Source organism: Rhinolophus ferrumequinum, chromosome 2 (genome assembly GCF_004115265.2).
Source record: "Rhinolophus ferrumequinum isolate MPI-CBG mRhiFer1 chromosome 2, mRhiFer1_v1.p, whole genome shotgun sequence".
NCBI lineage: Eukaryota > Metazoa > Chordata > Mammalia > Chiroptera > Rhinolophidae > Rhinolophus > Rhinolophus ferrumequinum.
The window spans coordinates 64,355,207-64,480,026 of NC_046285.1; the positions used below are offsets into that span (position 1 = coordinate 64,355,207).

The 124,820-nt window shown below is 41.9% G+C and overlaps 1 protein-coding gene and 1 non-coding gene across 2 annotated transcripts; one reads left to right on the forward strand and one right to left on the reverse strand.

Moving 5' to 3' along the window:
- Positions 1-4,553: 4,553 nt before the first annotated feature.
- On the reverse strand, positions 4,554-109,025 carry USP13 (ubiquitin specific peptidase 13). The gene is made up of 21 exons (XM_033135075.1): positions 108,792-109,025; positions 86,611-86,736; positions 80,012-80,072; positions 72,045-72,166; positions 67,025-67,167; positions 65,547-65,731; positions 56,511-56,605; positions 55,205-55,392; positions 47,730-47,801; positions 47,268-47,361; positions 39,097-39,222; positions 37,847-38,000; positions 35,687-35,861; positions 32,415-32,503; positions 29,972-30,094; positions 28,574-28,600; positions 25,421-25,564; positions 23,484-23,650; positions 21,793-21,943; positions 6,582-6,666; positions 4,554-4,709 (listed from the first exon to the last, which is right to left on the reverse strand). The coding sequence occupies exons 1-21, from the start codon at positions 108,957-108,959 to the stop codon at positions 4,616-4,618; spliced, it is 2,589 nt and encodes an 862-aa protein (XP_032990966.1). The 5' UTR covers positions 108,960-109,025; the 3' UTR covers positions 4,554-4,615.
- Positions 89,782-89,967, forward strand: LOC117014719 (small nucleolar RNA SNORA81). The gene has a single exon (XR_004421593.1). It is a non-coding gene; the product is annotated as a small nucleolar RNA SNORA81 (small nucleolar RNA).
- Positions 109,026-124,820: the final 15,795 nt, after the last annotated feature.

The following is a 124,820-nucleotide window of genomic DNA, read 5'->3' on the forward strand; positions in this document are numbered from 1 at the left end:
TTGCCTAAAGTGAAACAAATATGCCCACACCTTCCCGTGGCTACCATCCTTGGCACCTGGAAGTCACTTGAAAAATAAGTGCAAAGTTACCAGACTCTAGGAAAAGCTGAAGTGACAGGGTTTGGGGCTTACTTACTTTTATCTTTTAACTTAGGTCTCATACCTACTGGTTTTCTACATAGGAAAACCTTCTGCTTTCTCGAAGGCATTCTGCGCCTCACAGTGCTGCCGATTCCAGCAAAAATATCTGTGTTGCTTCTACCCGGATGCTTCAGACAATTACCTTCCATACCCAAGGCATTTTGCTGCCAACCACAGCATCTAAGGCTATAGACGCTCTGCCCAATAGAAGTACAATGAGAGCCACATGTCTAATTTTAAATCTTTTGGTAGGCACATTAAAAAAAGATAAAAAGGAATAAGTGAAGTTTTTGTAATATCTCATTTACTGTATCTAAAATAGTGTCATTTCCACAATGGGATTTATAGATGATGTAATGCAGAATTGTACACCTGAAATCTATGTAATTTTACTAACAATTGTCACCCCGGTAAGTTAAAAAAAAAGTGTAATTTCAACATGAATTCGATATAATCAATATTGATGAAATATTTTACACTTTTTTTTTGGTATCAGGGCTTCAAAATCTGTTTTGTATTTTATGTGCACGGCACAATCTCCATTTGGACAAGCTAAATTTCAAAAGGTCCCTAGTCCCATGTGGCTACTTAGACTACTGCATTGAATAGCGCAGGTCTAGAGAATCTTAATACACACTCAGGATGATTCACTGAGTAGGGAATCTCGTGGCACAAAGTAGGTGATTGTACACACCGACTTAAGAGTACAGAACCTTGTTCTGTAACCAAGGATTTCAGACCTAAGGTAAAGGATAGAATCACATTTTATCTAATCCTGTCCCCTTTCTGTCCGTCGTCACCTGCCATCTATCTCCCCACAGATTATGTGATTTAGTAACCATGATGCCTACAAGATGAAAAGACATCTTTCTGTGATAGACAACTTTCTCAGCACTTATTTGGGGATCATAGCTAGAACTGACTTTGAATAAGAAAAAGTTCTATAAAAGTTCTATAAAGTTCTATAAATGACAGACTTAGCTGAAGGTAGGTCAGAGGTTTGTCAGCGCAGGGGTGCGTTTTAAATAGATTTTTTTTGTTTGTTTTTGAGGGGGATGGATTGGGAAGTGGAGAGCTTCAAGAGAGGGGCAAATGTAGTCATTACCAAAGAAGGTAATTTTCCCAAGAAAGTCTGAACAGAATTCAGAGTGGGGACACTAAAAATGAGGCAGGTTCTAAACTGGGGTATATGAGCTGTAACAAATCAAAACCGTAACATCTAACCTCTGTGTGATCCCTCACCTCTCACATGTCTGACCCCAGTAGTAACCATAGGAAAATAAAAATAGAATAGACTGTTAGGGCAGCAAGGGACTTCTGAGCTTATCTGGTCTAACCCACTCATTGTAAAGAAAAAGGCGCACAGAGGTAAAATGACTGGGCCCCATGGCACTCAGAGCTGGAGTCAGGCTGCAAACCCAGAGGCTCTCGCACTATGAACTGCAAATGAGCAGTTCAGATCAAGGGACTAACGGATGCTGGGAGCGAGCGGCTCGCGCCGGATGTCCTGCAGCCCAACGTGAGCACAGGGCAGGGCAGGCACATTCTCTTGTAGGTGGGAGAAAACAGCCAAGGCAACTCAAAATACTGAAGCAACAGTGATGTAAAATGGCATGAAAACGTGATTCTCCCAATAGTCCTTTCTGCATACTTATTTCCCCTTTAAAAAAAAAACACAAAAAAACCAATTTGAACCAAACTGGATTTCTGATTAGTTATATGGGCATTTAGATCAACTGACAAAATAAAAACTTTGATACATTGTATTTTCCAAAGACACATTCATTGGGATTTTACACAAATGGGTATCAAAAGATATTTACAGGAAAAAGTGCTCTCTTTTACAATACACCCACACCAGTAAGAATTTCACAATTATACCACCACACTTCACACGGGACTCCTAACAGGCTGATAATCAGCTGACAAAAATCCACACATTGTTCTAGTATTCTCAGTCGCAAATAATCTCATCCACATACACGTGTAAAATTAAGCAGTATGTTCCAGACTTTTATTCCAGGGAAACCTACTTTGTATATATTAAGGAAAACATATAAATACATTTTTAGGCAAGAAAGAAACTCATTATTTGATCCAGTTTTCCCCCAATTCTCCATCTGAAATAAAGAATAGCACATATACAAAACTTTGCATTATAGAAATAGCCCTTTGTTTTGTGAGGCAGAAAAAGAAAGGTGGCCATATTATACATTTTACAATATGTTGAGGCATCAAAAGGGCTAAATTTATTTTTCTACTTAATTAAATATTGTATAGCCTATAATTATATTGATTTTACACCATTCATTTTGTAAAGTTTTATTATAAAATTTTTATTTTGCTCAAAATACACATGCTATCTTTTTGCACATTTCAATCCAAATCCCCAATCACCCCCTAACCCTCCCAGCCCCCCAAAAAAGGCCTTCACTTTGTAGTAGCATTGAAAACCAGTCATTTTTGATTTGGAGTCATTATTCTGTGATACTCAGCCCTAATGAGACTAGATTTTGTAAGGCTGCTCAGCGTGGGGATTTCTACAGGAGTCAGGGACTCGTGTGACAGAGTGGGGCTGCTTTAGGATGTCCGAGTCAGCATTAAAAGGTGACACCAGTGGGCCGAGTTTAGTAGAGAATTACTGCACCATGAGCTCCCTCCTTATGCCCATCTCATTTGTCCCCAAACTGAAAACATCAGATGAGAGAGGGAGGGAGCGCTCTACTAGTCCCCGCCATGGCACACCGCCTGCTACTCTGGAAAGGTTCATCACATCAAATCTCACCATAGCCTCCAAGCACAGTGGGAAAGAGAGCAGGTGTGGTCACACCATTGTGCAGACAAGGAAAGTGGGGCACAGGGAGGATGAGGGACTTGCCCAGCGAGGAGACGCACCCAGGTGTCTGGGCTGCATCCTGGGCTCCGACAGCCTCGCTCACACTGTCACTGATCTGGGAGACAGGCTCCACCATAACCAAATCCTGGTGGTTCACAACTCGCTGTGCATAATCCGTCATCTGTGCTGTATTTCACCCAACTGGTTCTACATTATTTTCCTACAGTTTCTAGAAAGATCCCTCATACCAATCAAATGCATGGTAAGCAGACAGCAGCAAAGCCTTTTTCATTTGACTGAATCATCTGAAATAGAAACTCCAGAATTGGTACAGAGCAATAGGAAAAGTCTAGAGCACTAACATTCCAGTTTTTCATCACATTTGAAATTTTGATCTAATTTCAGGTTGCCACTAAAATACTGAAATACCAAATGGAAATGATGGTCTTTCATAATGTCATATAAAGTTTCTTTGCATCTGAAATCCTTCAAGCGCCTAAGATCACACATTGTTGGTCACAGTAGCAGAAAGGCAGTGAAGAAGGCAAGTCAGAAGGTCATTAGCAAAGAAAGGGCAGAGATGAGACTCTGGCCCCAGAAACGTAGAAATGGAGATAGGCAAAGATGAGAAAATTACAGACAAATTTGGGGCACTTAATATGATTCCAAGGAGTTTTCATGTGTTATGTTAAGAAGCTATCAGCTATTTTAACTGAAAACATACACTATACCTTAGGGGGAAGGATTGCTGAGAAAGAAAATTCATCTGCCTTTGGCAAAGAATAATACTGTGTCGCTGTGGGCATCTGGCATTACACCACCAATGTCACAAGCCCAAGTGAATTCTTGACAGCACTTAAAGGGATGACTCAGCCCTTTTTACGCCTGAAAATCTAAGTCGGGAACTAATTTCTTAAACTGTTCCTGAGTTATAGTTTCTTTAAAATATTTACTTACTTTTGCCAGCTATGCTGAATGCCAACTATCTTAACCTTTAAAAACCAACCCGTCACAGATTTCCTCATTAACTTATAAAGGTCTCAACACTCTCGGTCTCATTCTCACACACATTCGCACAATCGCATTCTGAATTTTGATATGATTAAATTAAAAATATCTTCCATTGCAAATGCTCTAATCTATTATACATGGATGGGTCAGAAATTATCATGTGTAATGAAAAACTTATGTCACAAATAAAGCCCAACCCAGTTACTGATTTTCGATATGAAACAAAAGTGGGCTTTTCATTTATTGTGGGTGAGGCCATACCACTGGCCCCAATACTTGGTTTCTCTGGAGGCAAAATAGAGGGCTGGTGGCACATTCATGTTTTTGATGTGTCAGTGCAGATCCCCCACCAGTGACAGGAATACATTTTTTTTTAATCATCCTCTCCTTGAACATTTATAAAAAGAAAAACTATCTACAGTAGTGTATCTTCACTAATAGAAATTTCTTCCCAGATCTATTTCAGAAGGCGTCAAATGATGTTCTTTAAATAAACTATAAATACCCCATGTATTCCTTCATGTTGGGCTGTCCCAACTTCTTACTTTTTCCTTTTTTTGTGTTGTTTTTTTTTTTTTTGGCAAATTAAAAAGGCGTATGGCTTCTCGCCATTTGTCTGTCTGAGGTTTAGCTTGGTATCCTGCGGTAAAAGTACATGTAGCCCAGGTCTTTGGGGGGCCTTTCTGAGGCACAGACTTTGTGGTCATTGTAGATCACCCATCTGAAAACAAAAACAGAAACATTTGATGGATTTAAGTCAGTTCCAGGAAACTTTACAGAAAAAATTACTGCACCATACTTCAAAGAATCAAGATGTTTTAAGATAACCAAACTCAAGTTTGTCGTATAAAAAGGAACAGAAAGGTGGTGGGAAATTATAATTGTTTTTTTGTTTTGCTTTTATTCTCAAGCTCAATCAAAAAGCAGCTACTAAAAGAACCTCCAAACATTTTTAAACCCTTCGACCTCATAAATCTGTTTGCAGAAATCTCTAGTCTCAAAAATTGAATCAAAGGATTATGTACAATGGTGTTCATTTCAGCCTTAGGTATAAAACTAACTCAACGGTGATGGAAGGGGAGCTGACTCTGGGTGGTGAACACACAGTGTGATTTATGGATGATGTGATTCAGAATTGCACAACTGAAATCTATGTAATTCTACTAACAATTGTCACCCCAATAAATAAAAAAGAATTAAAAAAAAAAAAAAAAAAAAAAAAAAAAAAAAAAACTAACTCAAAATCAGAAGTAAATAGCCGTGCAGTGAACTATTCTGCAACTACTGAAATGTCTTCAAAGAATATTTGGTAAAGTGAGAAAATAATCACAATATAATACGTAATGAAAAAAGCAGTTTACAAAATTCTATGTACTGTGTACATAATTTAAGCTTTTAGAAAAGTTACAAATACATCTGTATATTTATACATAATATGTGTATACAGACATACACACCCTCTCCCAATGAAAATAATAAAACAAAGAGAAATATATCAAAATATAGACCATGGTTATCTCTAGGCTTCCAGATGATACATTTTTGTATGTTTTTATACTTTACCAATTCCGTGTAATGACTTTTATTGTTTTCTAAATTATAAACTATTTCTCTAAGTATTTTTAAAGGAACTATCATGCTTGGTAATAAAAAGAATTCACTATAAATCAAGTCCTTGTGCTACTTATTTTATTAATCACATGAAGACAATACTAAAAGATACATCAGAAAGGAACACAGTTGAGTGCTGGGTGAGAATTAATCACGCCTGCAGCACGAGGCCAAGGGTGAGAGGTCAACATCCTACAGGAGAGGCCACAGTTACATGTTTCTTCAGTGTCCACGTGGCCTGAACACGGCCTCGAGCAGGAGTGTCAACCCATTGGCAGCTCAGTGGGGAGGTGAAGGAAGAGAAACCAGTGGGCCCTGTGGGGATTCGGGCCAGGGAGAAGGTTCTGAAGAGAACAGCAGCCTTACATCTCCTGTCTCCTCTCTCTCATTCACAATTCACCACACACCTAACAATTCTACTTAAGAAACCAAGAAACCTACTGCAAGTGCAGTAATGCAAAACACTGGATGTTTGGGGTTGCCAGATAAAACACAGGATACCCAGTCAAATTTGAATATCAGGTAAGCAATAAGTAATTCTTAGTATAAGTATGTATGTCCTGTGCAATATTTGAGACACAATCATACTAAAAAAGTTATTCATTGTTTATCTGTAATTCAAATGTAATAGAGCATCCAGGTTTTCTTGTTTTGTTGGCTACATCTGGCAAGCCTATGGAAGTCCCAAATAGCACATATATTCTGCTGCAGGATGCATCTTTATTTGGGGAAGTCAACTTGGTTTGATGGTTGAGAGTGGCTTTGAATACCAGCTCTGACACAGCTACTTACTAGCTAAGGTCAAGATGTTCAGCCCCCATAAGCTTTAGTGTTTGATGTGTAAAATAGCTTTAAGAATATATCCTACAAGACCAGTGTGAGAACCAAAGGAGATAATATACGAAGCACCTAGCAGAGTGCCTGGCACACAGTAGGCATTCAATAAAACACAGAAATCACTTACTGTCTAAAGAAGACTCACCTTCCTTCCTTTTTGATGTGGCAAACATAATGGCCACTCATTGTAGATGTTCCCATGTGACTGATGAATGCAAATAATTCGTACACTATGAAAGATAAAACAGTCAGTTACAAGGCAGCATTTCTAGAAATCAACAGCACTTCTGATCAAAACTGAAAGCCCACAATTGTGTAAATCCAGCGACTGTTTAGATTGGAAGACAAAATCTATTTACCTTGCTATGCCGAAAGTGACACCAAATTCAACCTATGAATTCACAACAAGGCAGGACATAAACAATCAAAGTACAGTGGACATTAAATTCATATTTGGAAGGGTCTAATAATCGCATGACCTTGTCTGGCGGCCCAGTGCGCGGGTCTTGGCTCTATCCCTTGCATGGGGTCAGAGAAGGTGTTACATTTCTCTGAGGCCATTTTTTCAGAGATGAAAAATCCACCCACTTCACAAGGTTGTATGAGGCTTAAATGAGCAATTCGGATGAAAATACCATACAAATGTCAGGATTCTGAGGAAGATAGCAGATGGCTGTTACCATTCATAGAAAGGGATAATGCTTCATAATATGCTTCTTGTGATTTCTAACTTGCTCATGATTATAAACTATATGGGACTAGAAGTCAGGCTTCAAGGAGATATACAGCCTCTTAGAAAGTGAGACTGATGTGTATCCTCTAACAAGTACCTCTTGCCATATAGCACAGTATTCTGTACCAAATTCATGTTGAATGAATTTCAGCTCACGTTCGCCTGGTCAAACCTAGACGTACACAACACAAAGTGGGTTCCATGGACTAGTACCAGTCCACTCTGCAAACTGGTACAGATTACGACAAGATAGGTTCAGGAATTGAGTTAAGTGTTTATAAACTTTGATAATAATAGACATGTCTGTTGAATCTAGTAAGTAAAAAAAAGGGGCTTGCATATTCATTTTTCTAATACTCAATCTTCATCTCATTTTCCAAAGCATTGGCCTAGACAGACCCTTTCCGCTTCCCCCTACCTCTCCCATTCATTCTCTCTCGTGCTGTTCACCTATGCTCTCCCACCTACTCGGCTGTGAATCTGCAGTCCTCATCTTACTCGCCCGTCAGCACATCACACAGTGCTGATCACCTCTTCCTTCCTCAAATATCTGCCCCCCAGGACGCGACTCTCTAAGAGGTCCAGCTGCCTTATTGGCTTCTCCTCATCTCCACGACCTTTGAACTTTGGTGTCCTGGGGCTTCGACCTCAGACCTTTATTTTCTCTTTCCTGACTCTCTCTCTCTCTCTCTCTGGGTGATCTCATCCAGTCTGATGGCATTAAATGGAATTATTTTCTTAATTTCCAGAATGTTCATTGCTAATATATGGAAATACAAATGCATTTTGTGTATTGATCTTGTTTCCCATGACCTTGCTGAACCCATTTATTAGTTCTAACAGTTTTTAGTGGATTCCGTATGATTTTCTACATACAAAATCATGTCATCTGCAAATAGAGACAGTTTTACTTTTTCCTTGCTAATGTGCGTGCCTTTTCTTTCTTTTTGTTCCCTGACTGCCTTGGCTAGAACTGTAACCTCCTGGTACGATTCTAAGCATGAACATCCTAACCTTGTTCCTGATCTTAGGGGCTCATGTTAGCTGGAGGGTTTTTTGCAGATGCCCTTTACGAGGCTGAGGAAGTTCCCTTTCATTCCTAGTCTGTTGAGCATTCTCCCCTCAGCCCAGATACATCACAGTCAACGGCAGTTCCATTCTTCCAATAACTCAGGACAAAAGCTTGACCTCCCTTTCACACACCCGATTCATCAGCAAATCCTGTCAGCATTTCCTTCAGAATATATCCAGAATTCAACCACATCTCACCACATCCATTAGTGACCCCTCATCCAAGTCACCGGCATCTCTTGTCTGAATTTTTAAAATAGCTTCCTGACTGGGCTCCCTGCTTCCTCCCTTGCCCCCTACCGACTATTCTCAGTATGGCTGTCAGAGTGGCTTTTAAATGGAAGTCAAATTGTGGTTCTTACTGGCAAAAACCCTCCAGTGGTGCCCTTTATCTCCGAGTAGTCTTTCTCCTCCAGTGGCCATGAGGTCCCCCACCTCCTCCCACGCACCCCCTCATTTGACTCCAGCTTCTCGGGCCTTCTGGCTACTCCTCCAACAACCCAGCATGCTCTGGCCTTCAAACCTTTATATTTATTGTTCCCTCTATCTGAAACTCTTTTTTCAGCTGTCATATGACTCATCCCTCACTTCGCCCAGGTCTGATATCAAATGTCATGTCAGAGGCCCTCCTTCCTGAACCACATTATAAAAGAGCAACTCTCCCTTGTACTCCCACCCCCACCCCCGAGGGCGCTTTGCTGTCGTTCATACAGCGTGGAGTCACACCTACCATGTCACATACTTACATGTGCATGTATTTATTGTCTGTCTCCTTTTATTCCAGGCTAAAATACAGAGCCATAATAACAAGAAGGTTTCTGTTTGTTTACGCAAATATTCCAGGCACAGAGAACAGAGTTTAGCATGCAGAAGACACTAAGTATTTATTGAATGTATAAATAAATGAATGAATGAAGGAATGACAACCTTCACTCCATTTCCTTACTTGTTCTTATATCATCTTATATTGTATTTGTTTTTATAAACCACCCACCAAAGCATAAATTGGAGTACAAATTAGTGAAATAATTATTTAAAAGAGAAATGAATCAGAGGAGATTGCCTTTCCTACCATTAACTAGCTACCACAACTGACAACCAAAAAAATCCCAGGTTTGAAACCAGAAACCAGGCAAAACCAATTGTGAATTGCAATCACTTTGGCACTTATTTTATGAAATGGTGATTGAGGGACCCGACCCTACTCTGCCCTCCCTTTTGCCTACTTACACAAATAACTCACCCCTAACCCAGTAAGCAAGAGAGGGTGTGGGCTGTTTCTTGACTCTGGTTGGTTTTTAAAGCTCTTTTGGAATAATAATTCTTCATCAAATTACAAATCTTTAGTTAGAGAGATTCTGGTCTCCCAAAATGCAGCTGTTGTCTTTGAATTTTCACGAAATAAAGAGAAGTCAAGTTACCCCAATCAAGCCCCCCCCCAAGGAACTGTCTTCCAAAACAGTGACTTAAATAGTTGATCAGAGTATTTAAATGGACACTTCCCACCATAAACCAGGGTCACATCAGTGAATCATTGCTCAGACACTAAAACAAATAGAGAAAAGGATAAATCCACACACCCAATATACCCAAACATGGCATTAAGCCCCCAAAGCATTTTTCCCCTTTGGTTAAAAGCAATTCAGAATCATAAAATGTATATTCAGAATGTATATTCAGAATCATAAAAAATAAATTAAAGAAAAAAGATTAGCATACATCTTAGTTCTACAATTAAAATTAACCATGTTTATCAAAATAAGCATCTACCCTTTGCATTATTCAAGACTTCCTGCTAGGAACGAAGAGCGAAAGAAAGACTCTCTCTCAACACATTTGCAAACACTCATCAGGTAAGAAATCTCAATTAAGATTGGTTTCCAGAGAAAAAGTCAAGGTGAATAAACCCGAGAGGGAAGCTGGTGCTGATTCTTCTCCAAGTTCCCAGAGGTCCCCTTCTCAAAAAACATCATCATTGCACATACTCCCCCAAAATGTACACACCCCTTTTTATGTAGAAAAGATAGAAGATAGATACCCCTTTTTAGATAGAAAAGGTAGTATGAGGCAAGTTAAACCATTTTTAAAATATTGACTTTCAACAGAGAAACTTCCAGAATATACTGGACAAAACTGCCTCAGCCACTATGTCCACCATCTGGTGACCAGTATCCCTCTAGCTAGAATTAAACAGTGTCTGAAACTAGCATCCTTCCTCCCTACTTACCTCCCCCCAAAAAAACTTGTCCTTTTTGAACTTAGGAAAATGTTTCCAACCTTAGTAATATGAAGAATTTTTTAATATCAAAATTTTACCACCAACATCCCCACCCAACATTACAGCGATTGTACTGATTTTATTCTTTGAGAAAGTACTGTCAGAAAAGGTATATGAAATGTGGAAAGGAGAACAAGTGGGCAGCATGCCCGCTTATGTCATATCGAGGAATGGCCACCCAAGGATTAGCTAGGGTAGGGACCAGCATACTACAATGACCCATAGGCCAAATCCAGCCCACAGCCAAGGAGGAAGGGAGGGAGGAGGGAAACTAAAATACGGATGACACGTGTATGACCCACAAATCCTAAAACATTTACTATCTGGTAAAAGAAAAGAGGTTTGCTGGCCCCGAACTAGTGGAATGAACTCAGTTCATCTCACTGCTTATTACCAATTAAAGGTCCCAGCCTTAGTGAAGTTACATGTTAACTTGTAGATTTTTGTCTGGTAAAGATAAAAAAAAAATTCTGTCCAGTGGAACATACAACCTCAAGGATTTATGGTCCTGACAGACACCAATTTTATATCTAACTCAGCAATCAAACTATCTTTAAATATCCTAGCTTCTCAGATGCTTTTGAATCAGTAATAACCACTAACGGCTTCCCTCATTAGTGAATCAAGGACCATCTAGTATGTGTTCAGCTTACATGTACCTGAAAGTGATGATTTCACCTTTTTGAAAATCATAGTTCCAGCCTCTTCAAAAAATGGTACTGGGAGAATTGGAAAGCCACGTGCAAAAGAATGAAACTGGACTGCTGTCTGTCACCATGTACCAAAATTAATTCAAAATGGATCAAAGACTTAAGCATAAGACCTCAAACAATAAACTGCGTAAGAAAACTTATGGACCTTGGGTTCAAAGAGCGTTTTATGAATTTGACTCCAAAGGCAAGGGAAGTAAAAGCTAAAATAAATGAATGGGGCTATATCAAACTTAAAAGCTTCTGCACAGCAAAAGAAACCATCGACAAAATAAAGAAGCAACCAACTGAATGGGAGAAGATTTTGGCAATCAGTGCCTCCGATAAGGGGCTAATATCCAAAATATACGAGGAACTCATGCAACTCAACAACAAAAAAACAAACAACCCAACTGAAAAATGGGCAGAGGACCTGAAGAGACATTTCTCCAAAGAGGACATACAAATGGCAAATAGACATATGAAAAAATGCTCAACATCACTAATCATCAGAGAAATGCAAATAAAAACCACGAGATATCACCTCACCCCAGTTAGAATGGCTATCATCAACAAGACAAATAGTAACAAGTGTTGGAGAGGCTGTGGAGAAAAAGGAACCCTCATACACTGTTGGTGGGAATGCAGACTGGTGTAGCCACTATGGAAGGCAGTGTGGAGGTTCCTCAAAAAATTACGAATAGAATTACCGTATGACCCAGCAATCCCTCTCCTGGATATCTACCCAAAAAATCTGAAAACATTTATACATAAAGACACGTGTGTTCCAATGTTCATTGCAGCTTTGTTAATGGTGGCCAAGACATGGAAACAACCAAAATGTCTTTCGATAGATGAATGGATAAAGAAGTTGTGGTATATATACTCAATGGAATACTGTTCGGTGGTAAGAAAAGATGAAATAGGACCATTTGTGACAACATGGATGGATCTTGAGATTATAATGCTAAGCGAAATAAGTCAGACAGAAAAAGTAGAGTACCATATGATTTCACTGATATGTGGTATAGAAACCAAAAACAACAAAAGAACAAGACAAACAAATGAGAAACAAAAACTCATAGACACAGACAATAGTTTAGTGGTTACCAGAGGGTAAGGCGGGTGGGGAGTGGGAGATGAGGGTAAGGGGGATCAAATATATAGTGATGGAAGGAGAACTGACTCTGGGTGGTGAACACACAATGGGGTTTATAGATGATGTAATACAGAATTGTACACCTGAAATCTATGTAACTTTACTAACAATTGTCACCCCAATAAACTTTAATTAAAACAAAAAGGAAAAAAAAAGAAAAAGAAAATCATAGTTCAACAATACATAGTGACCAAAAGCAACTCTACACTCAGGAGTGCAGTTAAATTTATATTTTAGAAACCACTGCAGCCACTACACATATTTGAAAACCAGCAGTATTTCACAAGGGTTAGACACCTTAATCAGTCTATAAGAGAGTGCTCAAAATACAGAAACACCAAAAAGACTCCTCGAAATAACCACTAAGACCCCAGCAGCTCCGCAGCCCTCTGGTGAGAAACCCAAACTGAGTTTTCCAACTGAATCTTCCTAACTTGAATAATTTGTTTCCTTACCCATCCCTAACTCCTTCTGTACAACAAACGGTAAAATATCATCCCCAGTTCACTAAAATTTGACTCACAAACACCCTACATCTACAAGTAATTTCTACCCCCAACAGTTTAATTTAGAAAACTTCTCAGTTCCCAAAATGAAAGAGAATTTGGGGAAATCAGTGACAGCTTAAGGCAGCTGACAACATGGACAGACTCTTAAAGGATCTATAAATTGCCTTCCCAGCCCGGCTCAAAATTACCAATCCCTCTTGACTTCTCTTCTTTATACTGCCTAAGACTCCAACTAGCAAATAATTCCCTCTGAACTTAACAGTTCTCAGTCATTCATATTTTAGTATAAATTAGTTTATTCCACGGAGTAGTTTTTTCTTAACTTCCAATAGCACCACTGGGGGTCGGGGGCTCAGACGCATTAAGTAAGTGTGTGTGGCTGTCAAGTGGACCCCTGGTGCTTAGCTCCCCTGTGTGGCTGCGCCTCCTGCTGTCCAGATCCTTTTCGGCTGCCCAGCACGTTGGGAGCCCCACCATTATGTAAACGAAATGTCTCTCTGCACCCCTTGCTGGAAAATCTCAGCTGCAGCAGAAGATGTCTGAACCATTCTGGCGATGAGGCTGAAGGGCCCAGGCAGGCTTTGAGTAATCACAGCCTAATCACATTGTAATTACATTGGCAATCAGTGAGTTCTTTTTAAAAAAAAAAAAATTAAACTGTCATTAAATGCAACACAGAAACAGAAATGGTTTTGCAAACGGCAGAAGCCCAGATAGGTCAGACTGAAGGCCTGATTTCCCACTGTTTTGAAATTTTTAAAAATGCAATGGAGAGGTAGGCGCTAGCCCTAAAATGCTGATAAATAGTGCCTTCTGAAAAATAGACTCCTGCCTCCATTCCAATATAGAAAATCTGAAGTAAGATGACTCAACAGGGGGTAAAGGAGGAAGTGCACAGGCTTCAAATTCCAAGCTGGTTCTACCACCAGAAGCCACTTACCTTGTGGGAGCCACCATCTCCTCATCAGAACACCCTGCTATAAGGAGTAGAGGATGCGGTTGATAAAGACCAGCTACTATTTCACCAAGTGTTAGTAGCACTAACCTTTGTAAGCAAATGAGATAACATTTAAATAAGAGTTTCATGCAATGACATTACTTCGTCATACAAAAAGATGGTAATTGTGATTTTTAATTAACATAGTCCCTAAAGAAAGAATTTGATACAAGTGCTTCTTTAATCCCTGTCCTTGTAATAATCGGTTTTCCAATTGTGGGGACAGAGCCAGGAGTGCAGTTTCCAGCCTCTCGGCCTCACATAGAAAGGTGCTGGCTCAGGTAGTAAATGGCCATCAACTGTGATTGGGTGGCCATCAGCTGTGGCTAGTTGGCCGTCAGCTGTAACCAGTGAGCCACTGGCCACTAATATAACTGCCGTGGCTACGCTAGCAGAAAATGGGGGCTAGCAAGAAGATGGTGGCTGAGTTAGCAAGCACGGATTGCAGTTAGCATGGCCTTTTGAAGCAAGGCCTCCGGGTGTCAAAACACCCTCCCACGATGCGCCACTGGGCCTCGCATCTATGGGACCTCCTGAGAATCCTGAATGAGAGACCACGGAAGGGAAGGCTGGCACCAGTAGAAGCTCTGCTATATCGGAAGGCCGCTCCCATTTAGTTACAAGTTAACAAGTGAGACTGTTAAAGCCAGGCTACCGCAGAAATGGAAACATTTTGCTGCTAGCACCCACATGCTTGAAATCAGGGGAACGGCAGAAATGGATCCAAAAGCCGCCACTGTCGATGGGTGGGCCTGATAGCCCCATGGGGGACTGGTTTGACTCATGATTTGCAAGTGACGCCAGGGGTCGTGGCCGAGTGGCCACCACAAGTGACTGTAGTATACGGAGGTCCCGATACCGGGATGATTTTGCGGGGAAACTTTGTGCTCTCACTATGGCCTATTATGGGGTCCCCTGTTCTGTTACATGTTGAAACTACACAAGGGACCCCAAGCACTGCCATAAAGGTCTGGTACCACAAACCGAGAAAGGTGCCAGTGGCAGTGACCCTCCTTTCCCAGGACAAAAAGCTAGCATGTATCTTCCCAGATGGAAGGGATTTGCCATTGTTGGTTCCTAAGACTATTTCTTTCCATCTGTAGGTGCCTGTAGGCTAATATGGCACAGGGACCCTCGCAGAAGATGCTTGTCATGTAGATTGTGAGGCGAGACCCTGTAGGGGTGGAGTGTGGGAACAGAGCCAGGAGTGCAGTTTCCAAGCTCTCACCCTCACGTGGAAAGGTGCTGGCTTAGGCAGTAAACGGCCATCAACTGTGATTGGATGGCCATCAGCTGTGGCTAGTTGGCCGTCAGCTGTAACCAGTGAGCCACTGGCCACTAATATAACTGCTGTGTCTACACTAGCAGCAAATGGGGGCTAGCAAGAAGATGGTGGCTGAGCTAGCAAGAGCGGATTACAGCTAGCAAGTGAGGTGGGTTGGTTTTTCAGAGAAGCGGAAGGCAGGTTGCAGATCATGTGGCTTCTGCTTCCTGTGTCTCCAACTCAGCCGCCAGTTAGAATATAGTGGTATGAACCCCCTATCTATGGCTCCATGGGTGTTCCTTTTTGGCCACACCACATCCTGCGTTCTTATGTGGGGAGTGGGAGCTGAGACCCCGCATGACACCCTGCATGACACCAATTCAAACACCAAATCTGTCATTATTTTTAGTGTGAAACTGGTTTAGTCATGTCCTAGTAGCCACTGTCTTCCTTCTTAAGACAACAGTAACCTAATCTTGCTTTTAAGGTGTGGTCCTCAAATTTAAACTGAATTAGAAGCACTTGGAGGGCCTGCTAAAACACAGATGGCTATGCCCGCTCCCAGAGGTCCTAATTCAGTAGGTCTGGGTGGGGTTCCAGAATTCACATTTCTAACAAATTCATTAAGTGATGCTGATTCAGCTGGTCCAGGACGACACCTGAACCTGAGTGCCTGAGCGAGGGAGGAAGATGTCTCCACCCTCAGGCTCCATGCTTGGGGTCCATAACCAGCGGAGGGGAGGGCACACGCCTGAGTCTCAGATTCTCAGGAGCTTTGCTGAGAACTCTGGGACGAGACTTCCTGCTGGACTTTAACCTGGAAAGATACAGCTGTAGGAGGCACTGACGGCCTTCTTGTGGCCATCAGAGAAAGCCTGTCTGAGACTGGAACCAATCCAAAGGAAGCAGAGGGCTGCATCCAGGTCAAACGGTTTGAGTCCAGCAGTCAAGGACATGCCTGGAGTCGAATCTCCCTCGGTCTTTTCAGTTTTTATGACACTATACTTCCTTTATTGCTTAGACAAGTTTGGCTCAGCTCTCCTGCCACTTACAACAAAACCCTGCAAATTGAGGTTGTTGGTTTTATTTGGTTGGTTTGTCTGTCTGTCTGTCTGTTTTGGCTCTCCATTGTGTTCCTAAATAGCAATTACCTTTACCTAAAAAAAAAAAAAAAAAAGAAAGAAACAAAGGTAAAAAGCAATGACCTATAGAGAATACACATCTCCCCCAGTTAACCTACCAATTTAATGTAACTCTAATCAAATCCCTGCAGAATGGCCAATTACAAGAGCAGGAACTTTCTAAAATTCAGTAGTAATAATTTAGAAAATAAAATGGGGAAAAATGTATTCATAAGTAACTATTCGTCAGAAAATATATTCATCAGAAAATATACTTTATTCATCAGAAAATATACTTCTGGAAAGTGACTAAACTAGAAATGCACAGAATGTTTATAAAGAAAACCATACAGCTTTGCAGGGGGTGGGAGAAGGGGAAAAACATGAATCAAAGGAAAATGATAACATGTTTCTGGTCAGAAAAACTCAATATTATAACGCTGCCAGGTATTCCCAAACTAACAGATAATTCATGAAACTCATACACATCAACACAAAAAATAAAAATAAAAAGCTGAAAACCTCAATAAAAATGGGAAAATGGGCCAAAGAAATGAAGAAGCAATTAACACAAGAAGAAAAACAACTAAGGAATAAAGACATGAAAAAATATGAAGCATGCTTAGCCAGACAGCATTGCTGGGAGGGACGGGCAATAGCAGAGACACCACTGCTGCATTGCTGGGGGTACGGTAATAATCTGTGTCAAAACCTCAAAAATACGCAGTTTTAACTCAAGAACTTCACTTCTAGAAACTTACCCTAAAAAAATAATCAAATGAAGGCCCAAGAATTTTTATTACAGCATTATTTTTAATAGAGAAGTAAGAAAGGGGAAAAAACTAAAATGTGAACAAATGTTTATTACCTGGATAGGGATTAAAAGAGGAATTTGTTGAACTTCTGTGAACAGAATTTATCCTTTAAGAATTTTTAAATTGCTGTCATCTTCTGAATGTGCAAATAGCCCCATGATTTGAAACTCTTTCTATAATCATTTTTTTAATTTAAATAATAACTATACCTAAATAAAATTAGGTATATAAATTATGGTATACTTATACAATGGACTATTAATATATGTTCAATGATCTAGACTTACATATATGTATACCCACAGTTATGGGGAAAGCAGGTTATAAAATAACATGTATAGAATAGAATGTTATATATTTTATAAATATATACTTATATTAATTTTTATATAGTTGCATAGAAAGGTCTAAAGAATACACACAAAACATTAACAGTGGTTATGATTGGGTAATAGGATTGTTGAGCCTTTATTTTCCTCTACATTTGTAGAGGAAATGTGTATGTACATTTTCTCAAGTTGCTAAAATTATTATATATCCTTTTAATTAGAAGAAAAAATAATATAAATGTTAATTGTTTTAGAAGAAGAGAGAAGAGACTGACGTGTGTTCAGGTGCTGTCGTGCGGGGGATCCTGCCGACTTCGCCATGTGTCATGCAGGGCGGCAGGCGGGGTCTCTGGTCCCGCTCCCCACACAAGAACGCAGGATATGGCTAGGCCAAAAAGGAACACCCACGGAGCCATAGGTAGGGGAGTCACACCACTATACTCTCACTGGCGGCTGGGTTGGAGACACAGGAACCAGGAGCAACACAATTCGCAACCCTCACTGTGCCGCTTGCAGACTCAGCCACCATCTTCTTGCTAGCTCCCCCTTTTTCTGCTAGCCTAGCCACAGCAGTTATATTCATGGCCAATGGCTCACTGGTTACAGCTGACGACCAACTAGCCACAGCTGCTGGCCATTTGATCGCAGTCGATGGCCATTTACTACCTGAGCCAACACCTTTCTATGTGAGGCCGAGAGCCTGGAAACTGCTTTTTGGGGCTCTGTCCCCACAGGTGCTAATGCAATAAAGTACAAGAAATCCTATTTTTTCTTTCCTGCCATATATGCAATGTAACACAAAACAGTACAATGCCAATTCTTCCGTATGACACTTAGTGGAGGCAGCAAAAAAATACTGTTCCTATGACCCCTGGCATTCATCTAATTCTTCATTCAATCACCCATTTGCTGATCACCTCCCATGGGCCACGCACAGTGCTGGAAAGATTACTTTAAAAATATCTGTTCTCAGTGTGGAGGTTCCTCAAAAAATTATGAATAGGGGCTGGCCCGGTGGCTCAGGCAGTTAGAGCTCCATGCTCCTAACACCGAAGGCTGCCGGTTCGATTCCCTCATGGGCCGGTAGGCTCTCAACCACAAGGTTGCCGGACGCCCCCTGCAACTAAGATTGAACACGGCACCTTGAGCTGAGCTGCCTCCCGGATGGCTCAGTCGGTTGGAGTGGGGGCTCTCAACCACAAAGTTGCCAGTTCAATTCCTCGAGTCCCACAAGGGATGGTGGGCAGCGCCCCCTGCAACTAAGATTGAATACGGCACCTTGAGCTGAGCTGCTGCTGAGCTCCCGGATGGCTCAGTTGGTTGAATGCGTCCTCTCAACCACAAGGTTGCTGGTTCGACTCCCGCAAGGGATGGTGGGCTGCGCCCCCTGCAACTAGCAACGGCGACTGGACCTGGAGCTGAGTTGCGCCCTCCACAACTAAGACTGAAAGGACAACAACTTGAAGCTGAACGGCACCCTCCACAACTAAGATTGAAAGGACAACAAGTTGACTTGGAAAAAAGGCCTGGAAGTACACACTGTTCCCCAATAAAGTCCTGTTCCCCTTCCCCAATAAAATCTTTAAAAAAAAAAAAAAAAAGTCCATTTAAAAAAAAAAAAAATTACAAATAGAATTACCACATGACCCAGCAATCCCTCTCCTGGGTATCTACCCAAAAAATCTGAAAACATTTATCCATAAACACACGTGTGCTCCAATGTTCATTGCAGCTTTGTTTATGGTGGCCAAGACATGGAAACAACCAAAATGTCCTTTGATAGATGAATGGATAAAGAAGTTGTGGTATATATATACAATGGAATACTATTCGGTGGTAAGAAAAGATAATATAGGAACATTTGTGACAACATGGATAGATCTTGAAAGTATAATGCTAAGCGAAATAAGTCAGACAGTAAAAGCAGAGAACCGTATGATTTCACTGATATGTGGTATATAAACCAAAAACAACAAAAGAACATGACAAACAAATGAGAAACAAAAACTCATAGACACAGACAATAGTTTAGTGGTTACCAGAGGGTAAGGGGTGTGGGGGGTGGGAGATGAGGGTAAAGGGGATCAAATATATGGTGATGGAAGGAGAACTGACTCTGGGTAGTGAACACACAATGGGATTTATAGATGATGTAATACAGAATTGTACACCTGAAATCTATGTAATTTTACTAACAATTGTCACCCCGATAAATTTTAAAAAAAAAGTCTGTTGTATAAAATCAGATACAAAATGTATTTGTTGAATTAGGGAGGTTTATGTTTTTTAGTTTTTCATAATTAAAATGTTCACTGCCCTTAGATTCTGAACATCCTGTATGATTTCTCATAGTGCATCACTGTCTCTTTCCCCACCCTCACCAGGTACCCTAACTTTGGGGACAATGAGGAGTAAGGCCACAGAGTTTGGCCCACAGTGCCTTAAATTAAAGGGTGTTTGAAAGCATTATCATGATATGCTATTCAAGGACGCAACTCAAAAACCAGTAGTGCCAGGAATATCTGCAGATCACTCTGGGTTCGGTAAGCCCAAAAAGATGATGTGGCTGTTCCATATCATTAATGACCATCTTTCAAAAGTAGTCAATCCCTCCAAGCTCCATCAGAAGATGGAAAACCCTAATAATCAGACTCTCCCTCCCTCTGCAGCCAAGTATCTTGGCAGCTTTACAATGGCCCCATCTTGTGGATTATTCGTTCTGCGAGAAGAACTCACCATCCCCAAAGAAAAGTGCATTACAGAGAGTCAAAGAAGCATTGTACTGGTGCCCATGTAATACATAACAAATCCTGCTCATGAATTATTGAGTAATTTGTCCCTTACAGCTTTTAATATTTTAGGCAAGCCATTGATTTGTGAAAAGTAATACAAGACCCTTTAGATGAGTATGGAGGTTGGGATAACTATACCTCATCCTTTTCTTACCTAGATTGAATAAAAACAGTTTTAGTGAAGAAATTCCTATTTTATATAAAAGAAGAAGAAAGTTTCCCTCCCATCTTCTCTCTCTAGAGCTAGGTCAATATACACATATTAGGTCTGACCATCAACGAGTAGAGCTACAGCCGGATGAATATAGGAACAAATGCTGCTAATGTAAATTGAAATAAATCCAATTTTTTTTTACTTGGTACTTTCTATGTGCTGGACACTATGCCATTTATAAAAGTAAAATGGCCTCTGTCCTCCACAGGCTTCCAGTCAAATTAGAGACACAGATATTTACATAAACGATTTTAGCAGAAGATGAAGTCGATACCTCTAATAACAGAAACAGAAACACTGTGTTACAGTGGCCCCCAGGACAGACTCTGGGGCAGACTGCCTGGCTTGGAATTCTGGTTCTACCCATCACTAGTTATGTGACCTTGGCAATTAACCTTCTTTACCTCAGTTTCTTCATCTGTAAATTCTACCTCTCGGGTTACTGTGAGGATTAAGATGGCACAAATGGAAGTACTGTTAATGTCAATCTAATCATTACTAGCACATGACATAAGGATGGACTGAGTATGGCAAGGACCTGGCAGAGCTGTCCAGAGAAATGGCATCTGTGGCCAAGCTCTGAATCGTGGTAAGGATTTCACAAGTCAGGACGGAAGGGCATTTCACAGGTAAGGATTAACCTGAGCAAACACCTGGAAGTAGCAAGAAGAAGGTCAGTAACAGCTGAGTGGGCTGATGCTATGGCGGGGTGGGGCGGGGGGTGCAGAAGAAATGCCACTGAGATAAGGCAGGCTGGCATGTGACTGAGGAGGTGATGAATGCCGGGCTAAAGAGCCTGAACATTATTCTGTAGGCAATGACAATCCAAGAAACAGGGTATCACCATGATGAAGACCATGGATTCTGGGTTTGAAGCTCAGCTCCTTCAGAGCTATGTGACCTCAGTCAGGCAAGGTACCTAATCTTTCCGTGCCTGTTTTCTCACTTGTAAAATGGGTGCACTGAGAATTAAATGACTTTATATGCAAAGTGCTTAGAACAGTGCCTGGCGTGTAGTGACATGGATAAATGTTGGCTTAGAGAAAAGGCAGAACACTGGCCTATGGCGCCTCTTCCTGCCATCCTGACAGCCCTTCCGAAAATGATCAGCCGTTGGTATGGGCAACGACAGGGTCAAGGCTAGCACACTGCTTTTCAGCTGCTCAAAAAACACCACCGTGAAATCAAATGTTCTCTTTTGGACAAAAACTTCCATGGACCATGAAAAAATGTTATCTCACAGGACAAAGTCAAAGCTGGAGCTAAATGAGCACACACACTACCAGGTGACGATGGCCAACGCTGTGCTATGAGTGGTGGGAGGAAGGGCATGAGCCCAGCGTCCAGTCACAATGTCTCCGGCAACCCCTCAGGCAAGAACTTACTTCCAGATCCGTCCTTGACGCGAGGCCCTTCAGGCTTAGCCTCCGAAATAATGTTGGCATTGGCATTATTCTCCATCGTGACCACGAAGTCACTGTCCTCACACTCAGGGTGGCTGAAGATCCAATCCAGGGCTCTTTCCAGGTTACTGTCCTAATAAAACAAAACGTTTTTACAATGTATGCAGTCCCAGGCCTCATTATATCCTGACCGTTTGAACCAGGATGTCAAGTAGCGAGGGCAGGAGGCCTGGATTCATTAGTCCTAACTGCCTGAGAAAGAAGCTCTGACTCTGCATATGAGACGCACTTGGCATTCTGCTAGTCTCCCCATCGAGATCTGTAACAAGATTCACTGGAAAACAGTTCTGAGCAGATCAGCATTCCAAAGCCCGTATCAGCGTTAGCTCAGCATTTCTGTAGGCTGATAATGATAATGACAGGATACAGAATGCCAAAGAATATGACATGTGTTGGAGTGCAGCCCTTTTTTAAGGCCACAGTAATTGCACACACTACATTCTCTGCCAACTTTATTTTCTGCAGATAACCATGCAAGGTGGAGGGGTACCAACGTTCGTGCTGTATTAGTGCCTCTTCTCCCCAAATGTTGGCAGAATGGTTTAACTGCAGTAGAGACAAGATTAATGCCTTGATTAATGATGACAACATTGGGTAGTTAAATTATTTTAGGCTGAACTCTGTGCAGTTCATACCAATGGACCATAATACATTTCCATCTCCCCCTGTTTGTGAGATCATTGGTGGGGTAAAGAATTTGTTCAGACATAGAATCTCCAATGAAATAGCCAGGGAAGTACACTAAGTGGGGCATAAGCAAGTATCCTGAGTAAAACAAACACTGTGTGAGATATTTCAAGCATTTTAACAGGAAACAGATTGTTCCAGCCACATTCCCATGAGCCAGTCGAGAGCTCCCATGACCTCAGCAATGCAACCCAGCAGGCAACCAGTCAGGACAGGCAAGAAGGAATTGGTAGCAGACAACCACTCAAAGGAAGGATGGCTTAAAAAAAAAAAAAAAAAAAAAAAGGCACTTTCCCTCACTATTAAACAGATATCTGCATGGCAAAAGGAAGACTTCTAACTCTGACTCTGCTCTAGTTTCATGGTCCCTCATCTCCCGACAATATCTGAAAGTTCATGAATACTGGAAGAACTTTCTCTCTCTGCAGAGAGAAACAGAAGCAGAAAATTCCAAGGAGCTATTCAGTCTTCTCTATGGACTTTTGAGGGACATTTCTACAAGATCTTGGCATCAGAAAAGCATAATTTCTCCTAAAGAACTGGCTTATCGAGCACAGAATGTCACCCATCCCTCTCTGCTGTGTAGCCACAAGCAAGCTCCAAGTCCAATCTCTGACCCTCTGCCAATAAACATTAAAATGATACGGAGTTTCTTTCAGTTTGGTCTTCTCGCCCCAGCTGTAATATCTCCCTATTTTTTTCTTATCTCTCTATTCTTAAGCTCTCTGTATAATTCCCTCAATCATTGATTTGAGCTTTACATATACTCTATGCAAATAAATCTCTGTGGGCCATGGTGGGGTATAGAGTGAGGCAAACATGATCCAAAATGACCAATGGCCATTGGAAAGTCTCAGTTGCTTCTGGCAGAAATACAAACCACTCCCCTAAGAGGAGGGTATCCACACACAGTCTCTCATGCTTACCGTGGCTCGTAGCGCCTGAACAGCCTGAGTTCGATGGAATCCCATGGAGGTAATGATAGCTACAATCTCCTCGGGAGGCTGGTTATCCAACCCAGTAGCACCAAAAAGAGAGGCTCCAGCAGAAGCTGCTCCTCCATAACCGGGTATGGTCAATGGTTCAGCAAAATCTGGGGAAAGTAATCACACTCAGGCTTTTTTCTTTTTTTGGTCTTGAAATAAACACTTCTGAGTTAAGAAGTATAAGTACCAACAAAGTTACAATAATCAAGACAGTCAGTACTGGCATAAACATACAGATAAACATACAGATCAATCAAACAGAATTGAGAGAAATAAACCCATATTGATTTTCAACAAGGGTACCAAGACCATTCAATGGGTAGAGAACAGTCTTCTCAGCAAATGGTGCTCAATTACATATTCACATGCAAAAGAATGAAGGTAGACCCCTACCTCACACCATATACAAAAATTAACTCAAAATGGATCTCTGACCTAAACGTAAGAGCTAAAACTACAAAATTCTAAGAGGAAAATACATGAGTAAGTAAATCTTTGTGACCTTGGGTTAGGTAATGGTTTCTTCGATATGACACCAAAAGCATAAATGACAAAAGAAAAAAAAACAGATAAACTTGATCAAAATTAAAAACTTTTGTGCTTCCAAAAACACCACCAAGAGAGTGAAGACAGCCCACAGAATGGGAGAAAATATTTCCAAATCATATATCTAAGATATTTGTATTCAGCTCTCAGAACTCAACAATAAAAAGACAAATAACCTCATTAAAAATAGGCAAAGTATTTGAATCAATATTTCTCCAAAGATATATAAGTGACCTATAATATGAAAGGATGCTCTATATCACTCACCATTAGGATAATGCAAATCAAAACTACAATGAGATACCACTTCACATCTACTGAAGTGGCTGTAATAAAAACAATAATAATAAGCATTGGTGAAGATATGGAGAACCCTCATACATTGCCGGTGGAATGTAAAATGGTGCAGACACTGTTGAAAACAATTTGGCAGTTCCTCAAAAAGTTAAACATAGAGTTACCATATGACAAAGCAACTCCACTCAAGGGAAATGAAAACATATCCACACAAAAATTTGTACATTTATAGCCACATTATTCATAATAGCCAAAAAGTGGCAACAACCCAAATGTCCATCAATTGATAAAAGGATAAATAAAATGTAGTGTGTCCATATAGTAAAATATTATTCAGCCACAAGAAGTACTGATATATACTACAACATAGGTGAACCTTGAAAGCATTATGCTAAATGATAGAAACCAGACACAAAAGATCTCATATTGTATGATTCCATTCATATGAAATGCCCAAAATAGGCAAATCCATAGAGCCAGAAAGTAGATTAGTGGTTGTCAGAGTCTAGAGAGAGCAGGCGGATGGAAAGTGACTGCTAATGTGTACAGGATTTTTTTGGGAGAAGACAAAACTGTTCTAAAATTAGATAGTGGTAAAAGTTGTACAACTCTGTAAATTTACTAAAAACCATTGAAACGTACACTTTAAATGGACCAATTGTCTTAATAAAGTAGATCAAAGTAAAAGCTAACTAACACATTTTTCATGCACATTTTTCTACATCAAGTCCTCATCATCTCCTAGCTACAAGTATATCCCACATCTTTCCAGTGGTCTTTCTGCCACTGATTTATATACATGTTAAAGGGTGAATTATGTCTCAATAAAGCTATTATTAAAAAGAGAGAGAGAGAAAAGAGAAACACTGTGACTTTGCTATATAGGCAACGGTAGCCCCTGGGCCCCCATCACCACGGCAGATTATGAGCTAAAAAGTCATTTTCTGGAACATTCAGAGGACATAGAAGTGTCAAGGCGTAGTATCACTGAGGACTGCATCAGACTCCAACCACCCCACTTTCCCACCGCTTACCTGGCTCTTCCATGTGAACGATGATCCAGTTAAAGGCCACCTCGGCTCCCATATTTCCAGTAAAGTACACGGCCTTCCGACACGCTTCTAGAGGGAAACCCATCTCGGCCAACTGCATCACTGACGACTCATCGATGTCTGATGCTACACAGCACAACAGAATATTCTGCTGTAAAAAAGTAAACTCTCTTTCTTCTTGTTTTAGCTTCTCTTTACCCATTTATCCACAAGCTAGCCAAAGAAAGTGCTATGTTGTTTGGTGTGCAAATGGTAGTTTAACTTTGTTTTGTTTTATGCCATCCAAATATTAAGCTGTTTGAGTTGACCTAAATCTTGACCTCAGTAGAAACCATAATAATTACCTAGACAACCCAAGCCCTGAAAAACAACTGTTTAATTTCATACGGGAGATTTAGTGTATTTCCAGAACCATTTCAGCCTCTGAGATCGTACTTAAGACCTTTACAGATACCTCTGCTATGACTGAAATTTGAAAAAAAGAGCATTAGCTACAGGCCAAAAAGCCAGTTCCTTAAAGCTCACAGGAAGTGACAGCCGGCTTTTAGGGCTATCAGCAATCAAAAGAAGTAATCAACCCTGGGAAATGGAGAGCCCAAATGTTAAGTACAGAAGAAAAACAATGTTTTTTAATTGTGTATGTTTAAAATATTAAAAAGGATAGCTTTACAAACCTAACTTGGGCTTGGACACTAAGGGTTTGTTTTCTTTTATTTTCATAATAATATATAGGTATTGGTAGAGATGTGTGTATATGTGTGCATAAATATATATGTATATGTACGAGTATATGTGTATACATGTAAGCACATATGTATATGTATATACATGTACATTATATGTGCATACAAATTTATAATTATGTATACATATACATATGTATACATACGTGTGTATATGTGTGTATGTATACAGACCTATAGGCTTGTATATATATATTTGTACATGTGTGTACATGTATGTGCTTATATGTATACACATACACTCCTACACAGTGCTCTCAAATTATACCAAAGGGGTAAAACAGGAGCACAAAATATATCCTTTATGTTTTCCATGTCCTAAGGTCTCTAATCTATTGAAAATTCTGTCAAAGATGGCAATGAATAAAAGGATTAAGAAACAAAGATATTTGTTCTACAAAAATTATATTGAAAATAATGTTTATCAAAGTTCTCTCTTACAAAGATAACAGAACATCGTATTAAGGCCAAATTGTAAAAAAGCAATGATGTAGGACAGCAGTGATTCCCAAATTGCCCTACAGTATTCTAGCGTAAGAAAGATGTGTGTTATTGAACCACAAAGCAAGAGGTTTCCATGGTCAAATAAATTTTTAAAACCTATCCTCTATATTCTTCCCTTAGCAATTCACAATGTGCATTAACATAGTGAAGACTCAAAAAATCCTGTAATAAAGACTCTTACAGTAAAGACACTACGAAAGTCTTTCTACAGAACCCCTTTCAGCATAGATTCTAACGTTCCTTGGAATGCAGTCTAAGAAGTGCCGCTCAATAAGAAGTGTATGTATGTATGTAACAGCATACATAACAGCATGTTAGATTGAAAATATATAATTCCATTTTTGTGAAAAATAAAGTGAGCCAGGCATCAGTAAAGAATAACAGAAGGAAATATGCCAAATATTAAGAGTGATTACAGATGGGTGATGAAACCATAGATGACTCTTACTGCTAATCCACAGTTTCTAAATATTTCTTTACTTTTACAAGAAGAAAATAATCAAAGTTATTCGTTTTAAAAATCTGAGAAAGGTAAATTAACCCCAGATAATTCTATTTTCTCCTGTTGAGTGCAGCTAATTGCTGATAAGACAGCAAGCTTAGATCTAAGAAGAAATCAATGCCCAAACCGCTAACACTGGGAAATGGCTGAGTGCTACGGTCAGAGACAAACTCCTCTGGCATGGTCAGTTCCAACCACCCATCACCTCCCCTGGGGTAGGAGCCTGCGGCCAGCTCTCTGCAGGATCAGGAGCAGCCAGCAAACCTCTCAGATTCCAGGAAAGGTCAAGTGGCATGAAAAGCACACTTGTCCTAGATCTGGTTCTGGTCCCAGCTCTTGGGTCTCTGAACGTTCCTGGGTCTCAGTTTTATCCTCTGTAAAAGGTCACCTGTCCTGCCCTTCTTTCTACAATAAGGAAATGAGAATCTGGACTTGGTAATGCTAACATTACATACAACTGAAAGAATTCATGGAATAATGAAAGCAATGTGACTCGTGGTAAACATTTGAAAGTATTAACAGCCACTGTTATTATTACAATGAGATTATTCACAGAGGCAACGGTTTTCCCAAGATGCTCACTGACCCTAACAGCTTCTTCTAGCAATCAACAAATCAGAATTGATCCAAGAAAGGAAATGTGGAGGTCTAAGCCACGTGATCAATCATTTGCAGTGTAAATTCCTTGAACTTCTGAATTAACAAATAGTTCATCTCCACAAAGGTTACGTAGAGAAAAATATTCAGAGTATTTAGTATTAAACACTCCCTCTTCCTCCTAGTAATGTCTGAATATTCTCTATAAATAGTTTCTTTTTTAATGTTCTTTTTAGAAAACCAAAGTACATCAACTCCCACAGGATTAAGGAACTAAAAGCCTACAAAATTAACACAAAACGCAATGACACTAATAACCTTGAGAGTATTAATCAAGACTACCACCTCCTGTCAGTTGTGTGTCTTTATTATGTGCCCAGGGTCAAGAGTATAAAAAATAACTGGCCACTGAGCCATCACTACTGAAAGAGGCCTGCTCACGTGGCCAGAGGGAAGAAATGGCATTGTTAGCCCCATTCAATCAGGAGGAAACTCAAGCTCAGAGAAGTTAAGTAAATTATTCTAGGTTGTACAGTCATAAATGGCAGAGCCAAACTTCCAACCCATGGCCGGTTGGCTCTCATGCTTACGGTCCTTCTCCTGAGCTACAGGGCCACTTCATCACTATGCCACTGGTTTACATGTGCTGCTAACTCAACTTGCAGACAAAGAATCATTTCCACTGTGGCAAAGCTGGATATGCACATGTACAGAAAGAACCCCCATAGGTAAATGTGTTAGACCAAAAACAATTGTAGGACACTGGGGAAATTTTCAAAAGATACATACGGTCTATCAGCTGGTTCATCAGGCGATCTGGAAAATCAAGGGAAAGGGCAGAAAACGAGATCAAACCATGGCAAAGCGTTGTAGAGGAAGAAAAAGAATCAATGCAGGGCATGCCCTCACTCTGTAAGCCCTGGGGACCCCACAATGTTGTCAACCTCTCAATCTCCCCCGCACAGACCACCCCAGCCTGCACAACACAGTCATTACAGTAAGGAGGGAAGATACCAGGGTTCAGGCATTTAGAGCAGATAAACCGTAATGCTCTGACTATCATCGCAATAAACTAAATCATTTTTCTCCCTGTATTTCTAAGAACTCTGTACAGTAACAAACCAATGATTCTATTCTCAGAGAAAGCAGGAGCAGAGCTAATAAACCATCCTGGATTTCCCTGATGCTCATACTGATCTCTTTTTCCTCAAACCACCTGTACTACATAACCCAGAATGCCCCACATACAGGTCTCTTCTCTACTCTCCATACTGTGTGCTTTTACATCTGACTTAGCATTAGAGAATCAGGTAACAAAGATACCTCTCTTGAATCCTATCTTGCTCCTCCTGGATTCACCTTACCCTTCTGTGCACTCAAACTGAGTCACCAATAATATTCACCGCTCAGCTCATGGCATACCTGTGGTAGAGGTGCCCAGAGTGCTCCATCACTGTTAGTTATTTCACCTAATTAACTCTTTAGGAAGGTGAACAGCAAGCAGGTACGCAAGCAAAGTCAGAATGAAACTGATGTCACCAGAATAATTGAGCTAATAATGAAACCAAGATTTTTCGACACTGTCCTTAGAAACACAAATGTGAGGCAACTATTTTATGTTTATGTCCTTTTCCCTTAAAAATTTAAGTATTCTAAACAATGACCAATTTAGCATTCACAGAGTGAAAGAAAAACAAACCGCTCCCTTGCTAAGGAGCAGCGATGAAGTTGAGGAGGTGAGATGTGGGCAAGATTTTTAAAACCAATATTCTCTGTTGAATTGCTACTTTTGGTTGTCTAAAGGTGCTCCTGAGAATGACACAGCTCCCCTGGACTAAGAGCCTACTGAAAATGCACTCCTTCTCCTCCCTCCAGGCCCATTTGGGAGAAGTAGAGAGAGGGAAGGAGGCAATCTCAAAGGCAACATAAAACTTTCTGAAAATTGGCTGCCGCTATCGCCATTGATTTCCACAAGCGTGTGTCAACTGCTTGTGTTGGGTCTGTGCCTCTTCCCATGTCTATTTTAAGCTTATGGTTGCAGCCAGGCCTCACTGCTGTGTGACTATGGTGGGTTATAACCCAGGAAGACAGCCAAGAGACCACAGAGTGGTGGGAGAAAAGTGACTATTCCCACAGAGAAGAGTGGTGGGGAGTGGAAGAGATTGTCCTCCTGGAAGAAGACGATACCTTTTGAGTCATCAGGAATGACTATTGGGGGGCTGATGTCCGGAAGTTCCTCCTCTCCCGGCTGTAACCCTCTGGCTCGGAGATGGTTAATATCAAGCAGATCTGGCATATCAACAGAAACATCTGCAAAATGAGAGAGATCACACATTCACTAGATTCTCCCAAACCCCACAATCACCTCCTGAAACCAGCATCACTAACTCTACATGTAAGTGTCTAGGCAGACCTAAGGGAGGCTTTTCAGGTCCCTGGAGTTATCACAGAACCGGGAGACTCAGCAAGACTGATGTGGAGAACCAGGGAAAGTACAGAGGGTGGAAGGGTTTTCACAGTGAACAAGAACAAATGGGATAAGCCAGAGGTCGCAAACTGGCAGCCCACAGACCATTTGTAGCCCAGACACTCTCCGTTTGTTGGTTTTAAAATGTTAGCAACAAATTCCAACTTTTAAATCAGAAGATTTAATTTAGAAATCCAGATTTCCAGCTTACTTTGAAAAACAGAAAGCTACAGCATAGTCTCATAACGTGTGCCCTCGGTGACAGTCTGTCACAGACCTATTCCTACTGCCCCCATGAACCTGGGCATCGTATTTCTGCTATTCTGATTCTTAGGGTAGAAAACCGTTCCAATCCCTGTCTTTATCCAAGGTGGAATACCCAAGATAGATAGCTACATGTTTCTTATACCCAGCCCACCTCTTTAATTCATGTTATCACCCTGTCCTCCTTAGGCATTTGAGTTTGCAACCTCTAGTTTGTGCCTTTTCTCACCTCATGATGAGTAATGCAATTTAACTAAAGTAATAAACGAAGAATGAAGTTTTAAAGAAATTACTCAAATCTCAAATGTCTTGGTCTTGGGGGTACATTTTTTTTCTCAGCTCAGTTGTTACTGTTACTGTATTGACATACTCAAATACAAATTTATCAGTCTAATATCCTATTGATATTTAGTACTGCATATATTCAGACATAGTAATAATAATGAATGGGTTCAAATGTTGGTGTAGGGTATGTCTCTAGGGCTAGCAAACAGAACCTGAAAATACTGTCCCCAAAATCAGTTATGATGCCAGGTACATAAACCCTAATTTAAAACAACAACCCAAAGAAAAAGCTTAGGTAAAAAAATTTAAACCTCAGGGAACAGCAAAAACAAACATAATATATGACCCACAAAATCAATACAATTATTCCTCAACAGAAAAATCCAGGTTCATTAAAGAAAGCTTTGGGACTCCTTTAAATTCAGGAAGTCTATGAAATCTCATCTGAATTTCTATTCTTTCTCAGGAATTCCAAGGACAAAGAAAAATAAGAAAACTATTTCCAAAGCAATTCAAAGCCTTTGGAAGCAGTCAGTGTTCTCCCAGGTGCTGCTCAGGTTCATGCTGAGTGATGAGGACCCTGCCCTCTGCCCTCCTCCCTGCCCACAAATTTATTCCACCAAGAAGAGTAAAGATCTGCCACAGAATCAGTCACAGCCTAGAATCATGTCACAAGGCAAACAAGTGCTGCAAACTGTTAGAGCCGGAAGCTTCTGGGAAATCACTCCAGCCGATTTTTCATTTTTTTTCTTATCCCCTTCAGATGAGCAGATGAGTGCTTAATGAACCAGTGTTTTTTAAGTGCTCAAAAACATAAAAACTTTGAAAGACTGGCAAACAGTCTGACGTACTTGCTTGAGAAACCACAGAGGGTAAAACTGTACATTTTTCCACACCACTAAGGACAGCCTAATAACACCCTTGCTAGTAGATCATGATGGTGGAAAAAGTGTTCTTATACACTGTCTGGAAAATAAACCTTTGATACTGGTCAAGGCCCTTTAAAAGTAGCAAAAAGAAAGTGCAATTAAGCCAAAGTCACATCCCTTTTTTTACTGTAATGCAGCTGACTATGCTCATTTTATTATTGATAAGATTTGCACGATTTAAGAGAATGTCATTAGCCCCACCTGCCTGCTTCAGAAGCGGAGGAGAGAAGCTACGAGGAGAGTGTATGTTCAACGACTGCATTTGCACCTCCACATGTGGTCTTTGGACCAGCAGCACCCGGCATCACCTGGGAGCTTGTTAGAGATAAAGAATCCCAAGCCCACCTCAGACCTGCGGAACAAGCACCTGCCTTTTACCTAGATCCCAAGTAATCCGTATGCACATTAATGTTTGGGAAACATTGTTTATTTGATAATGTGGGTCTTGTCTTCACTCTTAGAATCCACTCACTCCAAACCCTATTACTAGAGGGTGGATTACCATGTGGCGGTTTTATCGCGGGTGCTTACCATATACTCTGATTCGAAAGAGAAAGGTGGGAATAATGGAAAAAGAATGAAATGGAACTGTTGCTGGTAGCCAGCTACACGAACTCTTTCACATACCATGTTTTCTAAATGGCTAATTTGATGTTTTCATCAAAAGCATGCAAAAGATACCTACCAAATTTTTTGGGAACCCAGTCGAGACCAAAAGTGAACTTCTTGATCTGCACTACCAAGTATTCAGGGAAGGAAGCAAATCGCGATGTTCTGGGAAACACAAGGGGATTATATCAATGAAACAAGACGATAAGAATTATGAATGTAGTTCATGAAGCATCACAGGCTTTGTCTGAGGCATACCTGGCAGCTCCAATGCTGGACTAAAGAGGAGGATCACGCAGACATAAGTAGACACACATTCCCCCACTCCTGCTCATTCCTGGCCTTTTCATAAGAAAAAAATGTTTAATGTAGGAGAATGTGGTCCCTTGAGAATGATTTTGGGTCCACTGCAAAACTGTCACTTTTACTTTGCTGTGGCATTTTATAGTTCAGAAAAGTACTTTTCAACCATTAATATTCATTGTTTTCCCTAAAACCCTTGCTGGCATTTAGTTTTTATATATATATATATATATATATATATATATATATATATATATATATATGTATGTATATATATATATATATACATATATATATATATATATATATATATATATACACACACACACACACTAATATATATATATTTGTAGGTGTGTACAGGCAACCATGCATCATGTGTTTGTATGTGGGGTTTTAAAAAGCTCTCCAAGCAATCCTAACATCTCCGCTCCCACTATCTTACGGCACAGAGGTGGCAGAAAGAGGGTTTTTATGGAACTTTGGTTGAGGTTGACTATTTGAAATGCCAGGGTTGCACTAAAATACTACTTACCTAAACACCTGGTCACATGGATACTAGAGGTACTTATATTATGCGTATCTAAAATATCTACGTCTGGGCCGGCCCAGTGGCTCAGGCGGTTAGAGCTCCATACTCCTAACTCCGAAGGCTGCCGGTTCGATTCCCAGATGAGCCAGTGGGCTCTCAACCACAAGGTTGCCAGTTCAATTCCTCGAGTCCCACAAGGGATGGTGGGCTCTGCCCCCTGCAACTACGATTGAACACAGCACCTTGAGCTGAGCTGCCTCCCAGATGGCTCAGTTGGTTGGAGCACATCCTCTCAACCACAAGGTTGCCAGTTCGATTCCTTGACTCCCGCAAAGGATGGTAGGCAGCGCCCCCTGCAACTAAAAATTGAACACGGCACCTTGAGCTGAGCTGCTGCTGAGCTCCCGGATGGCTCAGTTGGTTGGAGTGTGTCCTCTCAACCACAAGGTTGCCGGTTCGACTCCCGCAGGGGATGGTGGGCTGTGCCCCCTGCAACTAGCAACAGCAACTGGACCATGAGCTGAGCTGCGCCCTCCACAACTAAGACTGAAAGGATAATAATTTGAAGCTGAACGGCACCCTCCACAACTAAGATTGAAAGGACAACAACTTGACTTGGAAAAAAGTCCTGGAAGTACATACTGTTCCCCAATAAAGTCCTGTTCCCCTTCCCCAATCAAATCTTTAAAAATAAAATAAAATAAAATATCTACATCTGTGCTTTAAATTTAAAATACATATGGTCAATGTCTTGAGCTTCCCTTCAAACTTTCAAAAAGGTGAATTGCCTGGACTTGAGTCTGACAATTTTATGCACAGACTATTCAACTTGTACAACAAATTCATGCCCAGGTTCCAGCTCATTCTCTCCACATTTACCATCTTGGTTATAACACCATTTCTAGTTGAGTGTCAATGTGGATGTGGTGGGTATATGTAAAAAAGAAAACTAGCTGTAGACAGGTACTACAGATACCTTTTAATAGAAAAGATTCTAGATCCCCTCCCCACAAAGTCCAGTTTCCAAATCTCAGTCACTGCCTTCTACTACTTGGAATACTGCCTTCTACTCCCAGAACCCAGAAAACAAATGCACTGCTGCCCCCTAGTGCAGAAGAGAAGTCGCAGTACAGGGACAGAGCACTGTTCCAAGGGTTAAAAGACAGGAATTGGGCTCTTGGAGATGCACTTAATTTCACTCCAAATCTGGGTAAATCACAGACCCTCCCTGAGGTTCTATTTCACATCTACAGAAAGGATTTATTAATAATACCTACCATCCAGGGCTGTGCAATGTTCATGAAATGACGTGGAACTACTCGGCACACTAGAATGTACACCTAAGGAATTAGCATGATTATGTGGCCACAAAAGAGCTGGACTGCATGAGGCCCTGGGCACTGACTCAGTCTGTCACTGATCTGTATTTTGCCCCTGGCAAGTCGCTTACCCCTCCGCACCTCAAATTCTCCATCATGATGATGGCAGAAGGATACAGGCAATAATATAAGGGGGCTCATCAAAAAACAGGGGCTTACCTTTCCTAAAGAACTGATCTGCTATGATCCTGGCTCCCTCTCTAGAAGTTATATATGATCTCTAATTAAGTTTTCTTATCTTCTGAGAACCAGCAATAAACATCATTCTTACTTAAATATAACCAAGTCCTCAATTTCACCAAACCCAGCAAACTCAACCTGATATTTTCAACTTAGTAAAAATGTCTCTTCTCTGACCTCTTCCTCTTACCACTAAGCTTAAAATCTGGAAAATACATAACAGTGAAATCAACCAAAGGTCATCAGTAAATTAATGATTTCGAAAATGTGGTTCAGGGGCCCCGAGACTCTTGCAGTTGCTCTGTGTTCAGTATCTGGGTGAGGTATCAGCTGGCAGGTAAAACCATGGGGTAGGGGGCAGTGGAGGGAACTCAAGGCTGGGGCAGGGTGGGAGGAGGGGGCATAATTTAATGCTTCCTTACGGCTAACTACCAATTCAAGAGTGCCAGAAAGCAGTCACATGTAATATCTACTGTTAAGAATTAGAGAAAACAAAGACCCACCTCGGGGAGTCTAGATAGTGATGCCTACAACTAAATATTTGCAGCATTGAAGAGCAAATCAGGCCAGCAAGCATCATTCCTCCATCACAGGTGGAAGAAGGACATTGGGTGGTAACTTCCCCCCGGGACAGAACATAAGCAGAGAAGTGGACATGGGAGAAGAATCCAGATCTCCTGACTACTGGCCCATAAAACAAAACACAAAACAAAAATTATTCCCTCCCTAGCACATAATATAGATTATAAGCCTGTTTTATTGGCTAGGTCTCACAGAAGTGGGGTCTAAGACACCTAGGGTTGTGTGAATCATAATCCCATCTCACCACCCACAAATAAGCATGCGCAGACGCATACAATACTCTGCCACCCCTCCCCTGCCTCAGTTCCTGCCTCTCAAGGCCCTCTTCTCACCCCACTTCCACCACCCAAGCACACATACACACACACTTACTTCACGCCCGCGGACTTTGCCTGTAGGGCACTGCTCCAGAAATCATCAACGTTTTCTGGTTCAGAAAAGGCCTGAAGACAGGCACTAAATGGTATCTTAGCACGAACCAGCTCGGGAAGGGGTCTTCTGTTTGCTTCTGCTTCCCTTCTCGTTAATTCATAGGCAATCAGTTCATCTGCATAAAAGACCAAATGAGAGACTTTGCAATCGCTCATATCTTCTTGACATGAGAAACACCGCCTCTGGACAATCTTCCCCAAAGGCTTATGGGCTGGGTGGGACAGCGTTGCTTACTTGCTGCCCTTCACCACTCCAGAGAAGCCTACAGAAAAGCTGTTCTTAGGGTGTCTTGGATGGCACTGATAGGCTGCATCAAGCCATTCATATTTCTTTTTCCTCTTCCCCTTTGAGACTGATGGGAGGGAACTGTGAACTCTGGCCCAGGTGAGAGGTTCAGACCACATGTGTGACGTAACTGATGCATAAACCTGGTTTCTCATTCGTCCAGAGGTCAAGGCTGGTTTACCCAAACGTCACCCTTCAATCAGAGTCTTCACACCAGAGAATTTCACACTGAAAGACACCCGAGGGATCACCTCTTCCTGGGCCCTTCGTGATGATTAGAGGCCAGGGAGGGGGTAGGTCAAGGAGCAGGAAGTCTAGGACTGTAGTTAACCACCGGCACACAGCAGGTAACACTGACGTTGCAAGCCAACTCTGGGCTGAGGTTACCCACACCTTAGATTTCAGAGCAACCCACCTAGAAGGCCTTCCTACACTAGCTCTGGTCAAATGATTAAACACCAAGGGGAAAAGAAGTGAGTGTGCTGTGAACTTCCCAAGAGTCAACACATCTGCTCCTGGAAACTACCTGTAAGTCAAGATTTTATATAGATTTTTGAGTGGGTCTCTCTGGGAACTCCTTTTGTGTTTAAAAAAAAAAAAAACTCCTGATTCAGTTTTTAGGCACGCGTATTCACTTATGTGTTTCCTTAGACTGTGCTTTCAAAATTCACGCCCCAGTCCACCGTCAGTGTATGATGTACTTACATCTAGGACGCTAGCGTTCGGTGTTCCCAGCGATCAGTATCTAGAGACTAAGCTATCAATCACCTTTCTGAACAAAATAGTCCCCACTCATAAATTATACACAGCGAGTTAAACAGGATCATAAAACTGAGCGGAACACATGAGCCAGTGCCCCAAGGTTGGCAAGAGAAAGCAATTAAGCCTAATTCTAAGAAGGAAACAAATGACAGACCCTCACCCTTATTTCTACCTTGTATGAAGGGTAAGTATTTAAAAACGGGTCAAAAGCAGCATGAGCTTATAGAAAATGGAAATCATTTCACTTTAAACACATGATAATCACCACTTTCCAATTAGCACAATCAAGTAACTGTCCCCGCAAAAAAGAGGAAAAAGGGTACCCAGGGAACTGTTGGTCTTTACAGAAATGACCTGTTCATGGGAGAGAAGCAACCTAGCAGATATTTTTACTTTTTCTGCTTCTAAAATGTTAATTCTAAGTAATATCATTTATCTGTTCTGTTTGGGAAGAACCAGATTAGACTGACTGCAGGAAACTTCCACTCAGACCCCAACCTGGCGGCAGTATCTCGGCCTTCGTCCTGCTTCCAAAGTCCAGAGACCCCTCTATGGGCCTCGGCCTATAAATAGCCCCGTCACACTTCATCTCCTACAAGAGGCATTGGAAATACTCGGATGCGAAAGTGGGATTTTTTTAAGAGTCCTCTACTTGAATGTCTCACATCAAAAAATGCAGTTCTGATCATTTCCCTCAGACTTTATAGCAGAACTTATGAGTGATAATATTGAAGAATTTTCCACATGTGCAATTACAAATATTTTCCCCCAAATTAAGCTGATTCCAAGCCAACCAGTTGGTCAAATTTATAGGCAGTTAAATAGGTTCCATCCATAACCCATCCGCAAAAATCTGTGATGCATTTGATTGTTCTCAAAAGAAAGTCACATGGGGACTGAAGAAAAGATGAAAAGAGATGTGCAAACCATACACCATCTGGGCTGGGTCTACTCCTGACAGAATTGTGCTGTGACTAAACCGTATGATCTCTGCTTCGAGGGTTTTCACAGATGAAGAAGCACACGGCAAATGTCCTACTTTGGAGCCTTTACCTTTGTTGGTTGCTGCCTCCATGGCGACAGGTAACTGCATCAGGTAATCCACCCTCTCCATGTAGCGGACTTTTCGGGTCTGACAGCACTGAATGCGTTCTTCCACCAAAAACCGAAAAACATCACTTGGGTTTTCTGAGCCAATGCGGTTCCTCTGAAGGTTGGAATACATCAGGTTCATGAATTTATGAATATTAACCCATAAATAAAAATTAGCATAAAATCAAACATAACTCTGATGTAAAGACCTGGTGTTATAAAATACTCCCTCTGGGCATGCTATTTCACCAGAGTACTTTAAAAGCAAAACAACGGTATTTATCTAAACTCCAAAAATGGGGGATGGGTTCAATAAGTTATGATTCACCGTGTGAATTAATATTATGCAGCCATTAAAAATCATGGGAGAGGGACTGACCTAGATGGAATTAGAAGAAAGGGGATGAGGAAGTGAAACTAAAGAGAAAGGACTGCCCTGGAAAAATAAAACCAATGGATGCCGTGATTATATTAATGTATTCATATAAATTATTCATAAATAAAATAGAAATCATGCTGCATTCAAGTATGCAATGACATGGCAAAATGTTCACAGCAGGTGAAGTGGAAAACATTGCTTAGAAACAAAATGTAGGAAATTAATAAATGCACCTGGAGAATAACGGGTGGGTCAGACACCAAAATGTTAACACCGGTTGTTTGTAGGGGCTGCTATTATGGGTGATTTTTATTTCCACCTTTGTGCTTTTCTGTATTTTCCACAAAGAACACATTGGTAATCAGAAAAAAAAGTAGGTTTTTTAAGAGGGGGAAAAAAGGCTTTCATCATGAATTCTCAGTGGCTTTTAAAAACCACAGCATTGAATGTGATTCAACTCTGCTGTGAGCAGTGTTACCACCTCTGAGTGGTGGCAGGAGGACACCAAATACCACATGGAACTCTCAAGAAGCTTTGTCACCAAAAGAAAGAAAAGAAAAAGTACAGTAACTGACAAATACACCTATAACACATACAAATTAAAAGGAGAACAGGGCGACCCATGAGCGCCCAGAAAACAGGGCACGCGGCGTGATGACGTCAGGTGGGCAGAGCAGAGAAGCCTCAAAGAAGCCAAGTCTGACAGAGTTTGACAGTGAGAGGTTTAGGTGTCGGGGGGGGGGGGGCATTCTGGCCACGCCAGAGTGGGCTGCCCCTAGGGGCTGGGCACACTGCTTACAACCCTTCTGAGCGATTTTGAAGACTGACTCACCTCTACTAGATTCACCAAGTGTAAGAAAAACTCCTGGGCATCCTGCTGTCTATTGGAGGAGAATTCCGGATGACTCTTGCTGACAAAGGCCTTAAACATGCGTGGAGAGATCCCATTCTGTTGAGGCTAAAATATAAAAATAAAAGCAACTTACAGTACTTTCATACCCATGAATAGCACTGAGTGGCAAGCAGAGTGGGGATTACCATCAGCCCTGATCTCCAGATGAGAGAATGGAGGCCCACAGAAGGTAAATAAGAATAACGCTGACATGCACTGGATGTTTAGTATGTACCAGGCCCTGCACTCTGAGCCTGATGTGAGACTAGGATGGGACTCTTCCTGTTGACTCAAAAGTAAAAATCCACTTTCTCAAGAGAGACACTAGGTCCATCTTCTCAGGACTTGCTACATAGTGGCCAAACTGGTCCATTACAGCCCACTTCAGATCAGGCTAGAGATGCATTAGGGAGAGGACGTCCTGTGAAAAAAGTTAAAGGAGAGGTGAGCTCTACAGCACCTCCCTTCCCTCCCCAGAGGGAATAGGAGAGAACCCCAGTAGAGATTGGGGTACTTGCAAGAAAAGGCTATAGCACTGCTTGCCCCAGGCCACCACTGCAGGCTGCTCCTGAGCCTGCCCTGGGCTCTTGTGGAGCAGAGCACAGCAGTTCCCAGGAGTGTATCCCGCGCCTGGAGACGTGGAAGGACGCCGGTGCAGCGGTCAGGAAGGCAGAGTGGGAAGAGTGGGTAGACATCTTTGGCAGGACAAGGACCTATGAACTTTCCCCAAGGGCTAAAAGGATAGCTTAGAAGGCTCCTTCAGAAAGGGCACGACGTAAGATGATGGGAGGTCAGCCTGCCACGGAGTCTCGGGGCAGTAGCCAGGGGGCGGGGGTTACCGGGTCAGCTGGATAGGGCATCAGGAAGGGTCTTTGTGGAGGTCCCTGAGGAAACAAGACGGGGGCCTCTCTAAAAACACCACTAATGTGCCCCACAAAAAGGCCGGCCATGACAGAAGACACACAGTAGCCAAGAGGGAGCCAAACACACTAGCTCAGTGGGAGGCTCTTCGGCCTTTCTAATCTCTCCCGTCCCTTGATCTTGACTCTGGAGGGGCCCGAGGGGGTGGAAGGAGGCAGAGAGGTGGAGTAAGGACAAAAAAATACCAGAGGATGCCAGTGCTGGCCCTGCTGTACCACTGCTGGTTTCCAAGGCTCCTGAGCTTGGTAAGGGGAGAAGCTTTAAACTGGCTTCCTCAAGCGGGTAACATGCAGGAAATCACAGGAAATCTGGGCGATCGGCCTGAGACGCTGTAAGGCGGCAAAGTAGGAAGAGTCCACATGGCCTCTGAGGACAGGGTGGGCTCATGGCAACGCTGTTTCCTGAGTCCCCTCCAAGTTCAGTTCACCTAATAATGGTGCTACATGTCACCTCATTTAATACAATAACCCTACACGAAGGTCCCACCGTTGTCCCCATTTTATAGCTAGGGAAACTGAGACTGGCAGAGAGGTTCCAGATAGGTCTTACGAGACCAGATTATCACGCAGCTAACAAAGAACAGAGCCAGAATGAACTCCAGGTTCTGATTCAGGCCCAGGTTCGCTGCAGCAAAAACAGAGTGGCAGCTGTAACACACAGTAGGTCTCAGTGAGACAAACCTCACCTGGACACGCAAAAGAAGTTAACTCATACGCTATCTGCAAATGTGTGGCCGCTGTCCCACCGGCTTCTTCACAAAAGCTCAGCATGCTCAGCTTCTAGGCCGCGTTCCCTTCCTCTGAGGTCCAGACAACTGGCTATCTAACTGGGCCATCACTGGGCACAGAGCAAAACGCCCCTACTTCCCTTCACTTTCAGCCTGCTTCTGGCCTATCTCCTCAGCCTGACTGCAGTCTGGCCAGCGAAGGCCATGTCTCCAGGTCAATACCTAAGGTCTGGAGACGATGACGGGTGTGCACAATCATGCAGTCAGATGCAATAGGCGATAGGAAAACTCCCACAGCCATCTCCCTGCAGCCAAGGGGCGGCTCTACATATAAAATCTCTCCAACGCACATGTTCTAAGCAACGTTTCTAATAAAACTCAGGTGAATTTTCCTGTCTTGCTGAAAATATATCTGATCTAGTCATCCAGCATTAACTGACCCCAGACACTGCAGAGCACGACTGGGGTGTCTCCCCCCGAGAGCTGACAGACAATGGGGAAGATGAGTGATGATACAGAGACCTATAGCAGATGTGAAAGAACACTGCAGAGGATCTGAAACAGTGCTAGCAGCTCTTACAGGACAAGTCCCCAGAGTGGCAGCATTTGGGCATCTGAGGACTTGGAACCTGTACATTAATGACCAGCTAACACACACACACTTGGCTTCAGGTGTGCTTCCAGGGCTAGGTAAAGACCAATATATACCTGATAATTAATTTTATTACTTGTATATGAACCTCCTGAAAACTGTAAAATTATAACTTTCTTCACTCACAATGCTGACGTATCTCTACATCGTATCAGCCAATACAAGCATGCAAAAACAATCCTTATCTTTGTGCATCGTGGCTAACATTCATTGATTCACTCAACAGAAATTTACGGAGTGCTATAAAACGTCGAACATTATTCTGGGTACTGGGATGAATACTTACTAGGTCCAAGCATAGTTCTGAGCACTTTATATGTGAATCTTACTAAACTCACCCAATCTTATGAGGTGATTAGTATTATTTTCTCCACTTGACAAATGAGGAAACAGGCAAAGAGATGGTAAGTAACTGGCCCAGGATCACACAGCTAGAAAAGTCAGTCCCTCTCTTCCCCTCCCTCCCCTCCCCTTTCTCTCTCTCTCCTGTCCTAATACTGCCTCTTGCACACATGTGCCTAGTTCTCATCTCTGATGACCCTGAATCCATCTTACCAGTTGCTCAAAAACACAGAAAGTATGTCTTGGACTCTGGGTACGCGCTCTTCAAACCCACACACCTCTGGGGCCAACACTACAGGCCAGCCCAGCAATTATTTCCCCACACTCAGCAGTGTAGGGGCACCAGTTGGAAGGAATCTTTTGCATCGTGTGCTCCTGTTTGGGCTCTCACGTCAGCACGCACTCACTGCCTGCTCCTGATCCTGTTACTTCTTACAAGCTATGCTTCGAGCTTAAAGTGTCTACCAGTCTCCCGCAAAAACAGCTGCTTTGAAAAGTTCAGCAAGTCAGTAAATTCTGAAAGGCTGCCTGTGCCACTGAGGGGTCATAGAACTGGGAAGAGAAGTTTTAAGAGACACCCTGGTGAAAAGCCCAGAAACCCCTAGACTCTCAGAATGAACTGAGGCCTGGCCTCATTCATCCCCCTCCCATGTTTCTTCTCTTTCTGTGCCCATTCATTTCTTTTCCCTCGACTGACCTTCCTTAATTCTTCGTTCAATAGTCAAGCTATAGCTTGAGGATTGTCAATCATCGAGAAGTTATTTGAAAAAAAGCTTCCTAACCAGAGAGATGGTACCTCTCTGTCTTCACATCATATTGCAGACCAGTCTCTGGCTTTCCCAGCTGGGTTTGAGCATTGTAGCTCAAACTCAGCTGTTGCACACCTACTGCCTTTACCATCGTCGTCCCCATCTGCCCACAACCACACCCCACACCAGTGCCATCTGATTTCAGAAGAGAGGTCTCACAAACTCCCATGTTCAACTATTACTGTGTCCACTTCATATCCTGTATATTAGAAAGTCAGTCTGTACAACAGTTGAGCCTGAATCTAATCAAATTTCCAGATCTGATTTCTAGTGTATAAGAAACACAAGCTAAACGATACCTCATGGAAGCAATCTTTAGAGCAATCCTGGGCAAAAGATCACCCAAGTGTCCCCTCTGGGCCAATCACCACACAAGATGAAAGGGAGACACCAGTCGCCCAAGACCCAGCCTGCCTTCCAACACCCTCTCTCTGTGAGCTGGCCTGCCACACTTCTGACACACTCTCTCTGTGAGGTGGCCTGCCACACTTCTGACACACTCTCTCTGTGAGCTGGCCTGACACACTTCTGACACACTGTCTCTGTGAGCTGCCCTGACACACTTCTGACACACTCTCTCAGTGAGCTGGCCCTCACACGCCTAAAGCAAGGGCTGGTCCTGGCAACTAACTGCGTAAGAGGGAGCCCCAGATAGCTTCCAAAATAGCAACCGCCTAAGGAACCTGTTGTATTTATAGGATACTGTACTTACTTTCTCCATCAGCAATTGCAAAACTGATGAGCTAAAATTACAGACTGGACTATGGTGTTCAAAAATCTTTCCCAAATGCTCACAGAGAACTTTCTGTTGAACACTGCACACAAAGGACAGCCCGACTAGCCACTCATATTCCCCCGAGCCTAACGCTTTAATTAATAAACAAGCAGCAAGACTGAGGCTTTGTATCACAGTAGAGCAACACTTGTCAAGTATTTACTTTTGCTGAGACCACAGGAACGAGAAAAAGACCCATCTCAGCTTGTCCCCAATACACAGGAGTATACTGTCTATTGATTTAAACTTTTAAACTTACACTTTGGACCAGCCGTTCCTAACCCAGGTTCAAACCTCAAATCTCCTAAGCTAAAGGAACAGAGGGCATTCCCTAAGCTATTTTTCATATTTGAAAAGGTGAGTTAGAAAGGTTACGTTTGCCCAACCTGGGAAAATGGAGGTTAATGAAAACAAAGTTCTTCGTTTGGGGCTGAAATTACATTACCTCCAAGTAGAACACTGGTTACCTCATGCTGATAAAAAACAGACCAGCAACTATGTATCAAGGATTATTTAGATGGGAAATCGAATGAATTGTCACTTAAGAAACAAAGTTTGTTCAGAATACAGGATTGTTTAAAACATGTTATCTTCAGAAGGATAAATAAATTATACGATAGTCAGCATTAAAATGTGTGAAAGCACTGTCTTAGAATGCATAAAAATCAGGAATATATTTTTTGAAGAAGAAAAAGTATCCTTTTATAGTGAGGAGGTCTTATCTACCTACTACAGACACAAGTTAATTTTAAAAATCAATTCAAAAATGTATGTCGAAATGGCAGTGTCCCACACAAACACTGCAAACATTTTTATAGATGAAAATATGTATTAAGCATGCATTGATAAAAACTAGCTTTCCCCTTGGTCTATAGCAGGCCCACTTAACACCAGGAAGTATATATTCTAGAAATGACCCAAGATACGAGTATAATAAGACAGAGGTGAGAAACCCAAGTTACTGAGCTACATGGTACTTCTGCAAACTCGAAGCCCCCCCTTTGCCATCCACCCACCACCACCAAGTACTGCAACAACTGTTAGGGAAGCAGGATAGAGTAGTGGTCAGACACACAGACTCAGGGGTCAGGCTGCCTGGTGGAAAGCCCAGCTCTCCCACTCACTAGCTTTTAACTTTAGGCAAGGTTTCTGAGCATCCGTTTCTGCATCAGTGAACACAAAGGAAGACCTGGGCTTTCATCAGTACTATATAATGTTAGTATTTGCATCATGGTGGTGGTGGCCCTATAAAAAGGCATTCCCGCCACATGGCTCTGACCCGTCTCACATGCTTACTCCCCTCCATCACGCATTCCTCTCTTAATCTATCCTTTTCCCTGATTCGGCATTCCTCTCTTAATCTATCCTTTTCCCTGATTCGGCATACCTTCTTTCCCCTTTTGAGGCATTCTAGGCTCGTGTACAAGTCACAAATGCCCAGGCCTGGGACAAGATCAACAGGCTCCTGATACCTGAGAGAAGAAAGATTCTCACAAATTGGTTTCTCTGAAACCAATTGCCAGTGACCATCCTGGATGCCCCATAAAGTAAATCCCTCCCTGTCAAGGGGAGTGGAGATTTTACTATGAATTACTTGTCTATTCACGTCATAGCTTGAAACTGATACCTTTGGGACCACCAAGAAAATTATTTGGTCAATTCAAGCTCATTTTGAATGTTAAAGGGACCGTGGCATCTCAGAGCAGGGAAAGCATTTAATGAATCATCTAGATCAAGGGTCATACATCCAAATACCCAGCCTAGTAGCCAGGTGAGGGATCGCAAAAGGACTGGAGCCAGCTGGGGACTGTGTGTCCTGTGAACAGAGGGCTGTCCTCAGCTCCAACCAACTTCTTTCGGGCATGGAATTGCCAGAGGTTCTGAGTTTTTAAAAGAAGTTGGAAATGCAGATATTTATCTGTGGACCAAGCAAAACTCACCTGCAGGACAGATACAGCCCAAATGTTGCCAGGTTACATAGCTTGTGCCAGACAGAGCAGGGGTTCGCACCAGCAAGCCTCAGACCCCTGCAGATCACAGAGCTACTGCACTAACCCAGCACTAAATCCCAAGGCAGGGGGAGAGCAGGGGCCCCAAGCCGTTATTGTTCATAGACTGCCTTGCTCACATAAGAACTACTTTTTTTCTTAATGTAAAAGGACTTGTGATATTAACGAAACCAAACCTTACTTCCCAACATTGCTAACTTGGTGAGTTTTCATTTCACATTTCCTCAAAGGAAGAGATTCCAAAAGCACAACAGTCATGTAATATACACAGATTTTTTTTTTTTATAACAGAGGGGGTCCTTCACACTTGCAATATTCACAAGCACCACCTAGACCAATTCTGCCATTTGATGGCTGAGATGAAAAAGTTACATGGAAACCAGGCTCCTCAGTCCCAAGCCAGTCTCCTTCGCCACCAAGGAGAATGGACTCTGCCCGAAGAGTGGCCCACAAAGAGACAGCTTGGGTTAAAAACCCAGGACAAATGTCATCAAACAGAAAATTTTAAAGCAAGTTTTTTTAAGTTTTTTTCACATTACCTCTTCAAAGTTTTACAGGAACCCAGAGGTAGGAGAAGCTTGGATAACCCCACATCCCTGCCCTACACCCAAACCATCTCCTCCACTGCATCCCAGATGAGGGTCTTCCTGGCTTGGGTGGGTAAGGAAACTCATTATCTTGCAAGGCCGGATAGCAATGCATCTGGGGAACTTGTCTTCCTGCCCCACAACACTTCGGTCTCCTGGCCTAGCCATTCAGAACGCCTGTACACGTCTTCACCCTCCTCGCCACCTTCTTCCTTCTCCCCACCCCCAAACACTGCCAATGTATGTGCCCTTCATAAACTCCCTTCCCCGTTTGCTCCATTTTCCCAACTAACTGGCTACATTGCAAAAAAAAAAAAAAGAGTTGATTTCCTTTTGATTCTTGCTCAGTCTGCAGGCATTAGGTAAGGATGACTGACTCAAGATGGGAGCACAGACGTCAAACACTCGAGAAACAGAATGGGAAGAAGTTGCCCACTAAAACACGACCGGGCCCCGTGGAGGCAGAGCAGGTGTGGGGACGTGGGCCGTGCACTCCATTCAGGACATCTGAAGCGCAAGGAGCCAGGGCCGCCACGTACAGCTGCGCGCTGCACTGCAGGATGCCACCACCACCACGCAACCAGACCAGGTTGGGAGTAGCGCCCTCTAGAGTTGCGTAAGAGCAGCCCACGCAGGCGTCAGTGGCCTATCTATCCTTCAAGCACGCGGAAAAGCACGTCTGTCTCTTAGGAGATGACGCACATCATTCCATTACTCTATCAATTAACAGTGACTAAATGGCCAAATGCATTTCTCATACTTGAGTGTGCTTACAAATGCCCTGGCAGCTTACCAAAAATGAGGACTACCCAGCCCTCCCCAGAAATTCCGAATCCTCAGCTTTAGTTGGGGGGGAGGGGGCTATGAATGTGGGTGTTGTCTTTCTAACAACCGGCCTCTTGAGAAACCCTAGCCAACAAAGATGAGGCTTAAGAGAAGAAAGACACTGTAAGGGCCAAGACTGTTACTGAGGGGAAAATCTTTATATTTTTATACAGTTTATTCCTTCCATCTCAGCTCTATTTTATGAAGAATATCGTTTCTGAAGACCATTAACGATGGCAATCACATAAAATCCATGCAGCAACTGCCACTAGAAACCCCACCCCGGGTTGCTCCTTCCCACGTTTTAAGAGTATGCAGACACCCTGCACTCAGAAATGAAACAGCTATTCTGACAGCTTGCTAAATTTATGGCCACCATTTGCCAAATCATAGGAAATCCACATTCTAGCTGGTGAAGGTCCCTCCTCCCTACATACCAACGTGGCAATCACTCGGACACATACCTTATGTTCCTCCTTCATCACCTGCTCGATGAGTTCAGATTTCACTGGAGGTTTTGAATACTGGCCTGAGAGAAGCCCGTGTCCTAACTTAGTCCTGGACAAGGAGGGAGAAGCAAAAACAAAAAGGTCATTGTTGTTTCCACTTGCAGGTATTAAAATTATCTATGAATTTCAGTAAGTACAGCTACTATTTAGGTGAACCACTTTATCTCAAGTACTCACAAATAACTAATTTACTTGATTCTCCTTGATACTGATTCCTTTTTCAACTTTTCCTCAGCACTTTATAATTTTATTAATTTTTTTCTTCTTATAAAAGTAACACATGCTCATTTTAGAAGATTTTTAAAAATACAGAAAACAAAGAAGAAAAAAGAATTGCCTTTAATTCTAGAGCCCAGAGGGAACCGCTATGAACACTTTATTGGAGACTTTTCTAAAAAACTACAGTTGGGCACTTACATCTGTGTGTTGAAATCTTGTGTTGGGTCTAAAGGAGAGTAGTCAAATATTCTTGGAAGATTTCCTACATACCTAGAAAATGAGAAGTGACAGTCAAAACATAGGAACTGAGAAAAAACAGAACGAAAATAAGCCATCATCCTAGCTAAGACCTTCTGTCAAAATTAAATCAACCACCTGAAGGAAAGTTTTTCCTGAGCTGCTACCTCGACAACCATATTCTTAGACCTCCCTAAAAGTGTTTATGCTTCTATCAGTGGGTCTCAATCCTGGGTGTGAGTCAGAATCCCCTAAAAGACTTTCTTAAAAAAAAAAGCACAAAAGCCAGAGCCACCCCTAGATGTTCTGATTTCACTGCCTGAGGCTGAGGCCTAGGATTCGGAATCTTTTGCAAGTCCCACGTGACCCTAACATGTAGCCAGAGTCAAGAACCGCTGGCTTATCTGGAAACTATCTGGAAAACAAATGGTAAGGTTAGGACTTGCTCTCTAGTCGTGCAAATGAATAATGATGACGACAGCAGTGACACCTACTGTTTCTTGAGGATTTCCTACGTTACCTGGTTGAGTCTTCATTATGACCATATGAGCAAGTGATTCGTTTTGTTATCCCATTTGAGAGATGAGAAATCAGGGTGCAGATTCATTAGGTAGCTTCCAAAGTCACCCAGGGAGCAAGTGATGAAGCCCAGAGTGGACCCAGGCAGCATGGCTCCAAAGCTGTGCTCTGAACCTCGCCCCCCGCGTCGCTGTACCTGCCCCATCCATGGTCCCTTGAGCGGTCCACAACCCCTCCTTCTGACCAGGTTATCCTGACAGCAATGCTAACTTTAGCCACCTACCTCTAATCTCAATGTATAATCATTCCTTTCACTTCTCAAATTCATTTCCTATTTCACACCCTCTGCTTTGTGTTGCTCATCTTCCCCCTTTCAGGCTTTGACTCTGAGCCTGGAAGCTCTAGGAAAAGAATCCAGAAGCAGGTCCCTTCCTCTGGCCCTCCATGTGCCCTTCTCTGCCTGCTTCTCTGACCTCATTCCCACCTCTCTCCCCAAGACTAGGGCACACCAAGCTTGCTCCTGCTTCAAGGCCAGGCCATTTCCTGACTCTTTCCTGGAATGCGCTCTCCACAGATCCTTGCTCCTTCTCAGGTCTGATTAATAGTCACCTCCCCCCTTCCTGAGTCCCTATCATCCGACTCTGGCTGAGTTTCTGCTTGGCATGCATTACTGTTTACAATTATATAATTTATTTATGTTCTAGTTTATTATCTGTCTCTCTAGAGTTTACATATTAGACTATCATCTCCATGAAGGCAGAGACTTCATCTAAATCATTGCATCTCTAGCACCAGAACAGTATCTGACGTGCAAAAGACACTCAATAAATATATGTTGAATGAATACATTCATAATGTGTAATCACATAACCCATTTTCATAACTGACCACCTATAACCCAATAGAAAAAAACCTTACAACAATAAAGCCTTAGTAGAGAACCATGACATACTAGTAGTTAGTTAGCAATGACCTCTAACTAGAAACCTCAACTACTGGCACCTGCTGTCTACAAACTCAGAATTTGTAGCCTAGATTATATACCTATACCAAAATTAACAGAGCACACTTCTCTGGGACAGTCCCATCCAAACAGTTTTTGGATGTGTCACTACAGCAACAATTCCATCTAGAAATTTTCCACAGACCAAGAACCAAATAATAGATAAACCAAGTTTTGAAACCGAACTATTCAGAGCCAGAGGCTACACTGACAAAGTCTAATATACAACACGATTAACTCATCAACTTTCTTACGATCCAGTCTTTATCATATCTCAAAACCTGACAAGACAAAAAAAAAAAAAAAATCCCTCACTGAGAAGACGAACATTAACAAAAAGGCTTATTTTTTAAGGCAAGATTGGTGAAGAATAAAGTTAAATGTGGTAAATCTTTGATGTCCGAAAAGTCCACTTTGCTAGTAATTTATATTCCTTTTCTAATCAATGAGGAATATCATCCATTACAACAAAATTGAACTAAAATGCAGAAAAATGCTAGATAATTTTTAAAATACATATTATACCTTCAATTTGTAACCTAGTGGTTCTCAAAGGAAAAAAACAATAACAATGTGTATTTGCTATCTGAGAATCCATCTTAGTTGTCATTTAATTCGCACACCAGTTTATTTAGATTTGATCCTCATCGGAATTATTTTGAAATGTAAACTGGATCCAAGTGGCAGACAGGGTATCAAGGAGTAAGTATCAGGCTGAAGTTCCCAAATTACACTGAGGTCATGCATAAGTCATTTAATCTCTCCGTGAGTCACTCTTTCTACTTACAAAACGGAGGCACTGCTCCTGGACCAAACCCCACTGAGTTAGTCTCACTGGGGAAAAGGAGCCCGAACAGCAAGTATTTCAATTCATGGATATTTGGTAAAAGAACGAAAAGACAGGGGATGAGTATAAATAATAAGTTGCTCATGTTCTAATATCTACAGTAAATGTTCAGAACATAGAATATAAAATATTAGATAATATAAAATTTTAAAACCCTTGAAACAAGACTGTGAGAGATTAGAATCTTAAATCCAAAACAGACATGAATAACATTTTTTCATTGAAGAAAATATTCAGAAAGGTAACTGTACATCAAACTTTGGAGTATAGAAAGAATTTTCAAAAATTAGAGATTGTAAAGCACTAAAAGTGTTATTGGACTGGGAAACAAAAGAACACAAGTTTCTTCCATGCTAGTTTCAAAGAAATAATAATTACACAACACCTACCACAAGGACATTCCTTCAATATTAAAAAAAAAAAATCTTGGCGCATGAGACATAAGATGAAGCTACTTTGATAATACAAGTATGAGCTATAGGTAAGAATTAATAAAACTAAGATGATGCGTGCGTGATGCATACCTTTGAAAAGGTTTTCCCGTCTCAGAGCTTCAAGTCTGCTCTTCCTTCTGTCCAACACCCTCTGTCCCCACACCTCCCACCCATCAGTCAAATTTGTGCCCCTGTGTGTGTCCTGTCTTCAAAGACGTCCTCCTGACCACGTTCCCTTTTCCTTCATGGACCTTACTATGTTTATCACCAAGCAGTTGTTCTTACGATTACTAGTTTAATGTCTGTTTCCCCAAGTGTGGCCAGGTATCATGTCCCTTTGTTTACCACGGAACCCCCCACCCCCAGCCCACTGCTGAGCAGAGCAGAACGCACTCCTTACTGACTGGATGAAAAATGAAAACCAGTCATGGAAAACAGTCCATAAATTTCCAAAGCCAGAAAACAGTAAGAGGTTAAGTCTTCAAATACCAAGAGAGAAAAAGAAAAGAATGTCTGATGTACTTTTTATTAATCACTATTAAAGCCATTAGCATTTGTAATGCAGGGTCTCTGGTCCCGCTCCCAGCATAAGAACGCAGGATATGGTGAGTCTAAAAAAGAACAACAACAGAGCCATGGATAGGGGGTTCATACCACTATATTCTCAATGGCGGCTGGTTGAGACACAAAAGCAAACATCTGTCAGTATGCCAACGAGGGGTCTTCCTGCACCCCAGTCTCACTGGCGGCCGGTTGAGACACAGGAAGTAGGATCCACACGATCCGCAATCTGCCATCCGTGTTTGCTAACCCCACTAGCTAACTGCAATCCATACTTGCTAGGTCAGCCACAGCAGTTATATCAGTGGCCAGTGGCTAACTGGTTACAGCTAATGGCCATCTACTACCAGCACCTTTCCATGGGAGGCCAAGAGCCTGGAAACTGCTCTCTGGGACTCTGTCCCCATACTCAACTCCTACAGGGTCTTGCCTCACAATCTACACAACAAGCGTCTTCTGCGAGGGGCCCTGTGTCAGGTACGCAGCTCATGAGACAATGTTTCAGTCCAGTTCAAGTAATGTCCCAGGAGGTATCCCTCGATGTCCACCTACTTTCTGGGTACAGCCAGGGTTTCTCAGAGTACCGCCAGTCTTTCTGGGCACAGCCAGACTTCCTGGGCACAGCCAGGGTTTCTCAGGGTACCGCCAGTCTTTCTGGGCACAGCCAGGGTTTCTCAGGGTACCGTGCTGGACAATAGTGGCTCACAGCCAAGGCACTTACATATTCTTGACAGCGGCCGGTCGAGACACAGGAAGCAAACATCCGCCTGCACCCCAACAAGGGGTCTTCCTGCACCACAGTCTCGCTGGAGGCCGGGCAAGACAAAGGAAGTAAACATCCGCCAGTTCTACTAGAATGCAGGATATGGTGAGGCCAAACAGGAGCAACAATGGAGCCATGGATAGGGGGTTCATACCACTATATTCTTGATGGCGGCTGGTTGAGACACAAACGCAAACATCTGTCAGTACCCCAACGAGGGGTCTTCATACACCCCAGTCTCACTGGTGGCCAGGCAAGACACAGGAAGCAGGATCCACATGTTCAGCAATCTGCCATCCATGCTTGCTAACCCCACTTGCTAGCCGCAATCCGCCGTCTGCTTCTCTGCCAATCAACCAACCCCTTGCTAACTGCAATCCACGCTTGCTAGCTCAGCCACGGCAGTTATTATCAATGGCCAATGGCTAGCTGGTTACAGCTGATGGCCAACTAGTCACAGCTGATGGCCAGCACCCGAGCCAGCACCTTTCCACATGAGGCCAAGAGCCTGGAAACTGCTCTCCGGGACTCTGTCCCCACAGCATTTCAACTCCATTGGGTAAAATATTGCCCTGTATATTCCTAGTGTGCTGTCTGCCTGTCTGTCTGTCTTAGCACATGTATCCTCTTCCACACTTGAACCAAAGTAGAAACCTAACCACTCTGGAAAACACAAGAGACTCTTTTCTAAACTTAGGCAGTAGCTGCCCATGAGTACACCCGCCGCAGGTCCGGGTCTCTGTGTCTCACTGTCCTAGCACAGCCAAGGAAGAAAATGGCCACAGATGCAGCTACTATGGCCCTCGGTGTGGAAGGAGGGAGACGGCCTTGTATGTGCCCAGTGAGGAAGTGCCCTCAATCACTGCCTCACAAATTATCTGCAGCTTTTTTGTTTATTTCAACTCATACAAATGATACATTTTAAAAAATAGAATAAAAATAGATTATTAGAAAACTAAAACTAAAATTTATAAAACAAGGCAATGTCCAATTACCACAAAAATTTCTAAATGCTCTGTGGGGACAGAGCCAGGAAAGCAGTTTCCAGGCTCTTGATGTCCCGTGGAAAGGTGGTGGCTCGGGTAGTAGATCGCCATCAGCTGTGACTAGTTGGCCATCAGCTGTAACCAGTTAGCCACTGGTCACTGATATAACTGCCGTGGCTAAGCTAGCGGGCAGCGTATTATGGCTAGCAAGGGCGGTTAGCAAGCAGATTATATTGCAGATTGTGTTGATCCTACTTCCTGTGTCTCGCCCAGCCACCAGCGAGACTGGGGTGCAGGAAGACCCCTTGCTGGGGTATTGGCAGTTGTTTGCTTTTGTGTCTTGACCAGCCGCCATCGAGAATATAGTGGTATGAACTCCCTGTCCATGGCTCCATTGTTGTTCCTTTTTGGCCTCACCATACCCTGCGTTCTTGTGCGGGGAGGAGCCGAGTCCCTGCGTTACACATAGTGCAGCGAACAGGGTATGGTGCCAGCCAAAACTCTCCGAAGGGCGGTGGAGCAGTTTGTGCGTATGAAAACTCAGTCTCGGGAAGCCCGTGAGGAGCAGCGCTGGGAGTAGAAAACGCAATCTTCCTGAGAGAAACGTGACCCCTCGGTGAATTGGTGGTCCTCTCAAGCCTTTGGATGGCACGCCGCCTTGTTGGCCATAGCAGGCGACGCCTGCTTTCTGGTAGGCCGCTGCTGCCATAGGCTCCTAGAATTGTGGGCATCTTACACCAAAGCCACCTGGTGCAGCAAGCAGGATTCCGGCCAGGTAGGAATGGTGTCTGACTCTGGGCAGAAGGACATGTGCCCCTCCCCCCCACAGTGTGTGGTACCCAGTGGCCACTGTTCTCAGGAGTTGGACCCTTGAGGAGGGGTGGGAGGATGTGGATGGTTCTCCAGCCAGTGCGCAGAGGGCCCTGCAGGTTCTAGCTGAGCGGTTGCTGGAGGAGGTGAAGGGTACAGCTGACCGTGTGGGCTGGATGTTCCTCACCACATTGCATTATAACACGGAAGATGCACTTAATGAAGTAGCCCACATGCGGGACCAGCAGCCCTGGTGGGAGGCATTGGAAGCTCGGGACCGCCAATTAAAGGAGGAGCCCCACAGTGGAGACTCTGAGGCAGAGGCAGACAACGCAAGTGGAAGTGACGTAGTTCCCCACCTCCACGCCCAGCCCATCGTGCAGCAAAAGGTGAAGCACAAGCAACGTTTGGGCCCCGGGGGCGTCGCTGCCGGTAACCCAGATGTGACTGAGTTCACAACCTATACCCCTTACACTCCCACTGAGTTGCAAGAGCTGGGGAGGCGGTGCCAACAGCGCCCTGGAGAGCCAGTCTTAGCAAACGTAGCTTGGATGCTACGTTTATGGGATGAGGGGCAGACAGCATACTTTGCTCCCCAGGAGAAATGGAAAAGCTAGCCTTCGTGAGGGGGCATCCATCCCTGCGAGAAAGGTTACAGAATTGCCATAGGTTGGCCCAAGACCAGGGCAACCACACTCTAATGGAGTGGCTCACCGCTGCAGTATGCACAGTAATGGGAGAGGCTGGTGAGCTTCCAGACACTGAGTAAATGGCAGTCGTATACTGAACTTACTCAAATCCTCCATGAGATGGGTATGAGACATGCTATGTTCAACCCTAATATGCAGAGGCTGGAAGTCAAGCGTTTTACAACCGGCATGAGAGATCTGGTTTTGGATACTGCCCCTGCAAGTGCTTTTGGATCCTTGGTTGCCATTCTCACACCCTATGTGGGGCGGCAGATCCATGAAGTTCCCACCACCAGGGCCACCCTACATGACACGCTCACTCTCAATTTCCATTACATGTCATTACTGAGCCGTATCCAGCAGTGTGAGGGCCAGCAGCAGGCCGTGAACCATATTTTGAGTGGCAAAAAAATGAAAAGCCTCAGTCCTCTAAGAAACTCCACTCACCAGGAGGACATTGACTAAACAGATCATTGACTCTCTCCTAACACATCTATAGGAAGGGATTCGGCAGGTTGCTGTGAAGATTAATGATTAATATTTTCTTGGCACAGAGTGTTTAAAAGTGGAAGCCATTATTATTATGATGACAAATCCCTGGGGGAGGTTTTTCATTTCACAAAGCTCTCCTCATCTCACCTGATCCCCATACACTTGACACGGGTGCTCACCCAGCTTTAGGGCAAGAAGTCACACCACGGATAATGTGGTGAAACGTCCTGCAGCGGATGAAGATGGGCTTCCGCAGTACATATGAACTGGACTGGACCTGGAAGGGATGGAGGGCAGTGCTGTGTACCCAGGTCTACACTGAGGAAACTTACGCTCTCTGGAATTCCGGGATGCTGAAGATGGCCTGCATGACGGAACTGAGATAGCAGCTATTGCCCAGGTTCTTGAGACCCGTGTACCCCGAGCCATACATGGGCTTCAGCTTTGTCCCCGTCTCTTGGATCACTTCCCACTCACTGACTCGTGGCTTGATGTCATTGTCTCGCAGCCCGTTCTCTGTCTGGGGCAAAGTCATTGAAGAAAAACAACTTTAGCTGTGATTATTATTCAAAGATCATGTCCCACTTAGTTATTTCTAACAGCAATAGATGTTTCTGCCTCTTTCCACCCTCAACTAAACAGAGGAATAAACAACCTAATTGAAAGAGATGGAGATAATAATGGTTGCACGACAATGTAACTGTAATTAATGCCACAGAATTGTACACTTAAAAATGGTTAAAATGTAAATTTTATGTTATGTCTCTTTCCACAATGAAAAAAAAACCACACATTTAAAAGATTTAAAAATAAAAGAGAGATTAAGAAGAAAGGAGATAGGAAGAAGAAGAAAGACAAATCGGAATAAAAAAAAAGAAGAAGAAGCAAGTAGAATAATTTCCAGAGAAGATAAAACACAACACAGCAAACAAAAAGGCAAGGCAGTTGGAGAGGAAAGTGGAACAAATCCCTGGGGGCTTGGGAGTGCCTCGAAATAGGAGGAAAACTTAAAGAAGAGCAGAGAAAGTAAATTAACAAGTGACATGAGTGAGAAAGAGGAGACAGAGAGGAGAACATGAAGAGAGGGAAATGGCCTGGGATGGGAGGAAAGAGCTAAAACAAGACATGCACATTTAATAGCCCCTCGTAGGGACAAATTAACATAGTCATGATAGCAGTTTAAAAACACAATGTTAAATGAAGCAAAGCTTTTCCATCAACAGTACTATGTTGGCTTAGTCTTTCCACCCCCAGGAGCTCTGCTTCCCTTCCTGAAGTTAATTAAAGTGATGTTGGTCACAGATCATTTTAAAGGTCATCTTCCTGTACCTTCTCCCTTTAGTGAACAAAGAGTGATTCACGCAACTCTCCATCAGAGGAGATAGACATTCTGTAAGTAACCGCCAACTAAAACAAAATGGTACTTGACAAGGTGCCATTTTTATTATAACATTAAAAAAACCAAACTGGTAGGCAAAAGAAAACATCAATTAATTATATTCAAGAAGTAAATACAAACATTAAAACCTAAAGCCTATAAAATAAAAATTCATGTTAGACGAATTGTATATTAAATAAACCAAACAGCTCCCCCGTCCCCAACAAAGTGGGAATAGAGACCACAGTAGACGTTCTCACCCCATGCATATGAAGCATGTCAATTCCAAAATGCGCCAAGTGCTTGGCCAAATGAGGATCCAAAACAGGTTCCTCTTCTTGAAAAGAATAAACATCTAGAAGGTGAAGAGAAAATAAGCACTGAGATCTGTAACCAAGTCATTCAGTATTCAACATGTATTTATTGAGCACCAGGCTTGGGATATATCAATGAACAAAACAAAATTCTCTTGTGAGTTAGTTACATTCAACTGGGAAAAGACAGATGAGGAACAACAAACATAAAAAATAGGTAATTTTTGTAAATGTACCCACATATCAATTCTTTTGACATTTCAGGAAGCAATAAAAAAAAAAAAAAGGTTTGCTGAAACTGAAAAATAAAAGAGTAGTGTCTAAAGTTAAAATAATTTAAAATTAGAAAAACCTAAATGCCTAATGCATGATTTTTCTAACCAAAACCACAGTGGCATAACTGTAAGTTCAGGAGGAGGGAAGGATGAGGGAAAAGAGGGGTGACACCGTCTACTCACGGCAGGTAGAACCTATGGGGGGAAACACAGAACCTCGGGGGCAGCTGAATGGCTGAACTGGGGTGTCAGGTCCACGACAAAACAAAATTCTGCCTGTGGACCCCTCTATAGTCTCAGGCCTACCAGCTCACCAATTTCCACCGCCCACCGGCCCCCTCATCCCTCTTTCCTACTTTGGTGTCCCCACCTTACAGAGCTGGTGAGGGATGTGTGAGGATTGTGCCACCTTGGAGCACACACTTCAGACAATGATGTATTTGGCACAGCAGGGTAACTCAGGGGGCTCCAGCTGTCCTAGGCCCTGCCCCCTGCCCCAGGGCCTGAGGGATTAGCATCTTGGCCTGTCAGTAACCCAAAAGGGCACACCAGTGTTGGCAAGCTCTCTCCTAAGGTGGGAGGCTTCTCTCCTGAGGACCTAATATCCCACCTAACAGATGCTTTGGACCAAACCTGGCTTCTCAAAGTGTGTGTGTGTACAGACTCCAGGCCCTACCTTGGACCTACTGAATAAGAATCTGCAGTTTAGTAAGATCCCAGATGCACAGTAAAGTTTGAAAATCACTGCTTAAAATTTTCAAAAGCTATCTGAACTAAAGGCAGGATATAGATCTTCGAGGGAAAAAAAAGCGATACGAATACTGACTGATCTGTCCTCACAGCAAGTGCAATGTGGGGGAAGTGACAGACAGCTTCAGGCCCATTTGCAGATGAGGAAAAGAGGCTCAGAAAGGTGAAATCATTTGCCGCAAACCCCACAGGTGACCCAGGACCCAGGTGTACTGACTCCTGGCCAAGCCTATTTTCCTTAAATTATTTCCTTAGATCTCGGGAGACCCATAGATTTGGTAAAGCATCTCTCCACTCTTAAAAGGAATGGTGAGTCAAAAACCACAATTTCTTCACTCCTAAATTTGAAAAGTAAAATTTATTACAAGGAAAATAAATAGAAAGATATCATTCTTTTGGACAGTAATAGATAGACTTTCCAAAAAGTTTCTTGCTCTTTGGAACATCACCAGGAGGGGGGAAAATAATATAGAGAGACTCTGGTGATCCTCTGTCCCAAACCCAGATACATGAGGACTCACTGCCACCAAAGGCAGTCAGTTGTTCTATTATTAACAGATTAAACATCGTATCGCTTTCTCCTCTATCCCTCTTCTCCTCAGGGTCCATTTTAATTTGTGCATAGCAGCCTTCTGTTATACTTTTTTAAATTATATTTCAGTGCTCTCAAAAGGAAAAACAAAAGACAAAATCCCCACCCCAATTAAGAAAAATTTCCCAAAACTTTACCAAAAACACCAACAAAAATCTTTGAACTAATAATGTGAAGCAAATACATCAACAATATTTTCCATCTGTGACTAGTGACAAAAATACACCACTCAAATACTGGCTGGAAGTTGAAAATGGCATTCCCTGTGATATGGGAGAGCTCCCTCACTACAGAAGTTTTAAGCCTCCCTCACTGTAGAAATTTTAAGTCTCCCTTTCCCTACTTTCTTAGCTCCTTAGCCCTGGCTTTGATTACTCTTCTAATCAGTTTCTGAGTCCTACACTAAAGATTGCTCCTAGCCTGAATCACAGGATGTTTCTCACCCCAGCCTCAGATAACGACTTAAAAGCCTGTGACTATCCCTCAAGCCATTCAGGACCTCACTCTTGGATAATTCCATCCCAGAGAACAAATAGGTTTTAACATTCCCCCAGGCCAGTATACTTGTTGATTGGAATCACTGAAGCCTAATGTTCTTTCCAACCCATTCTGGGCCCAGCTCCTGACGCCACCTAAATGAGGGGTTGAATGGCCACAGGCTCTATTGAACTATCGGATTTATTAATTAAAATCCATTTTTCCTCATTCAGGGGCCTTGGGGATGCAGAAGATACCCCAGCAAGATTGCCAGTCCCAACAAAAGAAGCCAACATGGTCTTGCAGGCGGATCCCAAGACCCCTTCCTCTAATCTGAGATCAGTTAGGGCAAGAGTTCTGTGAATCCCCAATAGGTAGGGACAACTCTACGCCCCTGCCCAGCAGGAAGCAGATACAGAAGAACAGACCTCCTGTCCCTCAAATTCCCACAGAGATTCTATGGGGATCATTTCTCTCAAGGGAAAAACAAGGCAGGCAGTTAGAGATTGGCATCGGGTCTCTGCATTCCTGCCCAGAAGACTTCCCTTCTCTGTCCAAAACTTCCCCTTTCCACTGTAAACAAATGGGTACAAGATACCTAACTAGATCAAACCGGCTATTCACACCTGCACAGTTTGAAAAAAGATGAGGTAATAGCCTCTTGTCAATCACAGGTGTCAATCAGGCGGTCCCACACCTGGAAAGGAACAGCCCATTTGAGAGAAAAAGATACAAACCACCAAGGCCTCGTTAGTGGAGACGGTTGAGCCGTTCGTTCTCTGCCGCTCGGCCCCCCTATTCCGTTGGAGTGTACCACCTCTTCTAACTAACTGCTCTTTCACCACTTTATTTCTGTGTCTCCTGCAATTCTTGGCTCGAGATGCCAAGAACCTGGACACCGCGCCGAGAAGGACTCACTCTCCGGTAACATTCAGACACTTTAACTTTGGTTACTACTAACTAGTGAGATAGTTGCAAAGACTTAAGACTTTACGCTTTAATTATCAGAGCTCTATTAGAAAATAAAATTGCTAGAACCGTATCATTGGCCTAGTGTTCTGAAGTCAGTGAAAGCACATAGCACTCTATGGTTTTTAGCCCACTAGATTTATGCCACATGGAGAAATGAATGTTTCCTATCTCCAGTCATTATCTGCTTCAAAGATACAACATGATTCAGTCATACACTATAGTTATTTCTTACCCCAATGACAAAAACAGTTTAGTGAGTAACAGCCAAGTAATCTAAAAATAACTGGTGACCCTTCAACTTGGCCATAATGAAGAATTTATAAATGATATGTCATTATAGAAAAAAATAAATGAAGTGGACTCAGGCTGAAAGTCCTGGCTTCCACATTTTTTCATTGGGCAATTTACTTTACCTCCAACTTTAGCTTAGCAAAGTCAAGGCTTAGCTCAGAAACTACTGTAGCAAATAAGCACTGCCTGACAAGTATGACCCTCCCTTGCCCTAAATGTGACTTTAAAACTTGGAGTCAAGAAGCACAGTTAGGGATTCTCTCAGGAATAGCCCAAGCTGAGTTTCACAGGTAACTATACTCATTTTAGAAGGAAAAATCATTGTTTTGTTTCAAGTTAAGTGACAACTAAACCATAGAGAATATGAAGAGATGCCCATAAGGAAAAACATAAAAGTTTTAGAGTATGAGTAACCCACTTATGTGATAAGCATGTTAGAAAACAGAACATGCAATGAGTTCCAAAATTAACTAAGGAAAACGTTAGAGAACAGAGATGGAGGCTTAGACTGAGACCAAGACTGAGACGCTGTAAGAAATTACATCAAAATGGTAATAATCTGTTATCTCTAATTGGGAAGATTTCTTTTATGTGGTTGTTGTTTTTTGCTTTTTTAAATTTTTTCCAAATTTATTATATTTTGATTGAAAAAAATTTCTTGTAAGCAATTCCCAAAGATTAAAATGATTCTATTGGATAGTATGGTATTAGTGTACCACTGGTCATTCTTGTTCATCCACATGGATTAAATGACTCATTCATTCACTCATTCATTCATTGTATTCAACAAAAATATACTGAACACCAAATACATACAGGTACTGAGAATACTCATATGTTGTTAAATCAAACAGGGTCTCTGCCCTCATAAGTTTAAAGTTTACTCCTTCAAATGGTCTTAGAAGAAATGCTGGTTTGATGTAAAGGACCTCAACAGATATCTTCTTGGATATGGTTTAGTCATGTGACTTTAGGATCTCTTCCTCCACCCTCCAAAAGTGACAGAAGTCCAAATCCTGACCTCAGATTCCCACAAAGGAAAGCAGAAGCGAGAGAGGGGTAAAGATGTACTTCACCAAATTCTTAGATTTAGAAAGAGAAACAAAACCAGGGGAGCCAGCTTTGCTACTCTGTTCTCAGAGTTCAAGTAGAGAGAAAACTAGAACTCTTGGTCAAACACTAAATAATAAGTCAGAGAGGAAAGGACGAGGAAACGTTCTCTTCAGAGTAAGTGCTGATCCATCCACCCAAACTGCATCTCTCCACCATGAGCTTATTATATTTGTGTATCTACAGACCATCTGCCTCAAACAGGAAAAGAAGAAAAACCAGAGAACGCTCCAGTAATTACTAGAAAAATAAACAAAATTAATGAGTTCAGAAGTATGTACCATCATCACCTTAGAGAGTATAACTCTCAGGCCAGACAAAATGTAGACTACAGTCAGGAAAAGAAAACAAGAAAGAGTAAAATGAAGTCAATAAAATAGAAAAAAGAGAGAAAATGGTACAGAGGAGCAACTTTTATTGTTACATCTTCCTCCATCTATTTACTCCACAAATATTTACTGAGCACCTACTATGTGTGAGGGGCCATGCTAGCAGCTAGAGGTACAGCAGTGTGCAACAAGGTTGGTGCTTAGCCCCTGCTGTCCAAGGCAACCACCATTAAACACAGTTACAGGATCTTGTGAAAAGTGCTTTGATGGAGCAGTATGAGGTGCTACAGAGGCACACAGGAGGGGCACAAGCTAGGTCAAAACTAAAATGAAATCGTCAGCGGCTTGATTCCAAAGCCTCAGTCTATAAGAAACTTACAGGGGCTTATGTTCAGGTCATAGAATGAAGACAATCAAAGAAGAAAGACCACCTTGAGATGCTATTGAGCTGGTGCAGGGGCCAGTGAGACGGGCAATTCCACAGCTGCCTTGGGCATCTCTGGAAGAGTCTCCTGCAATTGCCCAAGGCACTGAAGCATGTTCTTAGGTAAACTAGTTTCCACCATGGAAGGAAAAAACACCCGCTCTTTCCTCTATCCCTTTCTCATGCCCTTCCCACCAAGAACCTCATCCTAGCTTTGCCAAATCAATAACTCCTCCCACAGAGAAAAGCTTTTTGTTTGTTTGTACTGTGATCTGTTCTTGGTTTGTTTGTTGTTGTACCCATGGGACCCAGAATGGAATTTGATATGTGGCCCATTTTTATTGCCCATGCCACCACAAGGGCCGAGCCTGGGGCACCAGGACTTCTTGGAAGAACTAATTCTAAGTTGAGACCTCAAGATGAGTAGGAGTTTCTCGCTGAACAGGTATATCCTTATAGGGGAGAAGGAAACCAGGATGATTGGATCACACTACCATTAAATATTGTCCATAACCTGCTTGGGTTCCATGTTTACTAAGCAATATTCTAAATATAATTCAGCTTCCCACAGGGAAGGAATGTCCTGGGTCAAGCAGCCATAACCATCCCATTTACAGGCAGTTGTGGTTCTCCTTATAAACTAAAAAATAAAAATAAATGCCCTGTGTGTGAGACTTTGACTCTTGTGAGTTCAATCAGCCTCAATTAGCCCAGCAAGTATGGAAGAGGAAACCCTCAGCAGTAGTACCTTCAGAGGAGGGGGCCACCCCACCCCCAGACAAAGGGCTCCCTGCCCTCCTGGGCCTCAGAGTACGCAAGGTCCATAATAAGATATTTAAGAAAACTTCAAGCATGTTTTCATTAACTTCTCTGGCTTTTAAATAAATAAGTCACAGTTGGCAATCTAGTAAGCACAGATATAAAAAACTAAAACAGAATTGATATATCCCATAAACTTTTATGAAATGGTAATTAGACTGAAAATAATCGTTTGTGTTAAAAACCAACTCTGCACAAGATAAGCAGGAATCAAATCCTGATCTTTTTTCAAAAAGTGAATATTATTTCAGCTAAATGAATCCAAGAATTTTTAGGTTTATTCAAATAAATGTCAGTTACATGATAATTACATGTCAATTACGTGATAAAGAAAAACTTAAAAGTTCTCCTTCCTCAAAAAAAAAGAAACCCTTAATTATGGCAGATAATGAGTTAATATTTTTAATAAGTAAAGTTTTTTTAAAACCAATAAGAAAAACACCTACAAAGAAACCTACTAGAAAATCAGGCTAAGAAAATCACAAAAAGAATGGACGAGAATAGGTACTAGGAAAAATGTTCAGCCTCACTAATAAGGCAAATTAAAACAAGATACCAGATTAGCAAAGGTTTTTTTAAATTTTTGGATATCCAAAGTTGTCAAAGATTTGGTGAATTGGATATTCTCATATACACTGCTAGTGGAAATAGAAGTTACCACAACTAGTTTAAAAAGAAACTCAGCAGTTAAAAATTTTAAAGGTTCAGTCCTTTATTCATAGGAATTTATCCTAAAATAATCATTAAGCAAATACCCAAAGATTTGCATACGTACAAGGATGTTCATCAGAAGAGCAAAAAAATTAAACAATTCACAAGGGAATAGTAAAATGATTTATGGAACTATCATGGGATACTGAAGAACATTTAATGATATGGAAAACATAATTTAAAGTTAAATAGAAAAACTAAGGTATAAAACTTTATACAGTGCAATTCAATTTTTGTAAAAATATGGGGTATGTATGTGTGTGATTATATAAGAACTGATCGAGGCCTTAAAAAAGAAAATACCCAAATTGTTAGAAGTGATTTGTCTGGCAGGTGGTATTACTAGTAATTTTTTTTACTTCTCTAAACTTTTCTCTCTGTTTTCCAAATATGTTATACTGAACATCTGCTCCTTGTATAATCAAGGGACAAATATAACACTTCCCTTCTTCAAGCTGAAAGGAAATAAACTTCAGATGTACTCTAAATTGTAGTTTAAAAATAAGTTTCACACTAGAAAAAAGGCTTCTGGAAAATTAAAGATGCATAGAAAACAGAATTGACCTTGGCCTTTATTATTAGCATACATTTAAATAATCTAATTGTTTAAATACATACCAGATGGTTCATTTAAACAAAGTATATCTGCCTACTATGTAAGATTTTGTATGGAACCCAGAGATAAGTAAGACATAACCTGCTCTTCAAACAACTAAAATTCTATAACTAAGCTATATACACAAATAGGTGCAGTCTTGGATAGGTTGTTCTAAGAGCTGGACTTCTAATAACTGGTCTTACCAAAGCAATACATAAGACAGCAGAGAAGGTAGAAACATTTGTATTATTCTCCCCTTATAATTTTATCCAATAGAATTCGTACATTACAAACACTTCTTTCTGTGGTCCTCTAACAGGACAATGATGGTTGCCTTGCACAGCAGTCAGCCAAAATGGAAATGACCTGCAAGTACCTTGCTGTAACCTGAATCCAACCACGCATCCTGAATTTCCTCTTCAGATCCTGGAAGTTTTAGGATTCGACCTGGCTTGTGAAGAGGTGTATTTGTTTTTGTGGGAGGAAGCTGTCTGGCACCAGCACCTCGGGCTCTTGCAGCTACTTACCTCTAATAAGTTAAAATAAGTCCACTAACTTTGAAAGCAGGAAAATTACCCTAAATGTGAATCAAAAGAATATTGATACGAGCTAACTTCCAGCCCTCAATTATAAAATAAATGAGAAAGGAGTTCGATGGAAAAGGCATGGTTGACAAGTGTACCCTATTTTGTGAAAACATCCTAGCCAATGAACTCAGAAGCAGGTTAATTCTGTATAAAAAGATAACAGAGAAGAAAAGTCAAATGTCTTTATATGTCTTTATATTTCTCCTAAAAAATCATCTTACCTTAAAGTAAAGAAGAAATAGAGCCGACAGCCTGGAAAGATGGAGAAGACAAACCTAGGTATTGATCCAGATCTGGGCTTAATAAATGTTTTCAGTGATGTTAAGATGATGAGTTCTTAGGACCACTGCTCAATATTGAAATTCCTCATTACTGTCTGTGGTACCATTTCCCTTTTTCCTCACAAAATGGTAGAAGGAATTAACTGAATAAACATGGCCAAAAGCTAACATTTTAGAGCATGCAGTGTGAGAGCATAAAGGGGGAAAAAAAATTCTGAAGCTGACAGTACAAATAGGAACCAGTTCTAACCCCTTGTTGCACTGAACACCATCCTGCCAGCTGACGGCAGGGACTCGGAACACACAGTATCCTTTAAACCCATCTTCTCCATAATGCATCCATTGTTTCCTAAAAGGATACTAATACCCACAATAAATTACAGGGCTTCCCCCTACGATTCTAATGGTGGATTTGATTGTGCACATTCGCTGCACAAGTCCTGGTTCTTGCTTCTGCCCTTTTAGCCAAGAGACATACAGAAGGCTAGTAATAGCAGCTAACTTTTATTAAGACCTTACTATGTGAATGGAGCTGAAAGCTTATGCACCTCAACAAATCTATGAGGGAGGTACCATGATTATCCTCAGGATTGGGAACCTGATACTTAGAAGGATTAGAAAACCCGCCCAAGACCTAACAGCTAATAAGAGGCAGAATCAGGATTCAAGCCTGAGCTTTCTGAGTCCAGAACTATACCCTCCAACCCACTGGTTAAATCTAGGAGGGAGACACTGAAGTTCCCAGAGTCAGTACGGGCACACTCACCTGCCCCATCAGGAGTGATGGTTCCCAGTTTCACGGCTAGAGGGTAGCCCATGTCTCTGTAATGCTCCAGGGCGTGCCCATTTCCCCCAGAGTTGTCAAAGAACCACTTCCCACACAGCACGGAGCCATCAGTCAGATTCAACCAGAGGTTTTCCCGCAGGTCACACCTGGCACACTTCCAACCACTGGAAAGTCATTGGAGAGCAATTAGTATAGCTGTAACACAACGTGAAATCAGAACATTAACATCCAAGAAAACAGAGTGACTCGAGCTGGGGCCACAGGAAACAGTCCATGGAATCCCAGAGACCCCTCCCAGCGCTGCAGGACACTCAGGACCCTGCCTGCCACCCAGACAGAGACCAGCTCCTCCCAGCTCCTCCACAATGGCTCTTTTACTTCAGAAAACTGATGCAGAACCTGAGGGCGGGAGGGGAGGTCATTTCCTTGAAAGTCCAGTGTGAGGGACAGTGGAATAGAGCTAAATACATGCAAAACATGATACATGTAAACAGCTCAGGTTCAAAAGCGTTAACCATACCTAGGAAAACTAGTTTAAACAAAACCTACTACATGGCAAATCTAAATTAAGTAGAAAGGAAATCAACTTAACTGAAGGTTAAGGTTACCAAAGTTTTATCATTTAATTCTGACAAACACCCTTCAGCACGGGTATTACCACACCCGCTGTCAACGGGAGAGGTGAGGGGCCGCGCCTTCACCCAGACCACACAGGTGGGGATGCAGCAGTCAGGCCTCAGCCACACTGGCCGCAGTGCTGGTCCACGTGCGCCTTCCATCCAGCACTGGCCTCAGGAAACACACCGGCACCTAGCAGCAGATGCTAATGCAGCCAGAGAGCATTCCAGACCCAAATGGGATAACCAAAGACTGCTGCAAGAGGGGTTCCCCGAGAGGCAGAGTCTGAGACAAAGATCTGAATGTAAATGGCTTGTGTGGGAGGCGATCTCAGGAAGCACCATAGGGAAGAGCGACTGGAGAGGGCAGGAAGACAACATAGGTAATTGGGGCTCAGTCCAACTGGGGAACTCCTACCCCCAACACCCTACCTGAGGGGCAGGGACCTAGCGTATTGACCCAGCCACGTGGCAGTCACTGGTTGAGGGCCATCCCAGGAGGGCAGGAGGGAGCATTAACTCTATGGGATTTCTGTCTGTCCCACGCACAGGCCTACCTGGCTTCAGCAGGCAGAGAAAACCCTCAAGCAAAGAGCTGCAGATGCTTACAACTGGGAGTCCTGGGGGGGGAAGGGCTCAAGGGCGAGGGGCTGGCATACTCGGGATCTACTACAAAGGTACAGCAAATTTTAGAGAGAATTTTTGCGCTTTTTTTTGGTTTTTTTTTAAGGCATCTGACAAGAAAATATGTAACTGCTAATTCTGAGAAGAAGTAGAAAAGTAAGTATTCCTTTGGCCAGTTTTAGGGGATAACTTTCCATTTCTCTATCTGACACTCACCTTGGAGGAATCCTGACTCCGTTGTCCAGCTGGGTGAGGTTGTTGGCATACTTGGATACTGGCAATTCATTTTCCCATGTGTCTGGGTCCTGCTTTCTGTATGGGGATTTTGAGTTAAGAACTGCATCACAAGCAATTGTTACCTGTAAGACAAACCCAGATGTGATATATTAAGAACTTGAGAGAATAGCAACTTCTACAAAATGAATTTAAAAGTTTATCAATAAATGCAGCTTCATCTGAGAAAATTCAAATGGTACAGTTATCACAAGAGAAAGATCCTAGTTTCCTGGCTCCAGCACTTTTCCCCTGGATCAAGGTAGGTTTTGTCCCTGGCCTGGAGTTTGCAGTGTTGACAATGACACAAGATAGCAAGGAACAAATCTAGTTTATAAGCCCAGGCGTAGCAGTCAGAATGAACAACTCTCCCTCTTAGCAAGCAGAGGGAAAAGTGTAAGGTGAACAATTTACAGGCGTGGAATGAGCTACTGCAATGCCTGGGATTTACCCAAGTGGTGTGTTTTCCTCCTAACAAATATACACCCAGATATCCAATATCCTCAACTCATCACACAACGGCATGTGGTCAAGCGCGCTTCCATGGAATGCCAGCAGTGGGCTCCATTACTTAATCTGATGCAAATGTGACCCTGAACAGGGACATGCCTGTGTGTCTCTGTGCCAGAGAATCCACATGTGAGCAAATCTGTGATTTCCAGCTTGGCACCACCTGACCCGGGGGTGGAGTCAGATTCTCTGCTCTCTCCCCAACCCAACTGATCCTGGACATATGCCTAGCACTACATTTGCTATTTGTTTAATGCTATAAGGTATTTCGAGCTGTCTTTAAAAACATTCTGGTGGGAATGAATGTAAAATGGTGTCGCCACTTTGGAAAATTGTTTGGCAGGTCCTCAAACAGTTAAATAGAGTCACTATGTCACCCCAAAATTCCTAAGCATATACCCAAGATAAATGAAAATGTGTCCACACAAAAACTTATACACAAATGTTTATAGATGCATTACTTACAATAGCCAAAAAGTGGAAACAACCCAAATGCCCATTAATGATAAATGGGGTAAGTAAAATGTCCTATGTCCATATAATAGAATGTTATTCAGCAATAAAAAGAAATAAAGTACTGATATACGCTATAACATGGATAAATCTTGAAAATATATGCTAAATGAAAAACAGCCAGTCAAAAAGGACCTTGTGTTGTATGATTCATTTATATAAAATGTCCAGAATCCACACAGACAGAAAATAGATTAGTGATTGCGGAGGCTGGGGCACAGGAAAGGTTGAGAGCTGATGGCGGTGGGGTAATAAAATTTTCTAGAATGAGTTAGTGGTGATGGATGCCCAACTCTGAATACAATAAAAGCCACTGGATTGCTTAAAATTTTTTTAAATAAAAACTGTATTCTACTTCACTAACATCCTGCACAGCTAGCTAAACTTCATGCAAAATATTTCCCCTGAGTAGCGCTGACAATTAACCTTAGAATTGATTAAGAGACAATGGAGGATGTTCCCTGAGCTGCCATCCCACCTTCACCCAACCCATGGGCAATTCCTAGCAGTCCTGCATCCAAAATCTATTTGGAACCTACCTCTTCTCATTTTCAACCACACCATCCTAGTTTCAACAACCATCACAGCTCACCTGGATGGCCTGGGGAAGCCTCCCTACAGCCTCTTTTCTCCCAGTAGCCAGAGGGATCTGCTGTGAATATTAGATCCGATCCTTTCCCAGCTTAAAACTCCCCAAGGTTATACTGCACACTACCAAACTGATAACACTGGAGCTAGGCATGGTCAGGAAGAAGGAAGAGGTCCCTGCCCTCAAAAAGGTTATACTCCATTACAGATCAGGCATTCATAAAAGTATATTTTAAAACCTTTTCAAAGAGAAGCTCTCATTCATCTCTAACCACAAACAGTTATGTAATTGCCCTTTCCTTTCAATTATCAAAATTCATGTCTTACCCCTTCCATGACGGCCCCTAGAGACCAGGACTGAGGTCACCACCAGCCCCTTTCCGATTTTATGGGGTATTTTATGCCACCTTAGCACTTCAGGGTACACAGCCTCATCTTTTTTTGTCTGGCCTGTTATTCTAACACGCTTGTTGTTTCACACAGTACCAGTCCCCTCCCAGTCCTCATCTGAATTTTCTCCACCCCATTAGATCTTTTTTAAGAGTTCTGGTTTGCAATGCACAATGGATTTTGATCAAGATTTGGATGTAATATTCTTTCTTTCCTTTCAATATCCTTCTTTGTGACACTCAACAAAATTTCCTTAAACTTCTGGACCACTAATATAACCCTGATCTAGTGTTTTCAGAATATCATCTAAAATCCATTAGAAGCCCCTTTTATGGATCATAGCTGAAGGTCAGGAACCATCATCCTGTAATTATGCTGTGAATTATCTTTCCCTGGATTTGTTATCTGGCATGAAGCGAAGAGACCTTGTTACTAGTCCTGGATCCATCCCAAGTCTCCATAGAGCTCAAGTTCAGTAGTGTTCTGAAACTGGCTCCAAGTGGCTCACAGACTCGATTGTTAAATATTAAGGAATTCTGCAAGATGGTTGTTAAATGCACCCATTACTAAAAATTAAATTATATAAACTTACCATTAAATAAAATATATTTTTAAAAGGTAACAAATACTAAAAACACTTCCAAGTTATTTGACTATATCTTCGTATTATCTATGTGCCCTTGAGGTTATTTACGTCTACGTTATACGAATGGTGGGAATTCTAGATAATGGTGTGCTACTGCACATCTCTTCCCAATACTATATTCAGGGACATTATGTTGTTAGCCTGAAATCAGCCATGGTGGCAGCATTAATACCACAGAAATCAGCAAACACTACCAAGCAGGACTGTTCCCCCAGGGAGCTGGCTGCTAACCACGTACAAGCACACCGCTGCTTGAGTTCCCCATGTCTACAACAAAGCACGGGATTCCAGATTCTAAGATCCCTCCTGAGCCCCAAATGCTGTCTCTGTGCAGCCTGCGTTGCTAAGAGGTGGTTTAACTTTTTGGTAGAATCTAGACAGTATCTGAAACTGAATTTTTTTCTGTGCTGAGAAGCTCAAGAGATGAAGGAAGAGTCACCTGATTGGGTGATGTTGAGCTGAATAATTTTGGGTTACTTAAAAGCTTAAAAAGAGAATTATTAAACATCAAAAATGTAGCAAAAACATGAAAAGAAAAATATAGTTAACTAGCATTTGTTATATAGATAAATCCTAACAGTTACCATCAGATAAATCCAGGTTTTTCCTTCAATCTCCCCTTCCAAATAATTCTCCCTATTATTTTAATTCTTAAAATATTTCCTAATCCAAAAGACTTTGTATTAAAAATTATGATATATATTGATGGATTCAGATTTCTATAACATTATATGTTTAAATAAAAGCATTTACACTTCAATTATATTCTGAATATAGGAATCATTGAAAGCATTTAAAGGCTTTTTATTAACTTTTTTTACATCAAGACTTTTTCTTCGTAAGTGAATCAGAGAAAAATCGTGACATTTATTCACAATGTGCTTCTTCTTTTCTGACAGTAGACATAACAGTTATGTAAAACAAGGGCAGTAAGAACTCAGTATTGCAGAGATATAAGCTTTAGCATATAGTACCAGGTAATGGGATGAAGCAAAACCATTTTGTCCACACCCATATTTTATCCTTGGTAACAGCCACCTAAGTCAGCAGAGGTAATTTAATTCTGTATGCTTTGCTAAAGGTGTGCACTTAGTACTAAAAAGGATATCTTACAACTAACAACTAGATGAAAGACATACAACACTGAAATACAGAAAATTTTCATTCCTATGGTCTTATATTTGTGTATAAAGTAAGTCCGGGGCAAAAGAGATTGAATAGGGGAAACCTGGTCTCTGATGACCTGGGAACCCCAGGCACAATGTCCCCTCTTGGCAGGGACAAGTGAGCAGGCGGCTGTAAATAGAGTCACACAAAGTCCTAAAGATTGTGGGACCCAAAGACCTGGCTTTGGTTCTGGCAGAGTTTGAGAAGGGAAAAAAAACAAACTGGCATGTCTACACTCAAAATGACCCTGACCCCTGTCCCCACTGCTCTCTGTGGCCAGGCTCTGAGAACTCAGTAGAAAAGAGGATGAGAAAGGAAAGAGAACAAAGGAAAGAAGGATGGAGTGGCAGCGTCAATATGGGACATGAGGAAAGAACAGAAAAATGGTTAGGGTTCCTGTAGGAACTCTGCCCACTTCCAGAATTGGTGAATCCATAACAGAACCTGGTGGCCTCACACCACCGCCGCCACCCACAGCTTAAGTTGTTCAGGAAAATGAAAGTCACTCCACAAAAAAGAAGGAAAGGGAAGAGGACAAAAAAACTCACCACTGAATCTAAATTCAAAAGCTAAAAAGTAGTCTTAGTCCTCCTGAGGAACGAAACTGAAAAGTAGGTTGGCTTTACACAGAGCTCCTGCAGACCCACGATTTGTAAATGTTTGGTTATTTTTATAATCATGTTCCTATTGCTTCAGCGGTGGAACTCTTCAATTTTCCCCCAAACAAAATCTTACGTGTTAGGCTAATATGCAGAAGAGACAAAAATACAGTCGTCCTCTAATCAGAAGACAGCCCCTCTGCAGCAGTTTTCCACTCCACTTGCAGCACATCTCGGGGCACAGTTTGAAAATCTAGGCAACAGACAGGAAGTCACAGGTAGCAAGCAGCCCGCCCACGTGGGGCAGGCCAGCCCAGCGAGCCCTGAGGCCCAAACAAGCAGCATACCCAAAGCGCCTGAAACGTAACTCTGCAAGCCCTTTTTGCAGGGAAGAAGCGATATGCTTATGTCTGTGCTCATTCTTTTCCTCTGCTTTCATTCAATCCACCTTCCCCACCCCGCTCCCCGGGGGCAAGCACACTACACACGCACACACACCTGACACAGAGTGTCACGCGCATCTAGCTAGCAGCCGATCACACTCACTGACCAGGGCAGGTAACTCCTCAATATTTGGTAGTGCTATTTCATAGTGGTCTGGGAATATAACAAGTTTGGCTTCATCTTCATATTCATAATCGTCGCTATTTAAATCGTCATCAGTATCTAGATCTGAGGAGAAAACAAAAACAAAAAACACGACATGAAGAAAGAACATTCCACACACTAAGGCAGCACTGACTGGGAAAGCCAAAAATCCACAGGGATTACAAACCGAGGGCGTGACATTACAAAATTCCCTCCTCTGCTATGACCATCTATCTGCCCCAAACCAGGAGTAAAAGGCCTTTCCATCTTTCCGAAGCTATGAATACTTATTTATAAGTGACAGATGATGTATAAAGAACACTGAGTCATATCACACAGCTTTACAGTTAAAATAAACATATGTGCCAGATATTCAATTCTTAAAGATGTCTAAAGGAATAGACTGTTCATTATGGTTTGTTGGGTACCTGGCTCCTGATTTCACACGCATGGAATGAAATGTTTTTTCACAATACTGTAATATGGAAGAAGGTACATGGGTTTGAGAGTAGATAAACCTAGGTTCAATTCTGGTTCCAAAACTTAATGTCACTTTGGGCACGTCACAAACTCTCTAAGCCTTAGTTCCCTCATTTGTAGAATGTAGATGATAACACTTATCTCACACACTTTATATGGAGAATAAATAAGAAACTGTAGACAGAGACCTAGCACAGAAAGGTAATCGATAATGGTAGCTATTATTTAAAATCTCAATCTCTCTCTCTCTCTGTCTCTCTCTCTCTCTCCCCCTCCCCCTCCCCCCTTTACCCAACCCTCTAAGAGTTGCTGAGATATTGCACAGTAAACAAGAGGGGCAAACCAGGTAATATAAATGTGCTGTTGTCCTCAGGCTGTGAAGAAGGTTCAGGAAGAAAGATGAGGTCCTCTAAGCTATTATCTCTCAAGTCATCGCCTCTTTGCTCGGCTAATCTCTGGTAAAGGTTAGGTGAAGACGCAACGAAATGTCTTGTCACAATATTTACATGGACATTGCAGCCTGTGTTCACATGATGCCGGCATCCCGGATCATGTTTGTATATTTAGATGTTTGGAACTATGGTGACAAAGAGCTACTGAGCCATTTTCCACTCACACACACACAAACACACACATAAACAGGTATACAAACATAAGCTCTGTAGATAGGAGAAAGTTATTTTACTGAATGAAGCAGCCAGCTGAAAACCAAAGGACCTAGATTCTGTTATTACCTTGTTTGCCTCCAATCAAAAACCTAGTATCTTTCTGTGTGTAGCTCTGGTCTTGAATTCTCAAAGGGAGGAAAGTTTTAAGTACAAACTGAGATACAGCTAAAATACAGTCTAAACATTTTAACAAAAGACTCTAAATAATAAGAATCAGAAATGCCAAACTATATAGAAACAAAAACATCGTTAGATAGCTAGAAGAGGTTAGTTTGACAAAAAGCAATGTTAAAGAAGATTCTAAGAGTTTTAAGCAGTGACTAAAGGCATTTATTTAAAGAAAATGATTCAAACCGACACTCTATATGTCATAAAAATGTGAATGTCCCAATAGCTGTAATAAAAAAAAACATACTCACTTAATAGTAATTGAAATCTTACCTGGCCAATAGCAATGATAAACTAAGTCCCAAAAAAATCCCACTGTGACATTTACTAGCTACTTAACGCTGGGCAAGTTCTTTCCAAGTTCATTTTCCTCAGGAGTAAGCTACAGATAGCATTATGTGCTGCCCACAAGCCTGTCGAGAGGATCAACCAACATAAGGTTTTAAGGCACCTAGTACAGGACCTGGCAGGTATTAGGGGCTCCACAGACGGCAGCTTCCATCACCGTCACCGTCACCATCATCATCACCTTCTCCACTCTCCTGACAATTAACCTGATCAAAAGTGCCTTCCCATCCTTCTGGCTGCTCCAACTCCAAAGTAATCCTGAAGTAAGTTTCAGGAAGATCATATCATGTGAGGATGTGCTACGTGATCTGAATGTGGGGCAGATACCATGTTTCCCTGAAAATGAGACCTAGCCAGAACATCAGCTCCAATGCGTCTTTTGGAGCAAAAATTAATATAAGGCCCGGTCTTATTTTACTATAAGACCAGGTCTATAATACAATACAATATAGTACAATATATAATATAATAGAATGTAATATAATACCTCGTCTTATTTTACTGTAAGACCCAGTATAATATAATATAATATAATATAATATAATATAATATAATATAATATAATATAATACCAGGTCTTATATTAATTTTTGCTCCAAAAGACGCATTAGAGCTGATTGTCCGGCTAGGTCTTACTTTCGGGGAAACATGGTATGAACTTCGAATGTGTCTCGAATGGAAGCACTAAGAGCAGGAAACAGGTATTCACCCCCACGTCCCCAGTCCCTGCAGAGTGCTCAGCACACACCAAGCACTCAGTAAACACCTCCGAGAGGAGACTTCAGGAAGTTAAAAACCCCACCACGCTAAGGACACCAGCAAAGCAAGAGCATCAAAAGCGTAGCTAAGGTTTCTGTTTTTTCATTGGTAACTGATTTGTGTTTAAAAAGAAGCAAGACTGCTGTCAAGCAAAAAAGCAGAACTTTGTAGGGCTTCTTTACTCTTAGTTTTTTGTTTTCTTTTATTTTTAATTCAGTGGTATGAAGGGGACCATGATCATTCCCAAAAGTCTTAACCCAAATTAGAGAAAATTCAGCAGCGAAACTACCTGAGTTTAAGGGACAAACACTCTGATTTTTAAGGGACAAATACTCTGATTTTAAGGAACATATCTAAGCTTTCTCCTGAATATATATGACCTCACAATCCTATATAGAAATCTACAATGTCCAAATTTCTCTAATTAGAGTCTTCACCACCCCAAAGTTACCTAGTTGAGAAACGTACAACGTAACCATGCCCTCGTGACCAGCAGGACCCCCAATTTCTCCCAGCACCACCTGCCATTGTGGCTATTAACTGGCAATACCTGGATGGGCTCTTTTCCTAAGTTAATAATTTTTGTTTTTCTTTGAAATACCTCTTGCCCAACTCTACTTCAATGATCCTCAGATTCCTGGGAGACGTGGCTGGGACCACACCCATTTCCAAGAAGTAACTTGCCTGAGCTATGAAGAAGCACAGTGGAGAAATGGATCCCGAAATAAAACCAGGGCTGATTCCCAGCTCAGAGTTCTCTATGCCTGACTTAGATTTGTGTGCTGGATAAGCAACCTGGCTGTTTCAGTGCTGTGAAATCTGACCAACCATTTACACTCAAAAGAAGGTACAAGGGTAAAGCCTCTTGAGCCCAGACCCTGTTCCATGACCTCCCTCAGAAGGAAAGGCAGTTCAGAAGGAATGGAGTTCACTAGAACCTTCTGGTCATTATAGGCCTCAGTGAGTTTTCTGAAAAGGTCCATTCCTGGAACTTTCTAGAAATGTTCTGTTTTCAACCTGTTTCCCATCAAGTATGCATGCCATGGATAAAGGCAAAAAAGTGGAATTTAAGCTGTCTGAGGTGAAAAGTAGCTCTTTGAAGTGCTTCAGACATAGAAGGAGATAACTCATTTTCTCCTATTTATGAATGTTGGGGGAAGAGGGTACTTAATAAAATTATGAATATTTAAAACTGTTTTTATGACATACCAAAGATATGGTATTTTAATGAAATGCATTAGCAGTTATTTATACATCTATACACATTTGTAGCATTATTATAAAAAATATATGAGATTAGGCCAGAATCATGTCACAACTCCTGGAGTATTTCTTTGAAGACCCTGAGTTCTCTTACATCCTCTCTTCTCTCCTTCTATCTCTTAAAACACTAAGTTTTATATCAGCTTATTCCCAAAATTCACAATCTCTCCTACCGTTGTAAGTTATCTTTCTAAAAGACAACCTAATAATGTCCCTTTCTAGCTTGAAACATTAATGCAGAGCTACTCATACTTTCTTAGGTCACAGCATCCTAAAGCATCCCAGCAATTTTTGCACAGCAGCCAGAAGCCAAGAGAAGCGCCTAGCAGTTCTGTTTATTTAGCTGTTAGGTCCAAACAACTTAAGTATTTACATTCTAACCACTTAGACACCATTTGAAAAAAACAATATACATAAATTGAAAGAAAGGCACATTTTCTTTCATTTGTAAATAATCACAGTTCCTTACCTACAGGACGAGTGCATCTGGTGGGCACTGCACAACTTCTCTGTGAGTCAGATTGGACACTACCCCCATTTTTCCTGTTCCACATTTATTTTCACAGGGTACTCGCCTTTTACCATTGAAACCACCAAAAAAACCAGCTTCACAAAGAGATGAAGTCACTGAAAGGAATATACGATACTCTGCCGGTAAAATTACATGAGCTAACGGTTTGTGCAAAGTTCAAACATCACTATGTTCCCTTAAGATTTAAAATACCCCAAGGTGCACCTGTGAGCTCCTTGCAGCTCCTCAGGGTGCCGTGGAGCACAGTTCGGGAACCAAAGTGTTAATGGCTCGCCACTGCCTATAGGAAAAAGTCTAAAACCATGGTATATGTGTAGACTGTCACTGGAAGGATATACAAGCTATATAAGGATGTACAAAGAGAAAATACTATTTGTCTCTGGGGAGACTAAACATGGAGGTGAGAGACAGGGAAGGGAGAAAAAGAAACTTACTTTTCATTATAGAGCCCTTATAACTGCAATTTTAAGCTTTGTCCATGTTTTACGTATTCAAAAAATGTTTTTTTAAATCTTAAATGCAAAGAAAAGGTATAAAATTTAAATGATTCAAAAGTTACCCATAGCTGTTATTATTGATTTAAAAAAAAATTACCAGCAAAAACTAGAGCTGCGGGAAGGATCTTTAACTGGATTCCCTTGAATGAACACCAGTGATCGGGGGGAAGAGGGACAACTGTTGAGGGCAGGGGGTGCTCAGGGGGCTGAGGCAAGCCCGTCAGCACCAGCTAATGGCCTCAGTTTCGCTCATCAAACCAATACTGAAGGTCATAACTGAATGAGCCAATGGTTTCGACGTGACTATTAAGCCAACGGAAGAGAAATGATTCACAAGTCATCACTGAATGGGGGAAAAAAGCCTCTCTCCAGGAGAAAGCATTAGTCATCTACACCTGCTTTGGGAAGGAGAAGGGGCATCATAACTACATTTCAACAGCAATGAATAACTACTTTCTAGTCGAAGAAACAAGAGAGCCTGCAAGAGCGTTCTGAGTTCTCTTCCTCTCCATGAAGAGACTGCCCCAATGTCCCTTTTAGGGGAGGAGTCTGTGGCAGAGGCTACTAGCTGCCTCCTGGTATCCATTCTCCCCTTCTTCCTTAGTAACAGATTTGATTCAATGACACCAGTTAATAGACTGTACTTTCCAGTCTCCTGTGCAGCACTTGGTGTGGTTATGTGACCAAGTTCTGACCAGAGAGGTGTACACTGAAGTGCTGCTTGAGGATCTGTGAGAAGGCTGACAAAAAGAAGCTGACTCCACTGGGAGATGCGATTGTCGTCCTTCCCCACCCCGCCTTCATCTTTCCTGCTTTCCAGAATGGGGATGTGATGACTGGAGCTCCAGCAGCCATTTGGACCATGAAGTAACCATGAGGTTAGAAATCACAGGCCAGGATGGATGAAGGGTGAACCAGAAAAATGGGGACAATCTAGATCCTGATAGAACGTGAGACCATCACATCAGCCCAAACTTATGGCTTCCCCACATCCTCTCCATGAGAAAAACGTAAACATCTATTTTGTTTAAAGCCACCACCATTTTCAGTTTCCTGTCACATAAGCCAGATGTAATTCTAATATAGTCCTTCACTGAGTCAACTTACAGGCCACGTCAACTTGAAAACAGAGCTGTGATCAGGTCGACAAGAGACATGTACCTGCTACTGGGAGACAGGAAACGTCCATTGAGGGGGCTGTACATCAGGGCTTGCAAAACCAAATTCTGACTTGCATGAGGTAGCTGGCATAAATTTGTGACGCACCTGGGTAAATCACAATAGAGAGAAATGGCCTGGGGCAAGCCCCAGAGTGCTAATGAGGTTCAAATTTTATTTTTTAAAGTACTGGTACAGTTGAAATAGGCCATTTTTGCTGGGCTATGAGTTTTAGGCACAGCCTATGGTTTTCTGAGCTATGGACTGCTGAGTCCCACAGAGAGCAGCCTGTAGAAAATGTCCCACTGAAATGAAATGGGGGGTTCGTGCTCCCAGGAAGCAATGGACGGGGCCCATCCACACAGCATGAAGCACAAAAGTGCAGTGCTTACCTGTGCATTAATTTTTTAAAAGAGTTACTTGACAATATCATCTACCACCCAAACAGACACTAGAGAAATCGAACCTCAAAGTCTTTTGAGTAAAAGACACAAAGGGTGAAAGACAAGATAGAAAAATCACAGCAGGAAGGAAACTCAGCTCTGTGACTGCTTGCAATGGCTTTCTTTTCCAATAATGAATGTGCCTTTTTATTATAACAGTAACATATGCTTGTTATGGAGAAAATAAAAAACAGATAAGCAAAAAGAAGAAAATAAAAATCACCTCAATCCCACCACCAAAAAAGAGCTACAATGAACAATTTGGAGAATATTCTGCCAAACACTTCCAGACACTCAGTTTTATGTTGATATGTATGTGTGTATAAACACACATATACATACACACATTTACATACATATATGTACATACATACATAATAGATAGGCATGCACATATACATACATATTTACATATATACATATACATATGTAAATGTGTACAGATTTTTACCAAAATGAAATCATCATATGCAAACAATTTTGAACTTCCTTTCAGACAATAGTCCCAGAAATGTAGGCTTTTAAACTTGTTTGGTCAAACATTATCAAACTACTTTTTTCCTAGTTAAACCACATCATAAGCTTCATATGAAATATGATCATGATAACATGATATAGAAACCAGAACTCATTTGCATAAGCCAAACTAGCTCTTCTGAATGAGGGAGACACAAAGTCACTGTTAGTCAAACAGCACAGCAATCATTGCTGCAGGTGAGATCCACTGATGGATGGTAAAATTAGCGGGCAAAACTTTGAGGAGAAATAAGATATTAGCGTAGTCTCCAAACAGCACTTCCACGACTCTTATTAATTACACTGTAACTTTACAGTGGAGAAACCCAACAGACATCCCTTAACGAGTGGTCAAGGTTAATATCACCATATGAAGACACAGCATCGTGTGCCCCCAATAACATGCACTGCGGAGGGCACGTCACTGTGGAATTCTTGCCAAAAATGCATAACCTCAGACTTATCATGAGGAGACATCAAACAAACTCACACTGAGGTATAGTCTACAAAGTAATTGGCTGCTACTCTTCAAAAGTGTCACAATTACTAAAGATAAGGAAGGAAGGAAGAGAGGAAGGAAGGAAGGAAGGAAGGAAGGAAGGAAGGAAGGAAGGAAGGAAGGAAGGAAGACGGAAACAAAAGAAAGAAAAGAAAGAAAAAGAGTGAGGAATTGTCACAGATTAAACAGGATTAAGGAAACATGACAACTAAATGCAACATGGGAATCTGAAACAAAAAGGGACACTAGTGGGAAAAAATGGTGAAATCCGAGTAAAGTCTATAGTTTGGCTAATACTAAAAACAGAAAAACTGTCTCTTCTTTAAAGGTAGTGAAAAAAGAGACAGGAGCAGGATCACAATTACTCTCCAGTCACTTGGAAGTTAATCGCTTCAAAACACTATCCTGACTGAGAGTGCTAAAAACATCCTTCACAACTACGTAAATATAACGTAGAAGCAGATCATCTCCAATTAAATTGGTTCTGCTCATCCTTCAATTGTAGAGCAATAAATAACCTATTATTCTCACACACACACACACACACACACACACACACACACACACTGGGCATGCTATTGATAACTATATACATTACCTAAAAACATCTTGGAATTCCTCCTTTTTGGTAAAGCTCCACCAGATGCCCCTTTTACCTTCTGAAAAACAAACAAAAAATTGTTAAAATGCAGCTTGTGGAATAAACAATTGGAAGCTGTGGGCGGAGGGGTGAAAGGACATCTCAGAGGTTACCAGTTTTTATAAAAGTCCAGAGGAAATACTCAACCTGGATTAGCGATTCCAGGATGAACAAGAACTTGATCCAGGTCAGTGAAAGTAAGTGAAGGGCAATACAAGTGTTCCACCTGATTATTTTTCCCTAATTACAAAGAAAGCACTTCTGGAACAGGAAGTAGAACCAGGCATCAAAGTGAAGTAGATACTTCAACTTGAAACTGGCACATTCTCCAAAGAAGCTGTAGTCAACGTCCAACGCTGGAGCTCTGGGAAGATGGTGGAAGCTCCAGGAGGGGAGGCTCTTGTTCCCTTGTTACCTACTTACTGGGTCCCCCATGGATGGCCCTGGGCAGGCCCAACAATTATTGGTGAAGGACACAATAAATACTGGACATTCTGGTCATATCACACATCATTCTAAGCTCCCTAAACATTTTTGGAGCACCAACAGATGGCTGGCTACATTTGCCATCCTAAGATTTGTAAGTGTGTTTTCTACTTATCATGGAAGTCCCCGGCATAAACATCCACCAGGTGTTTGTGAAAAAGAGATCATTCATCACCCTCTGACACACACAAAAATTGTACTCTCAAATAGATTATAAAAATGTTCATTTCCAATGGCCAAAACAGTATTTCCACATTGTAGATTCTTTCAACTAATAGAAGAGAGCACGTTTCCAACACACCGCAGGGTGCGGGTCAAACCTTGGCGCTTTGTCACGTGGTCCACAAAGGCCCTGCTGCTTCTTCAGTTTGTCCTCTTACTAGTCCTAAGTTTCCTTTCCCACATTTTATCATTTGGTATTGAAGGCTGACTCACTGTGTGATTCTCACATTACGTTCTTACAGCTTCTACTATAAGTTTATGGGTCACATCTTGGGAATGTGAAAACTATTGAATACTTTAGCTCAAAACCTGTCTCTCCAAATACTAATGCCAAATTCTCATCACCTCTCTTAGAATCCCTTTCCTCCTCGGTCTCAGAGCCTCTGCTCCTCTCCCCTCTACTTACCTGCCTCAAAAAAGGCTAAAATAACCCTGTGCCAAGGGCACATTTACCAATCCTGACGGTCACTTGAAATCCCACTACAGGAGTTTGTCATCCTTTTAGTTGTTCTACCCTCACTGTCCTCTCCATTCCTGTGTGACGGGGGAGGGAGAAAGGAGAGAGGCTACGTGAAGACCTGCTAGAGCGTAAGGCTCTCCCCGATGGTGAGATTCACACCTTAGCCTTGAATTAGATCTACTTCCTCTCAGGGGAAAAACAACAGCAAAGAAATCAGGCCTTCCTGCCAAACACCATCACTGTTGCGCCTACATCAGTCACCACTAGAAATCAACAGGGTTTGAGAAACTGGGACTCGTCGGTCAGAAGACAGGACTCTGCCTCTGTGTCTGGCTCTGTGCTGGTGCTCAGGCTGCAAAGGGAACGAATACACACTCCATCCCTTGAGGAACCCACGAGTGTAGTTGGGGAACTTAATTGCAAACAAACAGCACAACAGAGTCTAGTGAGTGTTAAGATGCGTGTGCAAAAGGCCCAACCCTATCATACAGAGGAAATGATAGCTCTTCTGGGGATGGACGGTGTGGCCACGGCTGGTCAAGTGGGAAGAGCAACAGGCCTGGCATATAGCAGCTGCTCAGCAAATATTTGCTGAATGGACGATGGATGAATGGATACATGTATGGATGATGGATAGGTGGACAGATGGATGATGAGTAGATAAATGGACATGCTGACCACAGGGAATGCAACAGATAAAAGGGGAATGAGGATAAAAGTAAGGAATCCCAAACAAAGAAAACATGAAATTACGGTGTGTTCCAGAAAGGAGAAGTGGTTTGCTAGGTCTAAAGCACAAAGCTGGTGGAGTAAGAGTAAAGGTTAGAAAGGCTACATGGGCCAGATCATGGGGAGGCCTTGTAATCATGCGCAAAAGAATTTGGACTTCATCCTGCAACAAAGTGGGAGACATTTGAGATTTAAGCTTTGGTGGGCCACAGATGCCCAGATATGTCCATTTGGAAAGTTCACTCTGGGTGCAGCACGCAGACTGGGTGGGACTGAAAGCAGCAAGTTTGAAGGAAGGAGATCAGGCAGGAAGCCACAGACCTCACTCTTTTAAGGACTAATGAGCACTCAGAGAAGAACAGCAGGGACGGAGAGGACAGGATGGACTGCAGACCTATTGGGAGCCCCAGGTAACAAGACTTGGTCACCAACCAGTTATGGAATGAAAGCAAAACCCAAAACATGTCCAGGTCTCCAGAATTCAAGACAAGGGACAACTCTGAGAAAGAGGATAGAGAACTCATTCAGTCTGGACACACTGAGCTTAAAGTACCTGAGAGATGTTTGACTACAAAAAGCCAGCTCCAAGGTGGATGGTCAGATCTCTAGCTCTGGGGAGACAGTGATCTGGAAGCCATCAGCTCAGAGATAGCAGTTCAACAAAGATAGGGACGACACTGATGACAAAGAGCAGCTTTCAGCGAAAGAAGACAAGGAGGTCAAACAGCATCCTCGGAAATGCCGATATTTAAGGGGTAAATGAAAACAGTGATGCTAGTGAAAGAAAGGGAGAAAGCGCAGTGTGAAAGGCTGGAGGAAAGTGAGGAAAGAATGGTGCCCAGGGAAGCAGGGCAGGAGCAGTTCCAAAAGGAAAACAAGTTCAAATACCCCAAGAGTCAAGTAAAATCAGGGCTAAAACATACCCACCAAGCATGACAATAAAGACGTCACTGACAATCTCAGCAGCGGTGGCGGATTCACAGGAAAATCAATCGGCCTGCAATGTTGAACTTCAAGGGAGGTGTAGCAGAGAGGATGAAAATAGAAACGTTTTTAAAGAAGCTGTAATTGAAGGATAGGACGACTAAAGGAGGATACAAATCAGAGAGACCGTTTTGTGGTGAATTCTTTTCTAAGGTAGGAGGGAAAAGCCAGAAGAGGCAGAGGTTGGAGATGTAAGAGGGGGTGGAATTCGTGAAGCGGCAGGTTTCCCAAGGCAGGAGGACACAGGAGCGTGAGGGCAGAGAGAACACAGCTTTCTGCTGAGAGGGAGGAACTGGATGCCAGACTTCCCAAGAGGCAAGACAGGAGTGCAGGGATCCCAGCTTTCTCTGTGAAGTACAAGTCAAATCGTCTTCTGAGAACAATGAGGGGGGTACTGTACCCAAAGTCTGCAGTGGGAGAGGGTATAGAGCAGGTTTGCTGGGCAGTGAGGGGGCCCAGTGGAAGGAGGAAGACCAGAGCTGACGTGGTCCCAAACCCCACGGCAGTACGGGATTCCTAGCAGTGCGTGCTTGAAAGCAGAGGATGATACCAACGGACGATGGGCTGAATTCTGGAGGACTGTGAAGGAGGCAGGACAAGGAGATAAGGGTCAGTTGAGAGTACTGGAGACAAGAGAATGTTTCAAGTCATGGATCCTGAGAAGCAGGCTAAACAAACAGGCTGCCTGGACACGTCACAGGCCTGGAGTTCTCAAGGAGGGAGAATCACAGATAAAAATCATAATAAATGAGGGAAAGAGCTAAACCAAGAAAGGGTGGTGGTCTGAGAGTAAAACACTTGACTTAGAACTTCAGAGGCAGAGCTAACTGTCCACGATGACCAGACTTCTCTCCAATTCTGCCACGAGCGTGGTGACCGCAAGCAAGTTATCACGAGTCTCTGGGCCTCAGTTTCATTGTTCCATTTCCTACAATGTCATCACCTTACACTAAGACATATGTGGGAGAAAGCAGACTTCGTAAGAATTGCTGTGTTCTGCCAAAGGCGTAGTGAATATAAATCATGCAATATTAGGCCAACATTAGATTATTGTAAAACTAATCATTGGGTTGGTGACTTATCTGACCTCCTGGCTTTTCCCCCTCTTCTTCCTCCTACTCTTTTTACTGTCCAAAATTTAAACAGAGAAAATATTAGGTAGGCTAGGATGAGAGACTAGATAAACTTCAAATCAGTATTGATGAGTTAGAAGATCCGAGATAGTCTATAAACTAGTAAGACTAAAGCGAAAGTTGAACAGTGTTGCTAAATATAAAATCAACATTTGAAAATTAATAACATCCCAACACCATCAATAACCAATTAAAATGCATAAAAAATAAAATAGCAGTGATAGCTATAAAAATTATATAGAATACCTTAAAAAAGCTAACAAAATATAAGCTTCTTTACTGAAAATTACAAAATATTATTGGAGGACTTAAAAGAGGCCTGAATAAATAGAAAGGTATGCCACGTTAAATTGTCATTCAATAAATATTTATGAAGCACCTATTATGTGCTGGGCATTGTGAAGTGCCAAGGACACAAGTGGACAAAACAGACAAAAGTCCCTGCCCTCACAGAGTTTACACAACAACGTGGATTATACATTAATCTTCAAATTCACTGTGATTGTGATCAAAATCTCAACAGGATTTTTTAAATTAGATGAACTGATTACAAAATCCAGATAGAAAAATAAATGTCTAAACCACGGAAAGTCTGGGGAAAAAAATTAACATGGAAAAAATGCTTGTACTACTCTGTTTCCCCCAAAATGAGACATAGCCGGACAATCAGCTCTAATGTGTCTTTTGGAGCAAAAATTAATAAGACCCAGTATATTATATTATATTATATTATATTATATTATATTATATTATTACAATATTGTATTAGTCCTGGTCTTATATTATAGTAAAATAAGACCGGGTCTTATATTAATTTTTGCTCCAAAAGACACATTAGAGCTGATTGTCTGGCTAGTCTTATTTTGGGGGAAACACGGTACCAGATATCAACTTATCATACCAATGCAGAGACAGGAAAATAAGATAAACAGAAAAGAACTGAGACCCCAAACAGACCCAAGTGTGAAGGGCAAGTTAAAATATAAAAAAGATGGCACTATAAATCACTGGGAAAGGCTGCATAATTCTAGTAATAGTGGGAGAATTGATTATCAATATGGAAAATAAAAAGTAGATTCTCAGACTTCACACAAGTACAAAATAAATTATAGATGGATTGAAAACCTAGAATGTTAACACACACACACACACACACACACACACACACACACACTTCTAAAAAAAATAAAAGTGTTAGAAGAAATATTTTTATGACCTTGAGCTGGGAAACAATTTCTTAGACAAGATACAAAAAGCACAATCCATAAAGAAAAGTTTAATAAATCTAACTTCATCAAAATTCAAAACTTCTGTTCTACAAAATAATTCATAAACAAAGCAAAAAGTTTTTGCAGCCAGAATTTAAAAAGAACTGAATCAAACTTAAAAAAAAAAAAGAAAAAAGAAAAAGAAACTCATAGAGATATAGTCCAAAAATATAAATAGGCGACTCAGAGAAGAAAAAACCAGAATGGCCAACAAACATATATAAAGATTGTCAAGCCTCACTGAAGGAAATGCCAGATATGTCACTTCACAACCATTAGATCGGCAAAAATCAAAAGTCTGACCAAGCACTGGTGAGGCTGTGGGAAAACATAAGCTCATAGTCACTGCAGATAGGAGTATAAATTGGTGAAACCACGCTGGGGAAGAATTTGGCAATATCTAGTAAAAATGAAGACAGCACACTCACAAAACCGCCTTAGCAATTCTAGATATATTTCCTAAAGAAATCTTACACATGTACCCCCAGGAGAAATGGATAAAATGTTAATTGTTGCATTGCTATGAAGCAAAAAAAAAAAAAAAGGAAACAATCTAACTATCTAACTGTTCATCAATAGGAGAAAAGAGTAACAAATAACAAAGTATTAATAAGATGTAATACCAAACAACTATTAAAATGAATCAAGTACATCCAATGCATCACAACATGAATAGATTTTCAAAAAGCAATGTTGAAAGGGAAAGCTTCACATAGAATTATAGGTAACAATATGATACTATTTATCTACATCTTTAAAACACTGTAGTCATTCTATATATTGGTCATGAATACTTAAAGGTAAATAAAATATAATGGCATGCATAGGAATGAGAAAGAACAAATTCACAGCCATGGTTACTTCTGGAGAATGAGGGAAACAAAAGGGACTTGAACTTGAAGTAAAGTTCTTTAACTAAAATTAAAAAAATCTGAAGCAAAAATACCCCAGTATTTTTCATATCTGACTTTTGGAGCCAGCAGTATTTCTGGCATGATTTTGTGTACTTTCCTATAATTTTTTTTTTTAATTTTTTCCAGTCAACCCTTATCTTCTTAACTCCAACCAGAGGGTTAGAGGAAGAGAAAAACAAAGCTGGTTAAGATGAAGTTTGGGTAAGTCTATGAATTTCTGCAAACAGTCCTGTGTTTGTTTCCCATCATCAAAGGAAATCAGAAGTTATATGGGCACAGTGAACTCCCCATGTGATAAACACACTAAGACAGTGTTACAGGAAAGACATCAAGGCCAATTCTCCAAAAGCATATCTCTCACCTCTCGCACATGTCTTTTCAGGTGCATGTATACACTCTGTCCAGTTTTTCGAAAATGTCTTTCAACATGTTCCCTTCCAAAGGCCAAAAATGTATTCATGCATACATAGAGTCCACCTTCTGAATTCTAGAAGAAAGAGACAGGTTACATATTAGCCAAGGACGCCTAGCCAAGTAATCTCGATATAGAGAAGGGGAAGAGGAAGGAAGGTGAAGGATGAAGATAAAGCCTGGCAAAGGCCACCTGGCTGTCACAGTCATCGGCAGTGACCTCCAATGGCTCCACAGCTACCTACAGCAGCAGCGCAGAACTGAAACAGCTGAGCACAGTCACAATCCCCCAGTCACGTGAGATCCTCAGGTGCCCTGGCAAGTAAACATACTTGTCTGACGCTCCAAACTGGTGTAAACGCCGATAAGGGACAGAAGAAAGTTGGCAAATGACCCAGCTACCATCACTGCAGTGTTTTATCATCGTTCTTCCTCATTTCTCAGTGTGAGGCTCCAGGAACATAAAGTTTTTATATCCTTGTAGCAGGACAGGGTTCTTCAAAGATATTGTTTCCTTCCTTTGGTGTCACATGATATTTGATGGCACCCATTAATAAATGATAACAATTTAATACATAAATAATACCTTAATAAGTAAATACTAAAGGATGCCATCCTACAATAACCATAGCTACATGGTAGTGCATGCCTGAGATGTATCAGGTGCTTTACCTATATTATTTCTAATCTGAGCAACACTGCAAGCTGTGTGTTACTATTTCCATTTTACAGTTTTTAAGAAAATTAAGGGTAAGTCGCTTGCCCAAGTTCACACAGCTTGGAAGTGTCAGAGTTAAATTTGAATCTGTCTATCTTTTTACCCCGCTATGCAATATTTCAAATATTATTTAATTATAGACATACTGCTACAATGAACAGTCAAAAATATGTTTCACATATTACTCAATTTTCTATCCCAATTTCATCTCACTCTGCTTAACATGCTTCTCCGTAAACTTAGCATCTAAAATTAGCCACTGCTGCCTCAAGGAGAGTGATTTTTTTAAGCTCCTGTTAGTCTCACCCCTCAAAATAAATAAATAAATAAATAAATAAATTCTTAAACACCTGTAAGAATTCCTAACAAACACCTGTCAAAATTCCTCACATTACATTTCAGTAGAGCACAAATTTTAATACAATATCAAAGCGAAGATACTGATGCTCATTACCAATATATGAAAAATAATTTTTAAAGTTCTAATACCTCAAGATTTTTTTAATTTCTAATAAAATTCTCCAACATTGCATCTATGGTTTATAAGGCAGACATAAAGAAGTCTTGTCACAATGAGAACATTATAACAGCATTAGTTCAAATATATGCCTATTACTGTAGTATATATAGTGTATAAGGCAAGAGAAGAAAAAGGCATAAAGATTGCAAAGAAGTAAAATGGTCTCAATTTTCTGATGACCTTATCGTCTATATGGAAAATGCTAAGGAATCTACAAACTACTAAAAGGAACTAGTAAAACTAATTCGTGAATTTAGCAAGGTCAAGGGATACAGGTTAATAGACAAAAATCTATTTCAATTTTATATTCTGGCAACAAACACAAATGAAGTTTTTAAAACTTGACTATAAAATAGCATCCAAATAACTCAGACTTATATAGCTTGTGCTTCTGCATAACTTTTTCCCCTTAAATGAGATCATTTGAATATAATTAGAAACATTCTTCGACGAGAAGCAACACATTACATTCACTTGATCCATAAGTAAGGTAAATATTTTCAAAAGATTTCTTTAAATAAACCTGTCCTTTGGCATAGTCACAAACCTTAAGAAAAAAATACTGCATCATTGTAACGGTCAGTTATGCATTAAGCCCATGAAACTGAGCACCACATCTTGTGATTTTCAGAAAAATAACACGTCCATTCTCTTCCAATAAAATGTAATTTGATCAAAAATGGCGCAAACCAGAAGACAGCCTGGGGAAAACACGAGATTTGTAACCAGAGGTCTTGAACACGCCCTGTGGCTTCGGGCAGGTGGTCACACAGTCTCTGAGCTTCAGTATCTTTCTCTCTACATAGGGCTGTGCCTATAATCCCCACCTCACAGGGTTTCATGAAGCTCAAAGGGTATGAAATACATTCTGTGCGGCAAAGCACTACGTAACCATTGTGACTGTTTACTGTAAGCTAAAAGTTCTGTGTGCTACATGGATCTCCCATTGTCTCAATGAATTTATAATTGGGGAAAACAAGCAGAAGGAAGAACAAAGTGAGTCTGACAGCCACACAGGCTGGCGGGTAACAAATATTAACCTGTCAGAAAAATGTATTAGGCAACTAGTGGGAGATGCAAGAAGAAATCAGCAAGCAGAAGAAGGAAAATGTTTAAATATAACATTTTTTGAAGAAAAATAGAGACTAGCAAAGATTTATAAAGTAATCTCTAAAATAATCCTAAAGTCTTTGCTAACTTCATTGCCAAGAGTTTTGGGCTTATTAGAGAATTTGATAAAAATTTAATATACCAAACATTTATTCTCAGTTTCTGGAGTCAACTGATACTGTCACAAAGTCTATAACCAAAGAGGAAAAATGCTTTGGCACTCACAGACGAATGACCCCACATAGGGAAGGGTACTATGACAAGCATCCATGGGCCTCTTCCATCAGACACACGGGATGACCTTCCATGTCCCTCCACTAGCAGTTCTGAGATGGAAGTTCCAGCCAGTGAACTTGCCATGAATTCTAAAAATTCAGGACACACTAAGACAGAAAACACTTTAAAAGCTTCACCACATAGAACAAACAAACAACCCAGCCTAGTGACCTACACTTTTTTCCCTCTTGCTTGATTCATGTCTAAATATTGATCCCATGACACACTTCGTTTCACATACAAAGTCAATACTCCATGCCATGTACAGCTTCTTTCACTAATGATGACAAGTCTATGCTGACAAATCTCTCCCAATTCCTTTGTGACCAAAGCACAGAGAACGGTTTATAACCTGGAATCAGAGTTAAGCTAAAGGACTCTGCAGAGTTTTTGAACTCTCAACTTCATCCTCACATTTACCAGCCATACCCCCACTAAAATCACCATAAAGCAGTTGTCTTCACGCAGCCAAAAGTGCAGCCGAGAAATCAGGCAGGACCTTCAGTATAAGCACTGTGCTAAAATTGCAGAAACTAGGATCACATCTAGGTTTTTGTAAAAATGCTAGCAGCAGAGCACATACAAGAAGAAAAGTAACTGCACTAGACTGTAAAGACTGAGGTAAAGAAAGACCTCTTTCTTAATGTCCAGTGTCCTCAGTCTTAAGATTTGGTGTAATATGTCTTTAGAAAAATTAATTAAAATATTTTTTTTTAAAAATCAGGCAGGTTTAGAGAACTGTACCAACTGACAATGAAATGCAACTTGAAGAATTAGAGGAAAGAATACAAAGTAATACTTTTTTCAACTCATGGTGGTAGAGTGCTTTATGAAAATAGATTACAAATGTAACTCATCTTTTTTGGGTTAATTTTTTTAAATAAATGGTAGCATAACAATGGAAATTCCAAAAATATATTCATTCTATGATAATTGCTTAATATCGGTCAAACTACAAGAAACACAACTGACAGGAAAATTATTTATAAAAGTTATTTGTACAGTTATCAGCGTACAAGAAAATCAACCTAGAACCACATATTATACCAAACACTGTAATAAGGTCCAGATAGATCCAAGAGATAGCATTTTTAAAACTAGGAAAAAGTAGACTAGTGTATTTATGCCACTTGTGAAGGGGAAAATAACTTCTGGCCAAGAAACTATAGAATCGCAAAAGACATGGTATGGTTGAGTATAAAAATATAAACACTAATGAACAAGTCTTATATCACAAAATATAATGAAACAAACAGGAAACCAACAATAACAGAAGAGGTAAAGATGTAAACTATAATGAAGAAAAGTTTACATCCTATGCAAAATGGATAAAATTAGAAGATGTCAACATTCAGGTTTAACTTGGTAAGAATTTTTTTTAAGATTGTTTAGTTTTAACTGTGAGAAAATAGTAAAATCAAATCATGAATCTTTACTACCTCCTGAGATAAACACAGTCAAACAATCTTAAGGTGAGTATATGCCCACTAAACCAGCAAAAAAGTATTAAAATTACACAGCCCAAAGTCACAGAGAAAACCTGTATAATCTACTTCCACAAATAAATCAGTTCCATCTTTCTACAGAGGAATAAAACTGTGACCCTGTGATACATTATTTCTCTTTTGTGTGCAGACTTCAGGAACCCAAAAGAATGAGGGGAAAAAAAACACCTTAATTTGTACAAAAATATTGACAGATGCACTATTTATGATAGGAAAAAGTAGCAATGGTCCTAAATAGAGGAGCTAAGAATCTGTGGCATATAAACACAACAAAATACTGTAACATTCTTTAATATCACAAACTGATGAATTGTGTGTAATGTGTATACAAAATACGTACAAAATTCTGTATAATGTCCAAAGAAAACTGTTAATGAAAAACAAAAGAAAATACATGCTGTTGGTCAGGAGGAAAGGGAAAAGGGGACGGGAATTCCGTACATTGGCCTGAAATGCAACTGGAATGTGATAAATGCTTTTAAATGTATTTAAGTCCTTGACTGTGGGGCCCACAACCTCACCTGCCATGACCTCCATGCTTGGTCTAAAGTGGTGTTTCTCACACTACTGTACTGAAGGACTGGGTCGTTCTATACGTCATTTTGCTTCTATTCATTAGGGAAAGACACGGGGTCCCACTGCATGTGGCTAGTTCCCAGCTCCAGCCAGATGTGAACGATCATGTGGTAAGTCCCACAAAACCCAAATGGGTCTACATCCCCGTCAAACTAACTAATCCACTGCTCACGCACTTGGATGTGGTTGCAAAGTCAAGTTGCTACAGACATTTCTAAACACTTACTCTCAATGTTTGTACCCACCTACTGGCACCAGTCAACTGGCTACACTTTGAGCAGCACTGGTCTAGAGCCAAGTGAACTGCCCAACCCTGAGTGCCTCACTGTCAGGAAAGTGTTAGTTCCAGGACCTTCAGGGGCACCCCATCAGGCCTCAAGCCTTCAGAGCAGCCCCCTCAGAACTGACTCCTCATGTCAATGCCCACACAACATACAGATACACCCCAGGTCCCACACCTGCCCCCATCCACCCTGCCAGCCTCTGCCCATAACCAATTCCAACGTCTCCCTGCTCATTCCCCGGGACTGACAGTCCCTAACTGCAAACCCACTTTCATTTCACAGCTGATCGCATCTTGCTATTTGAAATCTGTAGCTGTGAGAAACCCAAGCTTCCTTCATGTAGGGTCACTACATTCAGAGGCTGAGCTACAGTAGCTCCTTGAGAGCAGGAAAATTGTGTCACATTCATTCCTGAATGCCAAAGACAGTATCTGGTGCAGAGCAAGATTGAACAAACACTTATGGAACGATTGGCAAGTTTTGTGTAGTTATTTGTCTGTCATTCAGTTACGTAGTAAACTAAAGTGTCTCTCTCTCAACTTGGGCCTCAATACCCTTCTGATCTGGATTAGAAATACTTCCTAGCACAGGCTCCACTTCAAGTCTTTGGCAGAACTAAAGGATGGGGAACATCAAAAGAAAACTGATGGCCATGCATAGAAAAACAGCCTGAGACACAGCAGGAATACCAGCTTTTCCGGTTTGTTTGGCTAAAATCACACTCTTAGCAGCTTGGACACTTGAGCCCCACTGCCCCAGGTCACCTACCTTCTGTGACCAAGCCAGCCTCACATGGCTCTTCAGGACAGTGGCTGCCATCTCCGCAACCCTCCTACCTTGGACCCTTCTGGCTTCTACTGTCAGAGGCCACCCAGCATAGGATGGCCAAAATGTTTCTCTCCATGTTCTTGGCCAAATAAGATTCTAATGATCATTTTCACAATACACTACACAGAAACTTGACCAAGATGCAAGAATAGATTTAGAAACCTAAAATCACAAGGAAGTCAAAAAATACCAGTCAGTGTTTCTCTAAGGCTTTACGATTCCCTCTGAAAACTTCTCCCACCCCACCCTTAAACCACAAGAGAGAAGAGCAGTATTAGAAGCCCAAGCATTGTTTAAACCCACTCTTCAATGCATGTCAATATAGATATGATATATCCATAGCCATTCACTTAGAACTTTATAGGGTGGTACCCTATGTACTCTTCAGAAGTAACATCAAGAATGAAGTCACCTGTTTTGGCACTGCCTGCCATTTGAAAGAATCTTAAAATAGGGGCAAACACAAAGATCAAGGTTACAACGTGTTTGAGGGTAGTAAGTGAACAGTCATTTTAAACACAAATACACCACACTGTCAATCAGTCGGTGATCAGAGAACTCTGTTTACGATGGTGTGTTCTTGGAGACCAGCCTCCGCTGGAAGACAGGAAGGGACAGTGAGCACATGTGAGCGATGCATTCCGAAAACAGAGTCGCTGCGTAACCCTTGTTTTTAGAACTACAGAACAGGGTGGAAAACAAGCGGTCATCGCCACAAAGAGAAACATGATGTCGGTAGAAGGAGTCACAACAAATCCCCATCCAGGACAAATTACATGCTAACACCCCAGGAAGACTGTGACTCACACACTCGCGCAAAAGGGAGACAAAAGGAACAAGAACGTGGAATTTTCTAGAACACTGATTATTAAGAAAAAAGGAAAAGAAATGAACTAATTGAGCTGCTTGTAATAGTGAAAGGAAATAGCCTGAATGCTCAAGAATCGATTTGTTTAGAAATTAATGGTACAATCATGAAATGTAACACTCTTCAGCCATCTAGTATAAAACTGACTTGGGATATGTATTTACTGATAGGTATTTCTGAGTGAAGAAAGCAGGTAACGAAAGAGTGTGTATCATGTTATAATACACGTGACATGTATACACTGCAGAGCATGATTTATCTCAGTGGAGAGATAACGTGGGATTCTTTTTTCTTCATATTGTCTTTTGACATTTTCTTATTTTTCTTCTGAAACATGGATTCATTGTTTAATAACAAAACAGTAAAAATTTTTCAACTGAATGTCTTTAGAACCGAATATACGTATATGAAATAAAACAAACAGTTGTGCAAATGTTCCCTTTTCTTTTCTTTTTTTAATTTTGCTTTATTTTTTTTATTAGTTTCAGGCATACAGAACAACATAGTGATCAGGCATTTACATAACTCACAGAGTGATGACCCCAACAAGTCCACTACCCACCCGACGCTGTATGTAGTTATCAGAACATTAATGATTATATCTCCCATCTGTACTACACATTCCTGTGACTACTTTTTAATTATAGCTGACATTCAATATTCTTTTATATTAGTGTTAGGTGTACAGCATAATGATTAGACATTTATAAAATTTATGAAGTGATCTCCCAGTAAGTGTCCTACCCATCTGACACTATACATAGTTTTTACAATATTATTAACTATATTCCCCATGCTGTACCTTACATCCCCATGACTCTCCTGTGACTACCAGTTTGTACTTCTGAATCCCTTCACCTTTCTCACCCAGGCCCGAAATCCACCCCCACCTATTAACCATCAGTTTGTTCTCTGTATCAATGGGTCTGTTTCTGTTTTGTTTGCCTGCTTATTTTGTTCTTTAGATTCCACATATAAGTGAGCTCATATGGTATTTGTCTTTCTCAGTCAGACTTTTTTCACTGAGCATAATACTCTGTAGGTCCATCCATGTTATCGCAGAATGTTCCCTCTCCTTAACCAAAGCTTTCCTTAGGCTTTCACAAGCCAACTTCACAGTTGTAAGGGGCTGTATGTTCTCATTATTCAAAGTAAAAGTGTAGTTTGAAATAACTAACAGATTATTTCAAAATGCGTAGCTAGGGACATTTGGGAACACATAAGTAAAAGAGACGTGATAAGGAGTTAATGTCAGGGAGGCCGACGAGAATGTGATTACACCAGAAAAATGAAACAAATCAAGGACACTGTACCCCAGTTGGATGCCATCCAACTTTACAGAAGCGGGATGGTCTGTGTGGAGTCTGGAAAAGAAGCTGTGAAGGACCATGAGGCTGTGATGTCTTCTCCGGGGGCCAGAGAAGCGGGTGGGTGGGGGTATAGGGCAGGAGTTCATTCACCAGGGAGAGAGAAAGAGACAAGCAAGGCTGGTGCCCTGACGACATTCACATCCTAATAAGAGCTAAGAGCAAACATACAATAAACAAGAAAGAGATATAATTCCCAGCAGTCATAAGATGCTGGCGAAGCCTGAGGGAGGGTGGAGATACAAGAGGGTTGGGGTCCTTATACAGCGGGGGATGGGGAGCCAGCAGGGGTTGGGGGTGACCTCAAGGATGAGGGCCAGGCAAGCCAGTGGGAAGGGCACCCCAGCTAGATGAAGAAACATGTGCAAAGGCCACAATGACAGAAAAGGTGTGGCTACATCCTGAAACATCAGAGAGAGAGTGAGGGTGCTAGAGCCACACGAGAAGGAGGAGGTGGCAGGCTAGGAGAGGTGGGCAGAGGCCAGCAGAGTTGGCCTGAGAAGAGCTGGAGTTCACACCAAGTGGGATGCAAACCCAATGCAGGGTTTTAAAGGGAAAAGTGCCACAACTTGATCGACATTTTAAAAGATCCCTCGGGGAGACCTATGGGGAGGGGCTCGAGAGAATGTCTGGGTACGAGGCTATTATATAGTCTAGACCTGCACTGTCCATACAGTAGCCACTGGGCCACATGTGAAATTTAAATCTAAATTAATTTAAATGAGGTTAAATTAAAAGTTCAGCTTCTCCGTCACACTGGCCTCACATCAAGTGCTCAGCAGCCACAGGTGGGTAGGGGTTACCACACCGGCGGTGCAGATACACAACATGTCCAGCATCATAGAAAGTTCTTTTAGACAGCCCTTGTCTAAACAAGGCAAGAGGGTGGCCAAGCCTGGGGAGGTGGGAGGACAGGGAGGGCAGGGGGCTCGTAGCAGACACAGGGAAATCTGGGCAGATTCAGGCTAATAATTTTAGGATGGAGCCCAAAAGCATAGAAGATGGATTAGATACAGGGGTGTGCAGAAAAGGCCAAATCAGGACAACCCCTAACTGTTTTGACTCATTACTTTATAGACTACCCACCTCTCTCTGCTCAACTCTGGCTTTCAGCAAGCAACCATCTGCCTATTAATTCAGCCTCTCAGGTACTTCCATATCTGAATAGTAGATATGAATATTCCAATGACCAGAGCCCAGATCCCCAGTACATTCTGGCTTCTAGAGCAAAACAAACAGACAACGGTTTTAAAATGCAAAAATTAAGTTCGTGCAGATGGCAAGCAAATGTGCAATAAGAAAGTAAAACAAGGTTCCAGATCAAGCACAGCAAGCACGTAACCCACAGAAACGGGAAACATGGAGAAAAGCACTGTCCAAAAATAGGCTGGAGAGCAAGGAAAGACGCAAACAGTTCACCAGAACAGAACTACCAGATACAAAATGTGCACAATCCAAAGATTGAACACGGCACCTTGAGCTGAGCTGCTGCTGAGCTCCTGGATGGCTCAGTTGGTTGGAGCGCTTCCTCTCAACCACAAGGTTGCAGGTCCGACTCCCGCAAGGGATGGCAGGCTGCAGCCCCTGCAACTAGCAACAACTGGACCTGGAGCTGAGCTGTGCCCTCCGCAGCTAGGACTGAAAGGACAACAACTTGACGTGAAAAAAATATATATATATATGTGCAGAATCCAAAACCTTGGTTTTAACAATAAATCCACTGAAATAAATTCGTCTACATGAACTAAGTAGAAGAAAACAAATGCATATAATCCCAAGACAGTGTAGGCCTCTCTGCTGAACATTGATAAATCCTGCTGTGGCTGTGAAGGGTTAAGAAAAAATAGAAATGTTAACGGGGTAACTGTTCTTCCAGCTTGCTCCAACTTGGAGGTTTTGCCTTCTGCAGAGGATTCCTGCGCCTTAGAACTGCACAAGCTAAAGGCAGAGTCCGTAACAGTTAGGTTTTGACACACTGTAAATCTACTATTCCACTGAGGCATCATTGATTAACTTTTTTCCTAAGTATAAAGCGAAATCCTTGCTCTGGATATTATGAGGACACTGTCACCCGAACAGCTGGGGAAGGGTTCAGGTAGAGCACGATGAGCAGCTGCTGAGATGCTCACAGGACAAGTGGGCAAAATAAAACTTGTCCGAGGGTGAAGGTACTGAGGTGAGCATCTGCAGCCGTGCTAAACTGAAGCCATAACCCATCGAAGTTATTCCCAGCTAACACCTAAAAGCACAAAATGTGAAACCACCTCATCCAGGGTAAAAACCTTTTATAGTAATTTCTTATTATTTTCTAAAAGAGATGGTTTTCTTCAGGATGCATTTCCCCTGATACACTATATTAAACGTAAGGATTAGGTTTCCCGGCTAACCCATAAAAGCCCATCAGTAGGAGCTGAACTCGAGTATGAGTAATAGCCCTGAACAGAGTTCCCCCAAAGGAGGCCAACACACGCTCACGCCCAGGGCTTTCGCTGTAGGGCAGAGCCTCCTGCAGAATCACCAAGTACAGCATGGCTTTCTTTGGCAAAGCTAAGACCGTATAAATCCCATTTCACCCTCTTCCCAAAGGGACCCCTCCCACTGAACCCCACTAAAGAGATGGATAGCAATAAGTCACATTTTTATGGGCAACCATGATTACCATACCCGTGCAAGGTAGGTACTACAGAGAGGAAAAGCAATGCCCAGAGAAATGCAGTGAAATTAAGCCACTTGCTGAAGTCATATCACTACTAAGTAGTAAAGGGTGGGGGAATTTGAACCCAGGCCAATCTGGCCCCCCCACACACTGCTTGGTACAACTAAGAAGCAGATGTTGTTTTGATGGCAAGAGCTTAGGTGGGCGGTTGTCAGCAAGCACACACCATCATGGATGCTTGGGGAAAAGAGCAGTTGTCTTTTTTTTTTTTTCCCCAAGGCTGTTTCATGCCAGGAAAGCAGAAGGGACAGGCAAAGGAAAACCATCCCACTCAAGTAGCTTGTGCCATGTATTCTGCCAGGCTTTCCTGTAGGGGAGAAGAGGGAATTCAGCAGACCCCACCAGCTCCACTCCTCAAACTCAAAAGGACAGCGGGAGTCCCTGGGAGGGGGCAGCTCCAGGATGACAGCTCCCTGACAAAAACAGAGGCAAGAGCCAAGGTGCCAGGCTCTGAGGCGCTGATGAAGCAGCTGCAGGATTTGGTAAACCCACAGTTCACCCACCCTCATCAACTTATGTCCAGCCACTGGATCTGTCCGTGGTCCTGCTCTGCTGGTGGGGACCTGGAGAGACAGCTCGCACCAAGGGAGGCTCTTTCCAAAGCCTCAGGCTGGGGATTCAAAGGCAGAACCTGCCCAAATGTCCAAAGAGGCAATTCAGCGGTGGTTCCGAAAGGCTACGACAGGGGAATTACTTTCACGCATCCCACTCCTCACCTTAGGGACCATGTGTTTTCTTTCCTCCTGGCCAATCAACCCACTAATCCAGCCCGCCAAACCCATTTCTAAGAACTGCTGGGGACAGAGACATCTATGTACGGGTCACAACTTCACAGCGTACCCAAAGAATTAACCAGGACAAAAAAAGCAACACTTAGCTTGATCAGGAGAAAGTGTTCATAATTGCAACTCACGTACAAGAACCATCAGTCTCTTGGCCAATCGCCCATGTAGCTGACACGGGGCAAATCTACCCCACAGTGATTTTATTTCATAAAACAATGAAGTCTACCTGTATTCTACCTATAACAACTTGTGCAACATAATTATCTGTTCAAATTTCTAACTCCTGGAAAAACATACTGCCCCAGGCTCCTGTCTGAGTTTCTCTGGAACTTGAGCCAATCAGTCGGAGAGCAAGAGGCATATGCCAGTCTCACTGCTCACTCCACAACTTAGGGGAAAAGACCCCAGGAGCAAAGCGGTGGGGCCCTGGGGCCCTTCAAAAGGAAGAGCTACTCAAAACTCCAGGGTCCCCAAACTAGGGACTGCCAGACTCTGCAATCAGAACCCTGACCTCCGAGCTCCATTCCAGTCGCAGTTTTCCCAGTGGGCATAGCGCACTCGCCCACTGACAGGGACCATCTCATCTTCCTCATTTACATCCTCCAACTCCCAAGCTACAAGCTGTGAAGTCATCTTTCACTCCTCCCACTTCTTCACCCACTGCATATTCTGTCACCAAGTTGGGCCACATCTTTTATCAAAATCTCTATTGCATTATCCCCATCACCCACCATCTCTATCCCCAGTGTCATCACCCTAATGAAAGCACGCCCCATCCCCCAATATTACAAGAGACTGCTAATTGAATTCCTATTCAACACCTCCCCGCCTCCTAACCTACTGTTCCTCATTCCACTTCCGGAATAGCCACACCAAAGACCCACCGTCCTCACCGTTCCCTTGCTCCTGTCTGGCCGGCCCATCTGGTGTAACCTGATCAAGACCAACGTCCTTTATATCCCACAGAGGTTTCAACCTTGTTTTCCAGTCTCCCCAGTAATCTTCTCTTCCATAAGACAGTTAGCTGCCTCATGTTCATATACACACCAAGCTTGGTCCCACCTCCATGCCTTTATCCTCTCCTCCCCCAAAATGCCACCTTTTCAGATCCTAACCAGTTGTCCAGGCCAGTAACTCTCCTAGATTTTATTGGTTATTCCCATGCCTGAAATCTCCATTCACGTAGCATCAGGGCTACACTGTATGAAACTGAAATATTCTATTTCAGTTAGACACGTTCAGGGTCTAACCTCATGACACATCAGGCCTAAGTCCCATCTCTAATTCACATACCAGTCTTAGCAGGAGTCCTTGAACAAGCTACCTAACGTCTCTGATTCTCAGTTTCTTCTGTAAAATGGGGCAACACTAATTATCATTTACAAGCCAATCGTTATTGTAATTACAAGAGATAATGTATATAACAGTATCTAGTACAGTGTTTGACTCATAATGGATACTCAAAAGTGGCACTCACACTCTACTACGATAGAAAGATCCATGTCATATTCTTCCCTCCTGTGGTCCTATCTCCCTCCAAATACTCACAGCCTCCCTGCCCACTACAGCACCTAGCACAATGCTGGGTGGATAGTAGGCTCTAAATAAGTATTAACACTGGCTAATTAATACAAAACAAAACGTTTTATTTTTAATAGTATCACAGGAAACACATACTCTGCACCTCAAGCAACATCTCTAACAGGGAGGCATGCTCAGATCCATTAAATTCTTGTCATGACTGCATTGTCCTGCTGTTCCAATCCTAAAACCAGGTGCTGCTGTTCACGTCTCCCTGCACATGGGGACAAGGGGAGTCCTCGGCTGATGGATGGCCCATAATACTGACCGTGAGTGGCAGCACAGAGGCCTGGCTCCACCCACAGAGACCAGCCTGAGGGGCACCCTGTGTGATCACCTCTACCCAGCCTCCCTGGGGCACCTAGAATCACAGCACATTACATACTCGCCAAGGACCCTAAACACCTTTCCCTGGCTTTTCAAGGGTCAAGGTTTCGACTTGTCAGATAATATAATAAAATAAAAATATGATAATGGCTATTTTAGTAAAGTTTTTATGCTGAAATATAGGGTCATAATTTCATTTTCAAATGGAAAAACGGAAAAGATGCAGCCTACTAGTACGGGTTCACAAACGGTAGAGTTTTCAGTCCTCTACTCTTTTCCCTTTAATTCTGTAAGACCTCAGCTATTCCGTGTCTTTAACAGTCAGTTTCCCAACCATCACAGAGTTGTACAAAGTGCTTTGAAAGCACAGCAAGATAAGCGTCTAACTCAGCTGGGGGGTCGGGGAGCCGCTCTCATAGACCACCTGGGCTGCTGTGCAAGGGTTTTCCCAGGCGGTGAGGCGTTGGGACAAGGCATTCCAGGCTGAGGGACGAGCATGGGACAACGCACGGATGGATGAGCTCATGGAGCATCTGAAGAACACAAAGTCCTTTGGGCCAGAAGGGATGCAACCGAAGGGCAGGTGCTAAGTGAGAGCATGGCAAGGAGAGCTGGATCAGCAGGCGCTCTGTTAGAAGAGTCTGCATGGTGCTGTTGAACATTTCTAGGCAGGGAAATGACATGTTTCAGAAAAACAACTGAGAATACAATGTGACAGACTGGAAGGGACGCAAGGTGGTCAGTGAAGAGGCTTCTGCAAGAGTCCAGGCAAGAGATGACGAGGGCCTGAACCTTGGCAGTGGAGAAGGAGAGAGGAGGCTGGTCACCAATGGGACGTGATGTAAAAGAGAGGGAGATACACTCATGTTCATAGCAGCGTTATTCACCATAGCGAAAAGGCGGAAGCAACCCAAGTGTCCATCAACAGATGAATGGATAAACAAAAGTGGTGTATACATTCAATGGCATATTATTCAGCTTTAAAAGGGAAGGACATTCTGTCACATGCTATAACATGTGAACCTTAAAATCATTATGGTAAGTGAAACACACCAGTCACAAAAGGACAAATACTCTATGATCTCACCTATACATAAGGTACCTAGAGCAGTCCAAATTCACAGAGACAGAAAGCAGAATTGAGGTTGTCAGGGGCTAGGGAGTAGGGGGAATGCGGACGTATGGTTTGACTGGGATAGAGTTTCAGATTTGCAAGATGAAAAAAGTCCCAGAGATGGACAGCAGTGATGGCTGCACAACAATGTGAATGTACTTAAAAACGGTCAAGATGGTAAATTTTAGGTTATGTGTATTTTACACAATTTTTTTAAAAAGAGAGAGAGAGGGAGAGGGAAGTTGGGTGGATGACATTACATCTCCCAGCCCGGGGCACCAAATGATGGTGGCACCATTAGCAAGTCCAGCCCACAGGAAGAAGGTGCAGGGGAGTAAACAGAACTCAGAGCGGCACAGATGTCCAGATTCAACATGAGCGGAGAACACAAACCTTCCTAAAACGGCTCCCGGACAGCGAGAACATCATCGCTGACATCCCAAAACTCTGAAAATGACACAACTTTAAAGGTAATTAACTGCTGCCAAAAAGAGTTAGCAAGAGACTTCTTGATTATTCACTTGGAAAAGGAGGCCTCTGGCTACCCAGTGCAGACTACACACATGCACCAATTTCACTCCTTTCTGAAACCCAAATGAGCAACCAGTGAAAAGATTTTCTAAAAACATAAACCATAGCAACAAAATCTGGAATTTGGACTGCAGATGGATAAGTGCTAGAAAGACTAAAACAAATTGACAAAGCTGCATCCTAGGCCTGCAGCAAGGAATGCTAAGATAAAATCTGATTTACACCCCAGAATTTCCAAAAGATTCCAGAACTGGCAGCTCCAGATAACTCTGGAAGTTGGGGGTCAAACTTGGACTGAAGTAAGGAGGAAGGGTTGGAAATCTGTCAGAGCCCCAAAGCCCTCCTCCACTGTAAGTGGTCCCGCCCACACCAGCAAACGAGGGGAGATTTATTCTCTAAAGAAGGTAAAAGCAAAGGACTCAGACCTGTGGCACAATGGGTTTAGTTAACAATACGGGCCCCATCCTGAATACACAGGAACTTAGAAATGTGTGTAATGTATGTGTCTCGGTCCAAATTTAGTCAGAAAATACAAACTATTCTAGGTGTTTTCAGGTAGGAAGGGAGTTAATACAGGGAATTAGAGTCTTACAAAATCGTGAGAAGAGCTGTGAAAGTCAAGGTCAGAGAAACCACCATCTGTGTTCAGGAAATCAGGATGCACAAGAACTGCACAAGGACCCCAGCTGCCCACGACTGTCTGCCATGTGCCATAGCTGCAATAGCAACGGTGGCTTCTCCTTCTCTTTTGCTTTCTGAAACTTCCACTGACAGACTCAAAATCAAAATCCTGCCATCAAAGGATTCTGAGAAGTGCAGTGTCCAGGTTCCCAGCCCCGCAACACGAGAAAAGGCTTCGCAAAACAGTAATAAGGTTGAGAACCATTAGACAATACCCAGCAGGTATCCAATATCCAGGTGCTGAGATCACCCTCATCCTCTTCTCTCACTCTGCTCCCTGAGTACAGCAGATAGGCCTGTACTTTCCGGCAAGACATAGCAAGACCATTAACCAGTGGCCAAAGGAAAAAACTCAGGCTGCTCAAATGTACGGTTCACCAAAGAAACAGTCTGGCCAGATCACACTACAGTAAAGCTCACAATCAGCAGAATGAAGAATGCACACTTCTGAAAGAGTCAACAACTCCCAAAGTAGCTGCGATTTTTTCAAAAGGAGTCGCATTCTCTACATTTTAATTTGCTTCAAAAAGAATGTACGAGACATATGACATTTATGGTTGAGTTAAGATTAACAACCAATTATTTAATCACCACCAATGTGAACCCTTAAAAGCCACAATGCAGGTGGGGAAGGTCACTGGAGTAACCAATTGTACTTTTCTGGTCTAACTATGGTTTTCAAAGTATGGCCTGGGAACGCTGTGATGCCCCCAAGACCCTTCAAGTGATCGTGGACGTCAAACCATTTTCATAACACGACCTCATTTGCCTGTCTCACTCCCATTCTCTCATAAGCATACAGTGGCATTTTTGAGAGTCTACGTGACATCTGATGACATCATCACTCTAATAGCTAATGGAATGGAAGTTGTTTTAAATTTTTGTCTTAATTTTTAATATGGTAACTATCGACAGAAACCACATAAAAGCTCTTTGAGGTCCTGAAAAATATTTAAGAGTATAAAGAGGCCAAAGAGCTTCAGAATGATTGCTATGAAAAAACTTTTCAGTTAGCTGTTTTTGGATGGGAACTCTTGGTATGTAAAAATAATTAGATTTAGTTGAGATTTACATCTTCAAAGAGAAATAAAATGTTCCTCAATTTGGCTTTACTATCTTCTGTCTGTTTATCCATTGGGATGAGGACTTTTCCACATAGATCCTAAGTTATTTTTTCCTCTGCAAGTAAGCCCATGATGGCAAGCCTCATAGCCTGGAAGGCAGCACGCAGACAGCAGAGGAAGAACCACAGATTCTACAAAGACTCAGTCAGACTCCTGCACACCAATGATCAGCGCAGCTTTATTCACAACAGCCAAAAGGTAGAAACAACCCAAGGGTTCATCAACAGGGTAATGCATAAATAAAATGTGCCGTAGACATACAATGGAATCGTATTCGGCTTTAAAAAGGAAGAGAATTCTGAACACGCTACAACATGGATGAACCTTGAGGATATGCTAAGTGAAATAAGCCAGACACAAGATGACAAACACTGTGTGATCCCACATACTGTGTTTCCCCAAAAATAAGACCGAGCCAGACCATCAGCTGTAATGCGTCTTTTGAGGCAAAAATTAATGTAAGACCTGTTTATATTATATTATATTATATTATATTATATTATATTATATTATATTATATAAAACCCAGTCTTATATTATAGTAAAATAAGACAGGGTCTTATATTAATCTTTGCTCCAAAAGATGCATTAGAGCTCATGGTCTGGCTAGGTCTTATTTTCGGGGAAACACGATATATGAGCGGTCTAGAACAGAGACAGAAAATACAAGAGTGGTTACCAGGTAGGGTTGAAAGGGGCTTGTTATAAATGACACCTTCATGGCTCTTATCATTTAGGAAATTAAAAGTTTAAGGAACTCTGTACCAGGAACAGGGACAAAGACCAAATATATATTCCTTATTATAAATCACAATACCACAGAAGGATGTACTGAACCCTACGTTAATAGGAAGTTTTCTTACAACCAGATGACCTCAAAGCCTTTCCCAATGGGTATCTAAACTGGCCACTCCCATGAGGCTCCTGTCCAGAAGAGTTTTGCAAAGACTAGCAGGAAGATGGAGACCAATGACATCTCAGCATCACCAAGAGATCTCAGAGCTTTGGAGAAAGGGGGAAAAGCGCCTTTTTACAAAATAGTGCTGATGCTAGAAGGGAAGAAGAGGTGTGGGGGCATGTGCTGGTCTCACATCCTCTCAGACCACCTTTCTGGTGTGTGCAGCTGCTCGCCACCGCAGGTGTGGCCTGACGTCCTAGCCTCACTGCACCAGGGTCTCTTCCTTCTCCGCTTCTGCTGGTCGCTGGGAGCCTGCTCCACCTCTCTGGCACAAACACAAACCTGGAAGAGTAACGGGGTTTCACCCTGGAGCACCCTTGACCAGCGGGCCATGGGAGCCAGCTCCCCTCTTCCACGTCCCAGGTGGAGGAGCATTTCGACTGTTCCCCAGAATCCCCAGCCTGACTGAGCACCAGTGGCCACCGTGGTAGCTGGCTCAGTAACTCACTCTTGGGTTGGCTTTCCTTCCTTCCCTTTGTCAGCCTTCCCTTGGACATTCTTCCACTTCTGTTCCCTGGGATACCTTTCCAAAACAAACTGCCTGTGCCGAAGCCCTGCTCTCGGGCTTTCAGCCGACCCCAGCTAAGACCAGGCTTAGATAAGCTCTCCACTCCCAGACAGGTGGGGAAGACACATATTAGCACAAGAGTAGCCCAGCTCTTCCCATTCCTGATACTGGGTACAAGGCTTCACACCTAGTTGATGTTTTAAAACTACCAGTTAAATGGGTAAAAGAAAATGAAATGGTGGCAAACTCTGGAAGGAAGACACATTACAACTAACTGCTGTGTTGTATCACACAGACTCTAGGTAGTAACGTAGGCTTCACAGGAACAGATGAAGTCTGAAGCAGAAAGGGAAAGGTGAGGAAGAACCCTGAAAAATGATCAAGAGAGGAAGGTGGTCCTAGGAAAGGAAATGAGTTTTACATGTTGAAGACCCAGAGACTGGCCTCCCCAGAGCAGGCAACCTGGAAATTGAGGAGAGGTGGGACAAAGTACACTCCAGTGAAGGAGAGGCTCAACAACCAAGAAGATGGGAGTAGATTTTAAATGGTGGTACATGAAAGCTGATGAGCAGAAGTGTGAACCAATTTACTCACTTGACCACATCAACTTTCTGCATAACCTCTGACAACCATACACCCAGGCTTACAACCATAACAGACTCTCTTCCTTTTCTTCCTATAGTGATTGGCCTTCCTTTTCTTCCTATAGTGATTGGCCAGGCACAGTTTACATATTAATTTATTTAACCCATAACACAACCCCATAAGGTAGGTTCTATTATTGTTCCCATTTTACAGATGGATAAACTGGGGCACAGAGAAGTTACATAGCTGGGTGACAGAGCTGAGATTCAAACCCTGCCAATCCGTCTCTCTCTTTCACATTTGTTCCCCACAATCAATGAAGTCACCACATACTATATGATAATCCTACAGGATTCCTTTCCCAGTGTTTCCCATATGTTGTGTCCTTACCTTCTTCAGAACCTGTAACCAAATGTAATTCATACACATCCTAGACATTCAGAGTTCCTAATATATACCAGATGCTAGGTTGGCTGCTGGGGACACAAAGATGCAGAGTCCCCATTCTCTAAGAAGATCACATTACAGATCTTGCAAGAGGAACCAAGTCATGGAGAGGTGACAAGGTGGACCTGGGATGAAGCCAAATTGATAGATGCAAAAAACAAATTCTCACTCATCCCAGAACTGTTACTGAACACCTGCTATGTGCTAAACCCTAGAAGGGGAGAAGAGAGGAAGAAGAGGGACACTGAAATGAGTTATGCCATCACTCAATACCCACAAAGGTAAAGAATAGCAAAGGTGTTCACGCCGTGCCTTATACATGGCACATACAAAATAAAAGTTTCCGAATTCAGTCTTCCTCTAACACCACTTTACATCACATTACTTCCAGGAGCTTTCTATAACTGACTACATGTATCTAAAATCAAGATACTGTTCTAGGTATTCAAGGACACCATCTTCTACTCGCCACTTGGTTTTGATCTCACTTCTTATTAAATCAGTATTTTTCTTCCAAATACATTACAAGTGAATAAAAAGATAATATTCCCACGTGTTTACGCATGTAATTTATCTTACCTGGAATGTTGGTCTCCTTTATGTCTATCCATCTTTATCTAGGACCTTTTTCCAAAACAAGGAAGGCTATTTTTTTCACTCAAATGGTTTTAATCTTTTCTCTATCACTGTCCTATAACACTTGTGGATTAAAGTCTCTGGTATGTTTGGCACCAATGGATTTTACTCTGTATGATTCCTTCAGGCATGCCTGGATGAGTTGGCAGACAGTCGGTGCTGAAGAACCCTTGTTGGACGCATGATAGAGTGTTAAGTTCTATAGCGAAAGAGCTCGCATCACCATGCACTGTGCTTTAACAGGACTTGTTACCAAACCTCTTTCTCTTCCTCCCCTGAAACAGATAACGAAATATACTGATTCATCAGCCTTGTAAATAAGCCCGCTCTTCCCCAAGGAACTACTGCGACATGAATGAAATCATCGTTTTACACTGGACAAGATGCTTCTAGAATAGTGTTTGGCACACAGTAAGCTCCCAGTAAGCTACTTGTGGAAGGGAATTAAAATCGCCAGTTTTTTCCACACCTGCTATACACTACATAATGCAGTAAAGGTTTTCAATAACCAAGTTTATACAAAAATTTGAAGATCAACCTTGATCAAACACAGAAAAAGTAGTTTTACCCACTTGACATGTGGTGCTCTCTTACAAGACAGGCCACTTTCTTCCTAGCATTCACAATCTGTCAGTTGTTTCCTGAGGACCATCATCCCTCTCTACCCTTAGGAGCTACTAGTGGGAACCTGCCCAACATTGCACACAAAATCTGAAAATGGCATTTCAAGTAATTTGTAGATAATAAAAAATTTAATGTCACTTGAAATAGAATATCACAACATGCTAAGTATTAAATACAACCATTTCATTCCACTCTACATAGACCTTTTGAAAGAAAAAAATAAGTAATGAACAAATAAGTGATATTTGTATCCCCCAAATGATCTTGAATTAGCATTTTAAAAAAGCTAAATGTCACAGAGAGGATACTAATTCTGGTGCTCCAATGTATACCAACCAAAAATGCTTTGAAATCAGCCAGACTAACCCACAAGTTAATAAAGGATGCTTTGGAAAATTTGCCCCTCATTGGTGTTGCTGTTGTTGTTTTTTCCCTCCAACAATACTCTACATAATATGAAGAAAATGTATCATATTGTGAAACCTGCCTCAGCCCCTCCAATCCCTGGTCCTCCCGGTTGCACTGAGATCTGCTGGGTGACACATGAGATCTAAAGTGGGTGGATAAAAATAACCTGGTCCTCAGAAAGACATGATAAATGCCAGACAGCTGAGTCACTTTGAAGCCCATTTTGACTCTTGAAAGGGACATTCACCCTCCTTTTCCTTCTCACACATCCACATACAACCTGGTGAAAACCACCACCAATCACCCTGGGTGGAAGGCAGTGATCGGTGTTAACTTCCCCTTCCAGTCTCTGAGGTCACGACTCGAGATTGAACTTTTAATAATTTATACTAGTGCACTTCAGTCCAAGTTACTCATGTAAAGGGGAAAAGGGAGAGGCTTAAGAAAACCATAATAATCCAGGAGACGCCGTATTTTTGCCGCCCAAATAGAGGTACCAGAAGGCTTCTTCTGACATTCTGACAGAAAGGAGTGGGGGTAAATGGAAAGTGGAGAAAGCAAAGCTCAGAGAGGAAATCAGAACTGTCCAGGAGTGGGAATCCCGGGGCAAAGCAAATGGTCCCAGAAAGCAAAGGGCTGTGGGTGTCCTGGGCCGATCAATCCCGTCCACCTACCTACCCGCCCTCCGCTCTCGCCCCGGGGAAGACGAAAACCGTCTGCAACGCGGAGTTCAGATCGGGGAACTCCAATTCGATCTTTCAAACGGCAGCGGAGCTGTGTGCAGGCTGGTGGGACCTGGGGCCCTGTCCGCCTTGGCGGCAGCGGTGCTGGGGAAGGCAGCGCCCAGCACCCAGGAGGCACTCACTAAGTGTCTGCTAAACTGCAGCGCCCCTGAGCCAACTCCGCCGCGGGGAGAAGGAGGTCCCCGGCGGCCACTGCGCATCTTCTCCCCCCGCTTCACGTGCCGCTGAGTTCCGCGGCTCCCGGCGGCCACAGGCCGCCCGCACCGCGACTCTCCCCCGAGGCGCCCGGAGCGCCGCCGAGCCTCACTCACCGGCGAGTCGTAGGAGAAGGCGCACTCGTTCTTGTAGACCCTGTCCCCGGACCTGGGGACGCGGATCTTGGGCATGTGGGGCACCAACAGCTCGCCGATGTCCCCTGCAGCCATCTTCCTGCTGCCGCTGCCGCCCGGCATGCCGAACAGGGCGCCCCGGCGCTGCATGGCCGCGGCGCGCAGCGGAGCCGAGCCGAGCCCGAGCGCTGGGTCTGCCCGCGGCGGCAGCGGGCTGCGCGGGCGACCGGAGCCGAGCGGGAGCGGGCGTGGAGAGCGGGCCACCGAGAGGGAGCGGGCACCCGGGGCCGGGGGCCGGCGGGCGGGGGCGGGGGGGCGCTGCTATTTTTAATCCAATGGCGAATCGCCGTCCCAGCTGCAGCGTCAGGCGGGGCGCTGAGGAGCGCCAGCCGCAGAGCGCCGGGGAGGGGGCGCTGGAGAGGGGGCGCTGGAGAGGGACCCGGCGCCGGCGCCCCGCTCCGCGGTGGGGGCGGAGGGCGAGCCCCGGGGGCGTCGGCTCGGGATCCCGAAGCCGGCGGGGGGTTCCTCGCCCACGCCGGCGGGCAGCGGTGGGGCAGCAGCACTGGGTTTTCTATCCTAGATCTTTAGGTTGCGAGAAGGGGCAACTCCGAGGCAGCCAACACAAAGAGCAGGATTTGAGATTTTTAAAACCGCTTGCTTTTGAAACAGCTGAAGGTCCTTCCCCTGATTGGGTAGGGGTGGGACTCGGTGTGCAAATCTGGACCTTGACGTCGGGCCCAAATCCAAATTTGCGCTTTGCACTTCGGTGTTAACCTCACTAAGCCTTTTCCTCACATAACATCTAAAGCTCATCAAAACAGAATAGGATCCACTGAAGACAGACTATATGTTTGCAATAATAGATTTTTTTCTTACATTTGGGGTGGGGGGGTGTCAAGATTTTTTCGGGCAGGGAGAGGCATTATATTTTTCTCTGTCTTTGGAACATCTTCTGCGTGATTTGAAGTCTCCGTGCGAAACACTGAATAGCCTGATTGGGGAATATTATATGTAGCCATACATGATTCCTGTCTTGCACGTCCAGTTCCTCAAAATAAATAATGAATGGGTTGGTGGGGAGAGGGTGAATAATTTGCGAACAGAGCATGCCTCACAGCACACTCTCATTTTCTAAAAAGAAAAAAAGCCTCCTAAAGCACAGGTTCAATGCCACTGAGGTTCCCTAATTACGTCCAACGTAAAGGGCAGGGTACCCAGTGAGTCCTGACAGTTCAGGAAACGCAGAAATAGCAAGCAACCGTGAATCTAAACGCCTCTCCCACATTTAAATTGTCCTTAATTATTTTTTTCTTCCGTTATGTCTCTGTTACTCTCCCTGATTCTGCAGATGCGCTGGTTCTGCTAGGGAGAAAGGAGAGGTACCTAGAATTTGATGTGAAGTTGACCAAGTCCTCTCTTGCCTTGCTCTTCTGAATTTCCATATCCTCAAGCAAAGCTCAAGCACACAATCCATTCCTGTAACTCACAACTTCCTAATGCTACCTGATGGAAACAGAGAAGAGGCTGAAAGCAAAACATTAAATACTATTCTTATCCCCATCATTGGGCAGGTATCTCAAGGAGTTTTTGCTTTTTATTTATTCTCAACCAGCTTATCATCTTCTAGTAGTATCTGTATCTGTTTCAGATTCGTGGATGAAGCTTGCTTGTCCAATTACAGAGAAAATTTTGATTCAAAGTGTTAAAAACTTTAAAATTGTTAATATTTTTAGATTAAATGCAAATTAAATTGAGACACCATTTTTCACCCTTCAGACTGATAAATATACAGTGGGTGCCAAAAAATGTATACACATTGTTAAGAAAGAAAAAACTATTAAAATTACGCTGATGGTAATCACTTTGAGCACCTCCTGTAATTGCAGAAGTCAAACGTGACTTGTATTCACCTTTTGTTATCGGTATATATTGATTGTTACAATTTTAATACAGTTTTTTCCTTTCTTAAAATGTGTACACATTTTTTTTTGGCACCCTCTGTGTATTCAGTTTGCCTGGGTTTGGGAAATAGGCCATCATAAACATTTTGGTGGGAATAAAAATGATAAACCTCTTTGGAAGGAAATTAACAACACCAATCATAATTTTATACGCATATACTGTACTGTTTCCCCCAGCAATTCCTCATTTAGACATTTATCCGACAGACAAATTCACACTGTGTAAGGATCGGTGTTGGAGCACTGTTTATAGTACAAAAGACTGACAACAACCTAAAGATCCATGTATTAGTTAAAATAGTTAAAATAAAATAGTAGTTAAAATGCAATACCATTGAAAAGAATGAAGTGCTCTGTATGTGCTGATGTAGAACAATCTCCAAATAATATTACTAGATGAAAACAGTCAAGTGCAAATCAATGTGTAAAAGCAAGGAATACGTGCAAGGCTCATGATATGCAGCAGGCACTCTGGAACATCCCGTACGTACACCATGGGCCTTTCTTCCAGTTGGTTGTAACTGGGGTAAATATTTTTAATGCTGTTCCTCTATATATGTATACAAATATATTCATGATGATAGATAGATAGATGCTTGTTTGGCCTGAGGAAGTCTGCCAAAGAATACATAAGAAACTAACCATAGTTGAACTCTTTGGAGAGGAATACAATGTCTGAGGTTAGAGGAGAACTAATTACCTACCACTCTTTATTTTTCTGTATTATTTACATTTTTATTATGTGCAACTATTGCTTTCAAAAGTAATTAAAACTCAATTGTAAAAACACTGTAAGTTCAACAACCAGTAATAGTAATAGGAATTGAAGATGATTACTGCATCCCTATAAAAAGCATACCAATTTTTTTCAGGTAATGGCACACATCGAAAATGGTATTTGTACAGCCCACTGAAGTTATCAGTCAAGGACGCTCTTTGCAGCCTGCGGCTACTAGTCTGGAGACCCGGGTCACCTTGAGCCCCACTCACAGCCTCCCAAGAACCTATGAGATCTCATCACACCTGGATTCCCATCTCTGCACACCAGAAGGGAAGTTCTAATCAAACCAGAGGAAAATGGAAACCATCTAAACATGGAGGAATGATTAAACTGCGTACATCTCAAAGACATTTATACAGATCTTTAAAATGATTGCTTTAATACATTTGTAGTATAGTTAGCTTAACATATTTACAATGCTTATACAATATTATTGCAACTCAGTAAAAATAAACATGCATTTTGGAAAAACTGTAAAGACATAAAATTTAAATAGTTATGTTTAGAATTTAGTTATAGGACTTTGTTTCTGCTTTCAAAATGTCTTCAACAATGTTACATTTGTTTTACATAAAAATGTATCAAGATAAAAAAAGTTAAGAGAAATTTCACTAAATGAAGATAGTGTCTTAATCGTGCTATTTTAGGAAAATAATTCTAGTTCAATTACTGGAACTGGTTAACTTAATTTTATAGATTCTACATATGAATTTATAACTGGACTTTTACTGTTGGACCACTTTTTACATGTGGATCTTGATCAACGAGCAGGAGTAAAGTGATGCTAGTTAAAAATTTTTAACTTCCAACATAAATTTAAAGTCTTACCGAAGAGATTTCAGAGTTGTCATACCAAGATACTCGGGCCACCATGTCACTCTACTGCTAAAAAGCCTTCTCCCATGAGGTTCAAGTTGGAGCCCAAACTCCCTCGGCCTGAGGTTCAAGGATCTTTCCATCTAGCACTCCTTCTTTCAGACTTTACTTCTACTCCAACACTTCTGGTGAGCTAGATTTACTCTCCCCCAAGGATCGATGTAAGGATCAGCCTTAGCTGAAAGCTCTCCCCTTTTATTTCTATCTTCTCCATCCTTTCAAGACTTAGGATTTTTTTTTTTTTTCCGTGAAGACTTTTCTGACTGCTCCAACCCTCAGGGACAGATATATTTTAAATGACAGCCCCTATTGTCTGTACCCATCATTGGACACTGCCTTATGACATCTTTTGTACTGTAATTGGTCTTGGTTCCATATCTTGTCCCTCTATATACCAGGGATGCCAAAAAAATGTATATACATGACTTGTATTCATTTTTTGTTATCGGTATATATTGAGTATTACCATTTTAATACAGTTTTTTCCTTTCTTAAAATGTGTATACACGTTTTTGGCACCCTCTGTAAAAAGCAAACCCTTTGAAAGAAGTGTTATTTTTTAGTATCCTTGCACATTGTGTAAGTTCAATGTTTATGGAATATTGCCTGCCCAGAAAGGTACTGCTCTGTTTATCTTAGGTATTCTGTAAGTCCCCACCAAATGAATGACACATCTGTTACACTGTAATAGATATGTTTTGCAACCAGCTGTGCCTTTTAGGAAAAATTATTGCTGCACCAATGTTGTTCCCAGAACTGACAGAGGTTACATTAGAACATGACATGAATATTAGTTATTACTCGTATGACTAATGCCTCCTAAAAGAGGAGAATTGGGGAAATCTCCAGAGAAAAGAGATAATCTTAATTATTTCAATTAATAATAGCTCTTGACCTCAGATGTGTTCCAGTAATGTACAGTGATCTGGTAAAGCCATATATGGTGACAGCCTGTGGAGGCATAGCTATAAAATGATCTATACTGGTATACAGCCTCTGCAAGAAACACTAGTCATTAAATGTAAAACAATAGGTCATTGATTAAGAAATTTAAGGCATTTTCTGTTTGAGGGAATTGTATGTAATCATTAAAAGTCATGTAGTATAAAAATATTCATTGACATGGAAAAATGATCACTATAATGCAAACTTCAAGAGCAAGACATACATGAGCATATACACTATTATTCTGTTTAAATACACACACACACATAACATAGTCATAGCATAGAAAAAAAGATTAGATTTCAATAGCTGGTATGTTAGGTGATTATCTCTGGGTGAAAAAAAAAATTTTTTTTTCTTTGTGCTTTTCTGTGTTAGCTAAATCTTTTGCATTGAGTACCCATTTCTTTTTGTGAATAAGGGGAAATGTTACCCTTTTACACTATCACTGATCGTATCTATTTTCTCCTCCACCTGCCCTCTTTCTTACCTGCTTGTCCCCTTCACCACCCATTTAAAATTAGCAGGTTTGTGCTGTCAGGTTTGTAGATGATCTGCCTAACTAGAAGGTAGGTTCACGCAGGAATGAGCAACTCCTTGCACAGCTCTTAACATCAATATGGGGCAAGCTGTTATACCGCCTGACAGGAAACCCGAGGTCTCCGTTCACCTTTTTGGGTTTCATAATGTGTAATGCTCACCACAGTCCTTCCAGGAGCCTGACTCATAAGTTACTAACAGAGGCAGGCAGGGTGATTGCTTTTAGGCCAACCTGACAGCACTCCTGCTCATATCCACCACCATTTCCATGCGAACACAGGAAAACATGTCCTACACTCATGTAAAAAAGCCTGATGTGAACACAGTTTTTTAAAAAAATTAACCATGGGCCACTGGCTGCTTTTCAGGTTTCCTAGTAAATGGGCAAAGCAAGTTACCTAAATATAATACATATTGGCTCCAAAACCTAAAGGAAGTCACCAAACATTTTGCCTCATTCTTAATGATAGGAAATTCAAGATGAAGAATTTGACCTTCTCTTTTCTGTATCATTAAACTCCCCGCTGGAGTTTCAGTGGGATGGCAAGCCCCTGTATTTTCTCAGAATATATCTCCCTACCTTCTATCACAGGATACCTGCCACTTCCTGCTCCCCGGGTCCTGTCTGCACATTGTCATCACTATAAGGACTAGCATGATGTCTCACAGATGTTGATGGTCAAGATCAGGCGTTGGCAAACAGTGACCCGTGGGCCAAATCCAGTCTGCAGCCTGCTTTGGTAAATAAGGTTTTGTGGGCACTCAGTCACACGTATCCTTTTCATATTATCTATGGCTGCTTTGGCGCTGAAGCAGCAAAGTGGAGTAGTTGCAACAGGAACCATACAGACTACAGGCCAAGATGTTCAGTATCTGGCCCTTTACAGAAAATGTTTGCCAGCCACCGGTCAAGATCCCTCCAAGCTATGTGTGTGTTACGGTCCAGAATCAGAGAACTGACGTGACCTTAGACTTGGGCTACTTCACCTCCAGGTGAAGGCAAACCTGTTTATCTGAACAGAGAAAATGCTTTCACCAGACCAGTAGCTGCAAACCGAATGCTGGGAGATCATCTCTGGAACAGCAACCAAATTGAAATCACCACCTTGTTCACTTTACCGCAGTCCACCATTTTCTATTCTAATGGGAGAAATGATGGGAAATGATGGGGAAAAGAAGAGGCGTATGACAGGAATCACCAAGCCCATGTCTTCCTGGTCTGTGATCCTGGCCCGACTTCCTGCAGTTCCACTCCATATGCATATTAGGACCCTCTTGCTCCTTCCTACCACAGTAATTATTACTCCACAGGTCAGGGAGCCAATGTGAAGATTCTATACTTGGCTAACGTTATATATTCCAATAATCCTTTCAGACACTGGAGTACTAGCCACAGGATGAGCTTAGGGTCCCATTGGGCCTACCATGAGGTGAACGAGGGTTAGAAGCTCATATATCATCTGCTCCCAAAAAGTCTCCGTTCTGGCATACAGGAGTAGCATTCCAACAGGCTATGGTTGCAAGCAGAGTCAGTTTCAAGTCTCTTCTTCAGGGCACAGTTCCTAGGGGTGTGGCTGCAGGGAAGGCCAGGAGGAAGGTTCACAGTGACCATATCTGATAAGACTGTAGCATCTCTCCTAAGGAACCCAGCCTGGGAGTGCCAAGTAATTTCCATCTCTAACAGTGACTATCTAGTGTGGTGGCCTGATTCAATCCTCTGCTTGCTAAACTTGGAGATGGGGAGGCCGGGATGTGCTATCTTAGAGGACTGTGCGTTGCTTACACTCCTGGGAACCCCGTGATAAACTGTAACCAGTTATCTGTGAATCACGTTTGGACTACTGCCTCATATCATAACCATGCAGGCTTTGCTCCTAGCAGTGAATTACTACCACCCAGGGTGTCCACCCGGGACTCCTCCCAGCCCCACAGGGATCAGAAAACCCTCTTCCTGGGCAATTCATGTCAGCGACATCCAGAGCCAGTTGGAACGATTAGTAAATCACCTTTGAAAGATTCTGCACCCCACTGGAGATGTATTTGATATGTCAAACTCAGCATTTCCAGGGATTCCTAGCCCATTGTCATCATGTGGCAGGAGCCAACATTTGGTGCAGGTTTGTGCTGGACAACCCAAGTTTGAATAAGGATCATGCCCATGCAATAAAGGATGTCTATTAAGTAAACCCATATTGATCAATTTGACCTGATCCAAATTCATGTTTTGCCCTCCTTGATCAAACATCCTCAGAATCCATTCCCACAGATATTGCTCCATTTTGTAGAATTTGCTGATTCCTGTGACAACTTTGAGTGTAACTACTGACCTCTTTCCACTCTGATCCTGCAACTTACTCTTGGGGAACACGTTGAGTTGTCAGCAAAAATGGTTATCAGTAGAAAACACGGAAGGGTTGGACAACGGCAAAAATGCTAATTTGCTCCTGAAAGGGAGTATGGCTTCCTTAGAGAAGGAAAGAGTGTGGGGAGAAGTTCAGGAAGGTTTCAGAATTTGGGATTCTCCAAGTCCCCTACATACTCCTAGATTTCTCTGTTTTAATTATGGGAACCTACTCTTTTCTCATTCATGCCATAACTTGAACACAGAAATAATACAGCATTTTCAGCAGTAGGATTTGATTTTCAAGAATCTCATTCTATATCTGCACGCAGGAAGTCTCTATTTAATCATGGTCACAAATACTTTGAGATTCATTCTATTCCTTACGGACTTTAAAGATATGAGCATATCTATCCTTTGCATCATCTTATCCAATATCTTTTCAAACAGAGTCCTGACATTTCCCACTCTGAGGGGTCCAGGGCAGCCCCCTTCCCCCAAAGCTCTATGGCTCCAGGCACACTGTCTCAAACAACACAAGTGCTAACTTGATTCATCTATTTCACCGTTGAGTACCACAGCCTTCTATTTTCTATCTTGAAATCTAAATGGACGTCTGCCTTCTATCTGATCTACTGGCGCCCCACACCCTCATATCCCTGAGGACCTGCTCCTAGCAATGCGTTCTCAGAGACTGAAAACATCAGAGCTCTTCTGTTGTAAGTGACAGAAATTAGCTCGGACCAACATAACCAATAAAATGAGGTGTCTTGGAAGAGTCATGGGTGATTCCTAGCTCTGAGAGATAGACTTAACTACCTAAAACCAAAGGATCACAGTAGCGGCCACTCATAGACCTTCTTTCCAGATGCTGCCACCAGTTGATGCAACAATAATTTCAAGATGTGTGTCTCTACTCAAGATCCACATTTCTGGAAGAGAGTTTGCTTGGTTGAGTCTCGAATGTATCCACGCCTGTGATTAGGAAGAAGCTATTTTGCAGAGAAGGGATGCTGATCAGACCAAAACAAAATAAATAAATACTATATTCACCTTGCAGAATTGTTACAAGGATATGGAATGTTTGTAAATCATTTAGCAGAGATCCTGAAACATGCTAACTATTTTTATTATTTCTATCATTATCCACAAATCTGACCCCTTTCATTCTCTCTAGGGGAGTGACTACAGGTTAGTTTGGGGAACAGCTTTCCTCCATACATATCTCTAACCAAATCAGTCTAACCACATTAAATAATTAAAGTTTATCATTGAAAAGAATTTGATGCTGCAGGCAGATTCATTTGACTTTTTGCAATCCTACTTGCCCCATATTTTTCAGAGTCTACCACATCCACTTACTACCTATAGCACTCATCAGATACGAAAGTATAATTTTTAAACCTTTTATTTATGCACTCTATCTCCCTAACTAGATTGCAAGTTGTTAAGGACAGAGACCATTGTCATACATCTTTGTATGATACAAACATTTTGCTCTAAAAAATGTTTAATTTTAAGAGTGTTTATTAGTGTGAAAAGATTACTAATTGATTTTCAATATCCAGCTCCCTTTCTCTCTTAGAAAAAGAAATTGGGTAATGTGCTCAGGTAGAAAACTAAAATTTCCCACATTGCACCTGTTGCATGCAGGACATCAAGATGTATGGAGAAAGTGTTGTGCCTACTTGATGCCTAGCACCTGGGTTTAAAGCCCAGAGCTCCAGCAGCCACCTTGGACCATGAAGTGACTCTGAGGATGGAATCCAGGTGTGGCAGAACATAAAGATGGAAAAGTACCAGCCTCTGATGATTTCTTAGAGCTGCATATTAGTCAGCCCTCAACTGCCTACTGCTGGATGGTCTTCATAAAAGAAAAATAAATTTCTTTTGCTGAAGTCACCTCTTCAAAAAAGAGGTAGTCAGTGGGGGATACTCTGCTACAAGTAGGTCAATACAATTTCTAAATGGTACAACTACTATTAGAAACTACAGACCAATTTTTTAAACTCCTTAGTACTTAGTACTAAGTACTCTTTATTGTTTACATTTCTATGTGAAAGTCTCTTAAAAGTTCTTATGACCCCATGACTTGTGTAGTACACTGGATAATGGCCTCAAAAGATATTCATATCTGAACCTCTGGAACCTGTGAATATTATATGGCCAAAAAAAAAAAAAAGGCTTGTGTGTTTAAATTAAGTACCTTGAGATGGAGAGACTATTCTAGATTGTCTGGGTAGGCCCTACATGTAATTACAAATGTCCTTATAAGAGAGAGGCAGAATGAGATTTGACACACACAGAAGAGGACATGGGAATGTGACCACATAGGCATAGGTTGACGTGATGGGGCCACAAGCCAAGGAAGCTGGAAGCCACCAGAAGCTGGAAAAGTGAAGAACAGATTCTCTCCTGGAGCTTCCAGAGGGAGCACAGCCCTGGCAACCTGCTGATTTCAGTTCAGTGATACTGATTTTCTACTTCACTTCCAGAACTGTGAAAGAATAAATTTGTGTCATTTTAAGCCACCACGATTTGTGGAAATTTGTTACAGCAGCCATAGGAAACTAATACAACTTGGATTATACCTTTCTACTTCTCTTTCAATGAGGAACTATACTTTCTTCTACTAACCACCTGTTATCTTCTTAACTCCTGCCTCCCAACATCTCACGCCTGACACATCATAGATGCCCAAAACATATTTAATAAAGTGTGAGTCCGTGCATTTTCCCTTTGCCTACCTAAGATGCAATATTTCACAAACAATATACACATGATTAATCATCAACTGCAAGGCCCAGATAAGAACTAGCATACCGGGAGAACGCACAAAATAAGGTGAAAGACCAGAATGGGTTGGACAGAATCAGGAATCCAGAAAGTTTATCACTGAAAAGAATGCGATGCCTCAGGCAGACTGGAGTGAACAAGGACTTTGGGCTTCGTCATACAGGCAACGGAGTCACTGAAGATTGTTGAGCAAGAAAATGGCATACATGAAAGTGACCTTTGAGGAAGATGAGGCTGGTGGCAGTGTGTGGCATAGGCTGCAGGGGGATGGCTGCTACCCAAAGAGTCTGCAGGGGGATATTGCAAAAATACATGCAGCAAGAAATGACCAAACCAGGGAGAAGCCACTGGAAATTTGATTCTGTAAGGGAACTTGCAAAGTAAAAACTGACAGGACATCGATTTGAGAGATAAAAGGCCACTGTTCTACTCCTAGCTATAGCTACCCAGCTCTACTTTCTAGTTATATCACCTGAGAGAATTAATTAACTGCTCCACAGTTGGATCTTTTCATCTGTAAAATGTTAAGAAGTAAAATAATTACTTTCTATGGATAAAAAAAAAATACAAGAATTGCACTTTCCCTCTCTTTTCATTCTCTCTTTTATTTATTTTGTTAACTCAGACATCTCCTAAACCCTCCTGAATTGATGACATGACAAGAGACTACACTAGGAGGAAACTCCAAAGTAGAAGAGGAAGTCAATATGTGCTAATGAAACTTCTGACAGATACGTACAGTGTCACTCATTATAAATTGTTTTGTATTATTTCCAATGTCACTTTGATAGCCCCATCAAACACAAGTAGTTTGCAAGAACAGTTTAAATACATAAATATTTCTCAAGAACACTTTGTCCTATAAAAATAACAACAGAGGAAGGTATAAGACCATAACAGGAAAATGAGGAGGAGGGAAAGGGAAAGGAGAAGAGAAGGAGAGAAATAGGAAAGGAGTGATAACTTATTGAGCTTCTGCTATACCAGAGGCTACATATGTATCATCTCATTTAATCCTCACAGCAAACTTAAAGGTAGGACCTATTATTATCCCCATTTCACAGATGAGGAACTCAAGACTACACAAAGTCAAAGAACATGCCCAAGGTAACACAGCTAAGCAATGGAAGAACCGGAATCCAAAGCCCTAATGCCTGCCTTCAAGAAGCTTATAGTTTCATTAAAGGGCAAAAGGTAAGTATGTGACACATGATGAAACAATACCAGACAATATGGAATCAAGGTGCATTCCTTCCCATGCTTACCTATGGGCAGAGTATTGTCGTCGAATCTGCTCCTTCAGTCTGGAATTCTTGGAAGGGGAAAACAAGTGGTATCAGCGGAGCCCAGCAGATCCAAAGCCAACCGTTAGCCCTTAAAAGAAACAGTTGTTCATTATTGTAAGCCACTGAGATGTTGGGATTGTTTGTTACCACAGCAGAAGCTGACTGATACAGACCCAAATATGCAATACTGCTACAGGCAGTCATGATTTCTGCTCAATTGTATTCCTTTTTCTGTTATTGCCAGACAAAAAGCAATATCCCCTTTTGCCCTATTTTTGAAAAATACAGACAAAAATGTTTCTGCAAACTGAACATTAGTTCTCTCAAATAGAAATGTTTCCTAAATTTTTCCACCATAGTCGTCCTAACAACAGAAATGGTATAAGAACATTGAGACAAAATAAAGATAATAGGAATAAAGCACACAAATCATCCAATAATCTTTCAGTCATAATTACTATTATTGATAACAGGTGATTTCATTCCAGATATCTCTCTATGTATATCTACAGATTAAAAGATGAGTGGATGGATGAATGGTCAGAAATAATTTCATAAAGAGAGAACACATGGTACCTGAAGCAAGCTTGATTTTTCTACCTTATAAGTAATGATTTTTCTGCCTGGAAATTTCCCCTACCCCTATTTTAATTTTTATTTAATTTTTTAATGCAATATAGTATTACCAACTATAGACACGATGTTATACATTACATCCTATTAGATTCACCTTATAGCTGAAAGTTTGCACCCTTTTACCAACCTCTCCCTATTTCCTCCATTTTTAAGCCCTAAAATGCAACCATGTAAGCAGGATATGTCTTAGCATCTATTGTTCCATTATTTCCTAGTACATAATATGGCCTTTTTATCTTCAGATTAGGTTCCTCCTTTACTTCTTGGAAACCTCCCTTCTTACTTCTCTACCTCAGGGATAGCGATGCTTGTTCCTACTTGTTCCTAGTGCTGTATAGGACCAACACAGCACTATACCCAACGTGGGCTTTCCGAGGCTCACTGCCTCCGCCAGGGTGGGCTTCTAGTGTCGGTGCCCTTGATTTCTTCATTACCTACCTGTGTATTTTACTACAGCTGCCCCCATCTCTCTCTCTTCCTTCCCTCCTCCAAAATATTTGACCTTGAGTGGGTAGAAATGAAAGAATACTGGTGTCTGACTTCTCGTCTCTCCTTCACTCCCTCCTGCTCCCTTTCTTTCTTCCTCTTTCTCTTCACCCCTCCAAGAGTCTGAGGTCTTTCCTTTTCTTGCCTGTTTGGTCAGGACTGCCCTTCCCTTCAAGGTGGCATTAATTTTCCCTTTTCTCTAGTCACAATGGTATATGGTTCCAGGAACACAAGATCTATAATGGAGAATTTTTAAGAAATCTACTTCCTTTCCCCAGGCATTCTTGTGAGTCTAACATCCTCTTTAGATCTCACAGCGTCTTTAGGTCAATGCTGGTACACTAACGTATCTGGAGAAGACAGAACAGCCTGGAAATCCACCTTCTCCTTAAAACGCATCCAACTTTAGGAAGATTATCCAAAGTATTATACTATGGAAGCAGAAAATGTGGTCTCCGAGCAAACGCAGCAGATACACATTTCCCTCTAAGGTCTAGGGACAGGCTCTGGAGCTGATGGGCAAGTCACCATGAAATGCAAAACCATGGAAAGGCATCTAGAAAACAACCAAGCCACGGAGAAACTTTGGCGTCGTATCCAGGGTAAAGTGGACTTCTCGTTTTCCAGGAAGGACTCATTGAGACTAGAGACATGCTGCTTGCTAAATAGGTGCCAGCCACTGCCTGCCATTGATGCCATGGCTCCACGCGAAGTCACACAGTCAGTCCAGAATATTGGTCTGGACCTGGGAAGACTTCCATCTTTCAGCCTTGGACATCACGACCAAAGTCTCAGGGGTACCACTGAAAGCCTGAGTGACGTGCCCCGGATTAAAACTGGAGACAAAGTGGAATACAGCACAGCCATACTGCTGAACGTGTTGAGTATCCCCACTTTTCCTTCAGGTCCATCACCCAGCAGATGCTTGACAAAGGCAGCACCCAAAACCCCCAAATGCTGGGCATTACTGCTGGCTATGGGGAATGCAAAGTGTTGTCAGTGTTTGTCCGTGGATTGGTTAACCCAAATATTGAATCAGTACCCCACCCCATCAGCAATGGGTACAGGGACCTGTGTGTATCTGTGTGCATGAGTGTATAATTTACATACACACACACACACAGATATGTAGATATACACACCGACATTGTAATAGTTTAGTAGGGTTGCATAACAAAGCACACAGACTGGGTGGCTTAAATAACAGAAATGTACTTTCTCACACTTCTGGAGGCTAGAGATTCAAGATCGAGGTGTCAGTAAGGTTGGTTTCTCCTGAGGTCTCTCTTCTTAGCTTTAGATGGCTGTCTTCTCCGTGTCTGCACATAGTCTTCCCTCCGTGCATGTCTGTGTCCTAATCTCTTTTTAATAGACCAGTCATATTGGATTAGGGCCCATCCCAGCCCACCTAATTTCTTTAAAGGCTTCATCTCCAAATACAGTTAGTCATATTCTGAGGTACTGGGGGTTAGGACTTCAATATGTGAATATTGGAGTAACACAACTCTGCCTGTAACACACATATAAATGTATAGATCTCTCTATATATACAAATATACATAAATAAATGTATATATACACACAAATATCAGGGGTGCCAAAAAATGTATATACATGGCTTGTATTCATCTTTTGTTATCAGTATATATTGAATATTAAAATTTTAATAGTTTTTCCTTTCTTAAAATGTGTATACATTTTTTTGGCATCCAGTATATTGAGTTTAATGTATACAGCTTTTTCATTTTTGTGGATTATTTCCTCAAGATAAAATTTCTGGAAATGTGATTATTAGGTTAAAAATAGAAAAGATGACTACTCTAGGTAGGTTCTGCTCAAATGTTTTCCAGAAAGAAACTCTCTGTGGTTGGATTCTGAAGGGAAATGCTGAATAACTTATGCTTTTAAATAACTGATTAAATATCATGCTAAGTGATATCTTTTAGCAATTAATGTATAATTCGAAAAACAAATTATAATGTGAATTATTTAAGAAAAATTATAATGGATACTTTAGAGGATGCTTATTTCCATATTTCCCAATCTTAAAGGTGCTGCCATCTTAATGAAATATACAAAAATCTTCCAAACTGTAGGCATGTACCTGGAAGATATAATTCATCACATCATGACCAAGTTTTGCCTTTTCACTTCTCCATTTGATTACATGAAGGAACGTCTCCATTCAGTACTAGTACGTTTTTACCACCACCAATCTCCTTTTAAAGTTCTCCCTTTTCAACAAAGAGAGATCCAGGCCTTAGGCTCAGAGCCTTGGGAAGGCAATAGAATCTAGGAAAAATATAATACATAGTTATTGGTAATTCCCTTTTAATATGAGAAGGAACTGATTTTCTATTTATAGTCATGAAACATCTTTTTAAAAATCTAAGTTGAAAAAGGTCAATTTAAAGAAAATATTAAGTATACATCGTAATGTGAAGGCAAAAACAGATTTTGAAATTAAGAAGGACTGAAATTTGAGAAACATTGATATAAAGAGACTGAGCCCAGGGAACTTACTAACTCCTTGTGATCTCTAGCAGAGTGTATGAGTTTCTCCTGAGAACAGTATGGTTAATTTACATTTCAGAATTTGGTACAGTTGACCTTTTCCATGATTTGAGAGTAATTTTCAAAACATTGCCCATTGTCTCTGGTCTACATGTAACTCCATTATTCTTTGAATTCAATAAGCCTGAAGCAGAGGTAGTATGGGATACTACCTCCGTTTTCTTGAAAACGGAGTGGACCATTTCTACCTTTAGTTGACAGAGAGCAGACTCTATTTATCACCGATTATTCACCAGTATAGTGGGCACTTCACATGTATTGTCCCAGTAATCTTCACAACAGCACTGAGGGATGAAGAGCATAATCCCATTTTAGAGACAGGGCTCAAAACAGTGAAAGAACTTTAACACGAGATAGAAGGGAAGATTAAATAGAAAGTTCCTAGTGTAGTGTCTGGCACATGTAGCAGGTACTAACCAGCTGGTAGTCATTATTACTGTCATAGTAATTGGCAAGCTCAGGATTTAGTGTTAAGTCTTCTCAATTCAAACCCATGTGTTTTTTTTTAATAACAAGACACTGGGCCCCTGTACAATTGCAGAAAAAGAAAAGAGATAATTTAAAGATAACTCAAAACTGTGTTAAATCCATGTATCATTCACTAACAGATCTTTATTCAGGGCCTACTGTTCCACATATTGTGAAATGGGCTTCCAGTCATTGCATGTACCCTAAGGCTAGCTTGGGATCCCGCAGGTTGCTACACTGCCCTGTTCTTCCCCTATCAAACCCAATCCATATAGTTTCTGATTTAATGTCTGTCGTCTGTGCTAGAGTAAACTCTTCAGA

What these genes read in the sequence shown, in the direction of transcription:
- USP13 (XM_033135075.1), bottom strand. Translation starts at nt 108,959, where the DNA reads ATGCAGCGCCGGGGCGCCCTGTTCGGCATGCCGGGCGGCAGCGGCAGC. An exon ending in GCAAAGTCCGCGGGCGTGAA is followed by an intron (nt 32,504 to 35,686) that starts GTAAGTGTGTGT and finishes TGTGTTTCCCAG; the next exon opens with AACATCGCGATTTGCTTCCT. An exon ending in CGTTCACATGGAAGAGCCAG is followed by an intron (nt 23,651 to 25,420) that starts GTAAGCGGTGGG and finishes TACTTTCCCCAG; the next exon opens with ATTTTGCTGAACCATTGACC.